The 144,179-nt window shown below is 36.3% G+C and overlaps 2 protein-coding genes, 1 non-coding gene and 2 pseudogenes across 5 annotated transcripts; 2 read left to right on the top strand and 3 right to left on the bottom strand.

Moving 5' to 3' along the window:
• The first annotated feature begins 61,028 nt into the window (after positions 1-61,028).
• On the top strand, positions 61,029-63,341 carry LOC140878206 (uncharacterized; annotated as a pseudogene).
• A 19,640-nt stretch (positions 63,342-82,981) lies between these two features.
• On the top strand, positions 82,982-100,523 carry LOC140882130 (uncharacterized). The gene is made up of 8 exons (XM_073287907.1): positions 82,982-83,169; positions 83,673-83,730; positions 86,632-86,883; positions 86,988-87,170; positions 87,254-87,335; positions 89,608-89,715; positions 99,847-100,005; positions 100,116-100,523. The coding sequence occupies exons 2-8, from the start codon at positions 83,713-83,715 to the stop codon at positions 100,337-100,339; spliced, it is 1,026 nt and encodes a 341-aa protein (XP_073144008.1). The 5' UTR covers positions 82,982-83,169; positions 83,673-83,712; the 3' UTR covers positions 100,340-100,523.
• A 14,338-nt stretch (positions 100,524-114,861) lies between these two features.
• Positions 114,862-119,276, bottom strand: LOC140882012 (uncharacterized). 3 transcript variants are annotated; one of them, XM_073287722.1, is made up of 8 exons: positions 119,125-119,276; positions 118,255-118,569; positions 117,910-118,095; positions 117,484-117,565; positions 117,261-117,368; positions 115,735-115,890; positions 115,544-115,635; positions 114,862-115,054 (listed from the first exon to the last, which is right to left on the bottom strand). In XM_073287722.1, exons 2-8 carry the CDS (start codon positions 118,495-118,497, stop codon positions 115,049-115,051), a joined length of 873 nt encoding a protein of 290 aa, XP_073143823.1. In that variant the 5' UTR covers positions 118,498-118,569; positions 119,125-119,276; the 3' UTR covers positions 114,862-115,048. The 3 variants fall into 3 exon arrangements, with proteins under 3 accessions (XP_073143823.1, XP_073143821.1, XP_073143822.1); XM_073287720.1 differs by lacking the exon at positions 114,862-115,054 and having other exon boundaries at positions 115,247-115,635; XM_073287721.1 differs by lacking the exon at positions 114,862-115,054 and having other exon boundaries at positions 115,247-115,635; positions 117,261-117,314.
• Positions 119,277-119,439: 163 nt separating this feature from the next.
• LOC140878205 (uncharacterized) lies at positions 119,440-142,460 on the bottom strand (annotated as a pseudogene).
• LOC140885918 (small nucleolar RNA R71) lies at positions 142,294-142,400 on the bottom strand. The gene has a single exon (XR_012151331.1). It is a non-coding gene; the product is annotated as a small nucleolar RNA R71 (small nucleolar RNA).
• Positions 142,461-144,179: the final 1,719 nt, after the last annotated feature.

The raw sequence follows: 144,179 nt of genomic DNA, 5'->3' as shown, positions 1-144,179 counted from the left end.
TTACTAGGTGACGTGCACACACAATGTACATGTGTTCAAGATAATAAATTAATTGATTTCCATCATATTCCTAAAATAATTTTAAAAAAAAAACGAGAAGAAAATTATTGTTATATAACATTTTAATTGATTTTCATCATATTCCTAAAATCATTCAAAAAAAAAAACACAAGAAGAAAATTATAGTTATACAATATTTCTACCATTTATTTTGTAAAATTTATTTTTAACTTTTCTAATTGAATTATTCTTATTTTAATTAGTTACTAGATGGCGTGCACACACAATGTACATGTGTTCAAGATAATAAATTAATTGATTTTCATCATATTCCTAAAATCATTCTAAAGAAAAAGAAGAAGAAAATTATAGTTATACAATATTTCTACCATTTAGTTTTTAAAAATTATTGTTGAATTTTCTAAGTGAACCATTCTTATTTTAAATAGATACTAGGTGACGTGAACACACAATGTACATGTGTTCAAGATAATAAATTAATATCATGTAGTAATGTAATAAAATTACAGTATAATTAATTATTTTTCACAATGCCGAAATCTTTCCTGTCTTGTCGATTAGAATATTTGTTACATTTCTAAAAATAAAAAATTAAATTAAATTGTTTCAAAAAATCCAAAAATAATTTAATTAAAGTATTGCATTTATTGTTTGAATCATTGAATACAATATTTTTAATTGATTTTCAATATATTCCTAAAGTCATTTTAAAAAAATATAAGAAGAAAATTATAGACATAAAATATTTCTATCATCTAATTTTTTTTATATAAATCATAATTTGTGCATTTATATTTTGACACAATTGTATACAACATTTTAATTTATTTTCATTATATTTTTAAATTTATCAAAAGAAAGCATAAGAATAAAATTATAAATATACAATATTTCTACCATCTAATTTTTTATAAATAATTTAATTGGTTTATTTATTTTTTGACTCATTGAATATTATAAAATTTTATTTGATTTTTATTATTCCTAAAGTCATACTAAAGAAATGTTTCCTAGGATGAGTTGTCATCAACATCGGTTTTAAGCAGAGGTAGTATCCTCTCTGGTGTTTCAACGACAATGTCAGGGCGTTCAATCTTGAGAATATCTTTTTATATCTTGATGTTAGTAAATAGAAATTTTGATATGACGTAAATATGCAGCGAAATCCTAAAATTCCTATGATATCGTCTAATAAAGACACAAAACCTATGTCAATGAAACTTTTGATCTCCAGAAAGAACCAAAAGTGAAAAAAAATATGTCAGTGATGCATTCCTGGTAAGTCATTTCCCCGTTAAGGAAAAGAAGAAGAGTAACAACTTGATCTTTAGAAGAAACAATATTTTGCAAAGTTGAAAGAACAAACACGGATGTTCTTCCTGGACCATATTTTTCTTGGTAGATGAGATTCATTCTCGAAATAGCTCAAGGAATGCAGCGACTTTTCTATCATATTGCCTTAAAATTGTAGAGTAATTAGCTAGAAAATTTATTTGACCTCATCCGTATCAATTATATCGAGTACTATTAAAATGCATGTGAGTATTGATGATTCCTAATTGAGTACGGAAAGAGCAAAATTGGGTACTAATTTCATTAAATTTTTATCTGTGTTTTTGGAAACTTCTCTATCAGATTCCTGTGTAAGTATTTATTATTTAGGGAAGTTAGATATCTCATTCCACCAAATCAATCTCTTAAGGTACATCACATTAACGAAGCACGTTGACAAAGCACTTTGCTTCATAAATCGAGTACTATTGAAACTGTATTGAGTACTTATGCATCTAATTCGAGTACTGATATTGTGAAATTGACTACTCTACATGCATGCAAGGCCTAATCCCGATGGTATACGGATCATCAAACTGTTTACTAGTATTTATGGTAGTCACTAATAAATATTTCATAATAGATTCCATTACATAACTAAATATTTTACAATCTTATTCTTTCACATTAAGATTATAGTTAGTCGTGTTAGATGATCTCGTTCATCGCAATTGAAACGACCCTAACTCTATAATAAATAATTATGCGGAATTTTTTTTTTTTTTTTACTACTAAATAAAATATGTACATATATGCCCATACATATATGCACATAATAAAATATTTAAAATAAATACATGACTAAATAAATAAACAATTAAATACTTAAAAAAAAATGCATTCTTTAAAATAAATAAATATCTGAGTCAACACTATAATTAAAAATATACTGCATAAATAAAATAATAAAATGTGTGCATGCACCTAAAATATTTAATAAAATATTCAAAAACCTCAACCCTTAAAAATATTTAAAATGTATCATAAGACAACATGTATGGTGACTCAGAAGCTGTCACGGTCACGGGGCCACTGCTACATGTCTGCTCATACGTCCTCGCCTCCGGTGGGTACAACGTCATCCTCTACGTACTCACCTGCACCATACCAGTGTAGTGAGCCTAGAGGCCCAACATGCTAACATAGCAAGGGTTTAAAATAATTTAAATCAATTTAATACTAATACATACATATACATGAATGAGCATGCTTAAAAATTTCATAACATAAATGTTGCTTAAAGAAATCACTGAATTATACATAACATACATAATATCATACATACTTGAGTTGTTGAGCACTTATTTTCTTAACATCGAATGGTCCTATCCGTAAGTGTGACCCATACTTATAGTGCGACTGATCAGTCTAAGAAACCATCGTACGAGGCTGGTGGCGAACCACCCATACATAAATGGCAGAAACTGCCCATACATAAATGGCCACACTACTTCAATTTCCACCTAAAATATTTTATTTGCTCAACCATAGAATTTCAATCATAGCACAAAAATTGATTTCATGAATGCATGTACTTAAATAAATTGTGTGTCCTTCATATATATTTAATTTAATTTTCTTACTAACATATAAATATTAAAATAACTTAAATGCATAAAAATAATTAAATATATAATCAGGACACATGCAATTTTTCTCATGGATGGTCCTGGACTGCTGGCCCTACACTCAAGCCCATTAACTTAAATCTGGCCCATTAACATACTTAAGCCCAATATCTTAAACTTTAAGCCCAATTAATTAATCTAAGCTCAATTAAATTAATTAAGCCCATTAAAATTACACTAAGCCCAATAACACTTAAATTGGCCCATTGGACCCAAAAACCCAAAGACTGGCCCATTAACTTTTATGGGCCCAAAAGCCCATAAAATTAATGGACTAACTTAATTAAAATTTTAAAAGTCCAAATAAAATTATTTGGGAGTCCAAATAATTTTATTTTAATTTAATTGACTCAAAAACCCAATAATTCTTAAAATATTTTAAAAATAAAAAGACTCGAGCCCGGCCCACCAAACCCGAACCCGGACTCACTTAACCCAACCCACTAACCTACTGACCCGACCCGGACCCAAAACCCGACCCGGAAGCCATCTGAAACCCTAAACCCGACTCCTTACCTATCCTTATCCTCTCGGCCGCCGAGGGCTCGGGCAGCAGGCCTTCATCGCCTGCTGCCGCCCTGCTCCGGCCACGACCGGCCGGAGCGCCGCCGGCAGGACCTTCCCAGGGTCCTGCCGGTTCGAACCACACCAGGCCCCCGACCCCATGCACCCTCTACCGTCGAACCGAAGCCTCACAACTCCAAACCCTAGACTGTCTCGGCCGTGCACTTGGCTGAAGAAGGTGACCACCTGGGCTCATTTGGCTCGAACCACTCGAGCAACCCAAGCCCAGACCACGTACACACACCCCTGGAACCCTAGCCATCAGCCGAACCATGCATAGAGAGAAAGAAAACGTGAGCATGCTATGAATTCGAAGAACAATGCACGCACAACCAACATTCAATCGATTTTTCTGAAAAATAATTAAAGTATTTAGATGCCTACCATAACTTACATAATATATACTGATATGACGTTAAAATGAGAAGAAAAATCATGCCTTTCACCGTAGATATGGATTTAACACGTGTAGGAAGGACTTCGGGACGACGGGACGACTTTGGCTTGCTTGGAACCTTCAAAAGGATGGCTATGGTGTTCTGGTCTTGGCCGAAGGAGATGAGGATTTTGTGAGAGTGGAGGCGGCTAAGGGGGTGAAGTAATCTGCTAATAGGGTTTGGGTAGATTAGGTTTTATTTTGTGTTAATTAAAATATAGGTTAAATAATTAAATATAAAAGGTTTTAAATATTAAATATACAACTTAAACTCCTAATTGAACATTTAAAAATCAGATAACTAAAATAAAATTTCGAAATATAAATTTAAGGGAATTTTAAAAATACTAAAAAGTCAATATTTTGACTAATTTTGGATAAAAATGACCCCTAAAATTAAATAAAATTAAATACTTAAAATTTTGAGATAATAAAACTCAAAATAATATTTTAAGGCTCCAAAAAGGCTCATAAAATAATTTGGCTAGAAAGTTGTCATCTCGTCTGTCCACGGTCCCGTCTACGCGATCAAATAATAAAAATACTAAAAATCATAAAAATCACTAATTATGGGTTAAATGCTTAAAAAAAATAAATTAAATCATGCATAAATAATTCACATAATTATTTAACCCATAAATCATAAATTTCAAATAATTAAATATCCTAATTATGCAGGCGGATTTACGTATTTAAGAATACCGGGTGTTACAGCAATCATTCTCATCAATTGTATCTTCATTGAGAACGAATAACTATAGACGAGACAAAGTTCATGGGGAGTATAATTAGTGTTTGCAATAACTTTTCTATCATATTGCATTGTAATTACAGAGTAATTAGCAAATTTATTTGATCTCATCCGTCTCAATTATATCGAATACTATTGAAATGCATGTGAGTATTGTTACTTCCTAATTGAGTACGGAAAGTTTTAAATTGGGTACTAATTTCATTAAATTTTTATTGGTGTTTGTGGCAATTTCTCTATAAGATTCATGTGTAAGTATTTATTATTTAGGGAAGTTAGATATCTCATTCCTCCCAATCAATCTCTTAAGGTACACCACATTAATGAAGCACGCCGACAATGCACTTTGCTTCATAAATCGAGTACTATTGAAACTATATTGAGTACTTATGCATCCAATTCGAGAACTTATATTCGTATATTGAGTACTGAAAGATAAAACTGGGTAATGTATATGAACTCTATGCATACTGCCTAAAGTATTTGGTTCATAACACTTTTATTTTACAATGAACACCATCAAACTCGTCTTAAAATCAGATGAACAAGTGCATCTCCTCCTCCATCTGTAAATTCCCATCAACACCATCAAACCCATTAACGAGAGCATTGAAGAAATAAAACCACTATTAATAACACAAGCAAACCCATCAACCATCAACCATCAACCATCAACCAAGTCTACAATGCTACAAAATAAAACCAACATTAATAATTGTAGCGACCCTACCCGGATCTGCTACCTAATCAGAGTTAAGAGCATAATTAAATATGCATTAAATAAATCGCTGCGGAAGACTTAAAAAAAATAGACTGGCAGAATACAACCGATTAAACGAATTCGATTTATACAACCAAATCGAATAAATAGCCTAAAGGCAAAACCTACAGCTAATCCTGCTGTTTTCACTGGTCACTGGCTACTCCAAGCTCCTGATGCTTAATCTTGCACCTACACCTGCCCCGTCGAATGGGGTGTCCAAATACACAAAAAAGACTGAACGTGAGCTCTAAGCTCAATACAAAAGCACTGGGTAAAACATACAAATATGATGCATGCAAATGATAGTGTATCCATATTTGGGATAACTGTATATAACTGCTCAGTAAAGGCGCCTAGGACATGAGTGGTACAACCCGGGGAGCAAATCCTGTCGACACTGCTCATTCCTATAGGACGTGGACTGTGTCCCCAGATGCTAATCACCCATGACCCGTCAGTCATTGGGCACTAGACATCACCCGTCCAGACAGGGCTGAGCGGCCCTACATGGCTCATTTCACAAGATGGACAGGCACAATATGATATGCACATGCTGCATAATATGACACACAAATGCAACATATAAGCATGCAAAACCCGCTGGCAATCTCAGTCTGTAGTTACGTACCTTACTACAGGCAGTTCCTAGCAGTCCCACTCTAGGTTCCAAGCCTATATCAGTTCTACAATGCAAATACCCATGCATCAATAATTAAGCTCTAAAAGCCTTAATTAAGCTATTGCATACTCCTAAATAATTTAAGGAGACCATAGCTATACCTGCGTCTGTCGTCAGCCCGCTGATGACAATTGCCTCAAAACTTAGGCACATCTTCGCCTCGACGTCGGGATCGCTATGCCACTTTCGGATTCCCAATAGGATGCCTAGAACTCCCTAAATCTGAGTTAGAAGGCTTAGGAATCAGAGAGAAGAGAGAGAAAGGTGCACTTTGAAATGAAATCTCGGCCCCCTATTTATAGACGGAGTTCGGAGCCTCCAAACCCGGTTCGGAACATCCGAATACGATCGGAACCTCCGATCCCATCTTCGGAGCGTCCGATCGCCCCAATATTACGTCAGCCATGACGTCACCTTGCTGATGTAAGCTATGACGTGTGCCCTGGTCCCCATCGGAACGTCCGATCTCACCGACGGAGCTTCTGATCTCGATCGGAGCCTCCGGTCCGAGTTCGGATCCTCCAAACCCAGTCGGATCCTCCGATCCATCCGAACCCTCGGAACCTTCCTGACCATTTTCGAGTATCTTGAATCCATTTCTGGACTTCGTTAACCCATTTGGAATTTTCTTAATCATGTTTTACTTAATCTAAACATGATTACTCGATTAATTACTTATTAATCGTCAATTCTGGATACGGGTTACTACATTCTCCCCCCATTAAAAGATTTCTTCCTCGAAATCTAAGGTAGAACCTCGAGAACGTACAAGAAACCATTGCTCGAGTGTCTGGTCGAAATGTCCTCCGACACACTCAGACTCCCGTCGAATTATCTGCAAGCTTCATTAATGCTGAACCGCATTAACATTTTCCCAGCTTAAGATTACTGCGCTACTGGTCGACAATCAAACTTCCCTTGCGCTAGCGTATCGTAACACTGATACCTCTTTCACTCGGACCATGATCTTCCTGATCACGAAGGATACAATACCCGCTTGATCAATATCATCGTCCCAAAGTAATTTTAGACTAACGAAGACCAAATCATAACCTGATTGGCTTACGACAATCGTCGAATCACTAATCAAACTAACCATCTAATGGTTCCAAAAGTTCTCGGTGCTCAACACCTCTAGTCAGGAAAACACTAATCCCAACATTGTGCTGACACATTCTAACATGAATCTCGCTTTAAGGTAATCCAGTGGACTCAAGTCTATACTTCAAAGTAACTGTTAGCAATGTTCCCTAGACTAGTTACCCTCCCCACTCTTCCTAAAGCAAAACCGGCTTCCCAAGAAATACTGGGAACTTAACCTATCATGTCTAGTACATTCTGCTGTCCACGTTTCTTAGTATAACCTCAACACTGTGCCCTGATGATAACTATCATCACTTGCAATTTATGACGCTACGTCATCTCCTAGCCATTGGCCTGCGAAGTCACGCATACATTGCAATAGAAGTCATCACGCCTCTGATGATCTACTTCATATCGATCATAGGTTATTCACCTCATGAATTTCAATCATTGGACATTCTCCTGATAGTTATACGTACTCGCAATCACTGTGCGCTCATCAATACTAAGGCAAGCTCCCACCAATATGCTCGACTAGGACTTTCCATAGTGCACAGACATATGGAAACGCTTCCTATTCAGTCTCGAAACTCGACAGTCATTGCACTTGGTATAACTCAACTCAGAGTCTCTGATAATACCATCAGCTCGTACAAACCTCCCAAGGTCGAACATACTGATCCTGGAACTAAATCCCAACGGATTCTCAATAGTCAAATCTCTCCCTTGCCGAACGCATCAGTCTCAGCACTGAACAATCTAATTCGTCGATTCCCTAGTCAATCCTGGGAAATACTTGTGCTCGAAGTAACTTGCCACACAATGAATCTCTGATTGTCGCTTATTGCTGTAACGCAATATCTTTGACAAATAGTCTGCATAGATGTGACTCACTGACTCGAAAGAAATAACTCGATCCGTCACGATCTTGCGAAATCTTTGACCCCAAAGGCAAACCTCGTTGGCTACTAAGTCGATCTTTGACTATCTCAGTCACACATTGCACATCACTCGCTGGAAGATTAGTGACACAACTTGCTGGATCTCGAGGATCAGATCCTAGCTAATGTCACACAGATCAGACAACTGATGTCTCCTTGCTAATGTCCATTAGCATTCCCGACTACTCGTTGGATCCAACCACAACGGTACACATAGATGCCCTCACTTAACCAAATGTCCGGTCAACAATCTTCACTATTTTTGTTCAATGGAAAACTCTCACATGAAATAACAACATGATCCTTTCATGACCTATTGCTATCACTAAGCAATGGATTGAATCAATATCAGCTTTTTTCTTAACAAGAATTCACTATACTGGAAACTACCTACTCACTTGCTTGTCTCCACTGTCTAGTTAGCACCTAACTTGATCATACAAGTCCACTTGTAATCGTTCCCGATTACAGCAATCCCAGAAGATTCATCTCTAGCGATCATTGAGACTAAATAACTCAAATCTCCGATTTCTCTGAGATGGTATTCAGTACTCATCCCATAAGCACTACTCAACAAAATACTATCCCAAGTATTTCTTAATTGCTATATCCTGATCAACCTTGATTGGCTCAATCAATCGAATTCGTCAATCTACTTAAGCTCGCACTTATCAGATCAAACTACCACTGATCATCCAACCTACATGGCTCGGTCAATAACCACGACTTTGCTGCTACAAGGAACCATTACCAAACGGTGTCAGATCACGGTACATAAGTAGTTGACTTGGCACAAGTCCTGCGCCTTTTCAGCACTACTAACCGCTGCTTCGTATTCTGAACTTAATCATTCTAACTTCGACAGAGTTGCCCAATAACCACTAGTAGTCACTAGCACAGATCCCGTGCCACCTTAGCACTACTAATCATTGTCTTGTTCACCCAAGGCAAACATCAAGATAGACTAAGCCCATTTCCATCCCATGAAAAATCCTACGCTCAATCTCTGAAAATATCAGACAGTACTTAGCGCAATCACTGGACTCACATTCCTTACCTCGTTCATTCAGAATGAACACCACGACTTGTCAAGTCCAAGAAGAATAACTAAAGAATCCCAAAGATTTCCACAATCTTCGAACACTCTCCTGATCATATCCCTTGTTAAGATTGTGCAACAGTTTGAGACTAAGGTAGCTTACCTCAATAACCCACCTTGACAACCACCAAGGTTTCACGGTCATAGGCCATGCTTCCCTCACATCTTAAATAGTCATGTACAATTCTCAACGTATAATCCAATACTGATGAAGCCAATCATCAAGGAGTAGTCCTCGTATTCGAGTTGAAGTCTTAAAACAGCATTCCATCCAGTATCTTGGATAATTCCTATCACAAGGAAATTCTAACCACAACTCTGATGACAACCCCTAGTCATCGCTGGTAGAAATCTGTCCACCTACTAGATCCACACGTCTAGCAGTAACCCAAAGGTTAAAACCTATCTGCTCAGAGTACACACTTGTCAAGAAAATCCCTCCATGACTGGTTTCTACAGTAGAATACTCAAACTATATCTCTGGCACACCAGACGATATCAAACCTGATATCTAATCCAAGGTCATACCTCGTCGTGACTGTCACCAAATCCCTAGACTGAGTAGCCTTCCCACCGCCATTTCCTGAAGCACATGGCTCCCAGATAACCTCTGAAGTACAAAGACTCCCAGAGTAATACTGGCATAGGGTCGCGCCCCTTCACGTCTATTCATGGTCATAGTCCACAACTCTCGGCATATACTGAACCTGATATCCCGATGAAAACCCATCATCACAAGTCTCAACCTAACGAAGGTCAGACAGCCTGTTCTAAGGAAACAACCTAGAACAAAGTTCTAAACCGAACAATACCCTTAATGCCTCTAGATGAGTCCACCCATCACTGGCACTAACATAGTCCATTGACTAACTAGGTCAATCATAGGAAAACGCCTAGACTAACCATAAGTCAAACAGTCACAGTCGGCCCACTCAAATCCCATGAGCTGCAATAGTTGAACACTAATCAACTAAACCTCATCCAAACTTTTGAACAATCATGCAATCATCCACAAATTGCTGGATAAATAAAACATGTATCACTTATTTCAAGTTATGTACAATTTCTTTATTACAAACCCATGTAATGCATACAGTATTCAAAATACAATAAAATGTACAATCGAACTTGAAATGATACAACCAAAGTATGATGATTCATTACAACTGAAATACTGTTTACAACTACATCAATACACTATTTAAATCATCGTACTAGTCTTTGTTTCTTGAGCATGAAGCTTCTAATTGACACACGCATCGATACAAGCACACTCCCGACCAAGTCTCTCTACATGTCCTACGAAGAACTCCGGAGAAATGGCTCGTGATAGCTAACCAGCTATGCTCTGTGTCAATGCATGTCAGTCGACCCCCCCTACTCACGATCTACCAGTGCCTTTCTTCTTGTAACCAAATCATGCTTTTGAACATGAAGTTTCCCGTGTGCCTACCGAAAGCATCGATATCAGCATACCAGCAAAACCATGTACTGCATGAGGTTAAAGACCTTATGCTCGAAACCTGTCATGCCTTAGTCACTCGAGGCATTCCCTGGTAAAGGTCTATCTGACAATCTCTCCAACTACTAGTGGAGAATCTTCAGAGTAGTGTCATCATGGTAATGACTGTACAGATGCAAGCATCAAGTAAGTCCCCACCAATCCTCTGCCACTGCCTCTGGCATCCGGTACTCGATCCAAAGCTAGGATCCACATGAGTAGAAATATTGAAAACTCGGACACGATCCATCACTCCTGTCCGCACTTGCTGGAATCCCATAAGCCAAATCTTCAGAAATCCTGCCGATGATGATAGTCTCTGGGCAAACTAATTGCCGCATCATCACCTCTTCCAAGGTCTCATCAATCCTATAAGGATAACCCAAAGTCTTAATACTATATCCCAAGTCTCTTGCATGCATATGCTCTGATACCAATAAATGTAGCGATCCTACCTGGATCTGCTACCTAATCAGAGTTAAGAGCATAATTAAACATGCATTAAATAAATCGCTATGGAAGAATTAAAAAAAAACAGACCGGCAGAATACAACCGGTTAAACGAATTTGATTTATACAACCAAATCGAATAAATAGCCTAAAGGCAAAACCTACAGCTAATCCTGCTGTCTTCACTGGTCACTGGCTACTCCAAGCTCCTGATGCTTAATCCTGCACCTACACCTGCCCGGTCGAATGGGGTGTCCAAATACACAGAAAAGACTGGACGTGAGCTCTAAGCTCAATACGAAAGCACTGGGTAAAACATACAAATATGATGCATGCAAATGATAGGGTATCCATATCTGGGATAACTGTAAATAACTGCTCAGTAAAGGTGCCTAGGACATGAGTGGTACAACCCGTGGAGTAAACCCTGTCGACACTGCTCATTCCTATAGGACGTGGACTGTGTCCCCAGATGCTAATCACCCATGACCCGTCAGTCATTGGACACTAGACATCACCCGTCCAGACAGGGCTGAGCGGCCCTACATGGCTCATCTCACAAGATGGACAGACACAATATGATATGCACATGCTGCATAATATGACACACAAATGCAACATATAAGCATGCAAAACCCCCTGGCAATCTCAGTCTGTAGTTACGTACCTTACTACAGGCAGTTCCTAGCAGTCCCACTCTAGGTTCCAAACCTATATCAGTTCTACAATGCAAATACTCATGCATCAATAATTAAGCTCTAAAAGCCTTAATTAAGCTATTGCATACTCCTAAATAATTTAAGGAGACCATAGCTATACCTGCGTCCGTCGTCAGCCCGCTGATGACAATTGCCTCAAAACTTAGGCACATCTTTGCCTCGACGTCGGGATCGCTATGCCACTTTCGGATTCCCAATAGGATGCCTAGAACTCCCTAAATCTGAGTTAGAAGGCTTAGGAATCAGAGATAAGAGAGGAAAAGGTGCACTTTGAAATGAAATCTCGGCCCCCTATTTATAGACGGAGTTCGGAGCCCCCGAACCCAGTTCGGAACGTCCGAACACGTTCGGAACCTCCGATCCCATCTTCGGAGCTTCCGATCGCCCCATTATTATGTCAGCCATGACGTCACCTTGCTGATGTAAGGGCTTACGTGTGCCCTGGTCCCGATCGGAACGTCCGATCTCACCGACGGAGCTTCCGATCTCGATCGGAGCCTTCGGTCCGAGTTTGGATCCTCCGAACCCGGTCGGATCCTTCGATCTTTTGTTCGGATCCTCCGATCCATCCGAACCCTCGGAACCTTCCTGACCATTTTCGAGTATCTTGAATCCATTTCTGGACTTCGTTAACCCATTTGGAATTTCCTTAATCATGTTTTACTTAATCTAAACATGATTACTCGATTAATTACTCATTAATCGTCAATTCTGGATACTGGTTACTACAATAATACTAGTAGACCCATCAACCAACAACCAAGTCTACAAGACTACAAAATACCAGTAGAGCAAAATACATTATAACCAAACCATTGAAATACAAAATTTTAACCAAAGTACATATCAGACTAGTAGAACAAAACACATGAAAAATTGTCCCACATGACACACAATAACACATTAGAGCAAAATACATTAACTAAACCATCGAAGCATCAATACATAACGCGACCAGATCTTGTATGCTTTCTAGCACACCCATGAACGGTTGCTTCGTTCTCTAGCTACAACAAATTCTTATGGCTGCTAAAGAAATAAAATAAAATAATTAAGACATTGCTGGACATATAAAATAACAGAACCAAAAAATTAAAATAAAAATGTGAAATAAATAAACATTAAACGATTTCGTATAGGACGACAACCAATAAGTTGAAGACTTCTTTCCAAGTTATTTTGTTATGCCCTGTCCTAGCACACCTCCTACACTGTGTCACATGATGTTCAACTTGAGAAGGGATCCTCTCAGTCCTTCTGTTGGAAAACGCGGCGTTCAGATCAATCACGATTGATACCCGGTGCAGCGGAAGTTTAAAATTTTTTAATATGGAACAATTCCATAGTGTGGGTATCAACCATACGATTAAATTATTTGTGTGTTTAAAATTAAATAACAATTATATAATTTTACCTTTAATCTCGAATCGAGATTCTGGACACCAACAGATTTCATCTGCTCTTGTTGTCTCTCCCTGGAACTGATGAACAATACTCCTTCAATCAGGTCCATGAATGGAGGTTTAATCCCTCTGATAGATTGCACTAGAAAATCTATCAGAAGTTTTCTGCGAAGAGAATAACGAATTTAATTCGTTAATCCTGACTTCAATTCAAAATTACAGACCGGAAAATCTCAACCAGAGTAGGGAGGGTGTTAGGCCGAATTTTGAGAGAGAGGAGGCTAGGGTTTCGATTTTTCTGTCTCAAGATTATGACCAGTTGTGTCTAATTTCTGTACTGCAATAACTTATTTATAATGCAGGCCACTAACAGCATAGGACCCATTAGTCATAAGTTGAGGCCCGACAAGCAAAGCCCGCATGTTCAGAAATTAATATAAAATTCATCGTGACTCCGATTGATAAACCGATTTTACCAATGTGCACAGAAACCATTTCTGCACATTTTAAAGTCAAGATAAATTTTCCTGAATCCGAATTCAGTTGTTTCCAAAAATGTCCATCCCTATGTCATTTTAGGAAATCCTACTCCCTTACTCTTATTTAAGAAGTCCAACTTCTTTGTTCATTAAATTTAACTCTTTAAATTTAACTATCTCAACGGGGATTAAATATCTATTACACTGTGTGACCCTCAATGGTTCAGGGATACAGCTAGCCGTGGGCTCACAACTCCTTGTGACTCGAAACAACACTTTCCGACTTGCCCAACGAATCATGTTAAAGCGCCTAGCAACATCGCCCCATGATTCCCTAGGTATCACTGATAGTGCCTACAAGAACCAGTAGATTTTGGTTAGCGTACAGTACGGTCCCTTCATCCATATATCCCGATCGAATCAACAACCATTGGTATATCGAGAGTCGCTCAAGATTCGATAACTATGCAATACATCTTGAAGATCAAATTAGTGACATCGCATGTGCTACTAAGAAACCATTTCTTAAATCACATCAAGTACTCTGGCCAGAGATTTGTCACACTAATATCTCCTCAGATCGCATAGGATATCCACACTCGCAATTATGTGGTGAATCCTTGACAACAATGCATCGACTCCTATATGTGTTGTAACTGTACCCAATCCCGACACCTGATGACCCCAATAGAGTCGGTAAACGAGTCAAAGCACAGTACTAGCATACAGAGTCTCCATGATGTTTCAAGTAGTAAGGACTAATGGTGTACAACCAAAACCGCGGACTTTATCCACTCGATAAGTGATAACCACTTGGAAAGTCCGGATAGGGTAGTTCGATTATTCATCCTATGAATATCCATTTGCATGCTTCGAACATCTCCATGTTCCCTACCAATGAAACGTGGTACTCTGCATCGCAAATGCTAGTCTCAAACTCGAGCGATCCTTATCCTTATTATCGGACGGCTCAATCGACTAGGAACAGTTTAGAATATACAGTGACTATAAGATGTATTTCATGATAGACATCCCCATGTTCTACCACATCTTACATACACTATAGTATATTCAAGGTCTTTATCAAAACAACAATAGTATATCACAATATAACAATATGAAGAAAGATAAAGTCATTGCCATTAATAAAAGTGTAAATTATATTAAACAAAAGATTGTTTATACAAAGAGTCATCAAAGCCCATAGCCATAAGTTGGCTCACTGGGCACCCACTCTTTCAATCTCCCACTTGCCCTATAGCCAACTAGTCATACTACGTAGACCCATTGCTTCGCGATGTTTGTCAAACAATGGTCCTGGCAAGGGCTTAGTAAGCAGATCAGCGATATTGTCTGCAGAGGCCACTCTTTCGACAGTGATGTCTCCTCTTTCCACAATCTCCCGGATGATGTGGTATTTTCTTAGTACGTGTTTGGATCTTTGATGAGACCTTGGTTCCTTTGCTTCAGCAACGGCACCCGTGTTGTCACAGTACACCGGGACTGGACCAACAAATTCAGGAATGACGCCCAACTCTTGGACGAAATTCCTCATCCAAACGATCTCTTTAGTAGCAGCTGATGCTGCAATGTATTCAGCCTCAGTGGTGGAATCCGCTGTGGTGTCCTGCTTGGAACTCTTCCAAGAGACAGCACCGCCATTGAGCATGAACACAAATCCAGAGGTTGACTTCGAGTCATCCACGTCACTTTGGAAGCTAGAGTCGGTATAGCCTTCCAATTTCAGTTCTCGTCCTCCATATACCATGAACATATTCTTAGTCCTTCGTAAGTACTTAAGAATGTCCTTCACGGCTTTCCAATGCATTTGACCAGGATTAGCCTGATATCTGCTCGTGACACTCAGAGCAAATGCTACATCCGGTCTGGTAGATATCATCCCATACATGATACTACCTATAGCTGACGCATATGGTACATGTGTCATATTCTCTATCTCTGCATCAGTCTTGGGACACATAGACTTGGATAAAGAAACTCCATGACACATGGGTAGATGTCCTCTCTTGGACCCATCCATTAAAAACCGTTTCAATATGGTGTCGATGTAGGTTGATTGAGTGAGTCCTATCATTCTCTTAGATCTATCTCTATAGATCTGTATCCCAAGAATGTAGGATGCCTCACCCAAATCCTTCATCGAGAATCTACCTGATAACCATATCTTTGTTGACTGCAACATCCCTACATCATTCCCAATGAGTAGGATGTCATCAACATAAAGTACTAAGAATGTCACAGCATCCTAAACTACTTTCTTGTACACGCATGGTTCCTCCGGGTTCTTGATGAAACCAAAATCTTTTATTGTTTCATCAAATTTCTGGTTCCAACTTCTTGATGCTTGTTTTAGACCATAAATTGATCTCTGAAGCTTGCATACCTTATGCTCGCTTCCCATGGATGTGAACCCCTCAGGCTGCTTCATATAGATTTCTTCCTTAATGTCTCCATTAAGAAAAGCAGTCTTCACATCCATTTGCCATAACTCATAGTCATACCATGCAGCTATGGCAATTAGGATTCTTATGGACTTGAACATTGCAACTGGTGAAAAAGTTTCATCATAGTCAACTCCTTGTCTTTGAGTGTAACCTTTCGCCACCAATCGCGCCTTGTAGGTCAATACCTTACCATCAGGCCCAAGCTTTCTCTTGTAGATCCATTTACACCCTATTGGAACAATTCCATCAGGAGGATCTACTAAAGACCAAACTTGGTTTGTATGCATCGAATCCAATTCAGACTGCATAGCTTCAAGCCATAAATTTGAATCCGCATCAGAAATTGCTTCCTTGAAGTTTCTTGGATCACATCCAATGTCGGGTTCATCTTAATCCCCTTCAAGAAGAAGACCATATCGAATAGGAGGTCTAGAAGTCCTCTCGGATCTTCTAGGTTCAGGCGTGTCCAGCAATGGTTCCTGAGGGGTAGAATGGTTATTTTGCATTTTGGGTTCTTCTCGAACTTCTTCCAGTTCCATCATCTCGCCTTTCTTATCCAATAAGAACTCCTTCTCCAAGAAGGTGGCATTCCTAGAAACAAACACCTTTGTTTCAGCAGGATAATAGAAATAATATTCGATTGAATTCTTCGGATACCCCACAAAATAACATAAGCTGGATCGACTATCCAACTTGTCTCCCACTGTCAGCTTCACGTAAGCAGGACATCCCCAAATTCTCAAGTACGAATACTTAGGAGCTTTGCCATTCCATAACTCGTATGGTGTTTTTTCCACTGCTTTAGTGTGGATGTTGTTCAACAACAATACCGTCGTTTCAAGCGCATAGCCCCAAAACGAAGGTGGAAGCTCAGTGAAGCTCATCATGGATCGAACCATGTCCAACAAAGTTCGATTACGACGCTCCGATACACCATTAAGCTGTGGTGTCATAGGAGGAGTCCACTGAGAGAGAATCCCATTCTCTTTTAGATAGTCCAAAAACTCGATACTCAAGTATTCTCCACCTCGATCCGATCGAAGTGCTTTAATACTTTTACCTAGTTTGTTTTCTACTTCAGCCTTGAATTCTTTGAACTTTTCAAATGCTTCAGACTTATATTTCATTAAATATAAATACCCATACCTTGAATAATCATCAGTAAAGGTAATGAAGTAGGTGTGGCCATGTTGAGTCCCTACTCTAAATGGACCACAAACATCTGTATGGATCAAATCCAACAGATTTTGACTACGCTCAGGTTTCCCCTTAAAAGGAGATTTAGTCATTTTTCCTTTTAGGCAGGATTCACAAGTAGGTAGAGAGTTAATATCAGACATATCAAACATGCCCTCTCCCACTAGCTTGTTCATCCTCCTTGAGGAAATATGACCTAGTCTAGCGTGCCAAAGGTTTGCCGGGTTTTGACTATCGATTTTCCTTTTGTTTGTTGTCGCCGGTTTATCAACATAATTTATTGGAACGTCTTTTAGTTTTAAGTTGTATAGATCGTTTTCAAGTTGTCCATTTCCAATCAAACATTCATTCTTGTAAATATTGCAAATCCCATTCACAAAATTGCAAGAATAACCATCTCTTTCTAGCATAGAAACAGAAATAAAGTTTTTAATTAAATCCGGAACAAATAAAACATCTCTTAAAAATAACTTAAAACCGTTCTGCAAAATTAAACAAACATCTCCAATGGCTGTAGCTTCAACTCTGGAACCATTCCCGAGCCTCAGCTGGGTCTCACCCATTCTAAGCCTGCGACTTCTTGTCATCACCTGCAAATCATTGCAAATGTGAGATCCACATCCGGTATCCAATACCCAAGAAGTAGTATTAAGTAAAATGTTTATTTCAATATGGAACATACCCTTTGCAGTTCCCAACTGCTCTAGATATTCCTTGCAGTTGCGCTCCAAATGACCGGGCTTCTTGCAGTAATGGCAAACATCCTTGGATTTTTCCATTTTTGAAGCCTTTGTCTTGTGCTTCTTCTCGGGCTCGACTTTCTTGGGTGGGGCAGAACGTTTCTTGCCCTTCATACTTGGCCCCTTCTTAGCAGAAGATGAGGAGCCCACCAAGAAAGCTGGTTTATCCTTCTTAAGTGTGGATTCATATGTCACAAGCATATTGACCATCTCTTCAAGGGTGGCCTCTATCTTGTTCATATTAAAATTTACCACAAATCCGTCAAACGAAGAAGGAAGAGACAGAAGCAGTAAATCCACGTTGAGTTCATGCTCCAACACCAAATCAAGGGTTGCCAACTTCTGTATGAGCCAAATCACTCGTACCCCATGATCACGGACCGAAGTCCCTTCACGCATGCGACACGTCATCAGATCCTTAACAGTAGCGAACCTTTCAGCCCTCGATTGAGCCCCAAAAAGTTCCTTGAGTTGAGCGTGAATGTCAGCAGCATTCACAGTGTCCTCAAATCGCCTCTGGAGTTCATCAGACATCGAGGCTTGCATATAGCATTTGGTCTTGATGTCATGGTCCCACCATGCATCAAGTTTGGCCAATTACTCCGGACTTACGTCAGCTGGTGCTTCCGTCGGAGGTGATTTCTCTAACACGTAGAGCATCTTCTCCGAAGTCAAGACAATCTTCAACTTCCGGAACCATTCCGTATAGTTTGCGCCAGTCAACTTGTTTGTTCGAGGATTCGAGAATAATGGATTACGCGAATTCATATTGTGAAATACTGAAAAGAAAACAGACAAATATCAATGATTGTTTAAGCAATTTACTAAGACATAAAATAGGCGAAATTTAATTTTATGAATCTCACTCCCACTATTTTAACGATTTCACCACCCTCTAGTGAAAACGGGAAACTTTTTCCTTAGTGAGAATATGGAGTCCAATTGACAAACTTATGGTCCCGAATAATATCAGCCAACCATAATTCTCAAAAGGTAGAGCCCAATTGCTTCCAAAGAAACCCCCATGTGTTTACCTCATGTCCAATAAGGGCCCAATAATATGACGCCGTTTAAAGTGACATGTCAAGATGACCCATCAATATTAAGTTGTGATGGACGGTCGCCATGTGGATCCCCCAATAATATGAGCCGATCCCATGAGAGTTCCACCCAACTTACAACATGTGTCGATCCAATGTACAGCTTTCCGACGGACGGGCCCCCCCAATAATATGAGCCGGACCGTATCCGCGGGTAGCATCACATACATTGACCGTTGATGGAAGGTAGGAACATTTAAAAAAATTTAAATTTCCTTTATTTATCTTGATATCAATTTTAAATCATATTTAAAATGAGGGATTTTTAATTATGAAAATTTGTCTCATCATTTTCAAATTATTGTATGCTTGCCGGATTCATACAATTATGTCTAAAACATGCATACAATCATAATATCATATATTATATAGGATGATCGATTTCATTTCTAATTGACCCGTGGTTGCCAATCACGAGTCTTAGTCAATCCTAGGTAATATGCAGTATGCAATGCAATCCTATTACATTTCCTTCCAATTTACATTTCTTCAGTCTTTATTGTCTGCTGGGCCCACTCCATCTTCAAATCTTGATCTCCCACTAAATCTAATGTATTTACAATAAATAACAATGACAAGTAGGGGATACATTTTTAGGGGTGGGAACGGGCCATAAACCAAGCCCACTTTTATTACATATGACATTCATACTGGGTCATAAACCAGGCCCATTAATAAAACCAACAACAATAAAAACAAATGTAAATTCCTAACATACACCTACAAAATTGGTCATGGCAATCGATCATCCTTATCCAATAATATTTAATTCAAAATTAATTTATTGGATATCATGCATATGGCAATTTAAATTTAAACAGGATAAAATCATATTTTATATATAAAATCATATTTTACATATAAAATCATATTTTACCTTTTATTAAATAAAATCATATTTTATCTACAGAATCCAATTTTATAGATAAAATCATATTTTACTTAATATATACATAAGATCAAATCTTATCATCAATTGTACCAAAAATAATTGATTTCAAAATTCAATTTAAGGATAAAATATTAAAATTTTCCAAAAATTCAAATTTATCCAAAAATTCAAATTTTGTACAATCGATTAATTTAATCGTTTGATCTGAGCAACCTGGCTCTGATACCACTGTTGTAAAACGCGACGTTCAGATCAATCACGATTGATACCCGGTGCAGCGGAAGTTTAAAAATTTTTAATATGGAACAATTCCATAGTGTGGGTATCAACCATACGATTAAATTATTTGTGTGTGTAAAATTAAATAACAATTATATAATTTTACCTTTAATCTCGAATCGAGATTCTGGACACCAACAGATTTAATCTGCTCTTGTTGTCTCTCCCTGGAACTGATGAACAATACTCCTTCAATCAGGTCCACGAATGGAGGTTTAATCCCTCTGATAGATTGCACTAGAAAATCTATCAGAAGTTTTCTGCGAAGAGAATAACGAATTTGATTCGTTAATCCTGACTGCAATTCAAAATTACAGACCGAAAAATCTCAACCAGAGTAGGGAGGGTGTTCGGCCGAATTTTGAGAGAGAGGAGGCTAGGGTTTCGATTTTTCTGTCTCAAGATTATGACCAGTTGTGTCTAATTTCTGTACTGCAATAACTTATTTATAATGCAGGCCACTAACAGCTTAGGGCCCATTAGTCATAAGTTGAGGCCCGACAAGCAAAGCCCGCATGTTCAAAAATTAATATAAAATTCATCGTGACTCCGATTGATAAACCGATTTTACCAATGTGCACAGAAACCATTTCTGCACATTTTAAAGTCAAGATAAATTTTCCTGAATCCGAATTCAGTGGTTTCCAAAAATGTCCATCCCTATGTCATTTTAGGAAATCCTACTCCCTTACTCTTATTTAAGAAGTCCAACTTCTTTGTTCATTAAATTTAACTCTTTAAATTTAACTATCTCAACGGGGATTAAATATCCATTACACTGTGTGACCCTCAATGGTTCAGGGATACAGCTAGCCGTGGGCTCACAACTCCTTGTGACTCGGAACAACACTTTCCGACTTGCCCAACGAATCATGGTAAAGCGCCTAGCAACATCGCCCCATGATTCCCTAGGTATCACTGATAGTGCCTACAAGAACCAGTAGATTTTGGTTAGCGTACAGTACGGTCCCTTCATCCATATATCCCGATCGAATCAACAACCATTGGTATATCGAGAGTCGCTCAAGATTCGATAACTATGCAATACATCTTGAAGATCAAATTAGTGACATCGCATGTGCTACTAAGAAACCATTTCTTAAATCACATCAAGTACTCTGTCTAGAGATTTGTCACACTAATATCTCCTCAGATCGCATAGGATATCCACACTCGCAAGTATGTGGTGAATCCTTGACAACAATGCATCGACTCCTATATGTGTTGTAACTGTACCCAATCCCGACACCTGATGACCCCAATAGAGTCGGTAAACGAGTCAAAGCACAGTACTAGCATATAGAGTCTCCATGATGTTTCAAGTAGTAAGGACTAATGGTGTACAACCAAAACCGCGGACTTTATCCACTCGATAAGTGATAACCACTTGGAAAGTCCGGATAGGGCAGTTCGATTATTCATCCTATGAATATCCATTTGCATGCTTCGAACATCTCCATGTTCCCTACCAATGAAACGTGGTACTCTGCATCGCAAATGCTAGTCTCAAACTCGAGCGATCCTTATCCTTATTATCGGACGGCTCAATCGACTAGGAACAGTTTAGAATATACAGTGACTATAAGATGTATTTCATGATAGACATCCCCATGTTCTACCACATCTTACATACACTATAGTATATTCAAGGTCTTTATCAAAACAACAATAGTATATCACAATATAACAATATGAAGAAAGATAAAGTCATTGCCATTAATAAAAGTGTAAATTATATTAAACAAAAGATTGTTTATACAAAGAGTCATCAAAGCCCATAGCCATAAGTTGGCTCACTGGGCACCCACTCTTTCACCTTCTACGCCTGGTTGACTACGCATTGTAGGATCATAAATTATCTCCTTCATCGATATATCCTTCATACATGTCGAAGGTTGGAATGAGATTGATTAAACCTTTGTATGATTGTCGATACCTGTAGTGACCCGCACCGTGATCACCTACTAATCAGAAGATTAAACATGCATTTAACTTAATTAAATAAATCAGAATTTATACAGCGGAAAACTTAAACAACAATAAAATATTGTTTACAACCATATCGAAATAAACAAGTGTATTAACCCAAATACATTAGAAAACAAAAGCCTAGACAATAACCTTTGTGAGGACCTCGGGTTGCTAATCTCATCTTAGGGCAATAAACGATTAATTAACAATTAATCAAACAATACATGAATAATAAACCAAGAGCTAAAAATATATATATTTTTTAAAACCATCACCTCGCTCGATCGGGCAAACTCAGCCGATCGAGCGAGCTAAAATTATAAGCTCTCGGTCTGCAACACTTTTGGTCTCGCTCGATCGGTGAAACTCACCCGATCGAGCAAGCCCAAAAGCTCAATACTCTGTTTTTGCAAACACAGGCCTCGCTCGATCGGTGAAGTTCACCCGATCGAGCGGGCACCCTGTCCAGAAAATAAAAATGTATCATTGCTGTACAATATGATTCCAAATCTCATACCAACTTCATATAAACTTCTCAACATGATTCTAGATAATTTACATGCATTCAAACTAATATCAAGTGATCTAGAATACATGAATTCTCAAGTATAAATCAATACTTGACAAAAACAACTTATACAAAGGTTCTTGCTGTCGAAAATGATTACCAAATCATAAATCCATGTCATTTGCTTAAAACCCGAGTCACCACATGCTATGACTCTTCTCGATCTATCCAAGCCAACTCTAACTTGATCATGCCTCAACCTGATGCAATGCACACATACAAACAAAACAACAGCCGGATAACTCCGGTGAGAATAAATCTCAGTATGAAAGACATGCATATACATCATTAAAGCATATGGAATCTATATGCCATAATAATCTGAAATCATAAAACATGTAATAACATGTAAATCATAGAATCAACATCGACTCTTAAATTCTTGAAGCATAACTATTCATCTAAAGCAATAGCATACAAAGCATAACAAAACATTCATATCTAGAATGACATATCACAACATGCTAGCATTGATAATTGCATATTCTAGACCATAGGAATCTCTAGATTAATGCATAAATGCAATGCATATGTCAAGGAAAGGCTATCAAATCTGATACCAATAAGCTTAGTTCTTGGGATCCCGGGGAATAAAATCTTTAACTAACCACCGACTCTCCCAATCGAGGTGGTGTTAAATATCTCAATTCCCCTGAGTCATCTAGCTCTGGATATAAATCTATATTCCGTGCCATGAGTCATCTGACTCTGGAAGTAAATCTACATTCCATGCCACTCAACTACAGTTCTCCAAACATCATATGCACTCTAGGCCATTCTGCCCTCTGTGCTATTCAAGGTAGGATTTAAGATGAATGCTACATAATCTTGATGCATTAAATCATATAATTACTGATAGACATCTTGAACACACAAATCAAGAATCATTCATAGCAACAATGTTACGCCTTAAACACATATAAATTTCGATTGTGAGATTAATGTTTTTAATTCATTAACAAGGCTCTTTTGTTTATGTTTTGATGATTAACAAATCTAGGTTAAAATGTTACTAATGTTTACAATGAGCTTATTACAGAGTAAAAATTTTCAAGGCTCAATTTCGTACAAGTTTATTCAAGATCAGAAACAAATTTCAAAGACTTATACTACTACGAGTTCGGAAGTTCCGATTGGAGTTCGGAACCTCCGATCCAGAACAGAAGGATCTTCGGAAGCTAAGGGACGATCGGACGTTTCGATCATGGTTCGGAAGCTCCGATCTATTTTCAAGGAATATTGTTCGGAAACAGAATGGAAGCTACGAAGTGACGAGATCGGAAGCACCGATCATAGATCGGAAGTTCCGATCTGCTACGGCGGCCTGATAATCTTGTCCGAAAGACTTTTGCCCGACAACATATTTAATGCGCCGATCAAAAGCTCCGAAGTGAGATCGGAAGTTTCGATCCTGTACAAACCGCGTGACTCAAAATTCAAATTTCGGAAGCTCCGATGCTGGGAACGGAAGTTCCGATCGATGCCGAATTTTCAACTATAAATAGAGGCATTCCGAGACCATTTCAAGCATCCCAACATCTTCAAGTCTCTCAATCCTCTTAAGCATTATTTGAGCTATTTGTTGAGCAATTTGTAGCCCCTTTGAGCATTCAAAATATATTCATATATCGAGTTGTATCCGGGGTTGTAAAAATCGTTGGTGTAAACACTTGAGTGTGAAACTAAGTGTTGTGTGATTGTTGAGGCTATCCTTGGAGCCCTTAAGGCCAAGTGTTGAGTTGTATCGACGCGGTGATCGTGTCAAGTTGTAAGGCTATCCTTGGAGCCATCAAAGTCAAGTCGTTCGAAGTGCTAGTGGATCCTTGGTTAATCAATTTTAACCAAGAAGGGGAGACATAGACGATTTATCGTCGAACTTCCATAAACATCTCTTATCCCTTTTACTGCTTTATTTACATTACGCATTTATTTACTGCACTTATTATTAATTGTTTTAAGTCTTCCGCTTGCGTATTTGCATAATTGCTTTAAATTGCTAAAGTTGCCAATAGAACCTAATTCCCCCCCCCCCCTCCCCCCATTAGGTTCTAACAAGTGGTATCAGAGCCACCTTTTTCAAAATATTTTCAAAAAGGTTCTTATGGCAAATCTAGCGAGCGACTATGCTCAAGGGCAATCAACAAATCGTCCTCCTCTTTTCAATGGCATAAACTACGGATATTGGAAAAACCGAATGTCCTTATATATCCAATCCGTAGATTATAACCTTTGGAAGGTTACTGTGAAAGGTCCCTACATACCTACTAAAGAGGTTGAGGGTGTCAAAATTCCTAAGGGAATGGACGACTTTTCTAAGGAGGATATGAAACTTATATCTCAAAATGCTAAAGCCATGAATATTCTTCATTGTTCCTTAGATATGAACGAGTACAACCGGATCTCAATGTGCTCATCCGCTAAAGAGATATGGGACAAGTTGGAGATATGCCATGAAGGGACTAATCAAGTCAAAGAAACGAAGATCGATCTACTCCAACTCAAATATGAAACATTCGAGATGGAATCAAGTGAAGATGTAGATACTATGTTCCGAAGGCTTACTCAAATTATCAATGAGTTAGCCCAACTTGGGGAACAATATCCAACCAAACAAGTGTGGAGGAGAGCTCTACGCGCCTTACCCAAGGAGTGGGATGCCAAGAGGATGGCTATCATAGAATCCAACAAAGGTGACACCGCTTCCTATGATCTTGATCAACTTCATGGGACTCTAAAAACCCATTAGTTGGAACTGTCAACAATGAAGGAAATAAAGAAAGAAGATATCAAGGCAAAGGGGATTGCTCTATCTAGCCAATCCAAAGAGGATGAAGACGATGATATGGCACTCTTTGCAAGAAAATTCAAAAGATTTATGCGAGGAAACAACTTCAAAAAGAAGACGGACAATGAAGTTACCTGCTACAACTGTCAACAACAAGGCCACTATGCAAATGAGTGTCCTCTCAAAAAGAAAGTTGACAAGGGAAAGAAGAAAGCACTCATAGCCACTTGGAGTGATAGCGACGATGATGAGGAGGAAGCAAACATCTGCCTCATGGCTAAAAGTGATGACATCATCTCCGACGACGATGACGAGGTACCTACCTATGACGAACTACTACATGCATATAAACAAATGTTTGATATGGCTAAGTCACTTAGAAAGGAAAATAAAAACATTAAAAATGAATTAGAAACTAAGGGGCATGAAAACGTAAGATTAAAGGATAACATAGCCCACTTAGAAAAATATTTAAATAAGTTCAATGTCAGTAGTAATAAATTGAAAAATCTACTTAGCATGCAGAAATGTAGTTTTGATAAGGGTGGAATAGGGTACGGTAAGAAATCAATAGACTTTACTAGTCTAATTGCTAAAGCAAAAATGAGATCACCCCCTACATGCTCTTATTGTTGTAAAATTGGTCATGCTAGATATAAATGTAGATCCTTGAGATTTCAATATGATCAAAAGAGTTATATGAAATGGAGGCCTAAGAGTACTTAACAACTCATCAGTTGGCATTATGAGATCATGATCTAAGGGAGTTCATCATAGACCGGTTTAAACTGCCTTGACTTGCAACTGGTCTTCCTGATGAACGCTGCTCTGTCCAAGAAAATAGGTTTTTAAAGAGGCCATTGCCCTACCTACTACTGGGAGCACTCTTAGAAAATGGCGATGATATTGCTATGAGAGACTGAACTCTTAGTCTATTTTATATCTCTCTTTTCTAACATTGTGGACCCAAAATAACTAAAGGGTACCAAAACCAATTTTTGCAAGAAAATAGGAAAACTGTTCTTCCTAGCATATGGTATCTAGACAGTGGATGTTCTAGACATATGACGGGAAACAAATAGCTACTCCAATCCATCAAACCAAAGGATAAGGGATCTGTCACCTTTGGAGACAACAGCAAAGGAGTAATTGAAGGAATCGGCTCAATAGGTATATCTAAATCTTGCTTGATTGATGATGTACTCCTAGTGAAAAGACTTAAACATAATCTACTGAGCATAAGTCAATTGTGCGATAGAGGTTATGAAGTCAAATTCACTCCCCAACACTGCACTATATCACTTACGACTGACAAATCCATAAATTTCAAAGGATATAGAAGTGAAAATGTATACAAGGTTTCTTTAAATAATTTATCTTTATCAAACATCAAAAGCCTTGTATCCTTGAATGTTGATGACAACATTCTTTGGCATAGACGACTAGGTCATGTTGGTCCTAGTACCATAGAAAAACTTTTTAAACTTGATTTAGTTGTTGGTATGCCAAAACTCAATTTAAAATTAGATTTTGTTTGTGATGCGTGTCAACTTAGCAAACATACAAAAGAATCTTTTAAAAGCAAAAATTTTATATCTACTTCTATGCCCCTTGAACTTATTCACCTAGATCTATGTGGTCCCTCGAGGAACGCTAGCCTAAGAGGAAAGCTTTATGCATTTGTCATTGTGGATGATTTCTCATGTTACACGTGGACATTGTTTTTAGCCCACAAAAATGATGCATTTGATTATTTTAAAACTTTTGTCAAAAGAGTTGAGAATGAAAAAATCTTTCTATAAAACAGATCCGTAGTGACCACGGAACTGAATTTCAAAATGAGAGTTTTACAATTTTTTGTGAAGAGAAAGGCATCGGTCACAATTTTTCTTGTCCTAGGACTCCTCAACAAAACGGGGTCGTTGAGAGGAAAAATAGGACACTTGTGGAGATTGCAAGGACCATGATATGTGAGCATTCTCTACCAAAATATTTTTGGGCTGAAGCAATGAACACTGCTTGTTACATCATTAATCGTGTATCAATAAGGTCAATTCTCAAGAAAACTCCATATGAATTATGGAGAGGGAGAAAGCCTAACATTTCTTACTTTCAAGCTTTCGGTTCCAAATGCTACATACATAATAACGGTAAGGACAACCTTGGCAAATTTGATGTCAAATCCGACAAAGGTATTTTTCTTGGATATTCCACAACAAGTAAGGCTTTTAGAGTTTTTAATAAACGTACTTTACTTGTTGAAGAATCTATGCATGTTGTATTTGATGAATCTATGTCAATAGTCTCTCGCACTAACAATGATGATTTAGAATTACTCGAAGAAGAGATGGCTTCATCAAGTCTAAATGATTTAGATGTTTCTGTTGAGGAAACACCACTTTCGAAGGATTGGACGCTTCACAAAGATCATCCTATAGATCTTATCATTGGAAGTCCTTCGAAGGGTGTAACCACTCGTTCTTCTCTAAATAATATTTGCAATCATCTTGCTTTTGTTTCACATGTTGAACCTAAGTGCATTGATGATGCTTTATTAGATGATTCTTGGATTATTGTTATGCAAGATGAATTGAATGAGTTTAAATGCAATGATGTTTGGTATCTTGTTCCTAGGCCGCATGATAGATCTATTATTGGAACTAAATGGGTGTTTAGGAATAAACTTGATGAGCATGGCACTATCACTAGAAATAAATCTAGGCTTGTAGCTAAAGGATATAGTCAAGAAGAAGGCATTGATTATGATGAGACATATGCGCCTGTTGCTAGACTAGAATCCATTCGCATGCTACTTGCTTGTGCTTGCTCTAGAAATTTTAAGTTATTTCAAATGGATGTTAAGAGTGCTTTCCTGAATGGTGAATTGAAAGAAGAAGTTTATATTGAACAACCTGATGGCTTTGTTGATGCTTTACTGCCTGATTATGTATATAGATTAAACAAAGCTTTGTATGGATTGAAACAAGCTCCTAGAGCTTGGTATGATAAACTGTCTACTTTCTTGCTTTCAAATGGTTTTTCAAGAGGAAAGATCGACATTACTTTATTCACCAAGAATGTCAAAAATGATCTTTTGATTGTGCAAATTTATGTTGATGATATAATATTTGGTTCTGCTGACGAATCTCTTTGTCAAGAATTCTCCAACCTTATGCAGGAACACTTTGAGATGAGCATGATGGGGGAACTTAACTATTTCCTCGGATTGCAAATCAAACAGTGCAAGGTTGGACCTTATCAAGGCTCAACAGTGGGAATCTTTCTTTCTTCCATCTGTCCCTGACTCCATCTACATTTCTCTCATTCACGAGTTCTATGCCAATCTTGAACTCGAATTAGGTCATGGTGAGATCACCATTTCCACGATTGTTCAAGGCAGGCATATTTGTTTTTCTTCTGCTGATTTGTCCTCCTGGTTTGATCTTCCCAGGAATGGACCCGGTGAATACTTCTCGCAAAACTGGCCTCAAAATGATCCTACTTTTGATCGCGAGTTGTTTCTACCATTCTTGGTCGTCCAGCTACTGCTGCTGATGATCGTATTCACCTCAAGAGTCTTTGTCCTGATTTTCAAATCATTCAAAAACTCATTACCACTTCTATCGTTCCTCGCAGTGGAGACCTCTCCAATTGCAAATACTTAGATTTATACATTCTATTTCATATCATTTCATCTCGACCTTTTAACCTTCCGCGCTTTGTTATGCAGACTATGCATCACACGGCAAAGACGGTGAAAAAGGTTTCTTTTCCTTATGCCCGGTTTATCAACTGGATTTTGAGTCGTTTCGATGTTGAATTTGAAGGGATACCTTCTATTGAAATCCCACCAAGTCACATCTTTAACCATCAATCTATCACCAGGATGGATTTATCCTAGAATCCTGTGTACTCTCGATGGGTTGAAGATCGAGGAAGAGTATTTCTAGATTTTCACCTATTTCTGCCTTTCATTTACCATATTCCCCTCTTTCCCACTCTATCCAAATCAAAGGTTTTCCGATTGGTCCTCCTAACTCTGATATTCCATCATCTTCCGGTTTTGAGGCCTTTGCGGCAAACCTTGAAGATGTTCCTTTCCAAACTCCTGAGGTCCCTGCAACCCCAACAAACCAATTCCCTAGCGACCGTCTATTCGAGACACTTCATCGTATGGAGACGAGCATGCACACTCACTTTTCCGAGTTGACTGCTAGAGTTGCTTCTTTGGAGACCCGATTTGATGAGTTCACCTCTCGCTATCCTCCGCCGACTCGCGATGATGACTCTTAGATTTTTATTTTGCATTTTAAGATTGTATTTGGCCTTATGTAAAATTTAAATTCTATTGGAATAAAATAGTTTATATTCATTCTCTTTTATTCACTTAATATTACTTTTTGCTTATCACAAAAAGGGGGAGAATTAATTGGTTTAACAGTTAAATTGAGTAAAAACTATTTATTTGTTAAAAACTTTGTTGCTTATTTCAGGGGGAGTTTTTACATGCAATTTAAATAATTATTTACTTTTTACTGTCTATTTTTATTTTTTATTTTTAACCAAGTTTTGTGATCATCAAAAAGGGGGAGATTGTTACGCCTTAAACGCATACAAATCTCGATTGTGAGATTAATGTTTTTAATGCATTAACAAGGCCCTTTTGTTTATGTTTTGATGATTAACAAATCTAGGTTATGTTGGAAAACGTGTTCAGATCAATTAAGAATTGATACCCGGTGCAGCGGAAGTTTAAAAATTTTATTTTATTATATGGAACGATTTCATATATGGGTATCAAAACTTTTACAATTAAATTTGTTCAAGTAAAAATAAAACACAGTTAAATTTTTACCTCGTCAAGCAAAGGCTTGATTGTGGACTCCAACAGAATTTAATCTGCTCTTCTTGTAAATCCCGAGAAAAGATGACAGTCACGATCTAACTCCGGAATTAGGTCCACGAATGAAAAACAGAAACCCTCTGATTGACTGCACTAGAAATCAATCAGAAGTTTTACGTAGAGAATAAATAGATATGATCTGTTAATTCGATTTGTAATTTTTCACAAAAATCACAAGTCGAATTTTTCTCCAAAAGGGACAGAGGAATTTTCGAAAATCCTCTTGAAAATTATATGTAGTGTTCGAAATTTCTAGACTGAATTCTCTGATGAATTTCGAACACTGCTTACATATTTATAGATAATTTCTAGACTAGATTAAGTTATAATTATATTAGGACTCTAACTTCTTAGGGCCCACAATCCATAACTTAGTCCAACAAGCCAAGTCCGTTGTTCTAGAAATTAATATAAAATTCATCGTGACTCCGATTGATAAACTGATTTCATCAATGTGCACAGAAACCATTTCTGCATCTTTTAAAGTCAAGATAATTTTTTTGAATCTGAATTCAGTGATTTCCAAAAATGTCCATCCCTATGTCATTTTAGGAAATCTCACTCCCTTTAATTAAGAAGTCCAACTTCTCTTTCATTAAATTTAACTCTTTAAATTTAACTATCTCTACGGGGTTTTAGTAATCCATTACTTGTGTAACCCTCAATTGTTCAGGAATACAGCTAGCCGTGGGCTCACAACTCCTTGTGACTCGAAACAACAATTTCCGACTTACCCATCGAATCATGGTAAGAGCGCCTAGCAACATCGCCCCATGATTCCCTAGGTATTACTGATAGTGCCTGCAAGAACCAGTAGAGTTTGGTTAGCGTACAGTACGGTCCCTTCAACCAAATATCCCGATCTAATCAACAACCATTGGTGCATCGAGAGTCGTTCGAGATTCGATAACTATGCATAACATCTTGGAGATCTATTAGTGACATCGCATGTGTACTAGGAACACCAAGTAACCTAAAACACATCATGTACTCTGGCTAGAGATTCGTCACACTAATATCTCCTCAGATCGCATAGGATATCCACACTCGCGAGTATGTGGTGAATCCTTGACAACAAAGCATCAACTCCTATATGTGTCGTAACTGTACCCAATCCCGACACCTGATGACCCCAATAGAGTCGGTAAACGAGTCAAAGTACAGTACTAGCATATAGAGTCTCAATAATGTTTCAAGTAATAAGGACTAATGGTGTACAACCAAAACCGCGGACTTTATCCACTCGATAAGTGATAACCACTTGGAAAGTCCGAATAGGGTAGTTCGATCATTCATCATATGAATATCCATTTGCATGATTTGAACATCTCTATGTTCCATACCAATGAAACATGGTACTCGGCATCGCAAATGCTAGTCTCAATCTCGAGCGATCCTTATCCTTATTTGCGGACGGCTCAATTGACTAGGAACTGTTTAGAATATACAGTGACTATAAGATGTGTTTCATGATAGTCATCCCCATGTGCTATCACATCTTACATACACTATAGTATATTCAAGGTCTTTATCAAAACAACAATAGTATATCATAATATAACATTATGAAAAAAGATAAAGTCAATGTCATTATAAAAGTGTAAATTATATTAAACAAAAGATTGTTTATACATAGAGTCACAAAAGCCCTTAGCCACAAGTTGGCTAACCGGGCACCCACTCTTTCAATCTCCCACTTGCCCTAAAGCCAAGTAGTCATACTACGCAATCTCATTGCTTCGCGATGTTTGTCAAACAATGGTCCTGACAAGGGCTTAGTAAGCGGATCAGCGATATTGTCTGTAGAGGCCACTCTCTCGACACTGATGTCTCCTCTTTCCACGATCTCCCGGATGATGTGGTATTTTCTCAGTACGTGTTTGGACTTCTGATGAGACCTTGGTTCCTTTGCCTGAGAAATGACACCCGTGTTGTCACAGTACACCGGGACTGGACCAACAGCTTCAGGAATTACACCCAACTCTTGGATGAATTTCCTTATCCAAACCGCCTCTTTAGCAGCAGCTGATGCTGCAATGTATTCTGCCTCAGTGGTGGAATCCGCTGTGGTGTCCTGCTTGGAACTCTTCCAAGAGACAGCACCTCCATTGAGCATGAATACAAATCCAGAGGTTGATTTCGAGTCATCCACGTCACATTGGAAGCTAGAGTCGGTATAGCCTTCCAACTTCAATTCTCTCCCTCCATAAACCATGAATAAATTCTTAGTCCTTCTCAAGTACTTAAGAATATCCTTCATGGCTTTCCAATGCATTTGACCGGGATTGGCTTGGTATCTGCTCGTGACGCTCAGAGCATTGGCCACATCCGGTCTGGTAGATATAATCCCATACATGATACTACCTATGGCTGACGCATATGGCACGTGTGTCATCTTCTCTATCTATTTGTTAGTCTTGGGACACATAGACTTGGATAGAGAAACTCCATAACACATAGGTAGATGTCCTCTCTTGGACCCATCCATTGAAAACCTTTTCAATATGGTGTCGATGTAGGTTGATTGAGTGAGTCCTATCATTCTTTTAGATCTATCTCTATAGATCTGAATTCCTAGAATATAGGATGCCTCACCTAAATCCTTCATCGAGAATCTACCTAATAACCATATCTTTGTTGACTGCAACATCCCTACATCATTCCCCATGAGTAGGATGTCATCAACATAAAGTACTAAGAATTTTACCGCATTCTTAACTACTTTCTTGTACACGCATGGTTCCTCCGGGTTCTTGATAAAACCAAAATCCTTTATCGTTTCATCAAATTTCTGGTTCCAACTTCTTGATGCTTGTTTGAGACCATAGATTGATCTATGAAGCTTGCATACCTTATGCTCGCTTCCCATGGATGTATATCCCTCAGGCTGCATCATATAGATCTCTTCCTTAATGTTTCCATTAAGAAATGCAGTCTTTACATCCATTTGTCATATCTCATAGTCATACCATGTTGCTATGGCAATAAGGATTCTTATGGACTTGAACATTGCGACTGGTGAAAAGGTTTCATCATAGTCAACTCCTTGTCTTTGAGTATAACCTTTTGCCACCAATCGTGCCTTGTAAGTCAATGCCTTTCATCAGGCCCAAGCTTTCTCTTGTAGATCCATTTGCACCCAATTGGAACAATTTCATCGGGAGGATCTACTAAAGACCAAACTTGGTTAGAATGCATCGAGTCTATTTTCGATTGCATAGCTTCAAGCCATAAATTCGAATCCGCATCAGAAATTGCTTCCTTGAAGTTTCTTGGATCACATCCAATGTCGGGTTCACTTTGATCCCCTTCAAGAAGAAGACCATATCTAATAGGAGGCCAAGAAGTCCTCTCGGATCTCCTAGTAATAGGAGTGTCTTGTGATGATTCTTGAGGTGTAGGATCGCTATTTTTGTATCTTGGGTTCTTCTCGAATTTCTTCGAGTTCCATCATCTTGCCTTTCTTATCCAATAAGAACTCCTTCTCCAAGAAGGTGACATTACTTGAAACAAACACTTTTGTTTCAGCAGGATGATATAAATAATATCCGATTGAATTATTCGGATACCCTACAAAATAACATAAGGTGGATCGACTATCCAACTTATCTCCCACTGTCTGCTTCACGTAAGCAGGACATCCCCAAATCCTCAAGTACGAATACTTAGGAGCTTTTCCATTCCATAACTCGTATGGTGTTTTATCTGCTGCTTTAGTGTGGATGTTGTTTAACAATAATACCGTCGTTTCAAGCGCGTAGCCCCAAAACGGAGGTGGGAGCTCAGTGAAGCTCATCATGGATCGAACCATGTCCAACAAAGTTCGATTGCGACGCTCCGAAACACCATTCAGATGAGGTGTCATAGGAGGAGTCCACTGAGAGAGAATCTCATTCTCTTTTAGATAGTCCAAAAACTCGGTACTTAAGTATTCTCCACCTCGATCCGATCGAAGTGCCTTAATACTTTTACCTAGTTTGTTTTCTACTTCAGCCTTGAATTCTTTAATTTTTCAAATGCTTCAGACTTATATTTCATTAAATATAAATACCCATACCTAGAATGATCATCGATAAAGGTATTGAAGTAGGTGTTACCACATTTAGTACCAATCCTAAATGGACTCCCAAACATCTGTATGGATCAAATCCAACAGATTTTGACTATGCTCAGGTTTCCCTTTGAAAGGAGATTTAGTCATTTTTCCCTTTAGGCAGGACTCACAAGTAGGTAGAGAGTTAATATCAGACATATCAAGCATGCCCTCTCCCACTAGCTTGTTCATCCTCCTTGAGGAAATATGACCTAGCCTAGCATGCCAAAGGTTTGCCGAGTTTTGACTATCATTTTTCCTTTTAATTGTTGTTACCGGTTTATCAACATAATTAATTGGAACGTCTTTTAATTTTAAGCTATATAGATCGTTTTCAAGTTGTCCATTTCCAATCAAACATTCATTCTTGTAAATATTGCAAATCTCATTCACAAAATTGCAAGAAAAATCATCTCTATCAAGCATAGAAATAGATATAATGTTTTTGACCAAATCCGAAACATATAAAACATCTCTCAAAAATAACTTAAAATTGTTCTGCAAAACTAAATAAATGTCTCCTATAGCTTTGGCTTCGACTCTAGAACCATTCCCGAGCCTTAGCTGGGTCTCACCCATCCTTAGCTTACGACTTCTTGTCATCACCTGCAAATCATTGCAAATATGAGATCCACATTCGATATCCAATACCCAATAAGAAGTATTAAGCGAAATATTTATTTCAATGTAAAACATACCCTTTGCAGTTCGCAACTGTTTGAAGTATTCCTTGCAGTTACGTTTCCAATGACCGGATTTCTTGCAGTAATGGCAAATGTTTTCATCTTTTATCCCAATTGAAGCCTTGGCCTTTCCCTTCTTATTTGGTACAATCTTCTTGGGCGGGGCAGAACGTTTCTTACCCTTTTCACTTGGTCCTTTCTTAGAGTTAGAAGAGGAGCCAACCAAGAGTACCGGTTTATCTTTCTTTAGTGTGGCTTCATATGTGACAAGAATATTGACCATCTCTTCAAGGGTGGCCTCTATCTTGTTCATATTGAAGTTCATCACAAAACCGTCAAACGATGAAGGAAGTGATACAAGCAACAAGTCCGCGCTAAGTTCATGCTCCAAAGTCAAGTCGAGTGTTACCAACTTTTCAATGAGCCCAATCATGCGTACCCCATGCTCACGGACCGAAGTCCCATCTCGCATGCGGCTCGTCATGAGCTCTCTGACGGTGGCATACCTCTCCGACCTTGACTGAGCTCCAAAGAGTTCCTTGAGGTTCTTATGAATGTCAGCAGCATTCACGGCATCCTCGAATCTCCTTTGAAGCTCATCAGACATCGAAGCCTGAATGTAGCATTTGGCCTTGATATCATGGTCCCACCATAAATCAAGTTTGGCCAACTCTTCCGGACTTGTATTAGCCGGGACTTCCTTCGGAGGCGGCTTCTCTAACACGTAGAAAGATTTTTCCGAAGTAAGAATAATTTTCAACTTACGGAACCATTCCGTATAGTTTGCGCCAGTCAATTTGTTTTGTTCGAGAATTGAAAACAGTGGATTGCGAGAAGTTATTGAAATAGTATACTGAAAAGAAAACAGACAATAATCAATGATTGTTTAATTAATTTACTAAGACATAAAATATGATGAATTTTAATTTTATGAATTACACTCCCACTATTTTAACGATTTCACTACCCTCTAGTGAAAACGGAAAACTGTTTTTCTTAGTGAGAACATGGAGTCCAATTGACAAATCATGATCCCGAATAATATCAGACAACCATAATTTTCAAAAGGTAGAGCCCAATTACTTCCAAAGTAACCCCATGTTTTTACGTCATGTCCAATAAGGGCCCAATAATATGACGCCGTTTATTGTGACATGTCAAGATAACCCATCAATATTAAGTTGTGATGGACGGTCTCCATGTGGATCCCCAATAATATGAGCCAATCCCATGGGAGTTCCACCCAACTTACAACATGTGTCGATCCAATGTACAGCTTTTCGACGAACGGGTCCCCCCAATAATATGAGCCGGACCGTATCCGCGGGTAGCATCTCATACATTGATCGTTGATGGAAGGTAGGAATATTTAAACAATATTTAAATTCCCTTTTTATTAATCTTGATATCAATTTTAAATCATATTTAAAATGATGGATTTTTAATTTTGAAAATTTGTCTCATCATGCAATTTATGTATGCTTGCGGGATTCATACAATTTAGTCTAAACATGCATACATCAATAATATCATATATTATTTAAGGATGATCGATCCCATTAACTAATCGACCCGTGGCTGCCAATCACGAGTCTAAGTCCAATCCTAGGTGATATGCAAGTATGCAATGCAATCCTATTACATTGAGCTTCCAATTTACATTTCTTCGGTCTTGATTGTCTGCTGGACCCACCATTTCTTCAAATCTTTGTCTCCCACTAAGTCTAATAAATTTACAATAAATTTCTATGACAAATATGGGATACATTTTTAGGGGTGGGAACGGGCCATAAAACAGGCCCACTTTTATTACATATGACAATCATATTGGGCTATAAACCAAACCCATTAATAAAATCCAACAACAATAAGATAATGTAAATTATCTAACATACACCTAAAACATTGGTCATGGCAATCGATCATCCTTTATCCAATAATTAATTCAATAATTAAATAATTGGATAAACATGTAAAGACATCATAATTTAAAAGATAAAATCATATTTTATCTTATCCAACCATAAGATCATATTTTATCATCAATTGTATCAAAATAATTAATTTTATAAAATTTAATTTAACGGATAAAATTTATAAATTTTTCAAAAATTCAAATTTATCCAAAAATCAATTTAAAAATTTTCGGGCTCGAACAATTCGATCCGATGCCTCGTGAACCAATCAAAAACAATTTTCGATCGGATCAAAAAATAGAATTTCAAAAAATTAAAATTTTAATTAAAAATTAAAAATATTTTTTTTCGGGCTGCCCAGGACAATCCCGGGCGCCCGCGCCCCAAAGAGGGGCCCGGGCAGGGCAGCGACGATCGCTGCCCATGGGCAGCGATAGACTCTGGGCGCTGCCCTGGGCAGCGACAATTGCTGCCCGATTTGCCCATTAAAATTCAATTTTAAAATTTTCGTTTTGTTTCAAAAACCGAGACTTAAAAATTTTGTACAATCGATTAATTTAATCGTTTGATCTGAGCAACCTGGCTCTGATACCACTGTTGGAAAACGTGTTCAGATCAATTAAAAATTGATACCCGATGCAGCGAAAGTTTAAAAATTTTATTTTATTATATGGAACGATTCCATATATGGGTATCAAAACTTTTACGATTAAATTTGTTCAAGTAAAAATAAAACACAGTTAAATTTTTATCTCGTCAAGCAAAGGCTTGATTGTGGACTCCAACAGAATTTAATCTGCTCTTCTTGTAAATCTCGGGAACCGATGACAGTCACGATCTAACTCCGGAATTAGGTCTACGAATGAAAAACAGAAACCCTCTGATTGACTGCACTAGAAATCAATCAGAAGTTTTACGTAGAGAATAAACAGATATGATCTGTTAATTCGATTTGTAATTTTTCACAAAAATCACAAGTCGAATTTTTCTCCAAAAGAGATAGAGGAATTTTCGAAAATCCTCTTGAAAATTATATGTAGTGTTCAAAATTTCTAGACTGAATTCTCTGATGAATTTCGAACTGTAACGCCCAGTATTTTTAAATACGTAAATCCGCATGCATAATTAGGATATCTAATTATTTAAATTTTAGATTTATGGGTTAAATAATTATGTGAATTATTTGCGCATGATTTAATTTATTTTTTTAAGCATTTAACCCATAATTAGTGATTTTTATGATTTTTAGTATTTTAAATATTTGATCGCGTAGACGGGACCGTGGACGGACGAGATGACAACTTTCCACCCAAATGATTTTATGAGCCTTTTTAGAGCCCTAAAATATTATTTTGAGTTTTATTATCTCAAAATTTTTAGTATTTGATTTTATATAATTTTAGGAGTCCTTTTTATCCAAAATTAGCCAAGATAATGACTTTTAATCACTTTTAAAAATTCCCTTAATTTTAATTTCGGGATTTTTATTAATGTTTCAGATTTTTAAATATTTCTTTTAGAGTTTTGTGTTAAGTTATATTTTATCTATATATTTAATATCCTTAATAATATATTAATTATCCTATTTTCTTAAATATCAAAACCTAGACTAAGTCTAACCCTAAACCCCACACACACACGCCTCCCTTCACCATTAGCCGACCCATTCCCCTCCATATGCATCTTCTTCACCTAGCAATCCTTGAAGAACTCCATAGCTCGTTTTTGAAGGTTCAAGGCTTGTCGTCATCGCCCGTCGTCCCGGAGTCGTTCACGCGGTCTAGCTTCGTTTTAAAAATCAAAGGCATGTCTATTCTTTGGTTTGAACACCATATAAGCTATTAATCATGAATGATTGTTTTATTTCGGATTTTAATCAGGAGCGTTTTGATTTATGCAAGAAGGTATGATTTTGATGCATGTTTGTTGATTGTTTCATGTCATGGTTCACGTTTCTGTTGCATGGTTCGGTCCAGAGGTTGTGGCTCGGTCAAGGGGTGTCCTAGGGTGCCTAGTGTCGAGCTGGGTCCAGTGGTTCGAGCCATGCATGGCCAGGAGAGGAGCTGGTTCAGAACAGGTCCTAGGGTGCGCAGGTTGAGCGATGTTGGGCGATTGGGTCGTTCTCGGTCCATAAGGCGTGTTTTAGACTGATTCCAGTTGGGTTAGAACCACAAGACATAGGGGAAGGTAATCCAAGTTGTGCTCCGGCCAGTGGTGGCCGGAGCTGGGTGGCCAAACGGTCGGAAGGCCGGCGTCGCGCGCAGGACGCGAGCAGATTAAGGGATAGATGGTTTTGCTTCGTTCTCATTCGTTAGGGATCGGTTTGGGCTGGTTTTTAGCTTGTTGGAAACTTCTTGAAGAGGGCTAGGGGTAGGTGGTGGTGCTCCGGCCAGGGGACGGCCGGAGCATGGCGGCAGCAGCCCCGGAAAGCTGCTGCTCGCACGGCCGAAGGTAAGGAGAGGAGAGGGGATCGGGTTGGGGGTTCTGGGTGGTTCCGGGTCGGGTCAGGGTAGTGGGTCGGGTCAGTAGGGTCTAGGGTCGGGTCAGGTAGGTCTGGGTCTGGGCTAGGTGGGCCGGGCTCGAGTATTTTAATTTTAAAATGTTTAATGTTTTAATTGGATTTTTTGGGCCATTTAATTAGAAATAAAATTATTTGGGCTTCCAAATAATTTTATTTGGGCTTTTTAAATTTATTTTAAGTTAACCCAATAATTTTATGGGCCCGTGGGCCCATCGGAATTTTTGGGCTAGTCAGTGATTTTGTTGGGTCAGTCTAGGATATTTTTATGTTTTCAGTGGTTATGATTACTTATTGATTTTTCATGGTTTTTAGTAGACATAAGTTATAAATTTTCACCATAGACATTATTTTATCTATTGCATGACTCGAGATTTTATCAAATAACTGTTTATTATTTTATTAAGCGAGTTATGATTTGAAATATTATTTTTAATATTTATACATATATGTATGGGCGTATATGTATATAGTATATAAAAAAAAAAAAAGTTTTTCCGCATTTAGTAGTATTAGGCGTTTCACGAACACTGCTTACATATTTATAGATAATTTCTATACTAGATTAAGTTATAATTATATTAGGACTCTAACTTCTTAGGGCCCACAATCCATAACTTAGTCCAACAAGCCAAGTCCGTTGTTCTAGAAATTAATATAAAATTCATCGTGACTCCGATTGATAAACTGATTTCATCAATGTGCACAGAAACCATTTCTACATCTTTTAAAGTCAAGATAATTTTTCTAAATCCGAATTCAGTGATTTCCAAAAATGCCCATCTCTATGTCATTTTAGGAAATCTCACTCCCTTTTAATTAAAGTCCAACTTCTCTTTCATTAAATTTAACTCTTTAAATTTAACTATCTCTACGTGGTTTTAGTAATCCATTACTTGTGTAACCCTCAATGGTTCAGGAATACAGCTAGCCGTGGGCTCACAACTCCTTGTGACTCGAAACAACAATTTCCGACTTACCCATCGAATCATGGTAAGAGCGCCTAGAAACATCGCTCCATGATTCCCTAGGTATTACTGATAGTGCCTGCAAGAACCAGTAGATTTTGGTTAGCGTACAGTACGATCCCTTCAACCAAATATCCCGATCGAATCAACAACCATTGGTGCATCGAGAGTCGTTCGAGATTCGATAACTATTCATAACATCTTGGAGATCTATTAGTGACATCGCATGTGTTACTAGGAACACCAAGTAACCTAAAACACATCATGTACTCTGACCAGAGATTCGTCACACTAATATCTCCTCAGATCGCATAGGATATCCACACTCGCGAGTATGTGGTGAATCCTTGACAACAAAGCATCAACTCCTATATGTGTCGTAACTGTACCCAATCCCGACACCTGATGACCCCAATAGAGTCGGTAAACGAGTCAAAGTACAGTACTAGCATATAGAGTCTCAATGATGTTTCAAGTAATAAGGACTAATGGTGTACAACCAAAACCGCGAACTTTATCCACTCGATAAGTGATAACCACTTGGAAAGTCCGAATAGGGTAGTTCGATCATTCATCATATGAATATCCATTTGAATGCTTTGAACATCTCTATGTTCCATACCAATGAAACGTGGTACTCGGCATTGCAAATGCTAGTCTCAATCTCGAGCGATCCTTATCCTTATTTGCGGACGGCTCAATTGACTAGGAACTGTTTAGAATATACAGTGACTATAAGATGTGTTTCATGATAGCCATCCCCATGTGCTACCACATCTTACATACACTATAGTATATTCAAGGTCTTTATCAAAACAATAATAGTATATCATAATATAACATTATGAAGAAAGATAAAGTCAATGCCATTATAAAAGTGTAAATTATATTAAACAAAAGATTGTTTATACATAGAGTCACAAAAGCCCTTAGCCACAAGTTGGCTAACCGGGCACCCACTCTTTCAGGTTAAAATGTTACTAATGTTTACAATGAGCTTATTACAGAGTTAAAATTTTCAAGGCTCAATTTCGTACAAGTTTATTCAAGATCAGAAACAAATTTCAAAGACTTATACTACTACGAGTTCGGAAGTTGTATTGGAGTTTGGAACCTCCGATCCAAAACAGAAGGATTTTCGGAAGCTAAGGGACGATCGGATGTTCCGATCATGGTTCGGAAGCTCCGATCTATTTTCAAGGAATATTGTTCGGAAACAGAACGGAAGCTACGAAGTGATGAGATCGGAAGCACCGATCATAGATCGGAAGTTCCGATCTGCTACGGCGACCTGATAATCTTGTCCGGAAGACTTTTGCCTGACAACATATTTAATGCGCTGATCGGAAGCTCCGAAGTGAGATTGGAAGTTCCGATCCTGTACAAACCGCGTGACTCAGAATTCAAATTTCGGAAGCTCCGATGCTGGGAACGGAAGTTCCGATCGATGCCGAATTTTCAACTATAAATAGAGGCATTCCGAGACCATTTCAAGCATCCCAACATCTTCAAGTCTCTCAATCCTCTTAAGCATTATTTGAGCTATTTGTTGAGCAATTTGTAGCCCCTTTGAGCTTTCAAAATATATTCATATATCGAGTTGTATCCGGGGTTGTAAAAATCGTTGGTGTAAACACTTAAGTGTGAAACCAAGTGTTGTGTGATTTTTGAGGCTATCCTTGGAGCCCTTAAGGCCAAGTGTTGAGTTGTATCGGCGCGGTGATCGTGTCAAGTTGTAAGGCTATCCTTGGAGCCATCAAAGCCAAGTCGTTCGAAGTGCTAGTGAATCCTTGGTTAATTGATCTTAACCAAGAAGGGGAGACGTAGACGATTTATCGTTGAACTTCCATAAACATCTCTTATCCCTTTTACTGCTTTATTTACATTACGCATTTATTTACTGCACTTATTATTAATTGCTTTAAGTCTTCCGCTTGCGTATTTGCATAATTGCTTTAAATTGCTAAAGTTGTTAATAGAACCTAATTCCCCCCCCCCCCCCCTCCCCCACCCATTAGGTTCTAACAAACAAGAGCAAGTAAAATCACATAAGAGCACTTAAACAAATAAGTATGTGATTTCAGGAAAACTCGAAAACCACCACGTTCTCGAGTTGTTCTACCTGGAGAGAATAATGTCGACTCATACCTTTTATCGCAATTCAAAAATCTTGAATCTGTTGCGAACTTGTGCCAATGCTGATCAACCTTAAACTAGCCAAATCGATCATACAATTCTGCTCATTTCAATCAGTGCTACTTGAAGGTGTTTTTTTATTCAACTTCAAACACTTCAAGTCATCCGAACTCGAACTCGTCGATTCAACTTCGATAATCTTCAATTTAAATCTGAAATAGATTATAACATATCTAAACATCAATTTCCAATCTGAATCGATGGTTCTTTAAAGCTTATACAGTTCAACTTGCTAATACAATCGGAATTCAAATCGACGTCGCAACTATTCGAGTCCGATAAATCTTTCGATTCAAATATCATTATATCTTCATTCTCAACATCATCACATATTCAATTCATCCACAATAAGCTTAAAAATCAGCTCTAGACATTCATAATGCATATCAACTCAAAATTTTGAACCGGCGGCGTAACGATACGAAACCGAAAATGCCAAATGCATTATCATTATTAATGCAACCATCTAAACCAATATTCATCACTAATTCAGCAGTACATACACGTACAAACATTTCCCAAAATTCAAACGACGATCTTTTCTCGATCCGTCTGAAATATGCTATCGTCGTATATGCTAGAACATGTCTATACAATCAAATCTTAATTCTAACAATATCATAAAATTCAAACATGGTAGAACTTCATAAAACTCACGTCAAAACGTAGCACTCGGAGCCGTGATCGCAAATATATGCTCAATCGGAAATTCTACCGACCGGATCAATTTTTATCGGAGCTTTAAGAATCGAAAATGACTTTGGAACCCTTTTTCCTCTCTTCTCGGTTCCTTATCTGAACATTCTGATCCCTTTGCCTTAGTTACACGTTTAAAAACAACAAGTTGCAAGGAAATTGCACTTTGGTTCCTGAACTTTGACCTAATTGCAAATCAGTTCTCGGACAAGCGATTTAATTCAATTTTAATCCTAAATAATTTAAGAATAATAGAATTTCATTCTAAACTCTAAATATTCTCAAATTAAATATTCTTGGATTAAAATTAAATCATTTCGGACTTTATCGCATTTTAGTCCTTGAATTGCTCAATATTTGCAAATGGATCCTTGCTCGGATTTCATCCTCAAATTAAATCTTTGATATTTATAATCTTGGAATTTACATCTTAAATTCCATAAATATCAATTGAAATATTTTTAATCTTTTAATTTAAGTATTTCGGATATTAAAATCTTAAAATCCGAAAAATCCTCAAATTAAATATTTCTGACCCGAAATTGAAATCTCTAATTTCCATACATTCTTAAATTCATCTTTTCTCTCTTATTCGGAATTTAAATCTTAAATCCCGTAATAAAGAACTTAATATTTTTGGGCCTTACATTTCCTCCCTTCTAAGGAATGATTTCGTCCTCGAAATCGCATTCGATCTTACTGCTGATTCTCGTAAACTGTATAGCTGACAGAAGTAATACTTACTTCAATTCTTTGAGCTTTAGATATCTATTCTGATATCTTTGCTTCTATAGTATCTTATTCATCTTTCTGATTGCTTCTGCAATCATTTCTATTCTTCTGAACATATAATCACTGAGTCAACTTATATCTAAGTTGCTTTTTCTCGTGATCTTAACTTTGCATCAGTTAATTAGCTTCTCTTAAACTCTGATCTGCTTCGGTGTTATCTGAATTGAATGCACATACATATTCTAGCTGAGATTCTTCAGAAAATGCATATGGATAACAATTCATCTATCAGACACTTCACGATTGAGTATTAATCACTAAGCTAGATCAAATACTCAGTTTCTGAAATCTCTTTCTGAACCGAATGATACTTGGGAAATTAACTTCTTTCCTGATCATTATGTTCAGGCTTCAAATCTCTATCTGTTACTCATTTGCTAATTCTGTCTATGCTGTTCTGTTCTTATTCTGTTCAAAACAATCTTCACATTCTCTATTTTTTCTTGACTCATATCTGGTCTGATAGCTAATATTTCTGAAAGATCGTTTCAATATAAAGAGAATTCTGTGTTTCTGATCAATCAATCATCAAAATACTGTCTTTATATGTGAAGACCCGAGTTCTAATCTCTCATTAATCAAATCATCATAAATAATAGACAAAGAATCAAAGTCTAAATAAAGTAACAAAATTTTTTTTTTTTTTTCAAAAAATGGAGCACCTCGCTCGATCGGTAAAAAGTTACCGATCAAGCGAGCACTTAAGCCCAACTCTCGGTTAAGTTCAAATGTGGCCTCGCTCGATTGGTCAATCTTCACCGATCGAGCGAGCCATCTTTGCTCATAATTCTGTTCTCAAATCCAAGGCCTCGCTCGATCGGTTACTTTCTACCGATCGAGCGAGCACAAATTGCTTGTAGCGACCCGACCCGGATCCACTACCTAATCAGAGTTAAGAGCATAATTAAGCATGCATTAAATAAAATCACTGCGGAAGACTTAAATACAAGCAGACCAACAGAATACAACCGGCTAATCAAACTCGATTTATACAACCCAATCAAATTACTTTAAATAAAAACCTACAGCTAATCCTGCTGTCTTCAAGGTCACTGGCTACTCCAGGCTCCTGGTGCTCAATCCTGCACCTACACCTGCCCCGTCGAATAGGGTATCCAGATACACAGAAAATACTGGACGTGAGCTCTAAGCTCAATACGAAAGCACGGATAAACATACAAATATGATGCATGCAAATGACAGGGTATCCATATCTGAGATAACTGTATACAAACTGCTCAGACTGGCGCCTGGAATATAAGCTCGTCACATCGGGATAGCTAACCACAGTGTGCGACCACTCATTCCAAATCACGAACGCAGACCACGGAGTCCTCGATGTATCAGTACCTAAAGGTACTCGATATCAAACGTCCTAACAGGGCTGAGCAACCCTAACTGGCTCATCTCGAAAGATATATAGACGTACAGGCACAAGATGATATGCACATGTCGCATAACAATAATAACATGCAAACACATAAATGCAACATATAAGCATGCATATCCGCTACAATGCAAATACCCATGCATCATTCAATAAGCGCTAAAAGTCTTAACTAAGATATTGCATACTCCTAAATAGTTTAAGGAGACCATAGCTATACCTGCGTCCGTCGTCAGCCCAGTGATGGCGACTATCCCGCAACTAGGACACTCCCCTGCTGCAAATCCACAGCCTCGAACACGGCTCTACAACACGAGCACTGCTCCGCTACTATGTCAGACACTGTCTGACTATACTAAAACAAATATCCTACTCCAACTCTAGAATAAGAGTACTTAAAGCCTTAAAATAGGACCACGAGGGCGAAGGAGAGAATTCGGAATTGGCAAGAAATGAATGCCTTGGACCTTATATTTATAGGCATCGATCGGAACCTTCGATCCTCGATCGAAACTTCCGATCCTTGATCGGAACCTCCGATCCTGCCATCGGAGCTTCCGAATATCCTTATCTGCCACATGTCAAAATCTCACTGATTGACTTCGGATAGGGCGATCGGAGCTTCCGATCCCGATCGGAGTTTCTGATCCTACCACACGTCATGCATGACGTAATATCGATCGGAGCTTCTGATCCTGCATTGGAGCTTCCGATCCTTCAGATACCAAATTGGTTTAATTAACATAATTAATCTCTTAATTACCAATTTCGGTTACGGGGTACTACATTGCTCATGGTTCTGCTTCCAAAATTAAAGCCTCGCTCGATCGGTAGGAATCACCCGATCGAGGGAGCTCAATTCCCAGAAAATCCATCTGGTGCAATTTTGCTGTCAAAATGTGTTCTTTATTCTTTCATCAACTACTATCAACTCATACAAAGCCTATTCCAAATCCTAAGCTATCATGCATTCTAACATGATCAAGTTGATAGAAATAAATTATAACAAAGCCTTAAAATCAATTCAAGATAGGCTAACATATCAAACAAGAATCATTGTATACAACAACAATTCAAGTCCTAAGAAGTAATATACATCATCTAAAGTCTTGAGCATATAAGTAATACATCAAACTCATAGCCAACAAGTCTTAGTACATGTAACTACAACAAGATCATGTTCTTGAACTCAACACTAACATTGACAGCTCACACAAACCATCTAAACTCGAATCATCAACCTATTCTCCTCATCCCTTGTTCTTCAAGTTCGCTTTTGCCCTGTTCCACTCCCGCCTATTGCCATGACACATACAACACAACAATAGCCGGATAACTCCGGTGAAAAATATATTTCCCAGTAAAAGCAACTAAACATGCATAGCAAAGCATATATCAAATTCATGATATAAAAGTAACTATAATGCATGTTTTAAAACAAGGTTCTCTAGTTCATCGTTTGGTATCCCGAGAAGAAAATATCATAACTAACCATCGACTCTTCCGATCGAGGTGGGGCTACTTATCTTGCTTCTCTAGACTTTGAAGCCATTATATATGTAAATCAGATGCTAGGCTAAGTCAACCACCCAGGCCATACCTATATAATCCCTCAAATCATCTATTCGAACGTTTCCGTTCATTTCAAAATCAAAGAATAAGTCTTGCAAGATGAATGCAACATATATCATCATAAAAGCATCCATTAACATCAAAGACTCATTCAACAATTCATAGAAGAGCATATAAAATCAAATAATAAAATAAGTATGTGATTTAGGGAACTCGATACAAACCATCTCGAGTTATATTCCCATTCAACATAAGAGTCCACTTTTACCTTTCAAATGTGATGTTTAAGATGATTCCAAGGTGAGTTCAAGCTCTCCAAATCTGAACAACAACAAAACCACACCTCTATCAAAAATCTGCACTCAAGTTCAACCCAACTTCAAGGCAAAAAGGCTACAAACCGTGTTCTTTCTTCTATCGGTTTCGAAGTCGGAATTCTTGAGTTGACGTCCCCTGTTTATGAACTTAAATCACAACATATTGACCAAGAAAACATCAGTTTTAATTCATGTCAATGGCAGCTCAAGTATAAGATAACAAAACAACTTCAAATCAAAAGTTCGACGACATATTGGTATTATTCGGCAAACCGAAACCCAACTATATCAAATCTCACAAATATATACACATATATCAGCTGCATATCAACTCAAACCATCATATCAGCAAGCATATAAGTCGACTAGTAGCTGGGCAATCATAAAAACTGATCCAACAACCATTCTTTAACCCAACTTCAATATAATCAAGGAATAAAACTCCATAACATCAAATCATAACCACAACTAATCTCTGTCATTTCGAATTCATAACTCATAAGGGATCAAAAGAAAACTTACATCAAATCGAAGGTCTCGTCTCGAGGATTCCAAAACACTTTCCGGAATCGAAATCGAATAACCGATGCAAAAGATATGGCAATTTGAAGATTACCAATTCAAAGAAATAAAGAGGAATCGGTTTGCTCTGTTCTTGTTTCTCTCAATTTTTTGAATTGATTCTCACACATACACGTAAATATGCTGAGTAATAACTCACAATTCTGATAACTCATTCCTAATTGCAATTTAGCCCCTCAAATCTTCACAAATAGCAATTTGGTCCTCAGCTTCTCAATTCATTCAATTTCAATCATAAATAATTTAAGAATGTTAGAATTTAAATCAAAACTCCAAATATTCCCAAATTAAATATTCTCGGATTAAAATTAAATAATTTCTGGCATTACAATTCTCCCCCACTAAGACATGATTTCGTCCTCGAAATCGCAAGTACAAATAGCACATAAGATATAGCGGATAACAGAAAATTAACGAAGAACTCACATCATTAAAACATCTTTGGAAATTGCTGTCGCATATCTGATTCCGTTTCCCAAGTAGCTTCTTCAATACCATGACGATTCCACTGGACTTTCACAAGCGGAATGGTCTTCGTTCGAAGTTGCTTCTCCTTACGATCAAGGATCTGAATTGGCTTTTCAAAATAACTCAAAGTCTCATCGAGTTCAGCCTCATCAGGTTGAAGCACATGAGATTCATCAGCAAGGTATTTTCGAAGCATCGATACATGAAAGACATCATATATTCCTGATAAAGATGGAGGCAAAGCTAATCGATAAGCAAGATTGCCTATTCGCTCCAGAATCTCTTACGGATCGATATAACGTGGAGACAACTTCCCTCGCTTGCCAAATCGTACAGTGCCTCTGAATGGAGAAATCTTCAGAAACACCCTATACCCTTGTTCAAAAGACAAAGGTCGACGTCGGATATTGGCATACTTCATTTGTCTATCCTGTGTTGTCTTCATTCTCTTCTGAATAATCTTTACCTGTTCAGTCATATCTCGAATCATGTCAGGTACCTCTGAAATATCATCCCAGAAAAGAGGTGATCGACATTTCCTTCCATACAGAGCTTCAAACAGAGCCATTTCAATACTCGATTGATAGCTGTTGTTGTACGAGAATTCACAAAGTGGTAATGAATCTTGCCAACTCGTGCCAAAATCAAGCACTACAGCTCTCAACATATCCTCCAATGTCTGAATGGTACGCTCAGACTGTCCGTCTATCTGTGGATGATAGGCTGTGCTCAAGTGTAACTGAGTACCCAAAGCACTCTGTAAGCTGTACCAAAAATGAGATGTAAATCGAGGATCACGATCTGATACAATAGACTTCGGCACTCCATGTAGTCTGACAACTTCTCGGACATAAAGCTCTGCCATCTGATCGTGTCTATATGTCATACGATAAGGTATAAAACATGCTGATTTCGTCAATCTATCGATAATCACCCAGATAGCATCACAACCTCTAGAAGATCGAGGTAACTTCGTCACGAAGTCCATGGAAATATGATCCCATTTAATTATGTTGTCATTGCATGTTATCCAATTATTTAATTATTAAATTAATTATTGGATAAAAGGATAATCGATTGCCATGACCAATTTTGTAGGTGTATGTTAGGTTGTTTACATTTGGTTTTATTGTTGTTGGGTTTTTTTTAATGGGCTTGGTTTATGGCCCAATTTGAATTGTCATTTGTAATAAAAAGTGGGTCTGGTTTATGGCCCGTTCCCACCCTTCAATATGTATCCCCTACTTGTCATCGAAATTTATTGTAAATTTATTAGACTTAGTGGGAGATAAAGATTTGAAGACAATGGTGGGCCCAGCAGACAATAAAGACCGAAGAAATGTAAATTGGAAGCTCAATGTAATAGGATTGCATTGCATACTTGCATATCACCTAGGATTGGACTTAGACTCGTGATTGGCAACCACGGGTCGATTAGTTCTTGGGATCGATCATCCTTTAAACAATATATATGATATTATTGTTGTATGCATGTTTAGACTAAATTGCATAAATCTCGCAAGCATACAAAGATTGAATGATGAGACAAATTTTCAAAATAAAATCCCTCATTTTAAATTGATTTAAAATTGATATCAAGATAAAAAGGAATTTAAATATTGTTTAAATGTTCCTACCTTCCATCAACGATCAATGTATGAGATGCTACCCGCGGGCACGGTCCAGCTCATATTATTGGGGGGGCTCGTTCGTCGAAAAGTTGTGCATTGGATCGACACATGTTGTAAGTTGGGTGGAACTCACATGGGATTGACTCATATTATTGGGGATCCACATGGCCACCGTCCATCACAACTTAATATTGATGGGTCATCTTGACATGTCACAATAAACGGCGTCATATTATTAGGCTCTTATTGGACATAATATAAAAACATGGGGATTGCTTTGGAAGCAATTTGGCTCTACCTTTTGAAAATTATGGTTGGCTGATATTATTCGGGACTATGATTTGTCACTTGGACTCCATGTTCCCACTAAAGAAAATAGTTTCTCGTTTTCACTAGAGGGTAGTGAAATCGTTAAAATAGTGAGAGTAAAATTCATAAAATAAATCTCGCCACATTTTATGTCTTAGTAAATTAATTAAGCAATCACCGATAATTATCTGCTTTTATCTCAGTATATCATTATGATGAATCTTCGTAATCCACATGTCTCAATTCTTGAACAAAACAAACTGACTGGCGCAAACTATACGGAATGGTTCCGTAAGTTAAAAGATTATCTTGAGTTCGGAAAAGATTTTCTACGTGCTAAAAAAGGCTCCTCCGAAAACAGCCCCGGCTGATGTAACTTCGAAAAGGTTGGCCGAACTAGAGAAATGGTAGGACCATGATCTTAAGGCCAAATGTTACATGCAAAGATGGACAAGTCTAAAAAATTTTGTCATCACTGCAAGAAACCCGGTTACTGGAAGCGCAACTGCAAAGAATATATATATCGAGTAGTTACGAACTGCTAAGGATATATTTTATAATGAAATAAATGTTTCACTTAATACTACTTCTTGGATATTGGATACCAGATGTAGATCTCACATTTACAATGAGTTGCAGATGATGACAAGTAGTAATAGGCTAAGGATGGGTGAGACCCAGTTAAGGCTCGGGAATGATTCCAGAGTTGAATCCAAAGCTATGGAAAACATTTGTTTGATTTTGCAAAACAATTGTAAGCTATATTTTGAGAGAGATGTTTTTTATTTGTGCCAAGATTTCGTTAAAACATTATTTCTATTTCTATTCTTGATAGAGAAGATTTTTCTTGCAATTTTGCGAATGAGATTTGCAATATTTACAAGAATGAATGTTTGATTTGAAATGGACAATTTAAAAACGATCTATATAACTTAAAATTAAAAGACGTTTCAATTAATTATGTTGATAAACCGATAACAACAAATAAAAAGAAAAATGATAGTCAAAACCCGGCAAACCTTTGGCATGCTAGGCTAGGTCATATTTCCTCAAGGAGGATGAACAAGCTAGTGGGAGAGGGCATGTTTGATATGTCTAATATTAACTCTCTACCAACTTGTGAGTCCTGCCTAAAAGGAAAAATGACTAAAACTCCTTTCAAAGAAAAACCTGAGCGTAGTCAAAATCTATTGGATTTGATCCATACAGATGTTTGCGGCCCATTTAGTATTGGTACTAAATTTGGTCACAACTACTTCATTACATTTTCTAATGATTATTCTAGGTACGGGTATTTATATTTGATGAAATATAAGTCTAAATCATTTGAAAAGTTCAAAGAATTCAAGGCTGAAGTAGAAAACAAACTAGGTAAAAGTATTAAAGCACTTCGATCGGATCGAGGTGAAGAATACTTAAGTACCGAGTTTTTGGGCTATCTAAAAAAGAATGGGATTCTTTCTCAGTGGACTCCTCCTATGACACCTCAGCTAAATGGTGTTTCGGAGCGTCGCAATCGAACATTGTTGGACATGGTTCGATCTATGATGAGCTTTACTGAGCTTCCACCTTCGTTTTGGGGCTATGCGCTTGAAACGGCGGTATTGTTGTTGAACAATGTTTACACTAAAGCAGTGAACAAAACTCCATATGAATTATGGACTGGCAAAATTCCTAAGTATTCGTACTTGAGGATTTGGGGATGTCCTGCTTATGTAAGGCAGACAGTGGGAGATAAGTTGGATAGTCGATCCACCTTATGTTATTTTGTAAGGTATCCGAAGAATTAAATCGGATATTATTTCTATCATCCTACTGAAACAAAAGTGTTTGTTTCAAAAAATGCCACCTTCATGAAGAATGAGTTCTTACTTGATAAGAAAGGCAAGATGATAGAACTTGAAGAAATTCGAGAAGAACCCGAGATACAAAATAACGATCCCACACCTCAGGAACCATTAAATGACACGCCTCTTTCTAAAAGATCCGAGAGGACTTCTAGACCTCCTATTCGATATGATTTACTTCTTGAAAGGGATCAAAGTGAACCCGACATTGGATATGATCCAAAACACTTCAAGGAAGCAATTTCTGATGCGGATTCGAATTTATGGCTTGAAGCTATGCAGTCAGAAATAAACTCGATGCATACAAACCAAGTTTGGTCTTTAGTAGATCCTCCCGATGGAATTGTTCCAATAGGGTGTAAATGGATATACAAGAGAAAACTTGGGCCTGATGGTAAGGTATTGACCTACAAGGCACGATTGGTGGCAAAAGGTTATACTCAAAGATAAGGTGTTGACTATGATGAAACCTTTTCACCAGTCGCAATGTTCAAATGCATAATAATCCTAATTTCCATAGCAGCTTGGTATGACTATGAGATATGACAAATGGATGTGAAGACTGCATTTCTTAATGAAAACATTAAGGAAGAGATTTATATGATGCAGCCTGAGGGATTCACATCCATGGGAAGCGAGCATAAGGTATGCAAGCTTCAGAGATCAATTTATGATCTCAAACAGGCATCAAGAAGTTGAAACCAAAAATTTGATGAAACAATAAAGGACTTTGGTTTCATCAAAAACCCGAAGGAACCATGCGTGTACAAAAAAGTAGTTAAGGATGCTGTGACGTTCTTAGTGCTTTATGTTGATGACATCCTACTCAATGGGAATGATGTAGGGATGTTGCAGTCAACAAAGATATGGTTATCAGGTAGATTTTCGATAAAGGACTTAGGTGAGGCATCCTATATTCTAGGAATACAGATCTATAGAGATAGATCTAAGAGAATGATAGGACTCACTCAAGCTACCTACATTGACACTATATTGAAGAGGTTCTCTATGGATGAGTCCAAGAGAGGATATCTACCTATGTATCATGGAGTTTCTTTATCCAAGTCTATGTCTCCCAAGACTGATGAAGAGATAGAGAAAATGACACACATACCATATGCGTCAGCCATAGGTAGTATCATGTATGGGATGATATCTACCAGACTGGATGTAGCCTTTGCTCTGAGTGTCACGAGCAGATATCAGGCCAACCCCGATCAAATGCATTGGAAAGCCGTGAAGGATATTCTTAAGTACTTAAGAAGGACTAAGAATGTATTTATGGTCTTAAGTACTTAAGAAGGACTAAGAATGTATTCATGGTTTATGGAGGAAGAGAATTAAAATTGGAAGGCTATACCGACTCTAGCTTCCAAACCGATGTGGATGACTCAAAATCAACCTCTGGTTTTGTATTCATGCTCAATGGCGGTGCTGTCTCTTGGAAGAGTTCCAAGCAGGACACCACAGTGGATTCCACCACTGAGGCAGAATACATTGCAGCATCAGCTGCTGCTAAAGAGGCCGTTTGGATGAGGAATTTCGTCCAAGAGTTGGGTGTAATTCCTGAAGCTGTTGGTCCAGTCCCGGTGTACTGTGACAACATTGGTGCCGTTGCTCAGGAAAAGGAACCAAGGTCTCATCAAAGATCCAAACACATACTGAGGAAATACCACATCATCCGGGAGATCATGGAAAGAAGAGACATCACTGTCGAAAGAGTGGCCTCTGCAGACAATATCGCTGATCCGCTTACTAAGCCCTTGCCAGGACCATTGTTTGACAAACATCACGAAGCAATGGGACTATGTAGTATGACTAGTTGGCTATAGGGCAAGTGGAAGATTGAAAGATTTGATGCCCCGCTAGCCAAGTTGTGGCTAAGGGCTTTGAGAGTCTCTTATTGTAAACAATCTTTATTTAATATAATTTATATTCATTAATGGCATTTTCTTTATCTTTCTTCATAATGTTATATTGTGATATACTATTGTTGTTTTGATAAAGACCTTGAATATACTATAGTGAAAGTAAGATGAGATAGTGAATAAAGAGAGATCACTATCATGAAACACATCTTATAGTCACTGTATATTTTAAACAGTTCCTAGTTAATTGAGCCGTCCGCAAATAAGGATAAGGATCGCTCGAGATCGAGACTAGCATTTGCGATGCCAAGTATCACGTTTCATTGGTATGAAACATAGAGATGTTCAAAGCATGCAAATGGATATTCATATGATGAATGATCGAACTACCCTATTCGGACTTTCCAAGTGGTTATTATTAATTGAGTGGATAAGTCCGCGGTTTTGGTTGTACACCATTAGTCCTTACTACTTGAAACATCATGAAGACTCTATATGCTAGTACTATACTTTGACTCGTTTACCGACTCTATGAGGGTCATCAGGTGTCGGGATTGGGTACAGTTACGACACATATAGGATTTGATGCTTTGTTGTCAAGGATTCACCACACGCTTGCGAGTGTGGATATCCTATGCGATCTGAGGAGATATTAGTGTGCCAAATCTCTAGCCAGAGTACTCGATGTGATTTAGGTTACTTGGTTTCCTAGTAGCACATGCGATGTCACTATTTGATCTTCAAGATGCATTGCATAGTTATCGAATCTCGAACGACTCTCGATGTACCAATGGTTGTTGATTCGATCGGGATATGTGGATGAAGGGACCGTACTGTACGCTAACCAAAACCTACTGGTTCTTGCAGGCACTATCAGTGATACCTAGGGAATCATAGGGCGATGTTGCTAGACGCTCTTACCATGATTCGATGAGTAAGTCGGAAATTGTTGTTCCGAGTCACAAGAAGTTGTGAGCTCACGGCTAACTGTATCCCTTAACCATTGAGGGTCACACAAGTAATGAATTACTAATCCCCGTTGAGATAGTTAAATTTAAAGAGTTAAATTTAGCGAAAGAGAAGTTGGACTTCTTAACTAAAGGGAGTAGAATTTCCTAAAATGACATAAGGATGGGCATTTTTGGAAATCACTGAATTCGGATTCAGAAAAATTATCTTCACTTTAAAAGCTGCAGAAATGGTTTCTATGCACAATGGTGAAATTGGTTTATCATTCTGAGTCACGATGAATTTTATATTAATTTCTGAACATGCGGGCTTTGCTTATCAGGCTTGAACTTATGACTAATGGACCCTAAGTTGTTAGTAGCCCACATTATAAATAAGTTATTGCAGTACAGAAATTAGACACACAACCTCATAATTGACAGAGCAATTTTCAAAAATCCTAGAAGAGTTCTAAGGAGAATTCGAAAATCCTGTCTCCCTTTTGAGAGAGAATTCAGTCTGTGATTTTTGGAAAATTACATTCTGAATTGACAGATCAAATCTGTAAATCTCTTCGATAAACATCTGATTGATTTTTAGTGCAATCAATCAGAGGGTTTTAGTTTTCTGTTCGTGAACCTAATTCAGGAGATTGATCGAGCGAGTCATCAGTTCCTGGGATTTACAACAAGAGCAGATTTAATCTGTTGGAGTCCATAATCAAGTCATAGCTTGAAGAGGTAAAATATTAATTGTTATTATTATTTTACTTGCATAATTTAATCGTTAGGATTTGATACCCATGATATGGAATCGTTCCATATAAAAAAATTTTAAACTTTTGCTGCACCGGATATCACATCTTTGATCCGAGAACGCATGTTCCAACACTTGAATGGTGCAGATGGTTTAGCAGTTTTCATTTCAAAAGCTTTGGTAGCACGGCTGAAGAGTCCAAGAGGCGAATTCATTGCATGACACGACAGTTCAGATGCTCTAATGTATTTAAAGCAAAAAGATTTACCTATGTTTATTTATGTCTTATTGTCAATATTATACGTACGATGTTTAAAAATAATGATTTAATTATTTTCATTGTTAGTCTTTTAATGATGAGTTTTGAGGATTTCAAATGTTTAGTCTTTTAAATGTTCATTTCGGTTTGATAATTGTTAAGTGAGTTCCTAGATTATTTTAAATGTATTTGATGTAATAATTTGTTTATAGTAACTCACATTCCCTTATTCCATTTAAATATTAGTAGTAGGTTTTGACGTATCGTACCTTAGATGGACTTAAATGTAGGGTTGCATCCGTGTTTCATTTTTTATTTTGTTTATTTACTCAGGCGATGCACTCCCTGCATAGTTTAAAAAGTTTAAAAAAAATTTTCTCATTTGTTTCTGCAACTCTTTTATTAAATATTAAAAATACGGGACGTCACATATATGATCCACCATACCCACAATTGGAAGATAATGTGTGGTTTAACCCAATTATTCCAACATTCAGCCATGTTATTATTCACGACACCCCAAAGTTTTCCACAAAACAAAGCATTCGCCCAACTTTTAGGTTCTGAATTACAAATAAACTTTCTTGCAAGAGGCATGGATTCTGAGATATTGTTAATTTTTTTGTATAAACTCCTAATGATAAGCGGCGTATGTAACCTTTTTAAACACAGAAGATCAATGCTTCTTGTTGTGTATTGGATAAATTCGCATAACCTACAATAACAACAAAATAAATGCATTATTACATCGAAATAAAAAAAATAACAAAATTCTGGAAATTCATATTACAAATAATTACTAACCTGCTTCATAAAATTATTCACCAAGTGCCTCAAACAATAAGTGTAACACTCCAAAATTAGCCTAACCAATTTTAAAAGAGATTAAGAATTATAACCAGAGGTTATGAGATCCGAGGGTTGAATTGATTTTTGATAAGAGACTGAATTGTAATTTTTGAAAAATTCAGGGACCAAAATACAATTTGACTACTTTACTTAATATAAATAGGTGATTAGGCGTGTGACTAAGAATTCTCCCTTTCCATCTTCTTCTCCATCTTGCCCAACTCCATTAACACCTCTCCCAAGCTTTTAGATTTCAGTTTCTGCTCGATCCGTCCGATGGAATTTCAATCTGAAGGTGTATTTGCAATCATAGATTAGAGAGCTTCGTTATACCGTAAGTTTTTCTTTGATCGGCTTTTTGTCAATTTTTGGATGCCGTTAAAATTGGTTGAAATTCGGATATAACGTGCTTGAGCTAGCATAGATCATATATCCGAAATCGGATCGGAAAAAGAATGTCGTTCATAATTGTTATGAATTTTTAGGCATAAATTCAAAAATGGTATTTTGGGATTTGTTGGAATTTGATGGAATGAGATGAATTATTGTTATTTTGAGTTGTTTAGATTTATAGATTGTTTTCTGTGATTTCGGATAGTCGAATTTATAGCCGTTATGCAGTCAGTTTGAGTTTTTGGGGATTTTAGAAGTTGGAATTAAGCTTTTAAATTGATTTGAATTGGATTGTTTGATATTGAATTCTTTATATCTCCGTATAGAGCTGACTGAGGGATGTTGGATTCAGAGTTCGTAGAATTCAAAGCTCGAAGAATTGATCGAGGTTTGGTATCGAGGTTACCTTATTCGTTGTTTTGAATCGAATGATTTCTGATTGAATCTTTTACCATTGTAGTTTGATCAGATTGGGAAGCTTCATCAAATTGAAGAAAAGGTAAAAGCCGACATTGAATCAAATAGGGACGAATACTCGAATTCAGATTGATTCTCGAGTCACTAAACCACATACTTGCATGTTTAGTTGAATTAATTTTATTATATGTTGAATGTATTACGATTTTCATATGCATTCATCTTGAGCCGAATTACTTGAATCTCATCGAATTAGACGTTTGGAGACTATACTTGAGAGGCATTGGTCGATGATTTATTCCAATGGTCGAGAATAAAATAACTCCTTATAGTGCTCCTAAGTCTAGAGGAAGCAAGATATATCGCATTTACCTTGATCAGGAGAGTCGGTGGGTGTTGGTGATGTCTTGGCCTCGAGATCCCAACCGACGAATCAAAAAACAAAACTCCCTTTGATCATCCGATTTAGATGATCTTGAAACCCGATGACATGCATTGCATTTTATTACATTTCAAAATGAGTTATTGATTTCATGTTATTGATATACTACGTGAAATTGCATGTCTAGTGGTTGATAAATCATGTTTTGATATATTATTTGTTATTGCCTGTTTGTCTCTTTTACTGAGAATATTATTCTCACTGGATTTATCCGGTTGTTGTCTTGTCTTTGTATGTGTGCTTGGCATCAGGTGGGACATGATCAAGTCAAAGGCAGCATGGCTAGATCGGGTTGTGATTGATAGAAGTGAGGCTTTGGAATAGGATTCGAATAGCATGATAAACTCGTTATGTTTTGAAGCATTCTTAGGACTTGAACTTTATTTGAAGTATGTTGTATCAATATTGGAGTTTTGAGGTTTGTATGATGTTGTGAATGTATTTTATACCCCGACATGTCGTGTAATGGCTTAGATGTTGGATTAGGAGTTTTGAGCCTGTATTTTAATTTTGAGGCAGAGCAGGTCTTGCTCGAACGCCACTTCCTACGGTCGAGCGAGAGAAACTTGGGAAAATTATTTTTGAGCAGAAATCGGCTTGCTCGAGCGTGCCTTTCCTGCACTCGAGCGAGGCCCTGTTTTTACAAATGGACAGAACTTTGCTCGCTCGAGCGCGGGTTCCGTGCGCTCGAGTGAGGCACTGTTCACGAAAAGAATTTTTTTTTTATTATTTTCAATCTTGGATCTTGTATGCTTATTGATTGGATTATTTCTTAATTAGATGACTAGAATCGAGGTCTTACAATAAGCACGGTGACTACCAGGAAATAATAAATGAACAACCTTGATGATACTAGAATGTCTATCAGAGAAGTAGGTGAAATTTTCGAACTCCCTGATATGTTGTGAAAGTAAAAGACTTCTCAAATTTAAAAAAAAAATAATTCTCAGTTAAAATCATTCTCGGCATCCACTACAGAATATGTCAATGTAAAAATATCATCATTATCATCCTTTCTCACAACAAGTACGATGCTACCTTTATACTTGTTTTTATATGAGTGTCATCCAAAAAAATCATTGGTCTACAACCATTGGAAAAATTACTGGCACATACATTGAAACAAATGAATAAACGTTTAAATTTATTAGTTAAAGCATCAATCTCGTACTCTGCCACACTAGGATTTGTTTCTCGAACATTACGACAATACCATCAATTTATCGTAACAATCAATTTTGGTACCATAGATATCATGCATAGCTAATTCCTTGACCTTCAAAACCTTGTGGTACTATAATTCTACTCCATAATCCCTATGTTTATCTTTCAACAATGAAGATGGATGATAAGATGGTTCTGCCCTTATTTTTTCTTTCATCAAAATTACAACCAAAGTTGCATCAGCTCTTGGATGTTCTCAGGGCCGGTCCTTTCTTGAGGCTAAAGAGTCAATGGACTCGGGCCCAAAATTTCAATTTTTTTTAGGGCCCGTTTTTTTGGGTTTATATAAGTATATATTAATAATAAATATAAGTCTATGATTATGAAAAAGACTTTAAAATTCAATCCACCGGCCCATTTATAATTCTTTCACATTGAACAAATAACAATTCCGAGAAAGTAAGCTCATTTTACGAAATAAAGGGAAAAGTTGTTTTCTGCTTTTCGTTTCTCCGAGAAAATCACTTCTCTGCTTTGGTGGGTTTAATCTTTAAGCTTTTCATCACGTAGAAAAATTTCATCAAATAACTAAATCTACGCCACAGCCACATGTCAGTAATTACTAATTAGTGAATATGAAATATTTTTTTGTTTTAGATTTGGGAAAACCGTGAGCCCTAATTTGATATCATTATTTATTTGTTTTGATTTTTAATATTATTAAATTATTGTTTGTTGGGCTAATTTTATTGACTTGTTAAACAAATTTCTTAAATTAAAGTGTTGACATTTATTCTAGATTATATAATTGGGTTGTGTTGATTAATCCTTCTCAAATAATCACTAATCAGATTGCTCATTTTGCTTTGAATTGTGCCATCGAATTTATATTATCTTTTCAACTATGATTGCAATTTTATAGCCATTACATTGTTATTTGTGAATTGGTTAAGTGAAAAAAAATTATATTTTGTTTCATTGTTTTTTTGTTAGGCAAATTCATATATCATGCCTCCCAAGTACATGTCGGGATACCAAAAAAGAAAAAGAAAGTTGAGGATAGAATCATTAATTCAAAGTCAAGCCGGAGATATCGGTAAGTATTCACTCCTAGTATTGCAGAGAGTAAAAATGTGGCTGAAAATTTGGTGCATGAAGAAGAATGTATTGAATTAAATGATGAGGAGGAAGTGCTTGAATCTGTCAATATGGATGAAATGGGCAACAATGAGGGGGTTCTTGAAAATTCCAATATAGAAGAATCCAATTTTTCTGAGAAAAATGATGAGAAAGTTCAACATGAAATTTTAAGTCAAATGACATGTTTTGATGATCCAGAAAAGTGGGATAGTATTGATCAAAAAATGATAGACTTTTTAGTAGAGAGGGGTCCAAAGAGAGATGCTCGTACTTTGTTTCCAAAAGATAGTACTAATAGACATTTTAATATATTGCATTATAAAAGAATTTTGTCAAACGGGGAGGAAAATGATAGAAGATGGTTGTTGTATTCAAATTATGTGGACAAAATCTTTTGTTTTTGTTGTAAATTGTTCAAAAAAACAAAAGAACAAGATTGGTATCCAATTAGCTAATGAAGGATACAACGACTGGCATAATTTAAGTTGTTGTCTTATAGCCCATGAAGCGAGTAAGGAGCATATGAAGTGTATGACTGATTGGATTGAACTGGAATGAAGGTTACAAAAGAATCAAACAATTGATGCAAAAGCACAGGTACATTTGAACAAAGAAAAAGAACACTGGAAACTTGTGCTGCACAGGATAATTGCCATAGTGCAAACATTGGCGAAAAATGAATTGGCATTTCGAGGAAGTTGTGAGAAACTTTATGTTGAAAATAATGGCCTCTTTTTGCAGATGGTTGAAATGATTGCTGAGTTTGATCCGATAATGAAAGAGCATCTCCGACGTATCAAAGACCATGAAACCTATACTACATATATTGGTTAAAAAATTCAGAATGAATTGATACAAATGATGGCAGATGAAGTAAGAAAGAAATTACTTGAAAAAGTCAAAAAGGCAAAATACGTTTCAATCATCTTAGATTGTACTCCAGATATTAGTCATAAGGAGCAAATGTCTCTTGTCATACGATGTTTGGATGAGTCGGAAAATTCAACAAAAGTGAAAGAATATTGGATAGAATTTATAGAGGTGGATGACACGACTGGGCTTGGGCTTTTTATGCATCTTAAGGATTCTTTGATCAATCTTGGGCTTGATATTGATGATATACGAGGTCAAGGGTACGACAATGGATCTAACATGAAAGGAAAACACAAAGGTGCACAAAAAAGGCTTCTTGAAATAAATCCCAGAGCCTTTTATACTCCATGTGGTTGTCATAGCCTTAATTTGGCATTATGTGATATTGCGAACTGTTGTCCTCAAGCTATGTCATTTTTCGGAGTGATACAACGCATTTATACATTATTCTCCTCATCTACCAAGCAATGGAGAATTTTTAAAGATCATGTAAAGGGTTTGACAGTTAAGCCATTATCACAAACACGTTGGGAAAGTCATGTAGAGAGCGTGAAACCTATAAAAGAACAAATTGCTCAAATTAGAGATGCTTTGATTGATTTGACAAAAGAAACTGAAGATCCAAAAACAAAGAGTGAAGCAGAGACCTTGGCATTATATGAACTTGAGAAGTTTGAATTCTTACTTGGTGTTGTGATTTGGTATAAGTTGTTATTCGCAATAAACACTGTGAGTAAATTTCTTCAATCCGAAAATATGGATATTGATGTTGCTATCAAACTCTTACAAGGAATTTTGGTATTTCTTGAAGATTATAGAGAATCTGGTTTTGATAAGGCAATTGTTGAAGCTAAAGAAATGGCAAGTGTAATGGGTATTGAAGCTGTATTTCGAGAAAAATGAGTTGTCCGTAGAAAAAAATAATTTGATGAAAGTAGTAGTACTGAAGTAGCACTGTCAGCAGAGGAGTCGTTCAGAGTTAACTACTTTCTCTTCATAGTTGATCAAACTCGTTCGTCTATTGAGTCTCGATTTGAGCAGTTTAAAAAATATGAAGAAATATTTGATTTTCTATTCAAGGTAGAGAGACTACGACTTGCAGATGATGAAAGCTTGTTGATGTCTTGCAAAAATCTTGAAAGTTCTCTTAAACATAATGGTTGTTCTGATGTTAATGGAGATGATTTGTTTTCGGAGTTAACATTTTTGAAGTGTTCTTTGCCAGAAGAATCAACATCAGCCATTGATATATTAGATTATTTGAAAAGGATGGATGGTTGTTTTCCTAAGCAATCCTGTTAACTATACCAGTTACAGTGGCAAGCGCAGAAAGAAGTTTTTCAAAGTTGAAGCTCATCAAAACATTTTTACGATCTACTATGTCACAAGAAAAATTGAATGGGTTGGCTATGTTATCAATTGAAAAAAAAGTTATTGAACAACTTGATTATACTGATTTGATTAGTATTTTTGCCACCAAAACTGTAAGGCGAGTTGTGTTAAAGTGAACATTTTTAATATGTTTGGCATGTTTAGTTATAACAAAAATATTGCATTGTAATAAATATTGTATTTTCGTTTTGCCGATTTTACTTAAGAAATTTGTAATGAAGTATTATGAGTGTTCGTAGGGCCCTTTTTTAAGTTAGACTCAAGCCAAAAAAATTAATAGGACCGGCCCTGGATGTCCTCTGCCACATAATCTCTACATGTATGTTGTAAATTGCATTTTATGATACCAAATAGATTGTCTGCTTTATGTCTAGAGGAATAAATTCTCCATTTGCAATTTACTTCAGTACAAACAAAATTAATCTCTCTGCTATCATTTTTCTTATAACAAAATGAGCGTTGAGTTGCAACAGTATAATTTTTAGTGTACGTTCAAAATTCTGTAGTATCCTTAAATGTCTGCCCTTTCCCGGGAATGCAATGTAACCAAGATTCAAGTGAATTTTGTATGGGGGCTTTTTCAACCACATTATCACTTCTGGATTGTCTGTTATCTTCTTCAACCCTTATGAATTTCATATTCATAACTTCAGAATTCAACATACCACGACAAATATATTGTACGTATATAAAATTACTACTTTGAACTTAAAAATGTAGAAACAATTTCATACGCACCATCAAGATTGAAAATGAACTTAAATATGTACATAATTTTATATTGTGCAGTCATGTTTCATAAAGGACTAATCAACTAATATAGGGCTATAAAATTAATATTTTGAACTAAAAGATGTATAAATAATGTCATGTGCAAATTCATGCTTAACATGAGTTACAGAAGCACACCGATTAAAAAAAATCATAACATCACTAATAAGGTCATAGGGCAGAATAATCAAGAAACATATGTATTTTACCTCTCCATATTGAACCCTCTTTGAATCTGGTCTTTCAACTCAGCCCTCAATTCGATCACACTCAGCCTCATATACATGTGAAGATGAATCATATTACGAACATCATCGTTATCATTTAAGGTAACATACATCTTGTGCTACGGAGCTAGGTATTGTAATGACATAGACAAGAGATTTATTTCTTCATATTTGCCAGACAAAATCAAAAATATATCCTCCAAACTACATCCACTAAAAATTAAAATGACAAAAAGTTGACATTTGCACTTACAGGTACCTAATAACGCAAGGTTGGAAGAAAACTTATCTTTAGATTCCATTCTACCGACAATAGAGCTTTTCTTCAATTAATCAACAATGAAACCTGCTTCAAGCTTCTTTGATTCTTCGTAAAGTTCAACCGAGATTGTGTTCCAAACCTTGAACTCAACTAATTTCAATTTAGGGTTTCTTATCATCTGCTTTCTTGCCCAATTTTTCTGTGTTGATGAGAATTTTTGGATGGGGATGTCAAGGAAAATTGGGGATACTGTAAAATGAGTGGAAATCGACGGAAATGGGGTGACTCTCAAAATGGAAAAATTGATCGGGAAGAAGGTGACGGTGATGAGATTTAGGAGGGAGGAGGAAATTGTGATGTTGATAAAAGGGGAGATAGTATGGTATACAACCCTATTGTATAATGTATTTAGAGAATTTAATTTTTAATTTTTAATTTTTAATTTTTAATTTTTAATTTTTAATGTATGATATATTTAAGGTCTAAGAAGTTTAAAATAAGAGTCAATTGTGAATAAATCTCTAAACCCAAACCTAACTTTTTTATAAATCCCTACAATAAAAATTCTTTCTTAAAACTCCCTAGGACCACCAAACTTGGTCAAATCCAATGTTTAATTCTTGTACCCAATTTATGCATTTATGTACTCCATTTATGCAATGTTTGTGCTCAATTATGGTACTTGAATCATCCGCAAAAATGATATCAAAGCTTTAGGTTAAATATTCAGGCTTAATATTATTCGTTAACTCATATTTTTCTTTGTTGAGGAGAAGATTTTTTACAAAAGATGACTTCAAACGAAGGTTTGAATCAAGAGGATTTTATTTATATGAAATCCTATAAACAAGTTAATTTGTTCACAATAGATTACTTACGACAAAAAGATGATTTCTAACTCTCAATTTTTAGAAATTACCCCAGATTCCTCTAAACTCTCCGGAGATCTTAGAGAAATTCAAAAGACGGTACAATATTACAGCAATCAGCTGCATGAAATACCTCGGTAGATTGAAGGAATCCTTAAGAAACAAGAAGAAATTCTTGTAACCCTAAAGGATCTTCAAACTAAAATCACAAATCTAGAACAAACTTCAGGTACTAGAAAAAGAAATACAGGAGGAAGGTTACCACTCTCGTTTGATACCGAACCGTTGTTACATCAGAAAGGTAAAACCAAAATAGTTCAAAAACCTTTAACTGATGATGAAAGGATGATTAATCTTATAAAAGCAGTATCAGAGAAAAACACTATCTGATGACTACTTTAGAGAGATTAAATCTCGAGGATCTACAAGATCTCGCAGATTCTTTTGCGAATCTCAAAGTAGTAGATCTAAAAATGAACTCCCCTGGGGTGAACAACCCATAGGAAAACCCCCAATATATGTGGTTAAAACAAAAGAACCACATAGTGAGTTTCAGGTTGGAGAAAATTCACATCCAGCAGGAACCAGATCAAGAAGGAGTAAAATCTCATTCCATCAAACTCCTTACGGAAAAACTATTTTAGATCCAATACATCCTTACGGGGTTATGTTAAACCTTGATGTTTTGGACTTCAAAAACAGAGACGATCTTATAGATGATTGGACGTCAGCTATGAAAATTGCAGCAGGGACATTAGATCTCAATAAAGAAGGATTCATTAAACTTCTAGAAATGAGTCTAATGGAATCTGTCAAGATTGCTTGGGAGATGACTATGCTAGATACGAAGGAATCAATTTAGCAGGAGAATCCCTCAGCGAAATTGGAGAAAGAATGGTCACCCTATTTAAAGCACAATTCATAGGGGTAGACTATTTCAACAATCAAGATACAGAGAAAAAGAGAAGATATACTCAAGCTCTGTATAGCCTCGAGTTACATGATATCTGTTTAGTTGATGAATACATTATGTTATTCACTAAATACAGATGGAATTCAGGAGTCAAGGAAAATGTAGCTATTCAGCTATTTTTCGCAAAAATGCCAAGTCCCTGGAGAGAAATGTTGATTAAAGAATACGTTCTAGGTCATCTTGACACTTTGGCAAGACGCGCATCCTTTTTGAAAGGAAAATTGGCAGAATGGTGTCATATGGCAGCATTACAGAAGAACTACAAGAAAATAAGGGGTAACGTACACCTTTATGTTGTAAAGATAATGATCTTCCAACGATCATTGGAAACAGATCACAGAGATTTAAAAGGAAGAAATTCAGAAGTAATCCCTACAATAAAAGAATGAGAAGTTCTTGGAAACCAAGGACAATTTGGTCCAAACAAAAGGCCAGATCTTATAGGTCAGAAAAAAGAAGTGGACCTACAAGAACATCCCCAGTAACAAGCTCATCACAAAGCAGGGGAAGAACTGTAACACCCGGTATTTTTAATTACGTAAATCTGCCTGCATAATTAGGATATTTAATTATTTAAATTTATGATTTATGGGTTAAATAATTATGTGAATTATTTATGCATGATTTAATTTATTTTTAAGCATTTAACCCATAATTAGTAATTTTTATGATTTTTAGTATTTTAATTATTTGATCGCGTAGACGGGACCGTGGACGGACGAGATGACAACTTTCTAGCCAAATTATTTTATGAACCTTTTTAGAGCCCAAAAATATTATTTTGAGTTTTATTATCTCAAAATTTTAAGTATTTAATTTTATTTAATTTTAGGAGTCCATTTTATTCAAAATTAGCCAAAATATTGACTTTTTAGCATTTTTAAAATTCCCTTAATTTATAATTTCGGGATTTTATTTTTTTGTATCAAATTTAAATCTTTTAAGAGGAGTTTAAATTATATTATTTTGTATATTACTAACCTAATTAATTGTATTATCTATCTACCTAATTTAATTATTTTAAAAACCTAAAATTTCTACCCAACCCCATGCCAAGACCTATCAGCCGCCTCCCCACTATTCCTCATCCTCTTCAGCCTCCATTGCCACGCTCCAGCAGTTTCCAGCACCTCCATAGCCTCAATTCTTGTGGTTTTCAAGTCGAGTCATCATCCCATCGTCCCGGAACCGTCCCACGTTCGTGTTTTTCGTCGTTTATCGGTGCAAGGCATGATTCCTTCTATTTTCTTTGTGCCATGACAGTAATTAGATGGGTGCGTGCGTGAACCTCAGTTTATTTTTCAAGATTTTTCAGAAAACGCTTCGATATGCATTGTGTTCTTGTATTTCCTTCCATCATGTTCATATTTTTTCCTACATGGCTTGTATGGATGCTGGTCAGGGTTTCCTAAGGGGTGTGGGGATGGCCTGGGCTCAAATGGCTCGAGTGGCTCGAGCCAAACGAGCCCAGGAGGGCGTTTTGTGCAGTCGGCCGTGAAGGGTTGCAGATTAGGGTTCTGGGGAAGGGCCTTCGGGGTCAGGGCTTGAGGCTGCATGGGGGCTGGGGTTCGGACAGGTTAGGTTCGCCCGGACGTGGGCTACGTCCGGGCGGCGGCGCTCCAGCCAGGGGCGGCCGGAGCCGGCCGGCAGCAGCCATGGAATGGCTGCTGCTCACGGCCGCAGCCGAGGGAGAGTAAGGGGCTCGGGTTTAGGGTTTGCAGGGCACCGGGTCGGGTCGTGGGGGCTCGGGTCGGGTCAGTAAGTTAGTGGGTCGGGTTAAGTGGGTTCGGGTCCGGGTTTGGTGGGCCGGGCTCGAGTCTTTTTATTTTTAAAATATTTTATGAATTAATGGGTTTTTGAGTCAATTAAATTGAAATAAAATTATTTGGACTCTTAAATAATTTTATTTGGACTTTTAAAATTTTAATTAAGTTAGTCCATTAATTTTATGGGCTTTTGAGCCCATAAAATTTATTGGGCCAGTCTTTGGGTTTTTTGGGCCCGTTGGGCCAGTTTAAGTTGTTATTGGGCTTAGTGTAATTTTAATGGGCTTTATTAATTTAATTGGGCTTAGAATGATTATTTGGGCTTAAGTATGTTAACGGGCCAAATTTAAGTTAATGGGCTTGAGTGTTAGGGCCAGCAGTCCATTACAATCCATGAGAAAATTTGCATGTGTCCTGAATATATATTTAATTATTTTTATGCATTTAAGTTATTTTAATATTTATATGTTAGTAAGAAAATTAAATTAAATATATATGAAGGACACACATTTTATTCAATTACATGCATTCATGAAATAATATTTTATGCATGATTTAATGTTTAAGTTGAGCAATAAAAATATTTTATGTTGGAAGTTGAAGTAGTGTGACAATTTAAGGGGGACTTGTCCCCATATGATTGAAGGGCAGTTTACTGCCAATTTAAGAGGTGATTCGTCACCGGCCACGTACGTAGGTTTCCACGCTGATCAATATTTAATGTATGATTTAAGGTTACACTATGGATATAACCATGCTATGTTAGAAAATAAATTGCTCAATAATGTTATGTATTATGTTATTTATGTTTATTTAAGTAAGTTATGTTATGTAATTTTTAAGCATGCTCATTCATGTATATGTATGTATTAGTATTTAATTGTTTTAAATTATTTTAAACTCTTGCTATGTTAGCATGTTGGGTCTCTAGGCTCACTACACTGGTATGGTGCAGGTGAGTACGTTGAGGATGACATTGTACCCACCGGAGGCGAGGACGTATGAGCAGACATGCAGTGGCCCCGTGACCGTGATAGATTCTGAGTCACTATGCATGTTGTTTTGAATATTTTAGTATGACACGTTTTTATTATTTTCAGTGGTTGGAAATTCTGAATATTTTATTAAATATTTTTAGAGCATGCAAATTTTATTCATTTTATTGATGCAGTATATTTTTAATTAAATGTTTGACTCAGACATCTACTCTATTTTAAAGAATGCAATTTTTATTTAGTATTTAATTATTTATTTATTTATTTAGTTATTTTTAAATTTTTTTATTCTGTGAATATATGTATGGGCATATATGTACATATTTTATTTAGTAGTATAAAAAAAAATTCGCATATTTATTTATTAATTATAGAGTTAGGGTCGTTTCAGTTGGTATCAGAGCACGGTCCTCGGAGGGGTCCTCACTGATATGCGAGCTCAGAAATCCACGCTACCGGTCTGTAAGTTTTAAGTGTTTATAGTATGATTTACTTTAAGGATTTAAGTTAGCATTAAATTTTAAACAACTTAGTTATGCATGGCGATTTACGTAAATAAACATGTGGTGGTGCAGAATGGCTCCAAGACCAGTGAACAGACGTGGGAGACCTCCACCTCCACCTCCACCACCACCTCCGCAGAACCCCATGACAGCATTGGAGCAGGCCAGTTCTACGATGATGGCGGGAATTACTGCTCTGTTGGAGCAGCAGGCTGCACGTCCCAGACTATCACATGAGGAGGACGTGGCTTAGAGGTTCCAGAAGAAGGGACCTAAGGAGTTTGTTGGTACCACCGATCCTTTGGTGGCTGAGGGATGGATTCGCTCTCTTGAGTCCATCTTCGATTATATGGGGATCACAGACACCGACAGGGTGAACTGTGCGACTTACATGATGAGGGGAGATGCAGCCCTTTGGTGGGAGGGCGCAGCTAGGGGAGTTCACTTGCCTACACTGACGTGGACGGAGTTTAGGCGTATCTTCTACGCCAAGTACTTTACTGAGGATGTGCGCAGCCGCATGATCCGTGAGTTCATGAGTCTCCGACAGGGGGACAGGTCTGTTGTGGAGTACGTGAGCCAGTTCAAGCGGGGCTGCCGTTTTGTGCCTATGATTGCAGATAGTCCACCTGAGAAGTTGAGGCAGTTTGTAGAGGGTTTGAGGGCGGATATCAAGCATGATGTCCGCATGGCAGACGTCCTTACTTATGAGTCTGCCGTTAGTAGAGCCTTGCGTTTCGAGGAGGGTCGGAGAGAGATCCAGAGGGAGCAGCAGGGGAAGAGGCAATTTCAGGCTGCATACCAGCGTCCATCTTTGCAGCCTCCTGCGAAGAAGCAGTATACGGGGCCGGCTAAGGGCCCGAACCCACAGCAGAGGCCACAGCAGCAGAGGCCGCAGCAGCAGCAGAGGGGCGGGGCCCCTAATGCCATAGCCTATCCCACTTGCCCGAAGTGCCAGAAGATGCATTCGGGACCTTGTCTATTGGGAGCAGGAGTTTTCTTCCACTGTAGAGAGCCGGGGCATCAGATAGCCAACTGCCCCAGGAAGAAGAACACCGCCGGTAGGGTGTTTGTGATGCAGGCTGAGGAGGTAGATCCAGACACCTCCTTGATCACCGGTATATCTTAACCCTAGCAATTTAATAATTTTCCTTTGGTTAAAATTTAGTCTTTAATTTGGAATATTTGTTATTTGGGTTATTTAACTGCATGTTAGAATAGGAAGCATGTTTTACTTGTGATTAGAATTAAGAACTTGTAGTGACTCGTTGGGGAAAATTTAGTAATAGTATGAACTGTTGGGAATTTTCTACGTGCAGAGAGAATACTAGTTGGAGGCAACTCCACGTTTGCATTGCTAGATTCAGGGGCTACGCATTCGTTTATCTCCCTGGAGTTTATCAGGCGGGTAGGCATCACACCCGAGAGTTGTGACAGTGGGTATGATGTTACTATGCCGTCAGGGCAGATTATTTCTACCTCGAAGGTTATTCGAGGACTGGAGTTAGAGCTACAGGGACACTCCATTCGAGCAGATGTAGTAGTGTTACCTTTGAGTGGATTTGATCTTATTTTGGATATGGACTGGTTGATAGTCAATGGAGCTTCGATTGATTTTCGTCGGAGATCAGTGTCAGTGAGACCTGCAGTGGGCGACCCGTTCACTTTTCATGCATCTCAGAGTAGTGATGTTCCTCAGGTGATATCTCATATTCAGACGAGGAAGTTGTTGAGACGGGGTTGCCAGGGGTTTCTAGCGAGTATTGTTACGACTTCAGAGCCATCTAGCAGATCATTATCAGAGATAGAGGTGGTTCGTGACTTTCCGGATGTCTTTCCGGAGGATGTTGCCGGAATTCCACCAGTGAGAGAGGTGGAGTTCAGTATTGACTTAGTGCCAGACACCGTGCCTATCTCTAAGGCACCGTAAAGGCTTGCTCCTACCGAGATGAAAGAGTTGAAGGAGCAGATTCAGGAGTTGTTAGAGAAAGGCTTTGTTCGACCTAGCTTTTCTCCTTGGGGAGCTCCGGTGTTGTTTGTGAAGAAGAAGGATGGCAGTATGAGACTGTGCATTGATTACCGAGAGCTAAACAGGGTCACAGTGAAGAACAAGTATCCACTGCCGAGGATAGAGGATTTGTTTGACCAGTTGCAGGGAGCTTCAGTGTTCTCCAAGATCGATCTGCGATCTGGTTATCATCAGTTGCGTGTTAGATGACCAATGCTCCAGCGATTTTCATGGATCTCATGAACCGAGTCTTTCAGCCATACTTAGATCAGTTCATCATAGTCTTTATTGATGATATTTTGATCTATTCTAGGAGCATCGAGAAGCATAGACAGCATCTTCAGACCGCCTTGCAGACTTTGAGGGAGCATCGTTTGTATGCCAAGTTCAGCAAGTGCGAGTTTTGTCTTGAGCAGGTGGCATTTCTTGGCCACATTGTTTCGAGAGATGGAGTTGCAGTCGATCAGTCTAAGGTGGAGGCAGTGCAGAATTGGGGCATTCCGAAGAATGCTTCAGAGATTCGCAGTTTCTTGGGTTTGGCCGGATACTACAGGAAGTTCATCAAGGGTTTTTCCTCTATTGCAGTACCCTTGAATTCCTGGACCAAGAAGAATGCGAAGTTTATCTGGAGTTCAGACTGTTAGAGGAGCTTCGATCAGCTGAAGGAAGCCCTCACTACTGCACCAGTATTGGCGATGACAGTACCACACGAGGAGTTAGTGGTGTACACCGACGCGTCTAAACTTGGTTTAGGCGCAGTTCTTATGCAGTGCGGTAAGGTTATTGCGTATGCGTCGAGGCAGCTGAAGATTCATGAGCAGAACTACCCGACGCATGACTTGGAGTTGGCAGCAGTGGTTTTCGCTTTGAAAATCTGGAGGCACTATCTGTATGGCGAGAAGTGCAAGATTTTCACAGACCACAAGAGTCTCAAATACTTCTTCACACAGAAGGAGTTGAACATGAGACAGCGCAGATGGTTGGAGTTGGTGAAGGACTATGATTGTGACATTAGCTACCATCCGGGTAAAGCTAATGTAGTGGCCGATGCTTTGAGTCGGAAGTCGTCAGTGGTATCATGTTTGACCGTACAGTTACCACTACAGACCGAGATTCAGAGATTTGGCTTGGAGTGTTATCCGAGTGGCCATGCACCGAGCTTGTCAGTGTTGACGGTGCAGCCAGTTCTGCGAGATCGGATTAGAGAGGGACAGTCCACTGATGAGGAGTTACAGCGATGGAGACAGAGAGATGAGGCTAGAGGAAATATCTTGTATACAGTGGAGGATGGCATCGTTCAGTACCGTGGGAGGATGCGGGTACCGAACGTCGGTCAGTTGAGAGCTGAGATTTTGACAGAGGCTCACGCATCTCCGTACTCCATTCACCCCGGAAGTACGAAGATGTACAAGGACTTGGAGCTATTGTATTGGTGGCCCGGGATGAAGAGTGACATCGGGAGAGTGGTGTCAGAGTGCTTGACTTGTCAGCAAGTCAAGGCAGAGCATCAGCGTCCAGCGGGACTTCTTAGACCTCTCCCTATTCCGGAATGGAAATAGGAGAATATTACGATGGACTTTGTGGTTGGTTTACCGAGGAGTACCAGAGGGTGTACAGCGATTTGGGTGATTGTGGATAGACTCACCAAGTCAGCTCATTTCTTGCCGGTGAGGACTACTTACACTTTGACACAGTATGCAGAGCTTTACATCAGAGAGATTTTTAGACTGTATGGCATACCAGTGTCTATTGTGTCAGACAGAGATCCGAGATTCACCTCAGCATTTTGGAAGAGTCTGCACACAGCTTTGGGGACTAGGCTTTTGTTCAGTACAGCGTTTCATCCCCAGACAGATGGTCAGTCTGAGAGGGTGATCCAGGTTCTCGAGGATCTTCTAAGAGCTTGTGTCATCGATTTTCGAGGATCTTGGGAGACTAGACTGCCATTAGTGGAGTTTACCTATAACAACAGCTTTCAGTCGTCTATAGGTATGGCTCCTTATGCAGCACTATATGGGAGGAGATGCAGATCTCCTGTGCATTGGGATGAGGTTGGTGAGCGGATTTTGTTGGGTCCTGAGATTGTGCAGCAGACAGCTGACATCGTGACGCAGATTCGAGATAGGATAAGGACTGCTCAGAGTCGGCAGAAGAGTTATGCAAATGCCAGACGACGAGATTTGGAGTTCGCTGTAGGTGATCACGTATTCTTGAAGGTGTCACCTATAAAGGGAGTAGCGCGTTTTGGACGGATAGGCAAGCTTAATCCGAGGTATATAGGGCCATTCGAGATCTTGGAACGAGTTGGCACGTTGGCCTATCGTTTAGCTCTACCTCCAGGGCTAGCGGCAGTGCACAACGTTTTCCATGTATCCATGCTTCGGAGATATGTCTCCAACCCGTCGCATGTGTTGGATTTCGAGCCCTTACAGTTGCCACCAGATCTTGTGTACGGGGAGAGACCAGTGCGGATCTTGGCTAGGGAGGAGCGGAGGCTTAGGACGCGGGTCATACCGATGGTCAGAGTCCAGTGGCTGAATCACTCGGAGGAGGAAGCTACTTGGGAGACCGAGGCAGATATGAGGACTCGCTACCCGGAGTTGTTCGGGTAAGTACTTTAATTTCGAGGACGAAATTCAATTTAAGGGGGGGAGAATTGTAACACCCGGTATTTTTAATTACGTAAATCTGCCTGCATAATTAGGATATTTAATTATTTAAATTTATGATTTATGGGTTAAATAATTATGTGAATTATTTATGCATGATTTAATTTATTTTTAAGCATTTAACCCATAATTAGTAATTTTTATGATTTTTAGTATTTTAATTATTTGATCGCGTAGACGGGACCGTGGACGGACGAGATGACAACTTTCTAGCCAAATTATTTTATGAACCTTTTTAGAGCCCAAAAATATTATTTTGAGTTTTATTATCTCAAAATTTTAAGTATTTAATTTTATTTAATTTTAGGAGTCCATTTTATTCAAAATTAGCCAAAATATTGACTTTTTAGCATTTTTAAAATTCCCTTAATTTATAATTTCGGGATTTTATTTTTTTGTATCAGATTTAAATCTTTTAAGAGGATTTTAAATTATATTATTTTGTTTATTACTAACCTAATTAATTGTATTATCTATCTACCTAATTTAATTATTTTAAAAATCTAAAATTTCTACCCAACCCCACGCCAAGACCTATCAGCCGCCTCCCCACTATTCCTCATCCTCTTCAGCCTCCATTGCCACGCTCCAGCAGTTTCCAGCACCTCCATAGCCTCAATTCTTGTGGTTTTCAAGTCGAGTCATCATCCCGTCGTCCCGGAACCGTCCCACGTTCGTGTTTTTCGTCGTTTATCGGTGCAAGGCATGATTCCTTCTATTTTCTTTATGCCATGACAGTAATTAGATGGGTGCGTGCGTGAACCTCAGTTTATTTTTCAAGATTTTTCAGAAAACGCTTCGATATGCATTGTGTTCTTGTATTTCCTTCCATCATGTTCATATTTTTTCCTACATGGCTTGTATGGATGCTGGTCAGGGTTTCCTAAGGGGTGTGGGGATGGCCTGGGCTCAAATGGCTCGAGTGGCTCGAGCCAAACGAGCCCAGGAGGGCGTTTTGTGCAGTCGGCCGTGAAGGGTTGCAGATTAGGGTTCTGGGGAAGGGCCTTCGGGGTCAGGGCTTGAGGCTGTATGGGGGCTGGGGTTCGGACAGGTTAGGTCCGCCCGGACGTGGGCTACGTTCGGGCGGCGGCGCTCCAGCCAAGGGCGGCCGGAGCCGGCCGGCAGCAGCCATGGAATGGCTGCTGCTCACGGCCGCAGCCGAGGGAGAGTAAGGGGCTCGGGTTTAGGGTTTGCAGGGCACCGGGTCGGGTCGTGGGGGCTCGGGTCGAGTCAGTAAGTTAGTGAGTCGGGTTAAGTGGGTCCGGGTCCGGGTTTGGTGGGCCGGGCTTGAGTCTTTTTATTTTTAAAATATTTTATGAATTAATGGGTTTTTGAGTCAATTAAATTGAAATAAAATTATTTGGACTCCCAAATAATTTTATTTGGACTTTTAAAATTTTAATTAAGTTAGTCCATTAATTTTATGGGCTTGGGCCAGTCTTTGGGTTTTTTGGGCCCGTTGGGCCAGTTTAAGTTGTTATTGGGCTTAGTGTAATTTTAATGGGCTTTATTAATTTAATTGGGCTTAGAATGATTATTTGGGCTTAAGTATGTTAACGGGCCAAATATAAGTTAATGGGCTTGAGTGTTAGGGCCAGCAGTCCAGTACAATCCATGAGAAAATTTGCATGTGTCCTGAATATATATTTAATTATTTTTATGCATTTAAGTTATTTTAATATTTATATGTTAGTAAGAAAATTAAATTAAATATATATGAAGGACACATATTTTATTCAATTACATGCATTCATGAAATAATATTTTATGCATGATTTAATGTTTAAGTTGAGCAATAAAAATATTTTATGTTGGAAGTTGAAGTAGTGTGACAATTTAAGGGGGACTTGTCCCCATATGATTGAAGGGCAGTTTACTGCCAATTTAAGAGGTGATTCGTCACCGGCCACGTACGTAGGTTTTCACGCTGATCAGTATTTAATGTATGATTTAAGGTTACACTACGGATACAACCATGCTATGTTAGAAAATAAATTGCTCAATAATGTTATGTATTATGTTATTTATGTTTATTTAAGTAAGTTATGTTATGTAATTTTTAAGCATGCTCATTCATGTATATGTATGTATTAGTATTTAATTGTTTTAAATTATTTTAAACCCTTGCTATGTTAGCATGTTGGGCCTCTAGGCTCACTACACTGGTATGGTGCAGGTGAGTACGTTGAGGATGACATTGTACCCACCGGAGGCGAGGACGTATGAGCAGACATGCAGTGGCCCCGTGACCGTGATAGATTCTGGGTCACTATGCATGTTGTTTTGAATATTTTAGTATGACACGTTTTTATTATTTTCAGTGGTTGGAAATTCTGAATATTTTATTAAATATTTTTAGTGCATGCAAATTTTATTCATTTTATTGATGCAGTATATTTTTAATTAAATGTTTGACTCAGACATCTACTCTATTTTAAAGAATGCAATTTTTATTTAGTATTAATTATTTATTTATTTATTTAGTTATTTTTAAATCTTTTTATTCTGTGCATATATGTATGGGCATATATGTACATATTTTATTTAGTAGTATAAAAAAAAAAATTCGCATATTTATTTATTAATTATAGAGTTAGGGTCGTTTCAAGAACACGATCAAGAAGAACTTTCAGAAGAACTCATACAAGAGCAAGTGAAAGTTTCAAGGATTGCAACTGCTGGACATGTGGAGCAAGAGGACATATATCTACAAATTGTCCAGAAAACGAGAAAAAAAGAGTTAAACTCTTTGAAGCAACACCAGATATGGATGATGCGGTCTTCTTTCAAGATCTAGTCCAAGTATATCAATTTGAGGATATCCCCTCAGATGAAAGCATATACGAAGAAGAGATATTGTTTAGTCAAGAAGATTCTGAGGATGGATCAGAATCAGAATAAAGAAGAAGTGTTTCGACATGAAATACATGAAAGTTTGGCTGGATTCTTTAGCCAAACCACGATATCTCATAATATGGTCCAAAGGATTATGAGAGAAAATCCAACGTTACAAAAGTACCAGGGATTTTCGGTAGGACAAGTAGAAAGAGTCTTAGGCAACCTAGGGCTTAGACAAAGAAGACATAATTTGATTTATAAAGTATCCAGAAGGGAAATGGAAATCCCCATGGAGTTAACAAGTAATCAAATAAAGATGCAGTTAATTTCTTTTGAAGAAATAAGAGAGGAATTGCAAAAGTTGAAAGGTGAGGTAGCAAGGACGATGTCTTGGACTCATATTGGAGCAATCCAAATAATGATCAAGGCAACTTTTAAAGAAGGAATAGATTCACCCATAGATATCGTAGTATGCGATAAAAGAATGGGGAATATTCAAGATGTTGTCCTGGGTACTAGCTTGGGAAATCTTTGTGCAGGAAAAATTGTAGGAGTTATCAATTTAGCTGACAGGGACTTTAGTCGAGCCTTGACGTTGCATCAAAACTTCAAGGAAAAGAGACTGATGAAGGAAGGTAATAGACCATATTCTATTACATATCAAATTTCATATGCTCTTTCTAATACTCATCATTCTGAATTATTTATTAGAAATGAGTTCATTGAAATTCCAGAGATCTTTGGGAAAGTTGCTCATGCAATATACCCAAAAAGAATCGACTTTCCTTTAATTCAGGAAACAGACATTCAAATTCAAGACAGACCGATTCTATACAAAGACCTTAAAATAGAACCTCGAAAGTTATCTTTTCAAAAAAACCAAATGACAAGTAGGAGATGGGACAAATCTCCTATTCAAGAAATTCCACCAGAAGAAAAAGAGTTTTCTATAATAGGAAAACTTAGATCTCCAGAAGGATGGAAAGAAGTGAAAATAGTATTCGATATTACAAGTCATCGGAACCAGTTCCCTTGTAACTCAATTTACTATTTGGAACAACATGAAAAAGGAACTTACCAAGGATTGATAAATATTGGAGAATTGAAAGTTCAAATATGTGGAATTCCAGGAAAAAAAGTGGATCAACTCATTCTTGGCCTAGAGTTTCTGGAGGATCATAAACCATGGAAACGCCTTGAAAAGGGAATAGAGTTCATGGCAAAAGAAAAGACTTGGAGGATTCAACAAGAATTCTACGAAATGAAAAATCAAGAGAATTGGATAAGGGACAATCCCTTAATCAGATTCGAAAACTCTGTTTACAAACAGAGGAAGAAGCAACTGTTGAATTAGTAAGTCATGAACATGATTTACTAGAACGCATTGAAGAGGTAGAAAGGAGTAACCATACTCTACCTTCTGAAGCCTTGGGAAGACTAAAGGTGAATAGTCTTAATCGGATTACTGAGTTACAACACAGTCTGTTAAAAATGGCAGGGTCATTTAGTAATCCCTTGAAAAATGACAACAAGTCCTTTCTCCATATACATTCCGATAGGGATGTTGTATGAACAATATAAGGCTGAATACTTTGAAGCTTATATCGATTCGGGAGCAGGAATTTGTACAGCAAAAAGAGGAGTCTTCCCTGAAGAATGTGAAGAAGATTTGCCAAAAATTGCTGGACGAGATTTCTCTCGAAGAATTTTAATTCTTTGCAAAGGAATAAAACAAGCAGAGATCCTTATGGGAGGAGCAGGGCAGACACCTTGATACAAGATAAAAACACCACCAATCTATTTTCATGATACAGGAGCTGATATCCTGTTAGGAAATAACTTTTTACAAATGTTTAAGAAGTACACACAAGACAATGAGTCAAGAAGACTTATGTTCACTACAATTTGTGATCATAAAATTATCGTTCAAAGACTCAATGTTGCTTTTTATCGACAATTGCCGATAATATTTCGCAGCCAGCGTGGTGATAAAGGACAACTTTTTCACCCAAAAATGAAAGATCCAAGGAGGTTTGGAGAAACCATATTGAAAATAACAACAGAACAAGAACTCCAAATAGAGGATATGGAGTTTCTCAAGGTAACTCTACATCACAGGGATATAGAGTTAAAAAATAAGGTATCCCTTGAAGATGTCAAAAAGAAGCTCAAAGAAAGTTACAACGAGCACCCTTTGGCATGGTGGGATAGAAATCAACTCAAAGCCAGTCTTACTCTAAAGGAAGGCAAAGAGTATGAATTCGTCAGATATAAGTCTATTCCGATGTACATAACAGATCAAAGGGATATGAGAATGATTATCAAGGAACATTTGGACCTTGGTCTAATCAAAGAAGGAGTTTCACCATATAGCAGCCCAGGATTTCTGGTCAGAAATCATGGTGAAATGAAAAGAGGAAAACCCAGGTTAGTTATTAATTACCAAGGTATTAATAAAATCCTGGAGTTTGATGGGTACTTCATACCCAGTAGAGAACATCTAATTAGCTGTGTACGAAATGCTAGAGTGTTCTCAAAATTTGATTATAAGTCTGGATTCTACCAGATAAGAATGGAAGAAGACAGTAAGAAATTCACAGCCTTCTCTACTCCACAAGGACACTATATTTGGGAAGTTATGCCTATGGGATTGGCCAATGCACCCCAAATATTTCAAAGAAAGATGGATAATCTTTTTAAAGATTATTTTAACTTTATGTTTGTTTATATTGATGATATTCTTATAGCATCAAAAAACATAGACGAACATATTAAACACTTAGAGATTTTCTCTAAGATTTGTAAAAAAGAAGGACTGGTTTTATCTGAAAAGAAAGCAGTCATAGCAACAAGGAAAATTGAATTCCTTGGTATTGAGATTGATGAAACTGAAATAATTCTACAATCCCATATTGTGGAAAAGGTAAAGAATTTTCCAGATAAACTCAAAGATGTAAAACAACTCCAGAGTTTTCTAGGAGTAGTTAATTTTGCAGGGATGTTCATAAACAACCTAGCAATGTACAGAAAGGTGTTCAGTCCTTTGTTAAAAAAGGATGCCAGGTTTATATGGACCGATGACCATACTAAAGGGGTAAACCAATTAAAGGAGATATGTAAGAATCTCCCAAAAATGGCTATACCCGTAGATGAAGATGATCTGATATTATTCACAGATGCCAGTGATGATTGGTGGGCAGCTGTCCTTACCAAGATCACTCCAGATGGAGAAATACCATGCAGATACTGTAGCGGTCTTTTTTCAAAATCAGAGGCCATCAGATGACATATCAACGAGAAGGAATTTTATGCAGTTAAAAGGGATTTTGAAAAATGACCATTATTTTTACTTGCTAAAAAATTCACGCTGAAGGTTGATAACACCCAGGTAAAAGCTTTCTTAAGAAATAAGATTGAATCTAAACCTGAGAAAGCTAGGTTATTAAGATGGCAAGCATTATGTCAAAATTATATTTTTGATATTGTTATTATTAAATCTCATGAAAATATTCTTGCAGATTTCTTAACAAGAGATGGAAGGCAGTGACGTGGATTCCATCATGAAAATGCAAAGGCATCTCAGGGAACACCTTGGGTTGCTTCAAACCGAGTTCAACCAGTTAGTCATTAATGCTGAAATGGCTGGCAGGTTACAACAAGCTAATCGGATCAAAGTATCTAATCGAATTACTGGATGTATGCAAGCTCAAACTCAACTATGGGCTGCTATTCAAGGGCCAATTGTTAAGGCTATAGAGAAACCATTGGTTTCTCATAAACAGGAAAAGTTAAAACCATTGGTTTTACAAGAAGAAAAAACACAGCCACTGGTTGTAGAACAAAGGGTTGAAGATTCCAAAACCCAAGAAACAAGTGCTAATCTATCATCAGCTTTTGATGAATTGGATGAAGCAACAATTGATGAGAATAATTCATCAAGTCAATCCTCCGCCTCTGGGGTAAAAGAGGAAGAGATCAATCTTAGGCCCAACACTGACAAGGGTAAATCTAAGATTGATACTAATCCAGCTATTATTTTTCCATTCCAGGTTTATCAACAGAAGTGGGAGAAATTAAAGACAAGGAGTGAAATCAACCCAAACACTTACAGGGTTGATGTTGCAGGAATATATCCAAGGGTTTGGCTAAAAAACAATGTCAATCCTAAGGATGTAAAACTCTGGTATGAATTTGGGGCTTTGGCCTCAGTTTATACAACGTCACCAAGCTTCCCAGAGATATCACAGTTACCAAAATGGATCCAGGAAGCAGTCCAAAAAACATGGCCAAATAATGATCATTTGTCCAGAGGAGATGTGCTAGAACTATATTTCTTCAGTGCAGCTCCAGAGCCAACAGAGAAAGGATCACATGAACCCTTTTATTTCATCAAGCTAAGGAGACCTGATATGATGGGCCATAAATTTATCAAGGATCCTAAAGCTGAAGAAATACCTTTGGTGTCCACTTTTGGAGAAAATGAAATCTCAACCAGAAGGGCATGGGGTATTTGGGTCTGTCTCACCGAGATGGACAAAGTCAAATTTCCGTACAAATTCTATCAGAATTCTGTGAATGGATCGTTCATGTTAAATACAATGACAGGAAAAACTACAACTTTCGCGGAAGAACTTTTCGAAAAGAAGAGAAACTTTTTGTGGAATAACAAGCTGCCGGGGAGTAAAGAAACTCGTCGAAAATTTTGTAACATGGCTCACATAGGAAGATGGTCTGAGGTTATCTGCCCAGAATGTCCTAATCAGAAGGAGCCAGAGTTCGAAAAAACATTCAAACCCCGAACGGATCGAAAAGATTTTTTCGAAACAAGCAAAGGTGGACAGGAAACACCAAAGATGTGTTTTTCAGGGGACCACTACAAAAGCAGAAGATGCCCCGACAACAATAAAGAAGACATGTGAGGAGCATAAATCCAAAAGAAAAAGGACGACATGTGACTTCTCCACCAACAAACGATGCCATCAATAATGGCATAACAGGACAAGGTGAATAACGGGTGACTCATCCACTAGCTAAAGATGCCATTAATAATGGCATAAAAGGACAAGACAAACAGCTGTAAGATTCCCTGAAGTTTCTCGGTGAAACGAGTGGAACCTCAGCTATAAATACAAGCGTTCAAGGAAGCTGAAGATATCGATCATTCCCTTCAGTTTTCTTACAAATAAATTGTTGTAATATTTCTCTTTCTATTGATATAAGTTTTCGTTTATGTATTTCAAGAACAAGACTACTATGAGTAGCTAAACAAGTTGTCTTCTCCTCTTCAAAGGAGTTGATTTATGTAATAATATTATGTCTGAATAATTTTTCTAAAGTCTCTTGTTCTTTCATGCTCATATTTTATAATTAAATTCATATACCATACGCCTTAAGGTAGAAAACGAATTAAGGCTGTGCTGAGTGTCGTTGAAAGAGCTTGTGCAGAAACCATTTGTTGCGACTGCATGGTTGGAGTGTGAGGAGCACTTCGTAAAATTCGGCAGGTATGACCCGACGACACTATGGTCAAAGAGGTTTTTGAATTTAATTCATCTTACAAAAGCATGTTGGACCCTAATCCAGAGTATATCGGCTGAAAATCTTGCGTAACCGATAGTTCGGCTTAGCTTGAACTGGTTCGATAGGTAAAATAATGTCACGTACAAAGGATTAAATGCTAAACACTTACAAATTTGAGGACCACTAGAGAGTTAAAACAAAGAAATTGGAGTGTAGAAAGTGTAAAAAGTTAATTGAAAGAAATGTTTGAGTTTGTGAATTTTAAAATAATTTGCCTTTAAAATAACAAATTAATGAATTAGGTAGCGTGCAAATGTATTTCTACAGGAAGAGGTACTGTCCACGAAGGTTTGGCTTTAGGTATTTTATCACAATTTACAGAAAAAAAAAAAAACCAAGGAACCCAGAAAAAACTGAAGTCACCTCCACAAACTCGTGGGTCTTGGCCGTAAGGAAGATAAGAAAAAAAAAGAATGATCGAGTCTCTCAGCCTACTGCTCTTCTATCTCTCTCTGTAACATATATTTATCACCTCAAATTAAGGTTGGTTTTAGGATGTTCTAGATTTTTATTCAACGGTTTGATGCGCTAAGGTTTTCACTCAGTTTATTGTACAATACATTTAGGTGATGAAATCGGGTTTCATATGTTACTTCTTCTTGGATCTGAATACAATATCAATCGAAACTTATTCCAGTGCTGTAAAATTGTGGGGTAGTTATACGAAATGGGGTTCCATCAGGGATCTCCAAAAATAATTGCGTTGTACGTTTTGACTTTTTGTTGATTATGTTGCTTTTAGAAGTTGACATCGACATTTTAATTGAGTTTTAGTAGGTTGGTGCCTGGTTTTGTTTTTGGAGTTTATTACGAGTTAACTGATGTTGCATAATTTCACTTCCCAAAGATTAGTAGATTGTACTTTGATAACAAAATGACTAAATGAGCTGAAGTATGTTCTCGACTTTTGGTAGTTAACATCATCCAATGGCTTGATTCACTTTTTTCCAGTATTTATCCAACTGATCTGTGTTTTTTGTCCATAGTAGAACAAAGAAGTCTGATTGGGTGATACTGCATAAGGAAATGGATTCCAAACATATGGTAGGTATAACGGGATACACTCTGAGATGATTTGGACTTATTTCAAGTCGTCCATTGCAATTCGTATAGTTGCGAAAGCACCTCCATTCCCTTAATGTTACGCTGAATCTATAAAATGAACAATATAAATGTGAAATATTGAAGCAACAACGGATTATAGAGAACGTAAAATAAATTTGTATTCAAATTATAGTGCATGTTTCGCAGAGAAAATCTCTGCAACTGCCCTAGCAACCGCTATGCTGCAACGATAACAAATACGCTGAATAACTAACTCCTCTCTCATCACTTTCTTCTATTCTCTGTGCCCCAGGTTTTTTCCTAATGGGCCTAAGGCCTTCTAGTGTATACAATTCTGATATTGGGTCTTGATCTATTACCTAGGTCCATGACACTTATCCACTTCCGTGGAACATATACCATTACACTGCCATTTTTTATTTAATACTAGCCGCCAAAGACATGCTTTGTGTGTGTGATACAATACATAAATACTATGTATTTACACACACACACACACATATATATGTATATACATATAATTAAATATTTGATTTAAAAAACTGAATGAAATTTTAAATTAACATGGTTTATTCCCCCTACTGAAAAAAAAGTGGTTAAGGAAAGAACATGGTGAAGAAGTTGAGAAAGTGGGGCATTGATATGTTAGTTTAGTGAATAATAGTAATGGTTTTGTTCAATCATTAAAATGACCAAAAACGGTTACTATAACACCTCGTGCAATATAATATTGTATAGATGTATAGATAATAGCTAGGGTAATTCTGTAAAATTATTAAAATAACCAAGAACCGTTATAACACACTCATGCATTATAATATTGTATAGATTAGATAGATGTTCAAAACATAAATTTGATTCACTAATAGAGTGCCTATGCCTTACATGTTGAACCTTGGGGCTCATTTGTATTTCATTTGTTCCACTTTGTATTGATCAGTTCAATTGTGTATTTCATTACCCTGATTCATAACGTGAGACAATTTTGCTGTGTGCTTGGTCGATCATAACTTTTCATACGATAATCCTGTAATGTAACGTTGAGAATGAGTTCCGCTTAATCTCTTTCATCAGAAGCTAGATCTTAATTAGGTTTTCAGATTATTTTTAAATTTAAATTTGTTTTAATGATTAATGAATTTATTCCAGAAGCAGTTTTGAAAACCTTTACCCAAATGTATGTTTTGGAAAGGAATTGGATCATAGTTTATATTAACAAGAGTGGTTGATTGGTGATGATTTTTTTTGAAAAAAACTGGGTAAGTTTTTGAAATAATTATAGGTTATAGTGAAAATAATTACATGTGTTATGATGTAAATCAAGCATGAATTGATAAGTTATTTAAGACAAATTTAAATTGTAAAAGAAACTAAATTTGAATAACTATAAAGTTGACAGTTTATGAATTTAATTATCAAATTCTTTGAGAATTTAATATATTAACATATGTTTAGTGGTTATTTAAATTTGATATTGAATAATTAGAAGTTGTAGAACGGAGGCTAAGGATATAGAAACATTGGATTCTAAGTATGCAAAACATACATTGGAATATAAATAGGTGGGATATTATTTTAGGATATGTTAATAGTTGCAAAGGCTTGTGCCTGGCTTGCTTATGTGTGTTTGATGCACCTAGGAGGAGTCTTGGACGCTAGTTGCGCCTGAGGTGCAGTGAAGGGTGCTTTGGCCTCTCTAGTTTAGTCAAGTAAAAAGGTGGAAAACCCAATGTTAACAATTTAATCAAACCCTAAGCGGTCCGATGTTTGTTTACGGTCAACCCCCTTCTTGAAACCTACAGGCTGCAATTAATCCCCACAAAATAATGGTTGGGATGCGGGTCTAGCAAGGAACTAGGAGTCTGCCAGCTTTTATTCAGTTAGTGAGGGTTGTGGCAACAAAATCAGATTTGGGGAGGTGAATCTTCATTTAGGGATATTTTCCCTTCTCTTTTCCAGATTTCTACGGCCCACAACCTTTCTATTTCACATTTTCTTTCTCAAGACTTTTCGTCTTCCTCTTCCACTCCTTCTTGGAACTTGCATTTTCGTCGAGATCTCAGGGTTGATGAGCTGTCCAATCTTAGTGCCTTGATGGGCCTTCTGAATAGGGTTAGTTTGGTCAGTGTGGCTGGAAAGAAACAAGAGGATTTTTGAAGTTGAAGTCTCTTTGGAAGAACTATGGGACGAGATAAGGTTCAGAGTCCCTACTTGGGCATCTAAGATTACAAATTTCCAGTCTTTTGCCAAATCAGACTTGTATAGGGAATGAATATTAGTTTTTTGGGTTGATTTACTTAGTTCATACTTTTCTAGATTCTATGCGTGGACCCCTAGTCCGCTTCTTGTAATTATCATCTCACCCTACTGATATAATATTATCGATTCTGATAAAAAAAATGAAATTTAATCCCCTACACATGCATCTGATTCCTTACAACCTAAAGTTGAAATTAATTTACGTATATTTATGTTCTTGTACCAAAGACCTCCTATAAATATAAATTTTGGTGCCTTAACCTTATTATGTACCAGAAATTGGTAACATTAGTAGACAGAGAGAGGTTTGATCAGATGATTGAAATTATCTTTATTCTCACTAAGAATTTACTGTTTAGCTTTCCACGTTCGCTGTTGCTACCATTATACGTGGATTGATTTCTTTTGATGTTACTTGTTTTCTTGTTGGTTGTATTAAGCAACAATGCCAATTTTATGTCGTTTGTGCCTTAGGCTGACCTCATTTTCTCATGTTGTTGAATTATCTCCTTGTCAGGATTGTGCGCATCTGTAAAATTTATTTCAGTTAACTTGAGAGTGAATTGGGAATGTTCTCATGTTGCGATATTTGTCTAATATATGCTATGTTCAACGCTGCAGATGAAGGTTGTGGATTATGAAAAACACGGTGGTCCAGATGTTCTTCGAATAAAAGAGCGTCCAAAGCCCATTGTTAACTGTCATGAAATAATGATACAAGTAGAAGCGATCGGGCTAAACATTTGTGACACTTGGCTCCGACAAGGTGACCCTTTTAACCTGTATGGTTACCATGCATGTATTGGATACGAGTGTTCGGGGAAAGTTACTGCTGTTGGCTCATACGCATGCAAATTTAAAGAGGGTGATGAGGTGAGTATTAATTTATCATTGATCGAGTAGTTTATAGGTTTTTTGTTTATCACATTTAAATAATAAGGTTTACTGGTACTGCATTTTCGTTTCCGTTTGTACAGGTTTGTGCGAGTCTTGAATATGGGGGTGCGTATGCAGAGTTTGTGGTGGTTCCCGCAGATTTTGTTCTGCGAATTCCTTCAGGGGTTTCCCTTGTTCGAGCAGCAGCGTTGCCCGAAGCATCACGATTCACTGTTTTTGCTCTTTCAGCATTGAAAAACGTCACTTTTGGCAACACAATCTTGGTATTGCCTCTTATTTTATAAATTTTTTTTTGATATTTACGCAATATCAAACTTCAGAAATTTAATTTTCAGAGCAATTGCAGATACATGATACTGCAGGGGGAATTGACTTTATTGCTATTCAATATGTTAAGCATATTGGTTGTAAAGTATTTGCGGTTGCAGGTAATATTGGTTATTATTTTCATTTTGATTTAGTTTACCCTATAATATTACATTTTAACTATTCATGGGCTTATGCATTTGATTATTTCAATGCACTTGAAATAAGTGAAATAATATGGTATTGTAGCTTGTGTATGAATCCACTGAACTATCGCGATGATACTAGTAATATCACAAGATTCTTTTTCTTCAAGGCCATACCGGGTAAGTATGATAACCGAGTAGTGGGGACAATTTTCTTGTATGAATATAATGGAGATTTAGAACAGATGAAGTTTAAGTTTTATATTCAGAACATTAAATTGCCTTCTCAGAAAGTCGGGGATTAATGACTTCTACCTCTATAACCACTTGAGTTGACCTACTACTCGTGTAATGGGTTGAAATGAGAACTGGTGTGTAATTTGTGATGTATTATATTGATTTTCTCGAAACACTTGATAGTCCAAGTTTTTGGCTTGACATGTAGGTAATGGCCTCGGAAATCCTTATAGACTTCAATTGACAACTATAGAGACTTATGTGTTGAATTCCTAGTAATGGAAATGAATTATTGATTGTGCATATAGTTGGTGCTTGTGTTGGTCACAAATTAAATCTTCTAATACTAAACATGAGCACCGAAGTGCTTTTCCAGCCTTGCTCATTTCAGCGTCTTGTTTCACTGAGACACAGAATAATTTCTGTATATATAGTTTTAATTCAAACAATCTAAAGCATGTTTTCAGCAGCGACAAGTATGTTAGGAAGCGACATTTCACTAATTTGTTAACCGACTGATTCCAAGTGGGAGGATCTTATCCCATGTGTTATATTGATCCCCACGGCAAAGCAAAACATGTTCTGATACTCATGAATTTTACGATTATTGTAGGAGCTAAATATTTTGGAACTTAAACTCATTACTTATCTGCAGTATCAAAACAGTGTCTGAACTGAACCATCTTTGTGATCCAACTTGAAATTATGGATGCTAAATAGTTTTCCTATTTCTCTTGATAATTGCAGCATTGATTATTTTTAAAATGCACAAGTGTGATTTATTGCCGTGCATGTGTTAAGTTTAAGTTTGTGTCAAATCTTGCCTCATTTTTTACAGCTAGTTCAATATTGTGATATCTTGGACAAAAATAACAAGTTGCCACTATTCCAAATGTTATATACATTTAAGTATATACAGTTATACCACATTTGAAATTATTTTGTTTTTATCTATAATAATATGTTCGACGTGTAGTCGTTTGTTGTATGGCTAAAATTTAGTTCATTTTGTATCGATTTTTAGCTCACAATTAAATTTTTGTGGTAAGTCATTTATACTCGTGTATAATCACTCCTAGACTTTTGCTTCACTTAGAACATTTTGGACTATCACTTGAATGTTTTTCTCTGCATGTATTTGGGTTTGATAACTATTGTGACTCTTCTTCAATAGCTATGTATAAGGTATATGCAATAAAAAATCATCCACTCATTACAATCTAGAACAAAAATAGGCTGCTAGGCTTTGGAAGCCCTTAAATATTGCGGGGGTGTATCCCGATTGACAGGTAGAGGCTGCAGGTTACATCGTCATGAAAAATAAAATATTCAGCATAGGGAATGAAGCCGATCTAGCCAAAGTTTTTTCCTCCCAGTATTATTGTGTGCAGTCTCAAGTCAAATCTTTCACCTCTTTCATCGTGTTGACTCTGATTATTTTCTCTTTCTGTTCTGCTAAGAGCTATATTTTTAACAAGATTTTAGAAACTGCAATGACAACAATTAATATTTGATATAAGGCTTTCTTATTTCCATGTCAATCCTTTGAATCTGTTGAAAATAACATAAGATATATGACCATGTTATGCTTAGGGCCTTAGGCTATATGAAATAAGCCACTTTGGTGGTTTTAAAATGTTAAATTACTAAATTAGTAATATGGCTGACTGGCAGGGTATTGGATGATGTTATTAAAATAATCTGTTCAGAAATTGTAAAACTTTGAATGGTAGAGTTTTCATTGCTAAGTATTTGAATTTTATTGCCCAAGGAAATGTTTCATTTCTGAATTGGTCATGGCACCATAGGATTTGTCAAGAAAATATGGAGTCATCATGTGGTGGGACATGAGATATAAGAGAATGATCTGAATGTGGTAATCAGTGTGACCAAAAACATTGTTCTCGCACAACGAAGTGTTAGTGTGACTGCCTCAGCACCACGTCGATACCCCCACAATGTTTTGTGAAATTAGTCGTCAAATAATATGTAACTAAATGGACCTTTTTAGGAACGGAAGAAAAGCTGCGAATTTGCCAAAGACTAGGAGCAGACGTTTGCATCAACTACAAGAAAGAAGACTTCTGCAAGCGCGTGAAGGCTGAAACAGGAGAAAAAGGTTTGTGCAAAATTATCGTACTTTTTACTTTTCAGATCAGTTGTGTCCTTATTTAGTAATAATTAGTTATTGAAAATTGTCAGTTTGTTAATACTAGCACAAATCATGTGCCTAGCCAGTTATGGAGCCAGAAATTTAATTGAGGGTCAAAATTTTATTATTGTTTTTTAAAATACTCTTAAATTAAATATTAATAGTAAAACATTTTTTATTTAACAATTGTGGTTGTGGATCGAGTGCACTTATAGTTTTTTTACAAAAAAATAAATTATTAAATTAAAAACCCGTATTTAAAAATTAGTAAGACGGAGAGAAGTTTTGGCTAAATTAGATGGGAGGCAGAATGTTAAAATTGTTAAATAAATAAAATTTATTAATAAAATGGGATAAAAAAAAAGATTGGGAGGAGTTGAGGGGGGTGGGTCGCACCCACCCCCTCTCTCCCTTTTGGCTCCGTGTGCCTCGCACGTAAATGACATATTACATATAATTTATAATAAAAAATAATTTTGAATTTACTCGAGGAACACAATAAGTAATAATCGAATTTTCAAATAATCTATTTGTTTTATTTTTTCTAATAGTAAATAAAGGACTTATGGTGTATCTTAAATGTTTTTTGATAATTAACGTTTTATTATCTTTCGTTTCTTTTACTATTTAAAACTTAAATATATCAAACATTAAACCAATGATCTATAATCATTTCTTATTATAAACATTTATTATTACTCACGCATCTCTAAATTTTCTTTTAAATCACGTTTAAGTTATAAACTTATAATCATAAACTGCACATCCTAATTATTAATCAATAACTATATTAGTAATAGTAGCAGTGAAAAGTTCAATAAAATATTAATAATATAAATCATAATGAAATGCACTGAAATTTAACAAATATTTAGTAAAATGTTATTATTATATTTTTTTTCACCAGATCATTTGATGAATTATTTTCTTTTTCTTTTCTTTCTATAAGAACATGTTTTCTACCTATATATATACTAATATGTTTTTATTAGTATATTAAATAATTGAAATTATTCCGAATAATATATAAGAGCAGGTTCTCTATCTATATATTATCTTAAAACACGTCTCTACTGAATGTGAATATAGCTAAAAAAAATTTAAACAATTAGTTATATTTGTTGTGGTAGCACAAAAATTATGTGCATTTCTTTCCTCGTCACATTTATTACAATTTACATATAACTTATTATTTATTTTAATATAATCAATTCATAGTAAATAATTGGATGAACAAAATTTGAGCTATAATGAAATTTCATAATGCAAAAACTTTTATGGACTATTCATCTTTTTATAATAGAAATAGAAATAGATAATCACCAGAGTTTCTTATCACCAATAATGCTCATAATATCTAAAAATTAATATATATCCACTTGGAAGATTCAACAATAATATTGGTCATAATATCTAAAATTAATATATATCCACTTACAAGATTCAACAATAATTTATAAAAGAAAAATAGGTGGAAATACTATATATATATATATATATATATATATATTTCTTTTGGCCAAAATCAAAATTTGCAACATGGTCCCTCTATATATTTTATAATTATGATATGATATTGCCAATATTATAAAAAATCAAATTTAATTAAAAAATATACTGTAAAAGCACGTAACTCGTGCGTTGGAAAACTAATATATATATATATATATATATATATATATATATATATATATATATAATTCTCTTCCTATTATTGATTCTCCTTAAAATGAATTTAGGATGATTAATCACACTTAATAGCATAAGTACACTTTTCTTCGGATATTGCCCTTCTCTTTTTCTATGTAACTTCCCAAAATACCCATGATAATTTACACTATAATGAAGAAAGGTTGCACTGCACTAAGTTACTTACGTTTGACAAAATCTGGGCAAAATGAAATTTCAAAATGTAAAAACTTTGACTACAATTCATCCTTTTACACTAGACTAGAAATAGCTTACAGATTCTTTTACTTAAAAGGAGAGTTTTACTAGTATTTTTATGTGCATGCATATACACCCATTGGTGATAAACCAATGGGGTTGGGTGTTATAAAGCCCAAAAATACTCCACCTCAGTGAATGCGTTCAAATTTTATTTTTTTGAAATGCATCTTCACGCCCCTGGCCCAAAACTGTTGCACATACAATTGGAGGGGCGTGCGGTGGGCTGACAGGGTTGGCCCACCCCACATGGATCTCCCATCTCCTTTTTATATTAATTTTTTTTAAAAAAATAAAAATTTCTATTTTTTGTTTTTTTTAGCACAAAGTAATAGAAATTTCATTCAACAAAAGTAGAGTTATTACAATCCGAATTGGTCGCCCGAGCAAGTAAATGAGCAACCATATTTGCTTGTCTCCACACAAATTGAACTTTGAAAGCTCGATATCGTGAAAAGCAGGAACAACATTCTGCAATGATTGTTCCAAACTCGCTGCGGTCTATCGATTTGAAAGTACCGCGTCAACCACCAGCTTGGAATCCGTCTCAAATATGACATATTGAAGCTCCAACGAAACAGCCCACATAAGAGCTTCGAGCACGCCTTTGCTTCGGCTTCATGTGTAGTTACTAGCCCATGATAATTCTCCATCTTGCATCCCATAAACTCCCCCATCGTGTCCCGAATGGCAGCTGCAATTCCGATGGAATGAGTTTCTTTAACAATAGCTGCGTCAACATTGCATTTCAACCATCCCTCTTGAGGCCGCTTCCAAGTAACTCTATTCTCATTTTCATTCCTCATTGCATTCGACGGGATATATGGACTTTTTTTTTTTTGGGGGGGGGTGGGGGGTGTTCTCGAGCATCAAGCCATTGTTTTAGTAGATCCGAAGCTAGGGAAATGTTATTACTTGCTGATCTACAAGCTTCATTCCATAGCTTGTCATTTCGATATTTCCATATACTCCATAAGATTATACTTAGAGTGGGAAGTACCTGAGATGAATACTGTCCAAGCAACCAAACAACCACTGTGCAAAAGACTCCGAATTAAGTGCGCATTCATTCACAAGGGCAGCAAGTGCACCAGATTCCAACAAGTTTGTGCATTCGAACAATCAACAAATAAATTCCATGTATTTTCTATTCCGGATCACAAAGCACACTACAAGAGGGGACATCAATACCTCGACTTAGCAGAGTTTGACGACATGGGATGCAATTTCTCACAGCACGCCAACGAAAGAATTAAATTTTCGGTGGTATTTGAATTGTCCATAGCCGAATCCACATACAAGGTATATCTTCCATAAGCATATTATAGCCAGATTTAAATGTATAACAGCCATCCTGACTGAAGTGCCACACTCGTATATCCTCCATGGCAACTGATGGCAGAGGTATTTTCATGACTTCCCTGATATCTCTAAACCGAAGGATGGTATGCATCAACGTGAGATTCCATTTTTAGAGTTTGAATCAATCAAATTGTAACCGTATGAGAACGATATTCATCATCAAGTGGTGTCTGAATATAGAAATTTTCCGAGTCTCGCAGCCAAGGGTCTCTACCAATTACAACAGATTTTTCATCTCCAGTTTTCCAGTGTGTTCCTCGTCTCAGTATTGCTTGAGAGCTCCAGATGCATCGCCATATGAAGCTAGGATATGATCATAAGCTTGCGTTTAAAAAGTCAGTTTTCGGATATTATTTAGCTTTGAGAAGTCGAGAGGATAGAGCATCGGGGGTGGAAATAAGTTTCCAGCCTTGCTTACCAAGCACGACAAGGTTGTATCCTTCCAAATTGCGATAGCCCAAACCACCATATTCTTTTCGCATACACAGCCGATTCCATGACAACCATCGGATTCTGAACCCCACGAAAAAGAGTTCATCATCTTTTGAAGTTCATCGAGTAAAAAATTTGGCAGCAAGAAACAATTCATGCAATAAGTTGAGAGAGCATGAGCCACCGATTTAAGTAGCACATCGCGTCCCGCCATAGACAAAGAATTACCTTTCCAGTTACGGACTCGTGCCCAAGGCCTCTCCTGAATATAGTTAAAAACAACATTCCTGCTACCAATCAATGATGGAAGCCCCTAATATGTGCCTGTGTCTAGTGGGTTTGAGACTCCAAGAATACCCGATAATGCATCCTTCAAATTTTGGTCAATATTTAAGCTATAGAATATTCCAGATTTCCCAAGGTTTATTGCATGCCCAGTTGCCCACTCTCCTGTTCATAGGTGGTAAGGATGTGCTTCATTTTGTTACCTTCATCAGGTGAGGCTCTGAAAAAAAAACTATCAGCAATGAGTAAGTGTGATATTACCGAGCACCATGACAAATTTTCGTTCCATGTAATTCACCACGTCCTATGTTGCATGGATACGGGTACGAGTATCGTATCCGACACGACACGGATACGGCGATACGGCAAATTTTGAAAATATAAGACACGATACGGCTAGGATACGTCGAATATTAAATAATATAAAATATTAAATATATATATATTTAATATTAAAATTAAAAATCCTAGAGTAGTGGCCACTGAGGGGAGCGGCGAGCAGAGCAGAGGGGAGCGGCGGCGAGCGACGGGCTGCAGGAGAAAAATTAATCTAGGCAGTGGCCACTGATTTCAGAAGAAAAAAGAAAAAAAAAACGTACCAGAGAGGGAGAAAAAAAAACGTACCAGAAAGGGAGAGTGGAGTGCAGCAGCAGGGAGCGGCGGCGAGTCGGCGAGCGGCGGCGAGTGGTGGCAGGACAGCGTCTGGCGACCGGTGTTGGGAATTTTGGATGAGTCGGATGATTGACGAATGACGATGGATGGGCAGAAAAATAATCGGAGGAGGAAGACTACTGATTAGGGCTTTTTAGGCCCAATTAATTTTAGTATATTGATTAAATAGTCTTCAGAAATCTATTGCTTTTCAATTTAACCCTAGAAATTTTAAATTTTTTTGCAATTTGAGCCTAAACGTATCCCAGCCGTGTCCATGCCGTATCCTCGCCGTGTCCGTGCCGTATCCTCGCTGTGTCCGTGCCGTATCCTCGCCGTATCCGACTGGTCAAACTTCAAAAAAGTTAATGACACGTTTTTTGCCGTATCCGATACGCGTATTTGCGTATCGTATCCGATACTTCCAAAAAAAAAAAACAGGAGTATCCGTGCTACATAGACCACGTCGGACAGCTTTGTCAATAAGGGTAGACAGTCCTTGTGCACAAATGATAAATAAGGAGGGCGAGAGAGGACGCCCTTGGCGCAAACCACGTCCCGGGGTTATCGGGCCAATTGGGTTATCATTCACCTTAGAAACACAAAGTTTCATCAACTGTACCCGTTGGTTGGCAAAACCAAGCTTTGTTAGCATCTCTTCCAAGAAGCCCCAGTCCATGCGATCATAAGCTTTGCTGACATCAATTTTCAAAGCAACATCACCTGTTTTGCCCTTACACTTACTTTTAATATAATGAATAATTTCAAACGCAGCAATGACATTGTCAGTGATAAAGCGGTTAGGCACAAAAGCCGCCTTAGAATCTGAAATCACGTGGGGAAGTACCTTCTTGAGACAGATTTGCTAACACCTTCGCTATAATACGATAAAGAACATTGCATCATGAGATAGGCCGCAAGTCCTTCATCGTCGTTGGATTTGAGCACTTGGGAATCAATGCAAGTATGGTGTCATTCAATGATACTAGGAAAGAGCAACTTCGTAGCCATTTAGAACAATTTCGGACCACATCTTCGCCAATAATATGCCAAAAGCGCTGGAAAAAGGCTGGGTGCATTTGGAATAGGGCTGCACGGAATTCCTCAGTGGTAAAAGGGGTCGGGGCCAGCAAGCTAGAATTATCTTCCTCAGCTACATTAGGAGCAATGTGAGACACAACTGGGTCATATTTGGCTTCATCCGGCATGAACAGTTTTTGAAATATTCTTGAGCAACTCGACATAGATTCATGGTTGCATCATGTGTAATTCCATTATCATCAGTTAGCTTACGGATTCTGTTTCTCTCCTTCCGTCTCGTAGCCATTGAACGGAAAAATTTGGTATTGAAATCTCCTTCCCTCAACCAGAACTGTTTTGCTCGTTGCTTCCAGAACAGTTCATTTTGTGACAGGAGTTTCGAGAGATTGTCCTTTTAACTCCTTAGCTTTCGAGATAGATAGTGGATCATCTTTGTTACACAGCTGATCAATATGGTTTTTTATGCTTGCAATTTATCTTTGAGGTCCCTATTCAGTTGACGACTCCACGCCGCTATATTGACAGAGAGATTTCGCAAATTGTCGATCACATCCTTGCTAGCATCGGGGTTCCAGTGGCCATGAACCACATCAATAAACTCTTTCTCCTTCAGCCACTTATTTTCGAATCGAAATTGCCAATTCGAGACATTTACCTCACGTGGTTCAGTATCAAGCAAGATAGGTGAGTGATCCGAGTGAGAGGCAACCAAATTTGACAATGAAGCATGCTCAAAAAGATTTTTCCAAGCAGATGATACCATAGCACGATCCAACTGTTCTTTTACTGAGTCACCGTTTCTTCGATTTCTTTCCCATGTGAACCGGTGTTCCTGTAAAGGGATATCGTGCAAATCACTATCTATAGTTGCTTCCCGAAAGCCCCGTATCATCCATTCCGTTCGATCAAGCTGGCCTCGCTTTTTAGTTTGGCACAAAATGTCATTGAAGTCACCGATCATACACCAAGAAAGTGTAGATGAAGATGCTAGGTTACGTATGAGATCCCAAGATTGGCGGTGAATAGTTTCAGGAAAACCATAGAACCCTGTAAGCCTCCACTCACCATGACCCGGTTCAGAAATCTTCATGTCAATATGATTTCGGGAGTAATTTAATATTGCACACGTGTGTATAGCGCCAAAATACTGCTAACCCTCCACTTCACCCCTCACACTTGACAGAGAAAGCACCGTCAAAACTAAGAGCTCTACGAACTTCCTCAATTTTATTCTTGCTAACCAAAGTTTCTGTTAGAAATACCAGGGTTGGCCTGTGAGTCCTTACCAACTCACGAAGGTTTGGAACTGCCTGAGTGTGGCCAAGTCCTCGACTGTTCCAGCTTAAAATATTCATGGTTGTCGGCACGCCTGGTGAGCAGGCTCTGCCGTACCATTGAAAAAGTCTCAGATGAGTTTTTAGTGTAATTCTGATAGTTGCACAAGGTGTGGTCCAGAGTACCACTGCATTCATTCAAGATTTGTCCAGTTGGAATTGTTGGGTCAAGGTTTATAATTTTTGTGTGGGTCTGTTGGTGTTGGTTGGCTTGACGATAATTCTTATCATCGCTCATTAACAGCTCAGTATCTTCATCATGTATCCCAATAATATCAGGATTTGGGATTTGAATATTTTGTATATCAGTATTCCGAGAATCATGCATTTGGTTGCTATGCATTAAGGCCTTACCAAACAGAGTTGTTATGCATCCGGTAATTACGAGAGTCTGAGAAGATGTCAATCCTTCTTTCACCATCTTGTTAATCTGGTCGGCCGGAGCACAACCAGCTTGGCCTGAGCCACTTGCATCCCAATCAGGAGTTTCACGCAACCATTTTGAAGTCTTTGTTTGTGTAGTACGCTTATCGGGTGCTCGTAGCCATACACCCCATTCTCTTTTCAAATCTTTGTTGTTTGATAAAAAAAGTTTTTAACAAAAGCGTTCCGTGTGCCCCAGAGTGCCACAGACAAAGCAGAAAGAACCAAGCCTTTCATATTTAAATTGAACCTGAAAGCAATCCCCTCCTGGTTTACAAATTTTCTTGCCCCTTTTCAATGGTTTTCGCACATCAATACCCACCCGCACACGCATTTAAGAGCGCCAAAAACAAGAGTTATTTGTGCTGTCATCCCAGATATTGTCCAAAGAAGTTTCCCAATTGCTTGCCAATAGATTCAGAAATATAGCCAACTGGTAGATCATAGATAATGACCCAAAACGGAATAAAATTGAGCGACACCTGTGTTGGGTTTTCCCCCTGCTTCAGTCGTTAGATGATTATCAAAGGACCATGTCCCCCTTCCAAGATGCGGTCCACATCGAATTCATGAAAGAATTGGAATAGGTAAAGTTGGTCCTCAATTCCTCGGATAAGAACTCCCTTTACAGGGCGCCATATATCTGCCATTCTGTTCTTCATCGCCCCAAAGTTGATTGTTCGATCAGTGAGAAATCTCTCCACCAAACCTAACTCAGTGGTTGGTGTCTGTTTCTGATTCATTTGGTATGAGAAGTGCTTCATCCTCTTTATCAGCCGACAGTGATAAATTTGTCATTCTTGCATCCATAGCACATCAAAAGGATTGAATACAATAATGATGATGAGCCAATAGAATTAAGATTACTCGTTTGGAGAAAAGATCGGATGGACTCTCAACTAGGAGAGGAGAAACGAACTCTCGAGGAGGAGAGCAAATTTCTACCAATCGTTATTTTTAGAAAGAATGAATTTTAATTTTTTATAGTTTAATTTAATAATCTGAACTAATAAAAAATTTATCTAAAATTCCCAACGACTATTTTTGAAAAATTAAAATCATCACGCGTATCATTCAATTGCCATAAATCACTATCAAAATCTCTTTCTGCTATCTTCATCATTTCAATTCATTGTTATATTTATTTCTTTAATTTTTTTTTAAAAATTCAAAATTGATGAAAATAACATGAGATTTTTAGAAATTTCGTGAATTCTACAAACACGTTGGAGGAAAATCCATCTTCCCAAAATTCACAAATTTCACCAAATTATACATAATGTAATTTTCCCTTCGATTGATGTAAATCTTCGTCAATTAATGTAATTTTCAATTAATTTAATGTTTCCGTTGCAAAATAACCGTTTAAAATTGTTATTGCATAGTAGCCGTTTAAAGGTAATGTATCACTATTATGATAATTTTAGTAATTAAAAATAAACAATACTCGTAAATTAAGAAAAAATAATTTAAGTAATAATATTATTTATTTTAAATAATAATCATTTAAAGATTCAAGATTGTAAATAAAATTGTAAATGTGTTTATTTCATGTAAGATAAGAATAAAAAGAATGAGATAGTGTGATTCAAAAACAATAGTTTTTTAATGCTAAAATGAATGTGTAGCCGAAAAGGAGGTGTTAATACTTAATATAATAGGTATGTGGCATGTGAACCCTCTAGTTTTTGAAGATGTGGCATTGGTTAAAACATGAACCAATGCGGATGCTCTTATAAGCAGTACAAATATGGTTATTAATTTTAGAAGTGATATACATTGTGTGAGTGAGAATTTTGTAATGACTTGGAGAACTAATAAATTAAGATTTTGAGTTGGATTGCCAGATGTAACGTGAAAGCTAGAACATCATCAGCTTGTTGAGGAAGAGAAGAGTTCAAAATCCTCATTCTTGTCGGATCACATGGATCTAATTATGTAAAGTCTTACAGATTTTTTGGGGCCTACGTGCATATACATTTGCAGTACTTTTTCATTGAGAGGACGATAGACCTAGAAATCCATAGATGCCTCATTTTTGTGCATGCTTATCTTGCCTTTTGTTGTCAATTGTCATATCAAGTCAAAAGTATGCGAGTGAAGGCATTGTCATAGTTGCTATATTTGAGCCTACACTGACTTAGATGATTGGTAAAATTTCCCAGGTCAACAGAAAAGATGCGCCTATTTTTTATATAGTATGGCGTTGATTGGAACGTATCTTTGTTGTCACATTACAAGTCACGTGATAATATGCCAATAGGAACGGCAGGATTCCCTGTTAGGCCAAAATTGAAATGTGAGGAAAGTGGTTTATCAGTTTGTACTTTGTAGATAAAAGGGTGAATCCCAAAAACATGTACCTTTTGATATGGTGTGATCAGTTTTGATATTATTGCCTCTGCACTTTGGTTGAAGTAATTATATATTTTTACCATGTAATGTATATTTCAAAAACGGGAAAATTAATTTTGGTAGATCTGTGGGGGAGTTAATTTTACTAACTTCAATACTTGATTCATTAAGAATGGACGTGACCTCATTTTTTGTCGCCAATGTCTTGAGTTATCTCGTGAGGCCAATAATTAGATTTTAAATCTAACTCAATCATATCCTTTGTCAGGAGTAGACATTATACTAGATGCCAGTGGAAGAGATTATTTTCAAAATAACATGGATTGTTTGGCTGAAGGTGGGTCTGTTGTCATTTCGGGACACAAGATTGGGAGTCGGGTGGATGTTGACCTTTCATTCCTCGTGAAGAAGGGTATAAGTATCATAGGTAGAATCGTTATCCAACAATTTTGGATGATTTTTTTGTTTAATTTATTGCTTTTCTTCTTATTATTTTTTTGTTGTTCCATTTGATCAATGATGTTTAATGGTACATAGGGGCGGATGTGGCCAATATAAGTTATTTAGAAAGGGAGCAGATCTGGTGCGATGTTGCAGCAAAATTTTGGCCACTAATAGAAGATGGACATATAGAACCAATAATTGGTAAAATTTTCAGTTTCACTGAAGTCGCGGAGGCACATACAGCCCTGGAGGAAGGTTGTATTCCTGGCAAATTATTGCTAGTTCCAAAAGAAACCACGTCGCGTGAAGATTATTGAAGATCGATAAACCAGTTTAGTGTTTCACTTTGTCTCGAAAATGCATCTAGTCCTTATAGTTGATAGTTGTTTAGGCTGATATATTTAAGGTTTCGAAATCTCTATTTCCGTTATATTTTACAAGCAACGTATGCATGTGGTTTGTTATTCGGAAACTAGGTAATAAAGTGTTTTGATGGGTGCTTTTGCTATTATCTCAGTTGGAAATCTCAATTTTAGATCAAAGATATTTGAATAGATACAATATGCAAAGCTTATAACAATAGGAATATTTCATGCTACTTATAAAAGCGCTCTGATTTAAAAGTGATAATTCATCAATACATGCAGGGTCTATTAAAAAATAATGGACTTCACATGTATTGATCAATGATCATTGCTAGATGTATGTCAATTAGTAGACCTCACATATATTGATGAATAATTATCGTTAGATGTATGTCAAGATAGTGTTTTAACATATATGATCTAACTAGCCATGTACGAATTATTGTGAATCATTTGTTTTGCATGCAATTGTACAGTACTTTTTGGGCAAAATTTTGGAGAATAAAAACTAAAAGTTAGATTTAGTTTGATAGGTAAGGAAATATTTAGTCTTCTAAATATTGTCTTTGTCATTTTCCTTCAACATGGTCGAAGCTTTCTGAGTTTCACCGTATCAACATTCAAGTATCGGGAAACAACTATCAAAATCTTTAGCTTGCCGTCCCGAGAGGTTAGTATTCCCAAGTGACTTGCTACGCTTGAGGTTGAGGTCAGGATGTTGGACACAAAGGCATCCAATATCGCGACTAGTAATGTATTTAAACATGTTCATAGGTCTGCTTGCAGGTTTCCAGATCATACATAAGAAACTAAAATTGGTAATAACAACAATAAGAATAAAATTGGTAATAACAACAATAAGAATAAAATTGTCATTCAATATATTGACCACATCATATGCATTATTATGCTATCAATTCTGATATCTTTTGTTTCCCCTCGTAACTAATTCAAGTACTTTGAACATAAAAAGAATTACATGACACATAATATTTATATAATTTTACATGTACGCAATGCGCCTTCAGTCTTCACAGGTTGTCAGTGCAAGTGGAAAAGGTAAATGTTATATATTTATCGTTTAACCATTAGTTGTAGGCTATGCTAAATAAATTTCAGAACTTTGAGTCATGATATGAAATCTCATCTAGATCTATGATGTGTAATATGAATGACGCTGCCGTTATACATATAATTAGTAAGAATGTACAAATCCATATGTAAAATAGCATTAAGCAAAATCAATAATGTCTAACGATTTGTTCCTTTTTTTTTTTTTTTGAAATTTCTATAAGATAATATTTGAAATAATTAATAATTGACAACAAATGAATTTTATATATTTTGTACCGGTTATGTATTGCATTTAGTGAGTGTTTGATTAAACTTATTTAAAATATTTATAAGCTCGTGTATTATAAATTATATTTTAAGAACTGTAAAATTTTATTTTAAAAATAAATTATTTGAACAAAATAACGGAATGAAGCTTAAATATTGATCTTAGCTGTAGATCGGTGAGACCTCAATCCAATATACAACTAATAGTATTGTAGGCATAATTTGGTTAAAATCGAAAAAACGGGTCGAATTGAAAAATTAGATTTATTTGGCTCGATTTTTTTGGTGTTTCAGCCAGTTTCGGTTTTAAAATTTATGCAATCCAGTTATTTAGTCGGTTTGTGATTTTATACCCCGAAAAAATCGAACCGACCGTATTTTAATTAAAATAAGATTTTTATGAATATTGGGTTTTATAAATGGGCCTTTAGTCTCACTTGTATGATTTTTTATTTACAAGATGTGAGCCTATTTTAATTAAATATGGTTTTTATGGAATTCAATAGTCGCTTTTGTGTTTAAATGGAGTTCATATTGTTAATTTTAATGAAATAATTTATGTTTTATTGTTATTAATTCTCTATTATGTATTACATGCATCAAGTGAGATATCATTTTTGTTCTTCAAAAAATTTTAGTATTAACTTTTTTATATTTTGGTTTTCTTTTTAGTTTTAAATCCATAATTATTTTAATAATGCGTCCTTTTTTTGTCTCTAAACTAATATTTACATTCGAGAAAAATCTATTTAATTCATTACTTAAATCGTATAAAACTCGTGTCTTGGTACACAGTTTACTTTCATACATGCACATATAATACCATATACTCATACTCTCGTACTGAGCTTATCATGTTCACGTTCCGTACTTTGTTGTATCTGGACACCCTATTCAATGGGGAAGGTCTGCGGCTGGATGAGGCGGGCGGTTTCAGGAGAGCTTAGGCGATTGATGACCAGCAAGGATATCTGTCTAGGCTTTTGTCTCTGATACATTTGGGTTAATTCTGATGATTTTTTATTTAAGTTAAATGCATGCTTAAGCTTCTGATTAGTAGGTGATCACGATGCGGGTCACTACATTTATGTTATCATAGCATGCATAGTAATCTTGAGATCTAGATTTTTGAAATTGGGTTTAACCTTTCGATCATCGTATAGATGTCGGGACATGGTGACGAAAGTAGTCATAGTAGCGTGGGTGGACGCTGGGGTGGTCCAGACTATCGGGAGCATCGTCGGGGCCATCATCACCATCGCCATGATAATCATAGGCGCTTCAGTATGCACAGGTTTTTGTAGATGGGTCTGAAACCATTAGTTGGAGGTGAGTCATCGGAGGATGTGGAGACCTGGCTTCGGCGTATGGAGGTCGCTTCCGAGAGTTCCGTTGCACAGAGGAGCAGAAAATGAAGACTCTTGACTTCCTCGTATAGGGACTAGCTCAGAGATGGTGGAGTTCTGCATCCACCATTTATTGCAACCCGGGGAGTTGCTACCTGGGAAGAATTTCGCACAGCTTTCCACAAGATTTATTTTCCTCCTACTCTCCAACAGGCTGAGTTTGCGTCAGGGATCGATGTCGATCGACAAATACCAGCTGAAGTTCTTTGAGTTGCTGCCCTATTTCCCCCAGATTGCTGACAGCACGGAGGCGAAGTATAATATGTTCCTTCAGGGTCTTAATCCGGAAATCCATGACCGAGTAGCTGTGGGTAATGACATGACTTATGAGGGATTAGTTAGTCGATGTCACCAGGCGGAGGATAGCATTCGACGCAACAGGTCATTCCTCTCGTCTAGACCCACGAGTTCTTTGGGTTCCAGCACTCAGTCATTTAAGAAGTCCGGATCTTCTTCATCTACAGGATCTGGTGAGACTCGTCAGCCGGGCAAGAAAAAGTTGCAGTGTGATCATTTTGGGAGAGACCATCTCACTAAGAATTGTAGAGCCGCTACTGGAGCTTGTTTCATCTGTGGAAGTGTTGATCACTTCAAGAGAGATTGTCCCAAGCGTAGTGGATAGAGTGGACAAGCATCTAGGATGGGATCTCAGGTGAGTAGACAGTCTGAGGCATCAGTGCAGCAGAGTACCCAGAGTAGGCATCATGGAGATGGTCAGCAGTCTCGGATGCAGGGTCAGATTTATGCTTTGCAGGGAGCTCAGATGCAGTCAGAAAAGAATGATGACGCTCAGAATGATTTTGACGGATGATGTATTCCGTTTGATAAATTCTGTTTTGTGATTACAAAATATTAATAAGTTGTATTCTGAAAATCATGTGGATTTATGATTTGGGAATTTTCTAAATTTAATTCCACGTATTTTCTGATCGATATTCAACTGTGTTGAATTAGTTGATATTTGCATAACCAAGGATTAGAGTTGTGCTAGTTTTCAGATGATTAGTTCTAGGCTTTTTCCTATGATTCAAAAAGTCAATAATTTGACATAGTGCCAGAGTTGACTTGTTTTCTCAGAGACTCAGTGTTTGGGTCATTGGTTATTGATGATGGATTTTCACCATACATTCAGTGATGGATTATACCAGGTTCCGAGGACTGTGCTGGGTTGTTCAAGACGGGATAGGAAGCGCGACCTACGCCGGTGTTTTCTGGGAAATTTATTCCAGATAGGCTATTGGGGGAGGCTACCCGAGTCTTGATATTTTTCACAGTTATAACAAGGGGTATAATTATCAAAAAGAATGTTCTTATGAATTTGATATTGTACTTGATTAGTGCCAAGAGATTTAAACGCTATCGTCTGACTTTATCAGAGATACATATTTTAGTTTTCGTTGTCAGAATACTTTTGGAAATGATTCTTTGACAAGTGTACTTTCTGGGTGGATAGTTTTTGCAGTGGGTACTGGGTAAAAACCATGAGATTCGATCAGTATCGTCTGGTCTTATCAGAGTTACATATAGTGATCGGGGACATGATCAGCATGATGATTCTGGTTTCTTATTAAGTGATTGTAAGACTTATTTGGGTGGTTTCCCTATGAGATTAGAGATATGATTTTGAATTGTCAATTAATTACAATTTTCATCAGGACACAGTCATGATTGATAATGAGAGACGTGGACTATAATCTGGATTGGAAGTGGTGGTGTTGTGTTCCCATTATTGCTCTGAAAGTCTATTGTACTTCAGAAAGGTTATTGGAAAGTTACCCTAATCAAGAGACCATGATGTTACTAGTGATTATTTGGATTCAGTGAGGTCTTGTAAAATGATATGAGAGAATAAAGAACTTGTTGTTCTTATTCAAGTTCATATCGGTACTTAAGATGTATTTCAAGGACGAAATTATCTTAAGTGGGGGAGAGTGTAGTAGCCCGGTTCCATTTTACAAGATTAAATTATTTTAAACATGTTATAAAATGACATATAATTTTAAAAGTGTCAAAACATGTTTAAGGAGTCCTTATTTGGTAAAAATAAGTCGAAAATCAGATCCGGAACGTCCGAAAATGATAGGGTAGGTCTCGGGGGTCCAAAAATGAGTTTGGAAGGACCAAAACAGTTCGGAGCATACAGTTCGGACCATCCGAACCACTTCGGGCCGTCCGAACCCAGTTCGGGCCATCCGAACTCAGCAGAGCCCAGGTGTCAAAATGGCTCGGATAAGTGACAGTTCGGGCCGTCCGAACTTCGCCTATAAATAGGCCCTCCAAAATTCAGAATTTCACACCAAAATCAAGTCTTCTCTCTCGGTCTTTAGTATATTATAGGGGTTTTGGGGTGATTCCAGCCTTCCTAGGCTTGGTCCGGAGGTTGGCCAGGTGCTCCGGGGTTCGGCGGAGCGGTGCCCAAGTTCTGGGGCAGTCCTCATCAGCAGGCTGACGATGAACGCAGGTATAGATCTGGCTCCTTATAGTAAATAGAGAATATGATATAGTCTAGTTAAGGCTTTTAGAATAAAGTAATAATGCATGAGTACTTTGCGTTGTAGTGTGGACTGTAGGATTGGACATAGTGCTGGTCTAGCTTGCCTAGTTTTTTAGGTACGGAAGTATTATTCGAGATATCCAGATTGAGTATCCATGTATTATGTGTTTGCATGGATTATGTGATTTCATGTTTTATATGCATTTATATATACAGCATGTCATAACTGTATGTTGCATACATGAGCATATTGAGCATGTATCCTTGCGATATCCGGTATTGGGATATTTATCCTGTCAGTAGATGGTTGGACACAGAGACACGTGTTAGGTCACCAAAATCAGTTGGACACGGATCTCATGTTAGGTCACTGATATTTGGTTGGACACGTGTACTTGTGTTAGGTCACCATCAGGGCTTCTGAGTATGTTGGTCACCTCCTGTAGCGACGGCTCAGCGTGGCACATACCAAGACCCAAGTTTGTTCTTGATCAGATATTCTTGACCTCGTGTCTTGGTACACAGTTCACATGCATATATGCACATATAATAATGTATACTCATACTCTCGTAATGAGCTTATCATGTTCACGTCCCGTACTTTGTTGTATCTGGACACCCGGGCAGGTCCGGCTGGATGAGGCGGGTGGTTCCAGGAGAGCTTGGGCGATTGATGACCAGCAAGGATATCTATCTAGGCTTTTGTCTCTGATACATTTGGGTTAATTCATTTGGATATTTCGATTTGGTTGTATCTTTATTTGAGGATTTATTTATGCTTTTCCGCTGTTAATTCTGATGATTTTTTATTTAAGTTAAATGCATGCTTAGCTTCTGATTAGTAGGTGATCACGATGCAGGTTACTACAGAACATCAATCTCATTTAACCCGCAAACTTAGCTATGAAGCAATGAATAGGATTTCAACCATTTTTCAAGCCCGGATGGAATTGTACTTTTAAAATTTTCAAAAATTTGTTTTTTATTAACCCCATAGAATTCGCATACTTAGTGTGGGGACCTCGGGTTTCTAATCTCATCTTAGGGCAATTAATGATTAATAACACAATTAATCAAGTATTTAAAAGAATACTCAAACCAAATTTTTTTCTTTTAAAACTCAACACCTCGCTCGATCAGATGAACTCGTCCGGTCGAGCGAGCCCAAAATTCAAATTCTCTGTTTTGGAAAATCACATGTCGCGCTCGATCCGACGAATTCATGCGCTCGAGCGCGCAAGACTTGTTCGAAAATCTGCAGAATTTGTTTTGTTGTCAAGTTTAGAAACTCAGTCAAAATCAATACAAAACCAACTCAAGTCATGGTTTAATAATTCTCAAACATGCATATATACATGTAGTAAGTTCCAAGCATCAATCCATGCGATTATTACATCAAACTAGTCGTTTAAAAAGCGATAAACAACACCACTAAAGCGATTCTCAAACGTGTACTTCAAACTACAATATGATATCATGTTTGATGTTTCTAGGCAATACAACTTTAACTAAAACCCGAGTCCTCACGTGCTAAACTCACTCCTGAGGTGTCAATGTCGTCGCTGACCAGCTCCTGCCCCCTTTGTTTCCATGCACACATACAAAACAAAGCAACATCCGGATAAACTCCGGTGAGAAATTATTCTCAGTATATCGATATATATAAAGCGTTAAATAAATCATATCAACTCTATTCATAATCGACTCAACAATAGTAAATAACGCATATATCGATTAAGAATTGATTCATATAACGTCGTTGCCATCAAGATTCGTAAACGATCTTGACATGGATATCCATCTATCGTAGTCATTCTAGACTATAAAATAAGATCGTCTCAGATCTTGGCATAGAATCAATTCAATAAACTATCATATCGTAATCATATCAACTCAAACTCAAAGATCCACTACCTGAGATGGATCGACAACATCATACAAAAATCAAAACGATAAACAAGTATGTGGTTTAGGTGGGACAACTCAAGAAGTATCATTCTCGAGTTTCAAATTCCTGACTTGCGATGTCGTCTTATACCTTCGTATTTATCGATTCTGAATACTTCAAATCTAAAATATAACAATCAGAACATTCTTATCAAACTTCATTCAAGATGATCAATCCAAAATCTGATCAAACTCATCAATATAACTTCAATACAATCACTTCAAACCTCAAGCAAACTTCTTCGGTTCAAAGTCGGACTTCTTGAGTTGATCGAGCTTGGAACTAATCTGAAATGTAACGATTATGATCAAGAAACATCAATATACAATCACAAGATCCTCAGCTCAATCATAGGCTATCAAAACGACTTCAAAACCTAAATCGACGGCGTAGCGATTGAAAGTCGGTAACCAACGAAATATCGAAATCATTTCTCAACTCATATCAACATATAACTTATAAAAACCAAAAACATATCATTATAATCCCACATATCATCAGGTATGTAGCTCGAATCATAAGCTGGAAATCATAAGAACACAATCGATAGCCGTTCGTTGATTCGGTTTGAAAATAAACAATACAACACCTCAAGAACATGCTCATATGCAAGCGTACTGATATCTGCCCTATCTCGATTCTCAAAACATGATTAAATACATAAATACTTACGTAAAATCGAAGTCCTCGTCGCAAGGATTCTAGAACTATCTTCGGAATCAAAATCGGGTAACCGGAGCAAAAGTTACGAAGATTTGAAGATCGGACTTTCAAATGAAAACGAAGATCTCGACTTCTCTGTTCTGAATTCTCTAAATTTTCTGATGTATTTGTGGAATTACACGTTGCAAGCTGAGTATTACATTTCAAATCAGATAACTTCAGCCAATATTGCAATTAATTCCCTAGAACTTCAAAAAATTGCAATTCAATCCTCGGCCCTCTATTTAATTCAATTTCAATCCAAAATAATTTAAGAATATTAGAATTTAAATCGAAACTCTAAATATTCCCAAATTAAATATACTCGAATTAAAATTAAATAAGTTCGAATTAAATCAAATAATCTGGCCTTACACTTAGTCAAAAACAAAGGATTAGAATTTCAATCCTTCGCTCGTAACCCGGATGGAGTCAACTTTATTTTCAACCAAAATAATTTTTAAAAGAATTGTAGGTACGCCCAAGATCATACATGCAATGTCTAAAATTATCAAGAATCCAAAGACACTATCATGATCAACAAACACCTATTGTGGTGCAATGGTCAAACAAACACGAACTTCATCAATTACTTCGATACACTACACCGGTCTAACATGCGTGCTTAAAAGGATTCACGGTTCAACCAACAGCTTCTCATGTTCAATCAAAAGCAACATTTTCTCAAAAAAAAAAATCACAACTCTATCATCATAGGCAAATATCATCACTCTACTTATTCACAAAACACAAACACAAAACATAATGAGATGCATAAATACGAACTATATGCAATGAACTAAACCATATGAATGCAAAACACAATGATCAATAAAACAAAACATAACTAAACAACACCCCCCATACTTATTCAAAGCATTGCCCTCAATGCTCTAGAAACACAAAAAGTATGCACAAACAAGAAAAAATGCACGACGAACAAAAATATAATAAAAACAAAAATAACACTCCCCTGATTTTAGAGTCGTCAGCTTCATCTTCCTCCTCGGCAGCATCTTTTGGGATGACAATAGCAGACTGGGTATAGCGGCATACATGGAAAACTGGCATAGGAAAGAAGCAAAATTCAAATAAATAAAACATAAACAAAAATTAAAATAAAGAGCAAGGAAAAAAACACTGGGTTGCCTCCCAGTCAGCGCTAAGTTTATAGTCTACAGCCCGACTATGCAGAAGCAACTATCAAAGAGCGGTTGCCGCCCATAGTAAGAATCATACAAATTTACGTATGGATCTTGATTTTCTACGCCCTCAAGCTTGGCGTGATATATGCAGTTTAAGCTTGTCGGTCCAGCAATACTCGGCATGAATTTTTTCTTTTGGAAGGAGACTCCGAATCTAGGCTGAAGCTCATTAAAGATGTAATATGTTGAGGTGGCGTAAATGGCAAGAACAGATCTTCTAATGGCGTGCATGTAAAGACCATTGACGAGGTAAAATCTTTTGTCTTGTATATTTCTTCCTCATCCACCATCACTTTCGGTTCCTCGTCAATTAACTATTCTTCAAAAAATATTTCTTCTTTCTCTGGCTCAATTACTGCTTCAGAATCACGTGCCCATGATAACTGATCAACACAAATTGCTTCAGTCTCTTGGATAATCTCAAAAGATGGTTCTAAAACGCGTGCAATATGTTCATCCAAAAGACTCGAGTTGATGTGGCTTTCCAAAAACTGATTTATCTCTGTTTGATGTCGCACAATGTTCTCCAACTGAGCCACATAATCTTCAGAACGCCCTAGACACTTTTTTGATACTCAAGTGGTTGGTTCGCAAAATTTTTTGGGATTGAATTCTGGAGGATATTGGTGATTCCAACCCTGTAGTGAAAGATCACAACACCAATGATAGTCGAAATCTGTCATATCATTTAACAAGTGAATCGCACTGTCATAATCTCTGTAAAACAAGTGACTGCCCGAGGCCAAAGCTCCATATCTACCCAATGTCTTGTTGGCTCATCCAAACCACCATAAAAAAATCTGAACTAAAGTGTAATTTGAAAAATCATGGAACCTAAATCTATCTGCCAAATCATTGAATCGCCCCCCAGCAGCATAGAAAGGCTCCGAGTATTGTTGGCCAAAACTTGTGAACACCTATCGATAATCCATCTCCAAGTACCTCACAAGTTAAAAAAAATAATATTAAAATTAAAAATTAAACAAAGACAAGGAAAAAAATGTCTAGTCTCAAGCAAATAATCTATCATAATATTAAATAAACAGTCCCCGGCAACGGCGCCAAAAATTTGACTGCTTAATTCGGTATCAACTAGCAAGTGCACTAGGTCAAGTAATAGTAAAGTGGAGAGAGAGTCCAAGTATCGATTTCATAGGGACTGTTGTCAATTCTCAAGAATTAATTATTTTACTTAATCTAGACAAAATAATATAAAGAATTTTGAATTAAATAAAATAAGAATTTAAAAATAAAAACTGCTTAAGAAATAAGAATTAAAATAGATGAAAAGAAAATTTAATTAAAACAAGACAACCAAGACACACGCAGGTACCGAACAAATCATCTAACATGTAGTCGATTCAGAACTCAGATTTAATCTTAATTCACGGGAATTCTCCTAATTTGTTCAAAGGACTATTTCTAGAACAATCAAAATCTATTCAAATATTGATGAACTAATCTTTCGTAATTCTAATCAAATTTGAACGCATTAAATATTTGTGAAAATTTAATTTACACCTAAACCGCACACTGAAACCGAATTCTATTTCTAGTCGGTTTACAACATGATGATTATCAAAGTGATCAAAATCAAAACCTCCTCTGTCGACTTGGAATCGATTAACATGCAAGCAAACAGTTGATCAGACTATTCACAAGACAAATATAAATATGACAATCAATAAAATAAAATCAACTCTGAAAAATCTCAAACAAACATCCAAGTTTTCTACATGAATTTGTTCGGCTTAATCACGCTGTTTTGGTTGAAGAAAAACTAATCAATAATTCAAAAAATAAAATAAAGAAAGAAGAAAATAAAAGAGAAATCTTCTCTCTCAAGCCTTGTAGCCGTCTTCCTTGCGTTGTCTGCGTTCTAAAACTTCGGAACCTCTCGAAGCCCTCAAAAATATGATATATCACCTATTTATAGCCATGTTTTCAAAACCGGACCGGACAGGCCGGTTCGGCTGGGAACCGGCCATTGGTCCGGTCCGAAACATCACAAAAAACTGTTTTAACGGTTAAACCGTCCAGAACCGGTCAAGAATCGGTCGAATCGGGAAAGAACCGGTCAAAACCGGTCTTAAGAATCGGCCAAAAAACCGGTCGAACCGGTTTTTGGAATTTTTTTTAAATTTTTTTAAATTAGTTTTTTTTAACTTCTAAAACTTTTATTTAATATTTTATTATATATATCATAATTATTTGGAATTTGTACTTCGTTAAAAATATTTTTTTAGAGAGTTAAACTATTTTTGAAGTATTATAAGAGTTTTTTTTACTTAGTTTATTTATTTTTTAAAAAAATATATGATTATAATTAATAATTTTAATATATTCATATAGTTATTTATTTTTAAAATTATGATAAATATATTTATTTGTCCATTTATATATATATTTTAGGTTTCTAAATTTAGAATATATTATTTATTATATTATATAAATGTTTTTTCGGTCGACCGTTTTTCAAGGTAAACCGTTTCAACCACCGGTCCGATTATGAAAACATTGATTTATAGTATCTGCGACAATCAAAATCCTTTTCAACCTAGAAATTCTCGAACAAACAGCTTCCCGAAATCGCGTCCGCGCCTCGAATGCGTCTCGCTCGCGCGTAGCACAAAAAAACAGATTTTTGCTCCAAGTGACGATTTTGAAAATTTCATATCTCGATTTTTAGCCGTCGAATCGAGCTGAAATTTGGACACCAGCTTCAAAACATCTTGAAATTCATTCTGATTGGTGAAGATCGGATTTGGATCTCTTTAAAATTAAATATGAATTTTCGAACAAGGCTGCTCCGTAAGTCACTCTTCAAAAATCTATTTTTGTACAAAATCAACCCGAAGAGTGAAATGCACACACATAAACTAAAACACATAAAACAATATGAATGCACACAAAATAGATATAAAAATATCACGAACTAATGCATACAAAATGCACTTATCAACAGTCTTTGATACGTTCAAAAATTTCAAATAAAATAAATTATCTAAAACTGATAATCAACGAACAAATTTCTTCAATAAACCGAGTCGAATGATCCCAAAATATTTTTGGGTATCAAAGCAAGCATGTGAGATGGCTCGCCCGAAGACGAAGTCACTTTGATGCTCAAGTCAGTATAGGATTCAGTAGAAAAGATATGAAAATTGCAAAGTAAAAGTATGAAAAAGACATAAACAAGATGTGGCCAAGATTCATGTGCTCCATCTTGATGCATCACTCTATGCTCCATGTGCTAAATGGTTGACACGTGTATTTTGATTGATTTCATACAATTTTATTTTAAGAATATTTTTACTTCCTATTTTCTAGCAAACAAAATCTTAATAAATTCTCCACCCATTTATTATATCACATATTTACTAAATCAATCAAAACAAATTCATCTTTTGTCATCTTTGAAATATTTCTACGACAACTGAACAAGTTTAAAACATAATAATTATAAATTTAAATATATATATATACACACATTGATTTATGAATTATGCCTATAAATCATTCGAAAAGATAGTACATTTTTTTTAGAAATTTAATTATTAATTTTATTTTTTATTTTATCAAAGACGCTTCCCTCTATTTACCAAATCATTTTTTTTAAAAATGTTCATCCTTCTCTTTGAAATGTTTCCGTACAACCACCACAATATTAAAAAATACATGATAATTAACAATTAGCATAAAATATCAAAAAATTGAATTTTTCCGAATAAAATATATTCAATCTCATCAAATAAACGAAATATATATATAATATAATATAATAAAAACTTATTAGACGAATTACTGAAACAAAACCCTACCTCCATATTTTTATTCTTCTCCCCCTAAAAAACCAAGAAAAGTCGTTTTTTTTTCCGTGATCGAGGTATGTTATTTTACTATCTTTTATTTTATAAAAATATAAATCACTTATTTATGTAGTTGCAATTGATTCTTCTGATGATAAGGTTTCTTGTAGTTGCAAAAAAATTGAGTTTGCAGGAATTCTATGTTCACACGCTCTCAAAGTGGTCACTTTTAAAAATGTTGTGAGAATTCCTGAGTCATATGTTAAAAAAAGGTGGACTAAACATGCTAAAAAATGGGTTGCTGAAACTTCTGAAAGGATAAAGGAATCTTTGGATGTTATAAAGGAAGAAGATGAAAAGGTAAAGATTGGGGTGCATTAAGGAGCTATGTCGGATGCATTCAATTACACGTGTTGCATTGACAGAAGAGACATGAAATTGTAAGAGGTCTTATGCATAAGGGAATTGAGGAAGTTGATATAAGTTTGGCAAACAGAGGGATATCAAAGCAAACTTTGTGTCACAACGTAAGAACTAGAAAAAAAAAATTTAAAGGATGATTTCGGTGAAATTACAGTGAAAGACTTTAAAGTGAAACAAAATTCAAGGGTGAAATCTGAAAAACGACCGAAATGTGCTTTGGAAAAGACCAAAAGACAGAAAAAGTCAAATCCTAGCAAAGAGTTAGCTTCAAATACTACACCTTTTGTGAATAAATGTGTTAGAAATATTGATCAGGTAATATTTTTAAATAACAAATATATTAATTTAATTATTTTTGTTCAATTCATGCAGCTAGCTTTTATCTTTATCAATACATTTTCTTTTTCAAAACATCAGCATCCTCAAACTTCCTCTTGTGTTTGGAGTACATCTGCCGGATACTTGGCACAGCCCTTTCAGGTACGTAATTCATTTATTTATGGGTACTAGTTTTTTAAATTAAATTAATATATCACATACTTATTTTTATGATATTCATAATTGCAGCGATGAAGTTCTGCATTATTTGATTTGAATGTTGTAGCAATTAAAAGCCACTAAAATGCTATATACCAGACGAAGCCCAAAACTCACCTAAAAAGTGATGAACAACTCATGTTTTAAAATACTAGAGCATGCATATAATGTTTTTGATTCTTTATATTATTTTTTTAGTTTGATTCAAGAAATTAAACATTTGATGTTGGATTTATTATTTTGATTTACTTTATATCGCTATTATTATATGATTTTATTCTATCAAATTTTTTTTATATTTGCTCATATGTTTTGTACATTCGATAAAGAGTTAAATTCTTTGATAGGATAAAAAATAAAATTAATATTTAAATTTCTAAAAAAATTGTACTATCTTTTCGACAGATTTATAGGCATAATTCATAAATCAATGTGTGTATATATATAAATATATATTTAAATTTATAATTATTATGTTTTAAAGTTGTTCAGTTGTCGTAGAAATATTTCAAAAATGACAAAAGATGAATTTGTTTTGATTGATTTGATAAATATGTGAGAATAAATGGGTGAAAAATTTATTAAGATTTTGCTTGCTAAAAAATAGGAAGTAAAAATATTCCTCAAATAAAATTGTATGAAATCAATCAAAGTACAAGTGTCAACCATTTAATACATGAAGCATAAAGTGATATATCACGATGGAGCAGTAGAATCTTGGCCCCCTAATATTACCCATCCTCATTTTTATCCTAGACGTAAATTCCATGAATACCCTTTCTCTCCAACCTAAAACTCACACCTGCAAAGGGAATTTTGGTAAATAAAAAATAAAAAAATTTAAACCATTACTTCATATTATTCTTATAAATCAAACCAAATTTACAACACAAATTATCAAATCTTATCATATCCGTTATTGTTCATTTACTAATTGAATCCTATCAGTTGAACCAATCTCTGCCTTAATGCATTAAAAAAAACACAATGTGGCTATAAATCAAAACTGCCCCATAAATTTATTTGCATCATGATTTCGAGCATGGATATTTAGCAGTGTTTGCAACAACTTTTTTTAAGTGCTTCTCAGCTTGTACATACAATGTTCAAACACTTTATTAGCTAAAAGGTTGGAAGCACTTAAACTATCTTAGTCCATTTTAAGATGGAAACTGGTCTTCTCAAAATTCATATGCACAATAATCTTTCCAATATTATCATTTTCCTTTAAAAGGTTCAGGGCTTTTTGAGCTTCAGTCACTTCAAAACGATGCCACACTACAACGAAAACCTTTTTTGTAAGAATGGCAGGCCACAAATGAGTTCTCATTTGTGCAATCACAGAAGCTTTATAACCCACATCTCTAGATGGTAGATCAAAAACTGCAAACAACAATAATAAATTGTACGCTTAAGAAACAAACGAGGATGAGTATTCTAGCCAACACCAAGCAATATTACAAAGAAGGTAATAATTTTTACCTTTGATTTCAGCCTGTTTGTTTTCTAGCATAGCAAGATCTATGCTATTAGATAACATTCCATGCAAATCCACAATGAAAACCTTACCCCTACGACGACAGCAGTCAATGTTTCTTTCAAGATCGGAAGCTCCGTAATCAAGAACAAAATCAACACCTGAAAAGATGATTAGCAACTAGGCGGGGAAAAAAAGTTATCCACAATTTCAGTTTACTCTAGACAACACGTCAGTTTACAAACACTGAAGTGTAAATTAACATGCTACTTTAATAAGAAAACCGTAGTAGCCATGAAGTTTAGGAAAAACTCGAGATTTATCGCTTTCAAAACAGACTAATTACAATAGAAGATGCTTAAATGCATAGACCAAATGACATAGGATATTCCTACAATTATGGGCTATACAATCAACTAGTCGATACACCTCAATCTTAACAAAAATAAAACAGATCCATTTATATCTTTCTATTATTACAATATATCTTTCTACTTTCTACACCTTAGCATCATTACCACTATATAGAAGCATTTGGAAATTTAAAATCCATTTGAATCTCCAATAATATTAATCAACTAATTATGAATCTCTTATGATTTAAGGTGATAAAAGAGGCCAATAGGCATCACCCATTCTAAAACAATAACAATCAAGCCTTTATTCTACTAAACAAGATCAGCTTGTCAAGGTCCATAACTTCATGCAGAAATAGGTTTCTAGTAGTTTAAATAGTATCAGCCTGCATATTTTTCAGGTTTAGGACAAGTTTGTATACGGGGACTGTAACTTAAAAAACACTTAAATAAATTCAGCTTTTTAAAGAACTTTTATTGAGATATTAGTATAGTGTGAGGTGATCTTGCTTTATATATAGTATAAATTAATCATCCTGTATAAATAAATACTTTATATATACTATAGAAAGAGCACTAAGGTGCTCTTGCTTTATATATAGTATAAATTAATCGTCCTGTATAAATAAATACTTTATATATAGTATAGAAAGAGCACTACTTTAAAAATCACCACATGATATTATTTACCACAAATATAATACATATCCTTCCCTGGCAACCATCTATCAATCAAATAATTAATCGTTCAATTATCACATCCACGTACGGAACGTACCCTTGAAGTATTTGAGTAGGATGTAGGATAGTAATGGCAACATAGTAATTATTTAGTAGTTTGTTAATTAAATTTGAGATTAGTTGGTGGATTACAGTTTTACCCTTTTAAGTTTCAATGGTTAAATTATATGAATAATGTAAATATAGTAGGGTGTAATATTTCCATTCATGATTTGATTGATGTGTATATATAATAATTGCACAAAATTGCAAGTAAATATGTGAGGATAATTATCCCATCCAACCCTAATCCCACCGACTAAACACACGCAAACAATTAAGCAGCAGCTATAGCCTACCACATCCTATTGCTTAACAAATTATGTTCGGAGAGGAAAAAAAAATCATGCCAACCATCAAATCAAATTTCAATTGAAAAAAAGGTGCAAAGTTACCCGAGTATCCAGTTTTCTCGACAACCTCCCATACAAAGCTTGTCGATGAGTGATCTAAACAAATGTCAGCACCATAATCATAACACATTGAAAAAGTGTCGCTACTTCCTTCAAAAGGCATCAACAAGAAGGTGCATATGTCACAATCTAGACAACTAAGACATTATAAATCGTCAAGAAAGCGAGAATGGACTTAAGACTATAATGAAATAAACCATGTCACCTGTGGAGGCAATAACTTTTAAGCCCAAGTGCTTTGCATACTGTATCGCCAATGCGTCAATCCCGTTAGTGCCTTCACGAATCTAAGTATTACGCAAGTCTAAATTTGTTTATGGCTTTGATACAAAAGATAAGAATATATCGAAGAAAAACTCTAATTATAAATAAATAAATGCAAAATTGCGAAACAAGTGCTTATCCCTTTAACAAAACATAATGCCTCAGTGACAAAAAAAAAACTAAAAAAATTATACAGACAAGGTTAGTTAGGTGTGTCAGAACGGACTAGCAGGGTGGACCTAACCTATTTGACAAGTCTAAGGTTAGTCATCATATTTTGAAATTTAGGTATAAACAAGTGCAAAACAAAAATATGGATCACTTTGTAAAATATGTGGATCAGCGACTTTTTGGTCTTGGTTCTCACCAATATCGTTTTATCTTCATGCGTCTTGGCAACACACATTTCAAATAAAGCTGGCCATATACTGCATGATGCATAAGCTAAGCCCGCAGCATCATCTAAATCAATATCATCAGGTAATGGAAGAAGAAAGTCTGCCGGTACCACCACTTTTTCAGCAAACCCTCCTCCCTCGAGAATGGCACAAACCTGAAATTCGCAATTTTATGTTATGCGTTGCAAATTGTCATGCCTAGGGAAAATGAAAAAAATGCTTTCCCCAACAGTCAGTGAGGATAAAAAGGAAGGCAGCAGAAGAACATTATTTATCATTCTATAATTTATGTCTTGAGGGAGAGATGGCATTACCCTTTCTCCAACTTTCCAACAATTGACATTTCTTCCAACTGCTTCAATTATTCCAGAGCACTCAAGACCTGGGCAGACACCGATGGCACTTGTAACCACATCAATTATATCACTTCTATTGACACCACTGGCACGCACCTTGATCATTACTTCATTGTCCTTCATTTCAGGTATTTTAACTTCCGCCTGCTCTAAAATACTTGAAAAACGGTAATTTTTAAGTACCATCGCTCTCATTGTCATAGTAAGAGGTTGATTTCCAGCAAAGGCCCAAAAGAAAAAGAAATCAATGATATCAAGATAGTATCTTGCTGCCTGAAACAAAAGTTACGGAACTGAGAAATAAGTTTATATGGTAAGCTTGCTTTTTATTCTAAACATGGATTTTCGACCAGATTCACAGAAGGGATTTTTTGTTTCTGGCATCGAAAACTAATCATTTGAATCCGATTGTGGTCTAGGGTCTCGGGGATACTTTCTACATTCCGTATCATTATTTACAGATTTTTAGAGTCTTCCATAGCCCTTGAAATGCCCTAGAGAAGACAACAAGCAGGTCGATACTTGCCCCGGACATGTTTTGGGCTATTGCAAACCCTAAGTGCTATAATTTTTTTTTTTTAAAAAAAAATCAACTTTTCTAGAACGAACCACGCAAAATCTGCCCTACCACGCATAATGAAGGAAAAACAATCAAGGTATAGGTTTCGAGGCAGCGAAAAGTTCAAAACTAATCAATGAACGAAATCGAGGTGCAACAGATCAAAGAAACAAGAATCAGTGGCTGGGTGGTAATGGGTAGGGTGGTGAGTGGGAAGAATGTGGTGTGGTTGGTCTGGATCAAGAGTCGTCGAAACGAAGGAATTGTACCTGTTTGTCTCACCCTGTTGCGTGCGCCACCGACGTGCTAATCTCGTAAGTTCCGTTGGCTGGGCGGCGGTCCGGCGATGGGTTGACCCAGCCCAGAGGATGGATAACTGCGTTGGGCTAGTTTTTCGGGAGAATGAGGCATATACACCAGGTTTTTTTTTAATTCAATAGATAAAGTTTTGATCGAAAAGATTATATTGCTCGGTTTAAGTGGTTTCTTTCTTTTCCTTCTCTTTTTTCACGTTTTTTTTAAGTGTTTTCTCTCTCCTCCTTCTCTTCTTTCACGTTTCTATGTTTTTTTTTTGTCTTTTTTTTTCACTCCTCTTCCTCATTTTCCCTCTTCTTCTTCCTTTTTTTTTTATTCACCAAGCGGTCGATCGCCTTGGGAAAGCGGTCGACCAAGGCTTGGGCTCGGTCGACCGTCTTCCCTGCCCAAGCGGTCGACCAAGGCTTGGGCTTGGTCGACCGCTTTGACAGCTTGGTCGACCCAGGCTTGGGTCAACCCAAACCATTGTATATATATTTTATTGTGTAGTATTATTATCAAAAATATTAGTGGTCTAGTGGTTAAAGTCCAAGAGGAGAGAGAAGAGTCAGGTTCGAATCTTGGAAAGGGAAGAGGGAAGGGAGAGAGGAGGAAAAATGAGTGTTGGACATAAATTTTTTTTTCCCGGGGCCTTGAGAAGGCGGCGGGCGGAGTTTGGGTTTGGGTTTGCTTTTTCAGTTTTATTTTTGAATTTGTTTTATTTTTTTAAATTAAAATTAAAAAAAAAAACCCGAAGAACAAGTATCCCTTGCCTCGTATTGATGACATGTTTGATCAGTTGCAGGGTACTTCGGTTTACTCCAAGATTGACTTGAGATCTGGGTATCACTGCTACAACTTAAATTGTAATTCACCCAAGTGTAGGTTGTCTGCAAGTAATATACTCGTGAGTACGAGATCGATCCAGGGAGAGGATGCTGTAAGTTTAATTTTAGCATGATATATTATAGATGAAAATATTATTATGAAACTTCAAATACACAAATTATAAAATTGTCAAGGTTTCAAAGGTTCATTGTTGGTTTATTTAAGATTGCTTAATAAAAATAAATAAAAGAAACTAAAATAAGAATAAACATAAAAGAACAATGAAATATTTAAACAAGTATATCATATAATATAATTCTCACTATATTAATATCAGATTAACCGATATTTAATACATGATACCCATAATATATATATAGATGAATAAATATAAACATAAAAAGAATAATTAAATATTTAAACAAATATATCATATAATATAGTTCCCACTATATTATTATCAGCCGATATTTAATACATGGTACCCATATTATATATATAAATGCATAAATATAAATTGACATAAAAGTAAATGTTAGATCAAATCACAATATTTCATTTAGAACAACCGGCAGAGCCATGCTATCGTCTAAATAAAATATATGACTTTATGTTAGATGCGATAAAGTAAATGTTAGTTGCGAAAAAATAAATTTTATATGCGAGAAAGTAAATGTTACTTGCGGAAAAGTAAATGTTAGTTGCGATAAAGTAAAAGTTAGATGCGAGAAAGTAAATGTTAGTTCAAATCACAATATATTATTTAGAACAACCGACAGTGTCACGCTATCGTCTAAATAATATATATGACTTTATTATAAATAGATACTTATATTTATAGTATATAATTATTGTAGTATTTATTGTATCATATTTGACAACAAATCAAGGTAACCACATTCAAGGTACCAAGCATTTGATGTAAATAGATAACAACAAATCTTCCAAAATTATACCTACAAATAAGGATCAATTAGAAAAACAAAATAAAAATAGAAAAAGAGAAGAATATACAAAATATAAACAATCTTACTTGACCAACAATGAAACCTTTTCACCTTAACATAAAAATATTTAGCTTGTCATGAACATGAAACTCAAGAGTAAGGATAAAATAAATTTCATACTTGAACTTGAGAAATATGCACACTCAAACTTTTATTCTCACACACACAATATTTATTTTATAAATGAGGACTTCTCTACACTCTTGCACACTACAAAGCTTATACAACACATCTATTTATAGGTCAAATGAGAGCAAGGGTCCAAGACTCATTAAATATGGAATAGTAAAGTTGGTGGGTGCTTGTCTCCTTGAATGTCAATACATTGACCCAACTTTAATTGGCATGTTTGATGCCTTAGACTTTCGATTTTGCTTCTGCACAAAACATATAACACGTAGCCCTTTGTCTGTAGAAGTGCTTTGATAACTCATTCACCCCTTTTGGATAAAATATGAAATACTTATGATATTTTTACTCCAAGCTGGTCATAGTAAAAGTAAATCTGTCTCCATTTTGATGTTTGATTATTTTGATCATCTTAATGAAATTTTTGGAATTTTTTGTCTTCTACAAAGTTGAAGATGCCTCTTTTGTGATTCTACAGGTTTTGAGATTACTCCATTATGACCTCTTTAGCTTGAATAATTTTATTTTTACCAAACCTGCGCAAACCGTAAAATACAACATTTTAGTAAAACATTTAAATATAAACACATAACACTAAAATAATACAACTTCATAATTTTAATTAAACTTAAATTTTAAAACACACTTTTTAACATATAAATAATTACAAATTTTAAGTTTCATCACACCCCCAAACCGGCTAATTACTAGTCCCTTAGTAATAAAATTTCATAAAATCACAAGTTAGATTTTTATTCCTTAATATATATATTCAAATTTGCAAACTTTGAAATTTTAAAACATACTTGTAAGAATATCATATGTTTATTTATAAATTTTGATATCAACTAATATATTAATATATAATTGGATGGGGTATACATATATATTTCACACAATATCAAAATATTAAATATAAATAATATATTTTTTATATAAATATTTTCTAAAAACTTTGAGAATAATATAATCAAAATGATAATAGAAATCATTTTCATAACATGTATATTTTCATAATATTTAATGTAAAAGTCTCAACTCCATATTCTCTCGGGTTATGATATATTTTTTATATATATATATATAACTAGTTTTCACTCATGGAGTTGGAATAAAATTATACACTCATTAAAAATGGTTAATATGTAAAGCAGACAATCAAATAACCTAATATTGAAAATAAGATAGGATAATTTACAAAGAATAAACCCATTTTGTTTTTATTTTGTTTTTTTTATTTTTTATTTTTTTTTCTATTTTTCTCTTTTTTGCTTGGCTGCAAAATTGTTTTTACATAACCAAATACCTCCAATAAACTTTGAAAATGTAACATATTTTTTTTCAAAGTTTATTTATTTGTTTATTTTTTATGAGGTAAATCTATTACATTGATAATTATAGTATAGATATTAATACTCTACATCTTTACAATCAAACTTCAAACAATCTTTGCAGCCAATTTTCATATGCACAATATTTTTTTTTAAATGGGTTTAATCTAGTAATCAACCATTTCTTAATAATCAATAAAAGCTTATAAGTTGTTTTCTCAATTCTCACCTCTCACTCACATAATTTATGTGAGTAAATATTGCATTTTTACAAATTAATTCCCTCAATTATACATGTTATTATTCATTCAATCAATATCATTTTAATTATATACTCATAAAAATTTTAGAAAATATGTTATTTGAAAACACACAATTATATATTATTTATAACTTATATCCCATCAATTACATATTTTCTATTAAATTTATAAAAATAAGAATAAATAAAAATTTATACAAAAAGACTTCATTTTTTTAGTAGTTTGCAAATTAAATATATACGGAATATTAAAATCTAATCTATTGTGATAATATGATAAATAAAAACTAATGCGTGTCAGGAGTTTTTGACTCCTTACTCTGTCATTGAAAAAGGAAAAATATATATTATTATAGAAATATTTTTTTTTTAAATTTTAATTTTTTTTTTAAATAAACCCTCCCCAAACCTGAATATGACATTTTTTTTAAAGAAAATAAAGAGTACATGATGAAAGAGATATCACTTGGAATTTATTGAAGATGAGGAACTCTTTGTTATAGCCGAATCAGGTTGATGAACAAAAGCTTGGAGATCATCAAAGATCTTTATGAGTCTTTATAGAGCTTAAAAGGACTTCTTAAAGAGTAAGAAGAGTAAGGAGGGAGCCCCTCTTTATTCTTAGTATAGGTTGGGGCCCCCCGCTCCTTGCCCTTGATTGTACAATTAATTGGTCTTCATTCGAAGCAAAGATGAGCATCCTTCGTGAATTTTCTGAAATAAAATTTTGTTCCACGGATACATCAAGAAAAGTCAACAAACCATCATAATAGTTATTGATATTCAACAAGCCAACAGGTTTATTATGGATATTAAGTTGTGCCCAAGAAACAACATGAAAAATTTCTTCTAAAGTACCAAAACCACCAGGTAAGGCAATAAAAGCATCAGAATTTTCTATCATTTTAGTTATTCTCTCGTACATTGATGAAACTTTCAACTCTTCCCCAACCGTAACACCTGTAATATTTCCTTCAGCTAAAGCTGTAGGAATAATACCCAAAACCTGACTACCTCCACGATGAGCTGCTATTGAAATAGATCCCATTAACCCAATATTGCCTCCTCCGTAAACCAAGTGAATTTTTCTCTCTGCTAACTTTTTTCCAAGATTAATTGCTGCATCAACAAATATTTCATTCTTTCCAGTATTAGAACCACAAAAGACACAAATATTTTTCAATTTTTGTGAAGAAGATCCTGTCATGTTTTTTTTTTCTTTTCAAAAATATAAAGAGAGTTGAGTGATTTTATAAGGAAAACAAGGAATAAGACAGAAATAGGAATACAGATGTGAACAAAATGATGAAAATAGTAAAAAACAATAATATATAATAATAACATGCATGCGTATAAACAGTGATGTGATTGTGGCTCACAGTGTTCGTTCAATATTTATGAGTCGAGGGTTGGCTTACCATCCAATTTTCTTATAAATTGGCAAATAGGATCTTTTTTAGTCAGATTCCCAAGACCATTACCATGACGCTGCGCTTGGAATAGTTTTCATAAACGGAGAAGTTGCCTTGAACATCTCCACTAGAATGCGTCTCAAGAGTCAATGAGATATCATCTAATGACTCTTTACTCAGCCCATTCTTAATGAAATCAATTTTATCTTCTCTATTTGTGGAAACATATCCCAAAGATCTACATTGTCTATTACAAGTTCATCTGGCACAATTATGACAAACACCTAACCTTTTAGCCCTTCTTTTCTTTGCATAGGTACTTTTACCTAGTTCAGACATATTTCGAACAAGTAAGAATTTTGAAACTTCACCACCTAATCGAACCTTGGCTTCAATTATAAGACGAATATCCTCCGGGATTCCTTTTTGCATAAGCATTCTCAATCTTTCACATCTGCCTTCATAAATCATTCTCAGAACTTTTTTAGAAACAGATGGAAAATATTTACCAAGTTTTTTGATAGCTTCATCCATAATATATATTTATATTTATATATATATATATATATATATATATATTCAATTATTTTGGAAAATTGAAATAAAACCGACTGAAAGTAGTCACGGAGTACCGTTATCCGCCACTTAACCGGGAAGTGAACTCAATTCTGCAAAAATAAAATAAAAATATAAGTAACAATTAAGTTGGATCATATAAAGGCATAAACTCTTCATTAAGAACTTCATTTTCTATAAACGGTTTAAGTCTTTGCCCATTAACTTTAAATACATTATTATTTTTAGGATTTTCAACATCAACAGCACCATGAGGATAGACAAATTTAACAATAAATGGTCCAGACCATCGCGATCTAAGTTTTTCTGGAAACAAATGCAAGCGAGAATTATAAAGTAAAACTTTTTGTCCGATTTCAAAAGATTTTCTCATAATATTTTTATCATGAAATGCTTTTGTTTTATCTTTATAAATCTTTGCATTTTCATATGCATCATTTCTTAATTCTTCTAGTTCATTTAATTGCAATTTTCTTAATTTAGATGCATCATCTAAATTAGTATTAAACGCTTTAATTGCCCAATAAGCTTTATGTTCAATTTCAACAGATAGATGACAATGCTTTTCAAAAACTAATCTATATGGTGACATCCCCAATGATGTTTTAAATGTAGTTCTATATGCCCATAATGCATCACTTAATCTTAAAGACCAATCTTTTCGATTTGGATTGACTGTTTTTTCCAAAATTTGTTTTATTTCTTTATTTGCAAGTTCAACCTGACCATTCGTTTGAGGGTGATATGGAGTAGAAACTTTATGTGTAATATCATATTTTCTTAAAAACGAAGAAAATGATTTATTTATAAAATGAATTCCCCCATCACTTATTATAGCTCTAGGTATTCCAAATCGACTAAAAATATTTTCTTTCAAAAATTTTATCACAACTTTATGATCATTAGTTCTACATGCAATTGCTTCAATCCATTTTGAAACATAATCGACAGCCACTAAAATATAAGTGAATCCAAAAGATAATGGAAATGGACCCATAAAATCTATTCCCCAACTGTCAAATATTTCAATAATCATTATTGGATTTAAAGGCATCATGTTTCGTTTTGAAATTGAACCCATTTTCTGACAATTTTCACAAGATTTGCAAAATGAATGTGTATCTTTGAATAAAGAAGGCCAATAAAATCCACATTAAAAGATTTTTGCAGCTGTTTTCTTTGACGAAAAATGACCTCCACATGCCTCAGAATGACAAAATTTAATGACACTACTTACCTCATTGTCGAGTATGCATCGTCAAAAATTTGATCAGGACAATACTTAAACAAATAAGGATCATCCCAATAAAATTTTTTGACCTCTTTCAAGAATTTATTTTTATCTTGTGAACTCCAATGAGAAGGCATTTTATTTGTCACAAGACAATTTACAATATTAGCAAACCAAGGCATAGTAGTAGCATAAAATAGTTGATCATCCGGAAAATTTTCATTTATTGGTATTTCATTTTGAGATGATTCAGAAATTATTCTTCATAAATGATCGGCTACTACATTTTCTTTTCCTTTTTTATCTTTTATTACAAGATCAAATTCTTGTAACAACAAAATCCATCTTATTAATCTCGGCTTAGCATCTTGTTTATTTGATAAATATTTTATGGCAGAATGATCAGTGTAAACAATAGTAGTAGAACCAATTAAATAGGATCGAAATTTATCTAATGCAAACACTACTGAAAGTAATTCTTTTTCAGTTGTTGAATAATTGATTTGAGCACTATTTAAGGTTCTACTTGCATAATAGATCACATAAGGTTTACCTTCTTTTCTTTGTCCTAACACGGCTCCTACAGCATAATCACTTGCATCACACATTAATTCAAATGGTAAAGACCAATCAGGAGGTTGTAAAATAGGTGATGTAGTTAAAAGATTAATTATCTTTTTAAAAGCAGTTTCACATTCTTGAGTCCATTCAAATTGTGCATCTTTTGTTAAAAGATTTGAAATTGGTTTCGATATTATGCTAAATTTTTTTATAAATCTTCTATAAAATCCCGCATGACCCAAAAATGATCGAATTTCTTTGATCGTGTTTGGTGATGGTAAATTAGCAATAACATCAACCTTAGCTTTATCAACTTCAATTCTTTTTTCAGATATGACATGCCCTAACACAATTTCGGATTTAACCATGTAGTGACATTTTTTCCAATTTAAAACAAGATTTTTTTCTTCACATCTTTTTAAAACTTCTTCCAAATTTTTAAGACAGTTTTCAAATGAGTTTCCAAAAACAGTTATATCATCCATAAAAACTTCTACAAATTCTTCAATCATGTCACTAAAAATACTTAGCACGCATCTTTGAAAAGTAGCCGGGGCATTACATAAACCAAATGACATTCTTTTAAAAGCAAAAGTTTCGAACGGACAAGTGAAAGTAGTTTTTTCTTGATCTTCTAATGATATTGGTATTTGATAATACCCCGAATACCCATCAAGAAAACAATAATAAGGATTACCTGCCACTTTCTCTAAAATTTGATCTAAAAATGGTAACGAAAAGTGATCTTTTCTAGTTGCATCATTTAATTTTCTATAATCAATGCACATACGCCAACTAGATGGAATCCTAGCTTGTAATAATTCTCCCTTTTCATTTTTTATAACAGTGATGCCTGATTTTTTTGGTACTACTTGTGTTGGACTTACCCATTTACTATCCGAGATTGGATAAATAATTCCGGCATCTAATAGTTTTAAAACTTCATTTTTAACAACTTCTTTCATGTGTGGATTTAATCTTCTTTGTGGTTGTTGATATGTTTTAGCATTTTCTTCCAAGTGAATTCCATGTGTGCAGATTAAAGGATTTATACCTTTTATATCTTGCAAAGTCCATCCAATTGCATTTTTGTGTTTTTTAAGTAGTGTTATTAAATCTTCTTCTTGTTTTGGTAAGAGGGTAGAAGATATTACAATAGGATATGTTTGATTTTCACCAAGGAAAGCATATTTTAGTTCTATTGGTAAGAGTTTTAATTCAAGTTTAGGATGATCATTTTTTTTTTACTTCTTCAAGTTCATTAATTTCTTCAAATAACTTTGATTTAAAAATATTTTTTGAATTAAAACTTTCCACTAAACAAACTTCAGATTGTTGATTTAAGTTTTCTTGGTGTATATTTTTTTCCACGATTGTTTCTATTGCATTATCATCTTCATCTTCATTAATACTTGGTTGTTTACATAAATTGAACACATTAAGTTCTAAAGTCATATTTCCGAAAGACAATTTCATTATTCCATTTCGACAATTAATTAAAGCATTTGAAGTTGCTAGAAATGGACGTCCCAATATTACTGGAATTTCGTTATGTACTTCTATTGGTTGTGTATCCAAGACAATAAAATCCACGGGATATATGAATTTATCAACTTGAACTAATACATCTTCTACAATACCTCTAGGTATTTTGATTGACCTATCGGCTAGTAAAAGAGTAACAGATGTAGGTTTTAAATCTCCCAACTTAAGCTTTTCATAAACTGAATAAGGAATTAAATTCACACTTGCTCCCAAATCTAACAAAGCTTTTTTAATTTTATTTTTTCCAATAATACATGAAATTGTTGGAAAACCGGGATCTTTATATTTCAAGGTAGAATTATTTTGAATAATAGAGCTTACTTGCTCCGTTAAAAATGTTTTCTTCTTTACATGCAATTGTCTTTTCACAGTATATAAATCTTTTAAAAACTTTGCATAAGAAGGCACTTGTTTAATAGCATCTAATAATGGAATATTTATTTTTACTTGTTTAAAAACTTCATAAATATCAGAATCATTTTTTTGTTTTTTATTATTAACTAATGCATGAGGGAAAGGAACATGTTTATTTGACTAACATATTATTTCAGATAATTTATCATCAACTTTCTTAATCTTAGGACTCAAAGTATCATCTTTCTCGAAAGTATCAAGATTTTCATCCTTACTCTTTGAGTTTGACTGATCTTTGTTTTCATCACTATATGGATCATTAACTATTTTACCACTTCTAAGAGTAATAACAGATTTTACTTGATCAAATTTTTCTTGATTTTGATTTTTAGAATAAGGTTGTGGTTGAGATGTAAATTTTCCTTTTTCATGAATATTAAGTGCAGATGCAAATTTTGCAAGAGTTTCATTCAAATCATTCATAGATTGAATGTTTTGAATATTGATAGACTCTTGCTTTTGAATGTATGCATGAATTTCATCTTCAAAATGTTTTCTTGGAGGTGGGATATAAAGAGCATAACCTTGATGACTTTGGTTATTGTGAAAAGGTTGTTGTGAAGGTTGTGTATTATTATCGTTCCTCCAACTAAAATTAGGATGATTTCTCCAACCAGGATTATATGTTTGTGAAAAAGGATCTAATGTTGGTTTTTTAAAATTGTTAACATAATTGGCTTGTTCATGGAGACATTCTTTAAATGAAGGCAAAGTAGGACAATTTTTTGTAAGGTGATCATGTATATATGACAAACAATTTCTTGAACACTTTTTAATTGATCACTCTTTTTCATTTCTAATGACTCGATTTTTTTTTGCTAAAGATGCAAGTTTAGCTTGAACATCTACATCATCTTTAAGATGATAAATATCACCCCCATTTGTTGAATTATTGGTTTTACTTGGTGGTTCAATTGAGCCTATATTATCCCAATTTTGAGCATTTTCTGCTAATGACTCCAAATATTCTATAGCTTCATTTGGGTTTTTATCTTCAAAAGTTTCATTACACATGAATTCTATCATTTGCCTATCTTAGGTATTAAACCTTCATAAAAGTGAAAAACTATCCTCCATATTTCAAAACCATGATGTGGGCATGTATTAAGTAACTCTTTATATCTATCCCAACATTGATAAAATGTTTCCCCTTGTTTTTGAGAAAAAGTTATAATTTGTCTTTTAAAAAAAACTTTTTTAGAAATTGTTGTTGCATTTCTTCCCATGATCTTATTGAACTTGATCTCAAATTTTGCAACCATGTTTTAGGTTTATCTTTTAAGAAAAAAGGGAAAAGCTTTAATCGAACAGTATCCATGCTACAATTTTGATCATTATAAGTGTTGCAAACCTCCTCAAATTCTCTTAAATGCAAATATGGATTTTCAGAATCTAAGCCATGAAAATTTGGTAAAAGTTGAATGTCATGTGGCTTAAAATTGAAATTAGATGCATCAGGAGGAAAAACTAAACAAGATGGTGTACTAGTTCTTATTGGATTCATATGGTGCCTAAGTGTTCTTGGTTGTTCATGTTCTTGATGATGATGATGATGATTATTATTATTATCTTGATTATTAGAATTATCGTCCATGTTTAAAATATTTTCAGTTACTCGAACAAGTCTACCACTTTGTTTACGACTCCAAACAATCATAAAATTAAAAACAACATACTATTTACATAATAACAAAATTAAACTTAATTTATACCTCCCCGGCAACGGCGCCAAAAAATTGCTACAACTTAAATTGTAATTCACCCAAGTGTAGGTTGTCTGCAAGTAATATACTCGTGAGTACGAGATCGATCCATGGAGAGGATGCTGTAAGTTTAATTTTAGCATGATATATTATAGATGAAAATATTATTATGAAACTTCAAATACACAAATTATAAAATTGTCAAGGTTTCAAAGGTTCATTGTTGGTTTATTTAAGATTGCTTAATAAAAATAAATAAAAGAAACTAAAATAAGAATAAACATAAAAGAACAATGAAATATTTAAACAAGTATATCATATAATATAGTTCCCACTATATTAATATCAGATTAACCGATATTTAATACATGGTACCCATAATATATATATAGCTGAATAAATATAAACATAAAAAGAACAATTAAATATTTAAACAAATATATCATATAATATAGTTCCCACTATATTATTATTAGACGATATTTAATACATGGTACCCATATTATATATATAAATGCATAAATATAAATTGACATAAAAGTAAATGTTAGATCAAATCACAATATTTTATTTAGAACAACCGACAGAGCCACGCTATCATCTAAATAAAATATATGACTTTATGTTAGATGCGATAAAGTAAATGTTAGTTGCGGAAAAATAAATGTTATATGCGAGAAAGTAAATATTAGTTGCGGAAAAGTAAATGTTAGTTGCGATAAAGTAAAATTTAGATGCGAGAAAGTAAATGTTAGTTCAAATCACAATATATTATTTAGAACAACCGACAGTATCACGCTATCATCTAAACAATATATATGACTTTATTATAAATAGATACTTATATTTATAGTATATAATTATTGTAGTATTTATTGTATCATATTTGACAACAAATCAAGGTAACCACATTCAAGGTACCAAGCATTTGATGTAAATAGATAACAACAAATCTTCCAAAATTATACCTACAAAGAAGGATCAATTAGAAAAACAAAATAGAAATAGAAAAAGAGAAGAATATACAAAATATAAACAATCTTACTTGACCAACAAGGAAACCTTTTCACCTTAACATAAAAATATTTAGCTTGCCATGAACATGAAACTCAAGAGTAAGGATAAAATAATTTCATACTTGAACTTGAGAAATATGCACACTCAAACTTTTATTCTCACACACACAATATTTATTTTACAAATGAGGACTTCTCTACACTCTTGCACACTACAAAGCTTATACAACATATCTATTTATAGGCCAAATGAGAGCAAGGGTCCAAGACTCATTAAATATGGAATAGTAAAGTTGGTGGGTGCTTGTCTCCTTGAATGCCAATACATTGATCCAACTTTAATTGGCATGTTTGATGCCTTAGACTTCCGATTTTTCTTCTGCACAAAACATATAACACGTAGCCCTTTGTCTTTAGATGTGTTTTGACAACTCATTCACCTCTTTTGGATAAAATATGAAATACTTATGATATTTTTACTCCAAGCTAGTCATAGTAAAAGTAAATCTGTCTCCATTTTGATGTTTGATTATTTTGATCATCTTAATGAAGTTTTTGGAATTTCTTGTCTTCTACAAAGTTGAAGATGCCTCTTTTGTGATTCTACAGGTTTTGAGATTACTCCATTATGACCTCTGTAGCTTGAGTAATTTTATTTTTACCAAACCTGCGCAAACCGTAAAATACAACATTTTAGTAAAACATTTAAATATAAACACATAACACTAAAATAATACAACTTCATAATTTTAATTAAACTTAAATTTTAAAACACACTTTTTAACATATAAATAATTACAAATTTTAAGTTTCATCAATCACCAGATGAGAGTTCGAGATCAGGATGTAGCCAAGATTGCGTTTTGCACTCATTACGAGTTTTTAGTGATGTCTTTCGGTTTAACTGACGTGCCGGCTATATTTATGGATCTGATAAACTGTGTTTTCAGGGAGTTTTTAGAAAAGTTTGTCGTGGTATTCGTTAACAACATTCTGGTGTATTTTCATGATGCGGATGAGCATGCTTCTCACTTGCGGTTGGTGCTGCACACTCTTCAAGATGAGCAGTTGTACGCCAAATTGAGTAAGTGCGAGTTCTGAATGGATCAAGTGGTCTTTCTTGGCCATATCATATCCAGGGATGAAATTTCTATTGATCCGAGCAAGATTGAGACTGTGTTGAACTGGTCGCGTCCGACGACGGTTGCTGAGATCCGCAGTTTTCTGGGTCTAGCAGGATATTATCGTCGCTTCATTTTAAACTTCTCACAGCTAGCTTGATAGCGCTTAATCGTGTCACGCCCAAATTACCCGACTCAATCAGATAAACAAATAATGCAGTAGTGTGAGTAGAGATCGTTCCTACGAGGAAAGAAAAATTTAATTGTGTTCTAAAATAAAAGAAAAGGGGTTTTAAGTTTAAACTTAACTACTGGAATTTTAAAAGCAATTTATAATAATTCTACCAACTATCATGCAAGATTAAAATAATAACTGGAGAAATCAATAAGAAACAAGCATTGGTATCAGTCGACTACACCCTTGATATTTATTCATTCAATCATCGATTCCCTAAAAAATATTCAATTTCATCAAATATTCATCATTGAAAATCAAATTCCTGTTTCACCTTAATCTTAGTTAATTAGACAACAACGTTCTACATTAACCCTTACCAATAAACCATGCAAACGAGTAAAACTCATGAATCTAAACAACATAAATACCAGCGATTATATTTAATCTAGTCAAGAATCGTTCCTATGAATTAATAAATTCAATAGAAGAAAATATTAAACGCAATTGCTTCGCAAATTAGTTGATTCAAACAGTTACGGATTTGAATTCTAATTTAGCTATAGTTTGTATAACAAAATCCTAAGATCGTCAATCCTAAAATATCGCACACAAGCATGAAATAAAACAAAATAACTTTTGATACTCAATAGGAATTAAAACATGAAAATCAAATCTCATGAATAAAAAATATCAAGGTTTCGTCTCCCTCTACCAAGTTCTAAGACTTAGCCACAACGATTCATGAAAAACTAGAGAAAAATCAAAAGAAAGGAAGAAAACTTGAGAGAAAGTTGTAATACAAAACCTATCCGCCAAAAAGAGCTTCAAAGTCTGATAATTAATCTCTCAAAAACGGAATTAAAAACCTAAATAAAACTAGAGTCCAAAATAAAAGAGTTTCTAAAATTAAGAACTCTTTCTTGAACAGCACCTTGCGCTCGATTGGTAAGATATTACCGATTGATCGCGAGCAAAAATCAAATCCTACTGTCTTTCAAAATAAGGCGGCCGCTCGATTGGTAAGAAGTTAACTATCGATCGCTCGAAACTTTCAATTCCTACTGTTCTTCATAATTCTTGGCACCGATCGAGCGGTGGAAAATTTCATAGCCTACTGTTTTCAACTTCACATGCTCCGCTCAATCGGTAGAATGTTGCTGATCGAGCGGTCTACTTTTCTTCAACAAATCTTCAGCATTTCTCTTGAAGTGTGATTCCGTCCATGCGTCCGCCAAAACGCACAACCTATACACAAAACCGGGAAACAAATCATGCAGACACAGAAAATGCAATACGAACAAAATACTTAATTAAAACACATAAACGAATGCAAAACAACAATAAAATGACATTAAAATATGCAACACAAACATAACTATCATAGCTCGACCGTTGACGCAGCTTATCCGCAAGGGTGTTGATTTCAAGTGGTTCTCAGAGTGTGAGGAGAGTTTTTTTGAGCTTCGACGACGGTTGATTTATGTACCTTTGTTAGCATTACCATCGGGATCTGGAGGGTATGTGGTTTATACAGATGCTTTTATTCAGGGGTTAGATTGTGTTCTGACTCATAATGGGCATGTGATAGCATATGCTTCTAGACAATTGAAGGTTCAAGAGGACAATTATCCAGTTCATGATTTGGAGTTGGCAGCTATTGTGTTCGCTTTGAAGATCTGACGCCATTATCTCTATGGTGAGAGATTTGAGATCTTCACGGACCACAAGAGTCTCAAGTATTTGTTCACTCAGGCGGAGTTGAACATGAGACAGAGACATTGGATGGACTTGCTGAAGGACTACGATTGCGAGATTAATTACCATCTGTGAGCTGCTAATCTCACTGCTGATGCTTTGAGTCGCAAGGTGCGATTGTCCGCACTTCAAACTTGTTCGTTGTCTTGTGTGATAGAGGATTGTGGTTCTTCAAGGTATACCTTCAAGCACAAGAAAGGTATGCAGGGTATCCAAATGTTTGCGAAATTATCTGAGCCAGCTTTGTATGCACGGATTAGGGATGCTCAGATGTCTGCTCCAAAGACCCAACGTTTGGCTCGTTTAGCCAACGAGGATAGCACATCTGGATTTCACTATTAGTCAGATAGTTTTTTGTGTTTGTCGTTTGGCTTGTGATTTCAGAGAATGAGGATCTTTGGGGGGAGATCTTGTCTCAAGCTCATCGCACTACGTTGAGTATTCATCCAAGGAGCAACAAAATGTACAAAGATCTGCGTACTCAGTTTTGGTGGAAGGGAATGAAACGCAGCGTGTATCAGTATGTTTCAAAATGTTTGGTGTGTCAGCAGGTCAAGGCAGAACACCGACGACCTGGAGGTTTGCTTCACAGTCTGCCTATTCCTGAGTGGAAATGAGAGCTTATCACGATGGATTTTGTGACCCATTTGCCGGTATCCTCAAGGAATTGTGATGCTATCTGGGTTGTGGTGGACCGACTCACCAAGTCAGCACATTTCATTCCCTATAGCCGAAAGTACTCTGTAGATCGTATAGCTCGGTTGTACATTCAGGAAATCGTTCGACTTCATGGAGTGCCTGTAAGCATTGTCAGCGATCGTGATCCCAGGTTTACTTCCCGATTTTGGGGGAGTGTTCAGCGTGCTATGGGTGCTACTCTCAGTTTAAGTACTTCCTATCATCCAGATACAGATGGTCAGATGGAGCGCACTATCCGTACCTTGGAGGATATGCTTCGGGCGTGTACTATGGACTCTGGTTCAGCCTGGCAAGATCATTTGTCATTGATTGAGTTTGCGTACAACAACAGATATCATTATAGCATTGGGATGACACCTTTTGAGGCATTGTACGGGCGACGTTGTTGTACTCCACTCTTTTGGGAAGAAGTGGGGAAGAGAAAGGCTGAGGGACCAGAGTTAGTCTAGCATGCATCAGATATTGTTCATCTGATCAAGAAACGGATTAAGACTGCACAGGATTGTCAGACCAGCTATGCTAATACTATGCGTAGGCCTTTGCAGTTTGATGTTGGGGAGAAAGTATTTCTGAGAGTTTCACCTTTTCGCAGGATTCTCAGATTTGGTCTCAAGGGTAAGTTGTCTCCCAGATTCATCGGTCCGTTTGAGATCTTGGAGAGCATTAGCGATCTGGCTTATCGTTTGGCTTTGCCGTTTGGCTTTGTCATCGTATCTTTCTAGTATCCATGACGTATTTCACGTATCCCTGTTGCGACGATATGTGGCGGATCAGTCTCACATTCTGCATCCGTCTGAGGTTCAGGTGGATACTGATTTGACTTATGTAGAGAGGCCAGTTCGTATTCTGGATCATAAGGATAAGGTGTTGCGGAATAAGGTTATTCCTCTGGTTTTAGTTCAGTGGCAATGCCGAGGCACTGAGGAAGCTACTTTAGAGCTTGAGAACAGGATGCGTTCAGAACATCCTGAGTTATTTTGATGTTATTTCAGTATTGTACTAAGTTGTACCTTGTAAAAGTTTCATCTGAATAAAGAATGTTCTTGCATATTGTTTGTATTTTTCGATACTTAAGATCTGATTTCAAGGACGAAATATCTTAAGTGAAGGAGAATGTAGTAGCCCGTACCCAAGTAAGGTGATTAAGGGATTAATCAACGCAAATTAAACAATATGAGTATTGGTCAGAACGGGAGCTCCGTTGTAGGGAACGAAAGCTCCGATAGTGATCGGAAGCTCCGGTGTGCAACGGAGGCTCCGATGGTCATACGTCAGCCATGCCGTGTGGGACAACGGAAGCTCCGATTGGGAACGGAGGTTCCGATCTCCCCTATCCGCAGCCAGTCAACAGGATTTTGTCACGTGGCAGATAAGCGAGAACGGAAGCTCCGATGCTGCATCGGAGGTTCCGTTTGTGTCTTATAAATATTGGGCCGAGGATTCAATTTTCATTACCAATTATGCAAGTTCTTTCTTCTTTAGGCTTATTTTAGTAGTTCTAGCCTTTCTAGGCTTGACCCGGGGGTCGGCGAGGCGTTCGAGAGTCGCAGCGGAGTTGTACCCGAATTCTGGGGGAATCGACATCAAAGGGCTGACGACGGACGCAGGTATAGCTTTGGCTCCTTATAGTAAATAGGGAGTATGTTAAGTCTAGTTAAGGATTTTAGAGTAATATAATGATATTATTATCATTTGGCTTGTAGCTCGGACTGTAGGCATGGACTTAGAGCCGGTAGAGCTTGTCTAGTAGTTGAGGTACGAAAGAACTGTTTGAGATATCCTGACTGAGTATGCATGTATTATGTGACTGTATGATTTATATGACATGATTTTATGCTGCATACATTTGCATATTGAGCTATCTCATTTGAGAGGTATATTAGTAGGGTTTTACCCTATCCTGTTAGTGGATGAACTTCCATCTATTTGGGTCCAGAGTATCCACTGGTATTTTGGTATGGGAGTCACCTCCTAAAGCGACAACACAGCGTGCTACATACCAGGGCCCGGTCTGTCTTTGTTATCTGATTCTTGGCCTCTAGTTCAGTAGACGGTACACTTGCATGCATGTATACTCATACTCTCGTGTTGAGCATTTTAAGCTCACGTCTCGTACTTTTGTGTCTGGGCACCCTATTTTCCATGGGGTAGGTTTGCGATTGGATGAGGCGGGTGGTTCCAGGAAGGGCTAGGCGGCGGTTGGTCAGCTGGATGTCTGTCTAGGTTTTATATTATGATGTATTTGGATAATATAGTATTCTATTTGGTTGTTTAATCTATTTGGGTATTTACAGATTCCTTTTCTTGGGATTGTATAATGTTTAATGCTTCCACAGTTTATTCTGAATATCTGTTAATTAAGTCAATTGCATGCTTAAGTTCTGGTCACTACAACCTCCCTGGCCAATACAACCATGGCTCTCATCACCTCTCCTGGCCATATCCTGAAACAATTTGCACATTTAAATCCCAAATGCGCAACAAATTCAATACTAGACTAAATCCCAAGTTCTAATCTCAAAATCTATACATGCTTTGATACCAAAAATATAATGACCCTGCATTGAATCATCTACTAACTGGCAACTAATGGCATGCATTAACTAAATTAAAGCAATAATACTTAAACATAGTAAAACTTGCAGAAACAACCCAATTATTACAAATCAATTCTTAGAAAACAATCTCAGGCTTATTTAATATAGTGATACAACTATATCGAAAATTGTCTAAAACTAAAAGAAAGCTCTGGCTCCCCTAGTCCTGCCTCAAACCAGCAGCCCCATCCATACTGCGACCTGTCATGTGGAATGGAGTGTCCAAGATAACAAATAGGACGTAAGAGCTAACGCCCAGTACATAAACATGAGTAAACACATATATGATGCTTGCAACATGATGATGGGTATAAGGTCATCTAACAAGTCATGCTCAGTATTGGCGCCAAATGAGTGTTGTCACCGCGCGGATCAACCTTTGGGTGCACCCACACTCGTCAAGTACACTAGAGTAGACAGACATAACAGTTCCCAACATCGCGGTACTCTCAATGACCGACTATCAAGTATAGAGTTGAGCGGCTCTATAATCAGGTATAACAAGGTATAGGCTCAACGTGTATGTGCACATGACATATGAATATAGAAAGCAGTAAAACATACATCATGCCACATAATAATGTTAAGAAAATGCAACATATAAACATGTATACTCGCTGACAATCTCAGTCAATTTGTATGTACCTCTAGGCTAGTTCGAGTCTATAGGATCCTAGGTTCCAAGCCTATATTCAAAAGTTCACCGTATCACTAAAAGAGTTTTATAAATCTTAACTAAGCTAATAAATACTCTTAACTCTTAAACAGATTCCCAAACCATACCTTCGTCCGTTGATAGCCCGTTGAAGTCGCTAGTCCTGAATGACTATAGCCACACCTTGGTTATTTCAGAACCTTATTAAGTACCGATGGACCCTCAAGTGTATATCTCACTCTATATAACTGTAAGAAGGAAACTCAAAAATTCGTATTCCAAAATGAATCCCAAAGACCCTTATTTATAGCCCTCAAAATCGGTCATGATCGGACCGTCTGAACGCGGGTTCGGATCGTCCGATCCAGCTCCTATATTGCATGCAATACACATCGAGTTCGGACCGTCCGATCACAACTTCGGATCATCCAAAGTGCCCAATAGCCAACGTGTAAAATCCATGACTGAGTAATACTGCCTGCTTGGCACAAGGGAGTTCGGACCGTCCGATCATCACTTCGGATCGTTCGAACCGGCCTTTCCTCCGAAGTCAAGCAATCCCTCTTCGGATCCTCAGGACCACTGAGTTCGGATTGTCCGAAGTCCTCTTTGGACCGTCCGAACTGGCCCAAAACCTGGAAGCCCAATTCTTAACTATGAAGCCCGCTAAAGCCCTGAAATTGGTTAATTATCAATCCTTAATCATGTTTAACATATTATTATCTTATAAAGAAACCTAGGTTACTACAAAAGTTGTCCCCCAGGTCTTCAAAACTCTGCCTTGACCTGCTGACAAACTAGGCATCTCGATACAAACTAAGTACTATTGGTGGCCTTATGTATCTTGCAAATTTTAGTAGACCTGATATATCTTTTTCTATATATTTATTGGCAAGATTCAGCTCATATCCAACAAAGAGGCACTCGAACGGAGTTAAACATATATTCCGTTATCTACTAAGAACGACAGATTTGGGATTTTTGTACTCAAAAGATACCAATCAAATTATAATTGGTTATGATGATGCTGAATATTTATCTGATCCGCATAAGACACGTTCCCAAATCGGATATGTATTTACTCGTGGAGGCACTGCAATTTCTCGGCGTTCAAAAAAACAAACACTCGTAACAATCTCATCAAATCACACCGAGATTATTGCACTACATGAAGCAAGTCGTGAATGTGTATGGCTTAAATCCGTGACCCAACATATTCAAACCTCGTGTGGATTATCAGTGGACAAGAATCATGTGACACTATACAAAGATAATGTTGCATGTGTTGTTCAAATGAAAGAAGGATACATCAAAAGTGACATAACAAAACATATCCCCTCTAAGTTCTTTGCCTTCACTCAAGAGCTTGAGAAGAATAAAGATATTGATATCTCAGATCTCTTCACAAAGGTACTTCCTACTACGATATTCAGAAAGCATGTATATAACATTGAGATGCGCAATCTAAGAAATATGTGAAGAATCGTTCGTGCTAACATGAGGGAAATTTTACGTGGCTGCACTCTTTTTTTTATTATGTTTTTCATCCCAATGGGTTTTTCCTAGTAAGGTTTTTAACGAGACAATATAAAACACGTAATAAAAACAGTCATTGGCAGCGCTTAATCGTGTCGCGCCCAAATTAATTCAACTCAGATTAACTAAATAAACATGTAGTAGCGAGAGTAGGGATCGTTCCCACGAGTAAAGTGAAATTTATTTGTGTTCTTAAAAATACTGGAAAGGGGATTTGGAATTTAAATCAATTAACATGCAAGATTAAATTAAATTAGATAAATCAATTAAAAATAAGCCTTGATATCGGTCGACTACACCCTTGAAATCATTCACTCGATCATCGATTCTCTAAAAATAATTAATTCTCATTGAATATTCACCATTGAAAATATAATTCCTGTTCCACCTTAGTCTTAGTTAATTAGACACCAGCGTTCTAGATTAACCCTTACCAATAAATCAACCCAAATACCAGCGATCTAGATTTAAATCTAAGGTAGCATTCATATGAGTGAAACTGATGAATCTAGAAAACACATGCACCAGCGGATGCATTTAGCCTAGTCAATTGTTGTTCCTACGATTTAACAAATTCAACAGTAGAAAATATTAAATGCAGTTTCTTCACAAATTAGATTATTCAAACAATTACGGATTTGAATTCTAATTTAGCGGTATATTGTACGAAAGAATTATCAGGTGATCAATCTAATAATCAAACAAACAAGCATGAAATAAATCAGAACAACTCTTGATACTCGATAAAAATCAAACATTGAAAATCAAAATCTCACAAAGTAAATAAAATCAAGGGTTTCGTCTTCCTTAACCAAGTACTAAGAAAGAATTAAATCTAAGAACAAGAAAGATAAAACCTAGCCGCCAAGAGAGTTCTTCAAGCTTTCTGCCATCCAAAGATCTTTGGAATTGATCGAAAGATAGTAATTTTTGAGTTATATGATGTATTTAAAGACTAGAGTCATTCCCAAGAAAGTTTCCTAATTAAATTCTAAATTCTCGACTTTTCGTCTCGCGCGCTCGATCTGACGAGTTGCTAGGATCGAGAGCAACTTTCTTGCCAACTTACTGTCCCGATTTTTTCAATAGGCGCGCTAGGGCGCACGAGTTCGCAGGATCGAGCATGACCTTTTTCCATCGAGCAGAGATTTTGAAAAATTTATATCCAAAGATCTAGTCGTCGAATTGAGCTGAAACTTGGACAGCTTCTTAAAAACATCTTGAACTTTATTCTGAACGGTGAAGATCGGATTTGAACTTCTCTAAAATTAAATATGATTTTTTGATCATTGCTGTTTTGTAATTCTTCTCTTATCTGGCTCTTTCCTTCCATCTTTAGCTCCATTTCTTCTCTTTTCCTATATCAAATCACATACAATGATTAGGAACTATAACATGAATTTATCCAATAAAAATATACCTAATCATCACAAATTAACTCAATAAAACATAGGAAAACATCATCACATCAGTCATTCTATGATAGGAGTCATTTTTTTGTGTTTTATTGCTTGTTTTATTTACGTGTTTAGCATTAGTTTTGTTTCATTTTGTTTATTTTAATTTATTTTTGTTTCATTTTAGTGTTTTCTCATGCATATCGTTCACTCCTCTGGTTTTTATGGTTATTTAGCAGGAAAACAAGAAAAATAAGTTTTTATTTTGGAAAAGTCAGAGTGCACCAGAGAGCAGCAAAGGCAGTGGTTCACAGGGGGTGCGCCCGAGCGGTAGTTTTCTAACGCTCGCGCGCGCACTCGATGCATAAAACAGTATCAAGGAAGAAGGCTTGTGCCCACGCGGTAGTTTTCTACCGCTTGCGCGCATGCCTGTTTGAACTAAGGGATGTAAGGCAGAAACCCAGTGCCCGAGCGGTTGTTTTCTACCGCTCGGGCGCCCGCGCGCAAATTTGAACATTTTATTTCGGAAGTTTTATTTGGAAAGGACTCTGATGGGCACTATAAGTAGGATATTTTCAGACTTTGCAAGGGTTGGATACGCAGAGAATTGAGGAGAGGCGGCTGCTGAAGATCGAAGAATTCTTCTTCTCGTTGGGAGTTCTTCTTCTTCACAATTTCTGGATTTTTATGTTGAAAAAATTTGTTAGATTGAATTTTCATGATGAGTTGTTGTAGCTAAACTATATTTTGTTGGAATGTAGGAGATCTGAACCCCGAAACATGTTTGTGTGATTGAATCTTTGGACGAATTGATTTTTATTTATACGAGTATTTGATTTTATCACGGTTTATTATTCTATGTTGAGGAGTAGCTAACTTTAGCATAGATTCGTAAGTTGTGAATTGCTGTCAAGAGATAGTTTCATGATTAGGACGAGTGATAAAATCCATGAACTTAAATATGCATAGAGATATGATATTTAGTACATGTTGACAAATTTTCTAGAAATCTGTGATACTTTCAAGGTGCAGGAAGTTTCTGATGACGCCATTTGTTTGCGTTTATTCCCGTTTTCTTTAAGAGATAAGGCTAAGGCATGACTAACAAATCTTCCTGCAGGTTCCATCACAACTTGAGATGATCTCGCAAAAGCTTTCCTGACCAAATACTTCCCACCATCCAAATCGATGATGCTAAGAGTTGATATTACAACATTTTCTCAAGGTGAATAGAAAACACACTATGAAGCGTGGGAGTGCTACAAAGATCTATTGAGGAGATGCCCACACCACCAACTACCAGACGGTCTTGTGGTACAAACATTTTATTATGGACTTTCTCACTCTAATCGCACCATGTTAGATGCAGCTGCAGGTGGTAATTTGTTACAAAAATCACCAGAAGACGGATATGAGTTAATTGAGGAGATGGCATCCAGCAGTTATCACCCTCAATCCGAGAGGAATGCAGCCAAGAGATCCGCAGGAATATATCAAGTTGACGCATTTACCTCAATAGCAGCTCAACTTGAGGTCATGAATAAAAGAATTGAAGAATTAAGTTTGGCAAATTCTGCTATGCGTATTCAAGAAGTGTGGTGTGAGAAATGTGGTGCTGAACATTTCACGAAAGATTGCCAGACTGGAAACCCATCATATCAACCAGAGGGAGGCATGGTAAACCATGTGAGAAATCAAAACCGTCCTAGGAATAATCCTTTATCAAACACATATAATCTAGGGTGGAAACAACATCCAAATTTTTCGTGGGGAGGACAGAATAATAGGCCCTATGGGAATCAGAATTATGGGAAACAGCAGGATGAGGAGAAGTCGAGTCTGGAACAAATCATGCAAAAGTTCATATCATCCACTGAAACCAAAATGCAAAATCAAGATGCGTCTATAAAGCATTTGTAAAATCAGATAGGGCAGTTGGCCAAGGCAATGTCAGGAAGAGAATAGGGTACTTTTCCAAGCGACACGGAGAAGAATACAAAAGAGCAGGTCAAAGTAGTTGAATTGAGAAGTGGAAAGAAAATAGAACTTGAGAGACAAGAAGCAAAAGAGCCAAAACCAGCTATCTTAGAGAAAACTGCAAGTAAGTCTTTTACTTCTACACAAACACCCACATCACAGTCAAATATTGTTATTCCACCACCTTTCCCTGCAGCTCTCAAAAAGGCCAAGCTAGATTCTCAGTTTGCTAAATTCCTATAAGTATTCAAGAAATTGAATATAAACATCCCATTCGTCGATGCATTGATGAAATGCCCAGCTATGCTAAATTCTTGAAGGAGATTTTATCCAACAAGAGAAAATTGGAGGAGCATGCAATGATCAGTCTAACAAAAAATTGCTCTGCACTAGTTCAGAACAAGATTCCACCGAAGCAAAAAGATCCAGGGAGTTTTTCTATTCCTTGTGTTATTAATGATGTGCAATTTCATAAAGCTTTGTGTGATTTGGGTGTTAGCATAAATTTAATGCCATATTCTGTTTTCAGGAAACTTAGCTTGGGAGAGCCGAAATCCACCAGGATGTTGTTGCAATTGGCGGACAGGTCTATCAAATATCCAAAAGGGATAATAGAGGATGTGCTGGTGAAAGTTGACAAATTCATCTTCCCGGTAGATTTTGTGGTACTTGATATGGAGGAAGACTTGGACATTCCAGTTATTTTGGGAAGACCTTTCCTAGCAACAGGAAAATCACTCCTCGATGTCCAAAAGGGAGAGCTGCATCTGAGAGTGAGAGAGGAGAAAATCTCATTTGATTTGTTTAATGCACTTAAATTTTCACTATTTAATGAAGAGTGTTTTCAAATTAATGTTGTGGACTCACTTCTGTATGATTGTGTGCAGGATACATTTCAAAAACCATTAGAAGCTGCACTTACATCTCCTCCTCATGAGGATGTAATAAATGTAGGGATAAAAGAGATGACTGCTTACTTGAATGATAACCAGTCATGGCAAAAAGGTGGCAAGCTCAAATTCAAAGATCTTGGTAACCGAAAGGATTTAGTCCTCCAGAAACCAAGTCTTGAAGAACCACCAACTGTTGAATTGAAATCA

The sequence above is a fragment of the Henckelia pumila genome, chromosome 2 (genome assembly GCF_033568475.1).
Source record: "Henckelia pumila isolate YLH828 chromosome 2, ASM3356847v2, whole genome shotgun sequence".
Taxonomy (NCBI): domain Eukaryota; kingdom Viridiplantae; phylum Streptophyta; class Magnoliopsida; order Lamiales; family Gesneriaceae; genus Henckelia; species Henckelia pumila.
This window is presented reverse-complemented; position numbering and strand designations above follow the sequence as displayed.

What these genes read in the sequence shown, in the direction of transcription:
- LOC140882130 (XM_073287907.1), top strand. An exon ending in TAAAGTATTTGCGGTTGCAG is followed by an intron (nt 87,336 to 89,607) that starts GTAATATTGGTT and finishes GGACCTTTTTAG; the next exon opens with GAACGGAAGAAAAGCTGCGA. An exon ending in GAAGGGTATAAGTATCATAG is followed by an intron (nt 100,006 to 100,115) that starts GTAGAATCGTTA and finishes AATGGTACATAG; the next exon opens with GGGCGGATGTGGCCAATATA.
- LOC140882012 (XM_073287720.1), bottom strand. Translation starts at nt 118,497, where the DNA reads ATGACAATGAGAGCGATGGTACTTAAAAATTACCGTTTTTCAAGTATT. An exon ending in ATGAAGATAAAACGATATTG is followed by an intron (nt 117,566 to 117,909) that starts GTGAGAACCAAG and finishes CGTAATACTTAG; the next exon opens with ATTCGTGAAGGCACTAACGG. An exon ending in CAAACAGGCTGAAATCAAAG is followed by an intron (nt 115,636 to 115,734) that starts GTAAAAATTATT and finishes TGTTGTTTGCAG; the next exon opens with TTTTTGATCTACCATCTAGA.